Source organism: Lissotriton helveticus, chromosome 5_1 (genome assembly GCF_964261635.1).
Source record: "Lissotriton helveticus chromosome 5_1, aLisHel1.1, whole genome shotgun sequence".
NCBI classification, from domain to species: domain Eukaryota; kingdom Metazoa; phylum Chordata; class Amphibia; order Caudata; family Salamandridae; genus Lissotriton; species Lissotriton helveticus.
In genome coordinates this window covers 1,677,575,562-1,677,719,740 of record NC_136065.1, presented here as the reverse complement: position 1 = coordinate 1,677,719,740, position 144,179 = coordinate 1,677,575,562, and the positions used below count along the sequence as shown (strand labels likewise).

General features: G+C 44.9%; 1 protein-coding gene across 1 annotated transcript; it reads left to right on the top strand.

Annotated features, from left to right (window-relative positions):
- The first annotated feature begins 67,669 nt into the window (after positions 1–67,669).
- On the top strand, positions 67,670–143,736 carry LOC144755715 (dehydrogenase/reductase SDR family member 4-like). Its single transcript, XM_078644902.1, has 8 exons — positions 67,670–67,842; positions 73,620–73,797; positions 108,371–108,472; positions 109,174–109,244; positions 109,722–109,773; positions 126,960–127,094; positions 129,980–130,035; positions 143,611–143,736. The coding sequence occupies exons 1-8, from the start codon at positions 67,697–67,699 to the stop codon at positions 143,723–143,725; spliced, it is 855 nt and encodes a 284-aa protein (XP_078501028.1). The 5' UTR covers positions 67,670–67,696; the 3' UTR covers positions 143,726–143,736.
- Positions 143,737–144,179: the final 443 nt, after the last annotated feature.

Genomic DNA, 144,179 nt, shown 5'->3' with positions numbered 1-144,179 from the left:
GATTAAAAAAAGTTGCTGGACAAGGATCAAGAGGTGAGCCTGACTTGGTTTTTACTAGGTCTAGCAAGGACAAAGTCGGACAAAAAGGCCGAAATTCAGACCAGTGACAGTGAAAACCAGGAGCCAGAGAGGTGGTTGAACAATTCTCTGACACAGAGAAAGAAGAATATATAGATTGAACCTTCTCCTGGGAAAAAATCGACAGAACTCTACATAGGTCAGCCAATGGCGTAATCGTGCTCATGGTAGCTTGAGGTTTCATGAAATCTTGCACGATCTTAAATATTTCCTTGGATGAATTATCCGATTCTTTAATTTATTTTGCTAGGAAATTCCTAATAGCCAGACGTTTGAGGGCATGACATTTTTTTAGTGCAGTTTTGTACATACTCTTCGCATCCAGATTAAGCGTTTTTCGGCAGATGCACTCCAACTTTTTACAGGCGCTTTTCTCTCAGCGGAGCTCTGAAGAGAACCAGGGAGAAGAAGGCTTTTTCCTAGCTAGTTTTGCCATTTCCATGGGAGCAAAGAAATCAAGGGAGGATGTAACCCACTCATTAAAGGTGGTTGCATCCATGCTCGGATCACCTGTCAACAGAGGTGGGGTATTATGCAGGACGGGACCTAAGGACTCGGGGGAAACCCTCTTCCAGTTTCTCTTCTTCACAAACTCTGGTCTCAAGCTATGTTTCGCACTACTTCTTAACAGGCTGAACAGAACCAGACAATGGTCTGACCACGTTAATGGCAAGGGAGCCTCAACCTTGATTGTGGGATTGTTAAAAAAAATAAGGTCCAACATATGACCTGCACGATGTGTGGGGCCGTGACCAGCTGAGTCAAATTTAGTCCCCCTAACATATCAGCCACTTGGAGTGCCAAAGCACAATCCGCTTTGTCCATATGGACATTAAAGTTGCCCAGAACCGTACGGTTAGCATGTCTTAACGAGAGATTGGCTATAATGTTGCCCAATTTTGAGAGGTGGACAGCTGCTGAGTCCGGGGGTCGATAGACCAATGTGCCCGCAAGAGTGTGCCCTGGTAAAATTTGAATGGAAAAAGACAAGGCCTCAATTGACCCCACGTTCTCAATTTTTTTTTAATGAAATTTCCCACCTGTCTTTCAAGATAATCGCTAGGCCCCCTCCCCTATTGTCCGCACAGTTAACCATGGAGATCTTAAAACCTGTAGGTATCTCAAGTGAGATAACCGGGTCCGATGTCTCTGTTAACCAGTTTCTGTTAGAAACATGAGGTCTCAGTGATTGGACTCAAGGGAAAGCCAAATGTCCTCCAAATGTTTGGGCCATGATCTGCAATTTAACAAGAAGGCTCTGATAAGAGGCTTCTCATCACCAATACCAAGGACAGATGGCTTGGCACCAGCTATCTCTGCCCCCTGTAACACCTCCAAACCTTCAAGCACATAGGAACAGGACTTGCAATGGTAAACCTGATCCCAGTTTACCAAGCGGAAGTCAGGGCAAGTGGGATTGGTACAGCACATCACATTCAGATCCATTAGCTGCTTACTAGTCCAAGTATTTATTACACCGGGGCTGTTTAGAGCAGCATGGCTGGCGGTGGCCGCATTCCGGACGCCAACGGGTGCAGACGGACTTTCCTTTGGCGCGCCTTCGGTGTAACAGTGGCATGTCCGGGAAGCATTGGCTATAAGTTGGGGAAAGACCCAGGACAGTTGTGCAACTAGAGCGCCCACCAAAATGGTGCCAGAGAAAGGCACTGCCCCAAGAGGAAAGATGGCCGCCTAGGTAGGACGAAAGTGAAGAAGAGAAGGAGGTTACAGCATCCTGCTCAGCAGCGATACCGCAACAAAGCCACACAAGACAAATGCAAATTGTATTTTTGGCAGCAAAATGGCAGGTTAAAACATGATTATCCTCAAATTAAAACAAAATTAAAAGCAGTTAAGAAATCACATCCGCGCTGTTTGAGGCAAGGACAGGATTGAAAGGCTGTTAGCTCTAAATGTCTTGTTAGCAAAAGAGGGCGGACACTGTAAAACGTTGAGGGTCCAATAGTGCTGCACTTATATACCGGACAACAGTAAAGATCTGAGGAGGTATAGAAGTAAAATCACTGAGATTAACCATGAGTTGCATGATTTGGCCACAGAGGGTGTTTGGAACAAGGTTGGGAAAGAGTTTGGAAAGATTGGAAGTTTATTTGCCAACCTTGGAAAAGAAATCCTTGGTTACATCTTTAAGCCCATCATCATAGTGGTGGTTTGTGTGATTATCTTGTTGGGTCTAGAAAAGGCTTACAAGTGGCACAAGGCAGGACAGGCTAAGAGATTTCTTAGGGAACGCGAGAGAAGCATGGCGAGACTGCAAGACAATCTTTATGAGAATCTCAAAAGCCTAGAAAAGTTTTGACAGGGAAGACTGGCAATGACTTCTGCTTATGTTGGTTCTTTCTACAGAGAGTTGTGATTGATTGTGATGACACTTGTCATCAGAGGGGGGACGGACGGAGCGCGATGGTGCTCTTTCATTTGTAGGGTTGCATCATAATTACAAGTAGTCTGCACCTACATTTATTCTTTTGTTGTATTAACATTTGGTCATTAGGATGTACTTGGTAATAACATGTGAACATGAAATGTTAGGATTATTATGTGCCATGTAAAGAAATACCGTGGCAGTTGCGTTTTGGATAATATAACCTTTAGCATTTGTCTGCAATTGGTTAATGAAGTTGCTTATTTATAATGTAATGCATAGTTTAAATGTGCACCAGATTAAAGTTGCACAAGGATGTGGCAACTCTAGCTTAAATGTGTAGAAAGGCTGCTCACAATGAATTGTGCATTTGAAGTGTTTATGTAACATGAAATTCTTAAGTAAAATGTTAATTTGTGTAAATTTCTGTAGGGCCTATGAGCTTCATTCTTATGTTAGCCGATTTCTGTAGGCCTGAAATGTATTCTCCCGACCCTAACAGCTCTCGTAGTGGGGTAAAAAGATGAATTTCATTTGCATGTTGGATTTGTACTGTCCTCACATTTCTGTAGCAGGTGGAGAAAGTCATCTTTGTTAGTTAGAATAACTCCTTTTGTTTTAGGAGTTAGGCTCGGGGAGGAGAAGATAATTTTATGCAAGGAATGCTGATAATTGGGAGACAGTGTTCTTTCTCACTGAAGGAGGTCTGGGAATCAAGGTAGTCGAGCCAGGAGCAGGGTGTAACAAAACTAAATGGAAAACCACCTATGAAAAGTGCCTAGCAGGATGAGGTGATCGATATGCAAGCAGTGGGCGTGTTTTGAGTTTGAATTTGGGACTATGCCCTGGAGGTTGAGTCAGGAGAGGAGGTGAGGAGTTTGATGGAGAGGGCAGGAGCATCTAAGAACGAGCTCTGTAGCTTTGGCTACTTGACCCATGCAACGTGAGTTCACTTCTTAGGAAATCTTTACAAGCTGACACCTTTTCCTGACTTTGCCTGGGGAATGCTAAGTAGGGATGTTACGGTAGTAGTCGCGTAGGGATAGAATAAAGTTTTTCACTTATTCACCCCAAATGAAGACAGATGTCTACGTGGGGACAATCATTGCCTGTGTTTTGATTCTGGAATTTGTCATTCTTTTTATGATCCAGCGTTTCAATCTTGCTCGTAGATTCGGATTTGTATTAGTTCCAATGTACTTCTACAACCTCATCTTGAGGTGTCTGTATGTCCAGTTATTTTTGGCTTCATAATAAAACTCACTAACTTGGAATTCGGCATCTGTGATTCTTCAGACTCATGGTTTTTAAAGATGTTGAGCTTACCATAATGAGTTATTTCTCCCCTCTGCACTTCTCAGCAGGCAAGAACGATTCATTGACCAAGGGTTCCAGAGTTCATTTGTAGAGAGGACCCTGGCCCCATCAGTAGTTTTGTATCTAGAATGTTCCTCCTATTCCAGGTAGTGATGGTCTGTGTTTCAGTCAAACTCAATAAACTCAATCATGTTGTTTACATGTGGTTCAGGTATCTCTCTATTTCAATTGCTACATTAGATTGAATCATGGGGAGAAGAAAACTTAAAAGTAAAAATAAAGAAAAACTACCACGATACGACTTTAGCACCCATTGACAGCAGTGCTAACTGCAATGCCTTTGTCCCAAAGTCAGGATATGAACCATTTAACAGCCTTCTACTCTCACCTGGTCATAGACTAACCCATGTTTTTGCACCCAACCCCATGACGAACTGCACTGAACACATGCGCCCAACCTATTCAAAGAGACTGTCGATTCATCAGCAGGATAATTCTATTTGACCACGTGCGCTTTTTTTAGAAACTAGGCCTCTTCACTTGCCTGAAGAATTCATCAAAGGATTCAAGCTCAATTGCGTAGCTACTTGATACATCTCAGATAGAAAATGACACTGCGAAAGAGCAGATAAAGAAATATCACGCACGCTTCGTATACCACTTATTGTTAGAGAAAAACAAAAATTGGGGGGCATATTCTCAAGGACTTATCGCCGAGCTTTCAGCACTTTATAACAGCCAAAGTGGTGATAAATATATTGCCCCATTGACAAGCTGGTGATAACAGCCAATATCACCAGTTTACTTGCGATAACAGCCGCAAAAAACATCGCCACGGAAGACACCGGCAACTAACGCTAATGAGATGCAGAGTAGGCGTTCCCATACAAAAAGCCGCAACAACACCACTTCGCAACATTCTCAACGACCAGCCATATTGGCGATAAGATCATAAAACATGCAATTGGGCGCGTTAGCAGCCGGGAATTAACACCTGCTCTTTTCTGGTATTAAGTCGGACGATAACCTGTACCAGAAATGTGAGCCCAGCCCACAGCCACACCAGAAGAACAACAGATGCCATGGAGCTACTGATGATGCAGCTCGGAGCCCCAAGTGGGCCACAACACCCTCCGCCACCACACCCTGGCCCGCCACCCACCTAGGCCCCCCCAGGCCTCCTCCAAGACTACAACAGAGGCAGCGCAGACAAAGACAGCGGACCTTCCGAAACCGCACCGGCCTCACAGACTTAACGCCAAAGGAAGTCATTGCCCACTACAGACTCAAAAGGACAACCATCCTCTGCATCCTGTCCATCATTGCCCACAGGCTGACAGTACCAACACAGCGGGCAACCAACATCCTTCCGCAGACAAAGCTGCGGTCTGTACTGCACCTGTTGTCCTCGGGTACCTTCCAATCAACAACCGCCAGAATCGGAGGAGTCTCACAGCCAGCCCTATCAAAGTTCCTCACACCTGTCTTGGATGCCATCATCAGCTTGGTACCCCAGCACCTTCACTTCCCCACACTGTGCAGGAACAGCTGGAGACGAAGCAAGGCTTCTACACCATAACTGGCTTCTCCCACGTGGTGGGGCAATTGACTGCACACATGTCCTACTTGTGCCCCTGACGACACTGCACACAATTACTGCAACAGAAAGCAGACGCATTCCATCAATGTGCAGGCAATAGTGGACCACTTAGAAATGTTTTGGTGTGTTTTTTTGGTTGCTTTTATAGTGCATTTTCCCGCTTGACGAGTGGGATCTGCATGCTTGTCTCTGCTTTTCGCTGCTTTTTGTATCGCGATTGGCCTCATCGCAACTTTTTTGCGTTTGTGTTTTGCATTTTTGCGACGTTAAATTGGTTTTATCGGGGTCATTTGATGCTTTGTCGTGGGCCTATCGCATGGTACCGACGTGTTGTGAATACTTAGTTAATACGGCGTTATTTTCCCACGATAGTCTGCGATGTTGAAAGTTGCGTTAAGCTAATTTTGCAGTAGTTGAGAATATCCCCCCCGGGTCTGTTACGAGCTATTTACAACTACAAATAAATGAATAACTATCAGTGTAAATAAAAAATGTGCATATATGTGCTGAGTGTGAGCAGCCTGCTGGCACTGTCAGTGAATTCTACTGTGCTCTACACAAAGTGTGCTGTGTGGATGCTGAATATCTGTGTGTGAGGTGTACACCTATGCATTTTTAAGTGTATCTGTGCCATAAACATGCATTCTCACCTTGATTTTAACACTGCATTATTTTTTACAAAGAGCAGTTATAGTACAAGCAAAATGCATACTATACCACCTGTAACTGTAATCATTTTTGAAATATGTTTTAAAAAGTGTGGAAATTGCTTTAAAAATTAATCTAATGTATCGGAATATTATAAATCTGGACAGCAAAGATTTAAAAAACAAAAATAAAATAAGCTTCATAATGTAAAAAGATCATAACATCTGTGAGGCAAGAACTCATAATCTTGAGAAAAAGAGCCATAACTGCAAAATGTATAGATTTCTAGTGATGCAGTACTACTGAGGGAGTACTTAGGGGAAAAAACAACAAATGAAACATGCTTGGCTGATCCCTCGGGACTGGGAGCATTCCCATGAGATTGAGTGCTGTAATTGCCTGCCTGCAGCATAAAGAGAAATGTTGCATCCGCCGTTTGAGGTCCATGTATCCTGAAATTGAAATAAAACAACATATATGGAGGTGGGGCAAGGGTACCTTATCTTCTAGACTAGGAAAACAGCATTATGGCTCATGACCATATTCAACGTACTTAGCATACACACTGCCAGGAACATCCCCTATGGCTCCAAACTCATGATCGTGCCTTCCCAAACCCTAAAAGCCGATCTTACCATTACCGCTTACAAAATCGTTATGATCCAAGCATCTGACATGGAGCTCAATAAATTCCCTGACTTCTTCCCCATGCTCAAGAAACAAGTACTTCACTTCTCCATGCACCCCCTAGGCCTGTCATTACCCCCTGACTCCCCTCCCAGCACCGGCCCACTCAACTCCAAATCTACGAGTAAGGGCCCCCCATCTAGACCTACTAATACCTCTGCCACTCCCCCCTCCACACCCTCTCTCACCCCCACAGGTCGGATAGGCGCGAATCATCCCAACGTGTTCTCCAATCTGTCCAAACCCAGAGATAATATCTCTCCTATTGCACTCAGAGAACTCCCCTCCACTCCTCCCAACCTCTAGCATCCGCCAATAAGTCTTTGCCTCTGCCCCGCCTCCCATCCTCGCACCTTGGAGTCTCGCCTAGCATCTAACAACCCACTCACCCCCAGCTCACATAACTTTCCCCACAATGGTCGTGGATCATCCTCCTCTCGAAGATTACCTAGCCCTCTTCTCTACCTGACTACCAGTAACCTAGCCAGAGGGGGGTCGAGCTCCCCACCTGGCTGCCAGCTCATGCCACCAGACCCTGTCCTGTCCCCCTGGTCCCTTGCCCACAAGCACATCCTAAACCTTTAGACTTTGAAACCCTGAACACCAGAGCATTCACCATAGTTCAGAGAATCCAGAAATCCCAGCCCTATGTGATTTGAAGAACATCCTTCTCCTCACTGAACATTCTATCACCACCTTCAAGCCCTCCCTTAACTCAGTCCTTCCCTTGCTCACCATACCCACCCTCCTGCCCATGCCCCTGACCAGCAGACACCTTTGCCCTCGCAAACTGCCAAACTACCTCTCGGAGGAGGAAACTCTAACTCCTCTCATCCTACATGATCTCCCCTGACGCCCCTTGTCCTCCTGACAAGGAAGTTGATAGCCTGATTCCCACTATCACAATCAATACCAATAGATCATAATCCCTCCGTAATAGAGGGGTAAACTGCAACAACCTAACACAAGTAACTTTAACCTCCCCTTCTTACAACACTCGCACCAATGATCCACTCTCTGGCCTCCTTCTTAACTGAAGCTCAGCTGCGAGACACGCCTCGGACATCACCGCCCTCATTCTAAGCCATAAAACCGATGTAGCAATCCTAACCGAGTCATGGCTCAATGATTCCTCATTTCCTCACCTTGACTTACTGGTCCCATCTAACTATAACATCATTAGACTTGATAGACAAATAAAAAAAGGTGGAGGAATTGCATGCATCTACCGCTCAGGCCTACTTGTCACAGAACTCCATACAAAACCCACGGACTCCTGTGAATATCTTGTTCTCTCCATTAGTAACAATTCTACTCAGTTATGCAAATTGCACGTCTTCTACCACGCCCCAGGCAAGCATGACACTTTCACGGATATCCTCATAGAAATCATCACTGCTAAGGTCTACCCCCACTCCAATGACATCTTCCTCAGTGACTTCAATCTGCATTGGAAAGACTCCAATGACCCCCAAGTCAATGCAATCAAAGTCTTCCTTGCCGACCAATCACTCACCCAGGCATGCACCCTGCCTGCCCACACAAAAGGCGCCACTTTGGATTGGATAATCGCTAAGACATCAGCGATCAGACTGAACTCAATAGTGCCATGCGACTGGTCAGACTACCACGCCACCACCTTCACAATATCTGACCAGGGGCGGATTGGCACTGAGGGCAATCAGGCATGGGTTGAAAGGCCTGTGTCTCAATGCACTCTGAGGGCCATTATTCCCCCCCTTTCCCAGTCCACAGAGAGCACTGACAGGAAGAGGAAAGCAGCTTTGCTGGGCGGCCGTTCAGCGATTATCATCTGTGGCCTCTTTTGACCCCCTGCCAAGCAATCATGCTGATGGTGGGCTGGGGAGGGGTGACTGTGTGTAAGAATCGGCTTCCCAGGGGGCCAGGTGTTGCTCAGGCCATTGAGACATTTTTACCTCGCTCACCTCGGGCCTGACGCAGCCCTGAAACAGTGTTTGCATTTACACCTCACCCACAGCCCTTCTCATTCAGGGCATAGTGGGTGAGGAAAAAGGGTCTCGCTGTGGGGGCCAGATGATGTTGGGAACTCGCACCATCTTCACCTTAGCACCCCCCTCACTCCAATGGATGACCCAGCAGCTGTGTTATTTGCTTTATCTCCTCTCCTGCCAGGCCATTGCCCTGAGGCAGTGAAGGGCTGGGAGGACTGAGTAATTTACAAATAGCAGGGGCCTCGCTGTTTTTCAGGTGCTCCTGCGTTAAAGGGCTGGGGAATAATTTTGTAATAGAAAGGGCCCTCGCTGTTTTTCAGCTTTTCCTGTGCTGGAGGGCTGGGGAACAACTTTTATATAGAAAGTGGCCTCGCTGTTTTTCAGATGCTCCTGCGCGTAGGGCTGGGGAACAATTTTTTAATAGAAAGTGGCCTCACTGTTTTTCAGGTGCTCCTGCGCTGGAGGGTTGGGGAATAAGTTTTTAAGAGAAAGGGGCCTCACTGTTTTTCAGGTGCTCCTGCGCTGGAGGGCTGGGGAATAATTTTGTAATAGAAAGGGGCATCGCTGTTTTTCAGGTGCTCCTGCGCGTAGGGCTGGGGAATAATTTTGTAAAAGAAAGGGGCCTCGCTGTTTTTCAGGTGCTCCTGCGCTGGAGAGCTGGGGAATAATTTTGAAATAGAAAGGGGCCTCGCTGTTTTTCAGATGCTTTTGCGCTGGAGGGCTGAGGAATAATTTTGTAAAAGAAAGCTAACTCGCTGTTTTTCATGTGCTCCTGCGCTGGAAGGCTGAGGAATAATTTTGTAATAGAAAGGGGCCTGGCTGTTTTTCAGTTGCTTAGCTTGTAGGACATTGTCTCCTTTGCCCTGTGTCCTTCCCAAGAATAATATCCTCCCACTTACATTCCTTGTGTATTTCATGAAATGGCACACCCGCGAATGTGGGCCATGCCCGCGAATGTGGGCCACGCCCACAAAATGTGGGCCATGCCCCATGAATGTGGGCCACCCCCGCGAATGTGGGCCACGCCACGCAAATGTGGGCCACGCCCCGCAAATGTGGGCCACGCCCCGCAAATGTGGGCCACGCCCCGCGAATGTGGGCCACTTTTTTCATCAGTGCCTGGGCCAGATTGTGATCCCAATCCGACCCTGTATCTGACCACCGCCTGAAGTGTCTTGGACAACCGGTGAAACCAAAACGCTGGCTTAGAGACACTAAGAGCCTTGACCTCGAGATGCTGACTGCTCGCTGCGAGAGCGACATACAGTCCCCCCTCAATCTTTCAAAGGTCAATGACCTCACTGAGCACTACAATTCGACTATGACTAACATTCTGGATGATCTGTTCCCATTAAAACTCAAAAGGTCCCAAATCAATGACAAAAAACCCTGGTTCAGAGGACCCCTCAGTAACGAAAGGAGAGCTCTCTGACTCAAAGAAAGAAACTAGAAGCAGGACCCCTCAGCTTCCCATCCTAATCTACTCCGCCAGGTTAGAAATACTTACAACAAGAATATGCTCTTGTCCAAAAAAGAGTTCTTTAAATCAGAACTGGAAAATGCCAGACCAGGCAAACTCTTCGAAATAGTCAAACTTCAATCAAACAAACGCAAAGTCATCAAAAGAAACAACAAGCTCCCTAATAACCTGTGATGAGTTCTCCTCTTTCTTCACAACCAAAATCAACTCGCTAGTCAACAACCTCAATGCAACCTCAAACTTCCCTCTTCCTCCTTCTGGGACTTATCTCTCCCCTCGTCCCCTCCAAGCAACACCCAAAAATAAGGCTCACTGGTCCAACTTCGAACTTTATGATGACCAGTCTATCTCAAAAATTCTAGCCTCCCTAAAACCGAACACCCACGTCAACGACCCTCAACTGCTTGGCAGCGATCTCCCCACTCATCTTTCCTATCTGGACTACAATTATCTACACTTCCCTTCTTCAAGGATCCATACCTGACTCCCTGAAATCCGGGCAAGTCCTCTCGATCCTAAGAAAACTACTCTAAATCCTGAAATTCCAGACAAATTCAAACCCTTTTTCGAATAGTCCCCTTCTTGCGAAAGTGCTAGAGAAATGTGTGCAGCTACAACTAAGACAACACATCGCTAATTTCAATTTACTTGATGATTTTTAATCTGGGTTCAGGCCTGGGCACAGCACTGAAACTACTATTCTTCATATAATAGACAATCCTCTCCTAGCCCTTGACCAAGGCAAAACCTGTCTCTTGATCCTTCTGGATCTCTTCTCAGCATTCGACACAGTCAACCATGAGAAACTTCTTGAACGCCTCAAACACAGAATGGGCCTAGGAGGTACCGTCATCAAATGGTTTGGTTCCCTCCCCCATAACCGCACCCAGAAATTCTTGGTCAACAACAACCTATCTGCTCCTTTCCCGATCTCTATTGGTGTCCCTCAAGGCTCTACTCTGTCCCCTACCCTCTTTAATCTCTACCTTGAACCATTAGCTGAAAATCTGTGCACGGCCCACATCTCTTTCCACCTGCACGCCGACGATACCCAGATATACATCAAAATCCATTCTCTTGAGGAGATTGCCTATCTGAATAATGCCCTGAAATTGACTGTTCAATGGCTCACCAACAACCAGCTCAAACTGAATGCCCAAAAAACAGAGTTCCTTCTCATATCCCCCCAAAAAAAATCCAATGACAGCCCTTAATGGAAGAACTAGATCACACCACTCAACTGCACGCCGACCATAGTGGATTCAGCCAAATCCCTCAGGATAACTTTGGACAGTAATCTGAATATGCGCAAACACATCAACTTGATGGCCAAAACTGCCAGATTCCATCTGAGCTACTTGAAAAACTAAAACCTTTCCTGGAAACCGCTGACCTAAAAACCGCAGTTCATGTGCTAGTTATTTCCAGAATTGAATATGGTGGCTCTACCCTATCAGGCCTACCAAAGACTCCGACAGCCCCCTGAAAGCTTGCCTCAACGCAGCAGCTAGACTCTTATCTGGCTCAAAACAAATTGAATACATTCACCACATCTGAAGGCCTTGAACTGGCTTTCTCTTGAAGGCAGAATCCAGCTCAAACTGGCCTGCATCACTCACAAAGCCTTGTACACAACTCCCTGAAGTATCTCGCCCAGGAAATTGTGATATCCTGGAGAACCAAAAACTCCCGGTCTGCCAAACACTGTGGGCTCCAGCCACCCCGCTTCTGCAATTAAAAACACATAACCGACTGTTCTCTGGGGCCGCACCAAGAATCTGGAACTCACTGCCTCCCTCCATCAGAAGAATTCCTACATTGTCGCGCTTCAAAAAGGAAGCGAAAATATTCTTAATGAGCAAATTCCTCCAATAACTCCCCCTTTGCTGAGCTTACCGCTTTTTTATGGCTTTGTGTCTCTGCATAATCTCCTGTATTCATTTGGCCCTCTCCGTATATTAACTGTTCATCCTGTTTTACTGCTTACCTGTCGCTCACTGTTTTTGTACTGAACTACTTATTGTATATAACTCTTGCTTTTATACTACTGTAGTCATTTCCCTAACTCTCATCCCTATATTTTGTCAATGCCTATCTTGTACGTAACATGTTTTCCCTGTAAAGCGCTCTGACACCCTAACGGGTCATGTCCACGCTATATAAAATCTTGCATAAAATAAAATTAAAATAAAATATCAGCAGGTGTGATTTAAAGAACTATAACTGGCTGTCACTGCATCTCAACTGTTTACCTCCGCAAGATTCGCCTCCATGACCAGTGAAGGTCCTATATCTCAAACCCGAGGAGTTTTTACACTTTCTGCTCCTCTGTTTTCCTATATTCATTATTCCATTCTTTGGATTATTGCAGGTCTTTGAAGTGAATGTGACGGCGATGTTCTTGATGGCGAAGCGATCGGTTCCTCACATGCAGAAGCGCGGGTGAGGAGAGCTGGCATTGTTTATGTTTATTTATTTGACAATTTAATTACAGCTAGACGTGTGAGAGGAAGTAGAGCAGTTACATATATAAGACCAGAAAGAATGGAAAAGATAATTTAATAATACATAATAGATGCACGAGTAAAGTACGACAAATGTACAGATGAGGACAAAATGCATATTGAAAAGAAAGCAGAGTAACTACAGTACGTCAGGGAAACGTAACGTACAGTATTACAGTTATCGTCTTAGAGCTGGGAAGGTGTGTTTTGAGTTTGTGCCTGAATATCACGAGAGAGGTACAAAAGCAGATGCCTAAAGGAAGGTTTTTACAGCGGCAAGGTGCAGGGTGCAACCCTTATGACACCGCTGCTCCTTGCTAGATGTTTTCATGACAGCAAATAGATGACATGTAAAGGAGGAGATAGTTGAAGTCTTTTTTTCTGTAAATTGGCTTGGGTTTTTGTGAGAGCGAACCCGTTAATGCACTTGTAGGTATACTGAAAATATTGAAGTTGATTCTTTCCTGTACTGGGAGCCAGTGGAGGATATTCGGGCTAATACGGGTTGGCACTCTACACAGCGAAATATGAGGCCACCGGTTACATTTTGGGCCTTTTGTAGTGTCTTGATCTGGAAGGCGGAAGACTGTTTACAAGGAAGTGCCATTATCAAGCTGGGCCTTAACCACTGTAGCCATACCAAAAGAAAAGTATTTGGGCTTCATGAATAGAAGTGTTTTTGAGTAGCTCTAGTTGTAAAAATGTGACTTTTAACCACTGCTCCAGTCTGTGAATGGAGGCTGAGATCCACATCCAAGATGGAGTTCAGGTTTCTTGCTTTAGATTTGATGGGGATATTTTCTGCAAAAAAAGAGGAATAGGGGGCAAAGTATGACTGCTTGTATAAGAGATACCGAGGGACTAGTAAGGTTTTTGATCTATCCATATTGCAGCTGCTGTAACCTGTCCAGGTTTCTTTAGCCTGAAAGCTATTTGATATGGGCACAAATTAGTTTAACTCTCTAGTAGATTTGAGTGTTGTTAGCACAGGCATGGAACTTGAGGTGATTGCTGTGGTGGATGTCAGTGAGGGGTGTGAAGTATATACTGAAGGGAGATGAGGAAGCCCTATGGGAGCCGACAATTGATTCAGGGAGTAGGGATTTTCAAATCATGCTTTTGGCTCAGATCGACAGAACGTATTTTAATCCAGTTGAGCACTTTTACGGACACAATTCCAACCATTGCAATCTTTGTAGAAGGACTGTTTGATCTACAGTGGTATATGCGGCTGGAGCACCAGCTGCTAAGTTTATTGTGTTCAGCCTTTTCTATGATGCTGTCTCAAGCTGTACGTAATGCATTTTAGAACACTTGAATGTTGAGCACTCCATTGAAAGCAATGGAGTGCTACGGACTTCTAATGGCCGGTAGAAGCTCGTAGCAGCAACATTTCAATGTTTGTTCACAGCTGTTGCTGAGAACAAAAGCTTCACAGAGCCCAAGGCGATTTAAAACCCCTCGGTCTTCGTGAGGCCTTTGTTTTACAAATTAGAACATTCTGCCCTCTAAGGGCAGGCTTTACCTTCCTTATTAAAGGCCCTCGCCTTCGTCTCAGGCCTTTAACGCTGGAGTGGGCCTTTAAAGGCCGGTAGAGCCCACTACACCAGGCTCTAAGGCTTTATATGATTATTGTTGGTAGGAAACCAGGAGTGAATGGTTCTTTAAGGGGGGTTGAACGTGGGCAGCAGCCACCTTTTCCAATGTTTTGTAGAATTAATAGAATTAACCAATGGAACAGCAGTAGCTAGGGTTGGCTAAGTTAATGGAAACATTTTTGAAAAGGAGAAGTACCAGTGAGTGATGTTTGGAGGGGGGAGGGAGCAGTGGCATAAGAAAACCTTAGGAGGGCCCTGCCAGGAATGGTGAGGGGGCCCATGGCAACACCCATAACTTTGGGGCGTCAACCACCCTGCATAAGTACATCACATCACCACTTGCGTTCACCCAGTATCAGCAAGAGTTTTTTAGTTGATGCATTAAGCATAGAAAGAAAGTGGTTTTACACGTGGAGTAAAATGCTCTTCATCAAGTTGTGCTTACATTTGTATTAATAATTATTTTATATACAACATTGAACTTTAAGAGTTGACTGTACATGCTCTTCACTGACAATTAGAAAAGGGAGTATTTTTATAACATATGTGCAGATGCAAATTAAATCTATTCATAAAAAGGGGAAGATGATAGGGGACATATATAGTGTGACGGAGCAAGTTGCACTACCATAGATTGGTTAAACAATGTAGGTGTTTCCCTTTCTATTTAGAGGTAATTCTGTCTCCTGAAATTGATGAAACCAAGCTGAAATGCACCCAAAGCATCAATAGAGGTCAAGGTTAGTGAGTAAATTAACTCATTAACCTCACCCCGCGGCAGACATTGCACCGCGGTGCTGAAAAAAATTATGCGTGCGCGCTTCGGACGGACCCCGGCCGTCCTCCGCACAAGCTCACTGTGACGTCAGACGGCCGGGGGTCGTCTGGCGCATCGTAGAGGTTAAGAAAGTAATGGAATGCCCACACAAACATTGATGACACTAACAGACAAAACATTGGGAGTCAGGAGGTGAACTTGGCTCGCTACTCCAAGAGGTTTGATCCAGGCCATAAAAATGAGAGAAACAATGAGAGAGCAATAACTGATGAAGGTTCCACACACTGGTTGCTTCTAATTTAGGGCCTGATTTATAGTTTGACGGATGAGATACTCCATCACAAATGTGACAGATATCCCATTGGGCGTATTACCCGTGCAATAGGACATAATGCACCTGTAATACGCCGGACGGGAAATCCATCTTGGTTATGAAGCAGGAATCGTTCGCAGAACTCTAAATCCGTCCTTTGGTCTACTGGTGCACTGACCCCTAATTTTCAGCCCATCAAAATGTATTGCCTGAGTCTACATGCAAACTAGAGTGTCAAAAAATCTCATGCAATGTTTCAGAGGCTAGCTAGCCCTCGTTCTGACTGAGGTTTACCAGCTTGTCACTGGCTGGTGGCTTTCTGCATGTGTACACACATCTGGTAGGGCTTTCCCTTGTAGAGTGCATGATTCACTTTAGAAGTGTAATAGTCCAGGTGCACTGATGAAATTTTACCTGGAAGGTGACAGTTGTAGGCTTCCCAGAGCCCACGTCTAAGCCCCATGTAAGTAAGTAAGTAAGTAAAAGTTTGCAAAGAGCTCGAATGCCAACGTGTCTTGACACTGGAGAGAGCATAAGAGTAACGTGGAGCCTCGAAAGTCAGATCATTGCTAAGTGGGAGGCAGATCATTTCTAGGTGGGAAAGATCCAGGTTTTCAATAGGCCACAACATTTTGACCAAACTGGTTGGGATCTGATGTGAAGAGGCAACTTGTTCCAGAGTTTGGGGGCTAAATAGGAGAGGCATCTAACACCCCATTTAGCCTTCTTAATTATCGGGATGTTTACCAGTGCCTGATTCGCTGATCTTAGTGAGCATCTAGGGGTGTACCATTCGAATAGTTTACAGTATTCTGTTGGACCACCTCCATGCAAGGTTCTATGAACCAGACACAGTGCCTTGAATTCTATCCGCTCCTTAACTGGGAGCCAGTGGGGGTTCCTGATAGCCCCCGTTATGTGATTGAATTTAGGGATGTTCAGTAGGGTTCGAGCTGCAGCGTTCTGCAAAGATTGCAGTTTGGTTAACTGTTGTTTGTCAACCCCTAGGTAGAGGGAATTGCAGTAGTTAATCCAAGATAACACTCGTGCTACTACCACAGATTTCTGTAGTTCCATTGGAAGAAATGGTAGAATCCTCTGCAGTATCTTCAGCGTGAAGTAGCAGGCTGAAGTGACCTGGTTAATGAGTCCTGAGAAGCTGAGCTGTGTGTCACAGACAACGCCCAGGTTTCTCATTTTGACCACTGGTGATGGACAGGCTCCTGCCACTGCCGACCACCACGCAGAGTTCTAAATGTGCGAGTCATTACCGAACTCCCTGACTTCCGTCTTCTGAGTATTTAGTTTCAAATAGTTAATGTGCATCCATTGTATGATGTGATCGAGACAGCTATGGAACCTAGCCAAAGGCGCAACTTCTCTGGAAGATATATAGATTAATATTTGCGTTTACTCGGCAAATGACACAAGCAAGAAGCCATGGTCTTTAACTAGTTTGGCCGGTGGAGTCATGTATATGTTGAATAGTGTGGGTGAAAGCGCCGACCCCTGTGGGACTCCACACAGGAGGAGAAAAGTGTCCAACTTAAGGTTATCCAGCAGACCTTATGTTCTCTGCCTGAAATTAAAGAGGTGAGGAGGTCCAGTGCACTGTCTCGAAGCCCGCTTGCCTTCAGCCGTTGCATAAGGACTGAATGATTGACCGTGTCAAACACAGCAGATAGGTCAAGTAGGATCAAGACGTCCTTGCCACTGCTATCCATTTGCCAACAGACTTTCTCTGTGGATATGACCAACGCAGATTTGGTGGATTGGTCCGAGCGGAAGCCATGTCGTGAGCTGTCGAGCACATTATTAGAGATTCAGTTCATGATTTATAGCTTTCTCCAGCACCTTAACCGCTAGAGGCAGGCAGGAGATAGGTTGATAGCTTGTGACGTCCACTGGGTCCAAGAAGGGCTTCTTTAGAATGGGTCTAACACACGCTTTCTTCCAAACTGATGGGAAAATCCCAAGATTTATGGTAGTGTTTAGGAGGGGGGTGAGTGTAGTGCTGATTAAGTTCAAGACCCCGTGAAAGATGTTCAGTGGGCATGCGCCATCTGGTGAGCCAGACTTGATAGTTAATAGGAGATCATTCACAGAGTCCGGTGTCAGTAGCGAGAAGCTGGTCAGGAGACTAGTGGCTACTGACCCCTCCTCCATGTCCTGCAGGAGTGGATTTTGGGGAGCAGAGTCCGAACATTCCAGTTCCCTGTAAATAGTTTGGGCTTTTGATTGGAAGAACTGTGGAAATGTACCCAAAAGTGAGCACACTGGTGCAGGGTCACCCTCTCGTCCACGGGTCCAAAGACCAACAAAATAGAGATCAGCACTGGAGCTGAAGTAAAATAAATCAAGCTTATTAATCACTCATGAGTGGGACCACGTCCACACAACACTCTCAAGTGCTGCAGGAAGTAGTACCCTGAACTCACAGACCATCGTCTTTATATACTCTTTTTCAGCAATCTAAGCATATGGACAGAAATGGAAGGAACAAGTTTAGAAATAGCTAACAGCAAACAAGGGCAGATGGATAACCACTTGGTCAGCAAATAGGGCTGGGGAGCAGGAATGCTTGCGGCAGCAGTAAACAGTCAACAGATGACATCTAAGACGAGGTGACCTGACAGCTACGAACCCCCAGCACGTACGCTGCTTAGCCATGTCAGGAGGTCAACTAAAATAGATGACACAAGCAGAGTGAAAAGGCAGAGAACAAAATAATTACGAAGGAAACTAAATGGACACCACAGCGAAAATTAGCTTATGCTAATAAAAATATTACACGTTTCCACAGACGACCCTTTTAGCATAAGCTGAGACATTTTCTCAAAGGGGTACGATACACATCATGAATGTCAATTAACATCATTTCACAGATTTCTCGTTCTATTGCTAAACTGGCATTTGCATTTTGGACATTTGTTTTCGATGGAACACAAGTAGTACAATGAAAATACAGAGGGAACAGAGCATTGGCCCACATTGAATACATAAACAACAAGAGTAGAGAATTGCAATAATTATGAACAAGGCTGACAATATTTTCAGACCCCATGCAGAAAATACGCTCCAGAATATCCAGTCCAAGTCTATGTGCCTGGGTCTTGATGTATCTCAGTGGCTATTTTATCCATTTTGGAAATGACATCATAAACGGAAGGGTCGTGGTCAGGGATAAACAGGCAGCAACTACACCAGATAATGCAAAATGCTCCGCCATGATCAGCTAAGATCACATCTAGTACCATTCTATTTTGCAATGTCACAATTCTCATAATTTGGAGTTCTTCTGTAATATTTCCAACAGCCAATGCTATTTGATTAGTCACAGCCTCTACCACTCGGGTCAAGCGTCTTATTTTCCTGCTATTTAAAGCCACACCAACAAAGAAAAAGAGTCCCAAATGAAAGTCAACATATTGCTGTAATGCAGTGTCAGTTTGATCCACTTCATCATTATTTATAGCTCTTTTGAATCGGTTCAGGGAAACGTCATTAAACAATTTTTGATCTTTATAATAGGATGCAGGTGCTAAGAACACAGGAGGAAGCAAGAAAGACACATAGCATATATCCCAGACCATCCAATTGGTAGATGATAGTAACCTTTACTTCCACAAATGAAGAGTTATGTGAGGATAGAAAACTGCTATTGTTCTTTCCAGTAATATCCAATACTGCAGTACAGTCACTTTTTCCCACTGGGATACTGCCTAAACTACTCACACAAATATTTGCTCAGGCTCTAATAACAGCGATTACAGGAGGCCTTTTACCCTTGTCCGTTCGAGTGTTGGGAAAAACATAGCTTGCGGAGGAATTTCCTTTGCGATACTCCTCCATTTCCCATATAGCTCCTTTGGCTTGTGGGAGGCCTTCATCATCTGGGTAACAAACCTTGTTAACTGTGTATTATGCCTTCCTACATCCGGTGGAGCAATATTACTAACAGCAGAGGCCCACAACAGTGCAAACCAGGCTCTACAAGAGGTATTATGTGAAAATGGCAGGGGAATGAAAGGCGTTCCTCCCTTCTTCTGATGTGCTGGCATCATTCCACATACCCAGCAGTTAGTAGTGTTTGTAGCATTATGCTAAAGATATGTCAATTCTGTTGTTGGGTGACTTTAACTGTGGTTTATGTAGCCATATGGACATGCGATTGTGCAGCCTGTTTAATGAAGCAGAAACTAGTAGCCTCTTTAATCATTCGAAGATGGGAGAACTATTCAATGAGCTCATTTTGAAACTGGACCTTGGATTAGCCAATAAATTAATAACTAATCCATCTTGTGTGCCCCCCACCTTCGATGGAAGAGGACAAGCTACCACCATTGATTTTACTTAGATCTCACGCTCTCACTCGCATTTGGTTTCATTATTTGAGGTGAGTGAAATAGCCCTAAGTGACCATTTCCCACTCCTCTTAAAACTTAAACTACCTTCCTTTAGTGTTAATTAAACATAGAAATCTCTTCAAATGACGGGGGATGTTGTACTGAGCAAAACTAATGGCTATTCACTAAAGTGGGATAAAATGGAACTAGATTTGTTAATAGAAACAGTTATAGGTAAATGTAGGCCCATGCTGGACATCTGCCTGAGTGAGGCCGCCTCATTTGAAGTCATTGTGCACTCCTTTATAGATATCACGAGGGAGATAAAAAAATTGCTGACGGTTCAATTTAGTAATAAGGTTAAATCCTCTGGTTGGTTTACCACTAAATGCACTAGGGCCTACACCAACCCGAAAAAGGTTTAGCATACACAACCCAGATCGCCGGCCAAAATAAGACAAACAAGAATAGATTATAATGGGGCAATAAAAGATAGGAAATGAACCCTGCGAATCAAAGCATGGGATTCACTACACAGTGTTGCACAGCAGAAAGATAATATGGCGTTCTGGAAGTTACTGAGGACCCCTTTTCTTTCTCCTTGTAATGGCCCCTCTGTGGAAACAGCAATCACAGAGGAAACTTGAATTACCCATTTCGCAAAGTTGTACAATGAGCAGGGTAATCCTGTTAGGTACCCCATAGCTGAAAACACCAACATTGCTGAACAAATTGATTTAGAAATTAGCCTGGAGGAAGTGACAAGGGCTTTAGCACAAAGTCTGGGCGGTAAAGCCCCTCTCCGACGGGGTCCCCTTCGATATGTTTAAACATAATGTTCTTTTGTGGGGGCCTATATTAACCCAGGGTATTAATGCTAGTATAAAATCTACCCTTCCCCAGACCTGGGCACAATCTATAATAATTCCAATCTACAAAAAGGGAGACCCTGAAGATCCAGGGTGCTATAGACCCATCTCCCTTCTGGATTCCACAGTTAAAGTGGTAGGGAGGGTCATGCTGGACCGCCTTTCTGAATGGGCGGAGGACAGCCAGACACTATCCGACCTCCAATATGGTTTTTGCGATGGTCTTGGAACAATTGAGCAGTCCCTTAACCTTTCATTATTGATAGGCAAGTACACAAGAGAAAAAAAGGTAGCTTGTACTTGGCCTTTGTTGACCTCACCGCAGCGTTTGACTCAGTCAGACACCATAGGCTGTGTGAGGTCCTTGAAAGGATAGGGGTTGACCACAAAATATGTCATTTTTTTGTTTTGTTTTTCAAAATGTTTTTATTAAAGTTATTCAACAGAGTGGCAGTAATGACAGTGTGCAGAAAACCACATAGTATAGTTAGGGTACTTAGGTCCATGTACATTGCTGTTATAAAACCAATAATAATTTGCACAATTTGTAATAGTCCCTTCGGCAGTGTAGTCCCACCCAGGCCCCCCACCTCATCCCTAGTCCTCATCTGAACTATACACATCTGACTCCGGCAGTGGGTCACAGATGCCCCCCGATAAGTATTCCAGGCTGCCCAAATGTTTGTCCATTTTCGGGGGCTTCCCCGATTAGCATACACTGTCCGTTCTGTGACCATAGCCAGATCCATATCTCTGCACCATGCTGTCAGAGAGGGCAGCTCCACTGCACCCCATTTCTGCGCAATATTTAGTTTCGCAACCATCAGTCCCAACGTGAACCACGTTTGTCCGTGACGCGTGAGATCATTGGGTTCCCATATGTTAAGTAAGCATCTGCGCGGTTCTGGTAGAAGTGACACCTCTACGACGGGTGATATTGTTCACAATACCTGTCACCAATATTCTGCTATTGCTGCACATTCCCATATGGTATGTAGAAATGAACCCTCTTCCCCGCATCCTCTAAGACAATATGGATGTTGTGCCCTTTGTAATCTATGCATGGTGATTCTGGTATAATATATTCTATGCAGGATCTTAAGCTGTATAAGTCGGAGCCGCGCGGGGATTCCCACCTCCTTGGGCGATGCCAGGGCTTCATGCCACTCTGAGTCATCTATGTCACCTATGTCCGCCACCCATTTATCCCGCAGAGAGACTGTCGGATCTGGTAGATTATTGATCAATTTCTTGTATGTGAGGGATGTGGCGCGTTTCTGCATGTGATCAGTAAGTAGCCGGTCTTCTAGCGGGGCGGCCTCGGGGACAGCAGTATCTGGTGGGATCACTGCTAACAACGCATGTCGTATCTGCGCGTACCTGTAGGTCTCAGTCGGGCCCAAATCATATTGCTGCTGAAGTTGGGCAAATGGTATTACAGCCCCTCTGTCCCACAAATCCCCCACCGTGGAGATGCCTATGTTGTCCCACTGTGTGAATCCCTTGCTGTTTCGTAGCTGTCCCAGTTTCTTTGTGTCCCAGAGCGGGGTGAGTTTAGTTATAACCCCCCTCCATCCCAACTGCGTCTGTGCTGTGTGCCACAACGTGGCTGTATGTCGTGTGGGGCCCTTTAGTTTCTGTGTTAGCCCTTTGTTATAAAGGATCGCAAGCATGTTATTGGGCTCTATCTGCCCTATATGCTGGGTCATCTTGAGGTGCGTGGATCCATTGGTTAATGACCTTAAGGTGTGCCACCCAATAGTATAACTAAATGTCAGGGAGTGCTATCCTGCCGTCATACCAACTGAGCTCTGCGAGCGGGTCGGTGGCCCCAGAGAAGTACTGACACTTGTGCAGCTATCTGCATAAAATACCGGGACGAGACCGGAAAGGGCGTGTTGTCAAGGGCGTAAAGAAACCGGGGTAGGGCCATCATTTTATACAACGCCGCCTTACCGAGGAGCGTGAGGGGCAAAGATGCCCAATGTATCACATCTCTTCGTAAGCGCTCCAGAGGGGGGGCCAGATTTCTAGAGTAGAATTCTGCTTCATCCTGTGTAATATGTATTCCTAAGTACTTAAAGCAATCCCTAGCAACCACAAACGGGCAATCTGCAGAGAGTTGTGGTGCGGACCCTTTCAGTATATAGAGTACCGACTTGGACCAACTTATTGCGTACCCTGACACTTTGCCGAAGTTATCACAGATGGTAAGGAGCTCTGGTATGGAGTGGTCTGGATCTGTGAGGTACACCAGTATGTCGTCCGCGTATAAAGAGAGCCGGTCTTCCCATCCCTCCCTCCACCGAATTCCTTTTAGCAAAGGGGCCTCTCTGATCAGTGTCGCCAGAGGTTCCAGCACAAGCGCGAATAAGAGTGGCGACAGAGGGCACCCTTGGCGTGTCCCTCTTGCCAACGGTATCTCGCCCATTAGCCGTTACTCGAGCCAGAGGTCTCATGTATAGAAGCCGCACCCACGCACAAAATTTAGGACCAAATCCCAGATGTGGAAGAACCGCAAAAAGATATTGCCATTCCACCATGTCAAAGGCCATTTTTACGTCTAGGGACAACACCACCGCCGGTTCTGACTACGATGGAGCCTTTGCTAGCGAGCCATGTAGGCGTCTGAGGTTGAGGGCCGTGTTCCTATTCGGCACAAAGCCCGATTGGTCTGGGTGTATTAAGTGTGGTAAATGGGTCATTAACCTGTTAGCTAACAGTTTGGCTGAAATCTTAGCTTCCGCATTTAGCAGCGAAATACGGCGGTAGGAGGTGCATGCAGACGGGGGCTTACCAGGTTTCGGAATCGCCACTATTGTTGCTATTCGTTGGTCCAGCGGTAGTTCGCCCTTCTCTAAGCTTTCATTGTGCATTGCAAAGAGAGGCGGGCACACAGTCTCTGTCATTTGTTTATACCATTCGATCGGGATCCCGTTGGGTCCCAATGCTTTGCCGGATTGTATTGATCTAATTGCTAACTGCAACTCTTCGTTCGTTAGGTCTGCCTCTAACTCCAGGGAAGCTTCCTGTGTCAGCGTTGGCATCTCTATAGTTCATAGGGACTCCGTCGCCTCTGCCTCCGTCACACCTGAGGTCGGTGTGTAGACTACTCGGAAATAATCTGCCAGTGTACGTACAATTACGAATCCTGATATAGCCCATGCTCTACCCGTCGGCTATCTAATCCAGAGGCAGTATAGGCCACTCCACCGGGGTGGTGGTCTGGCAATTATACATAGGGAGACGCTCAAATGCACAACGACAGAGCTGACTGACCTTATAGGAGCGGAAGGCTAAGTTTTTGCATTAAAATAGGAGACTCCTTTTCCTTTGCTGGTGTATTACTTTATAGGCCCCCAGGATATGCCAAGCAATTTTTAGAAACTATAGGAGGCGCACTCAGTGGCCAAACTATCAGGTTTGCGAACCTTACTGTATTAGGAGATTTAAATTTTCACATGGACGATCCCAATGATAAACACGCCGCGGATTTCAAAGAAATGATGCAGGTTCTGGGACTGACAATGCACATCTCGGAACCTACCCACTCGGCAGGACACATACTTGACTGTATTAGTACCAATATCGAGATGATGAATGTGAACTCCCCATTACAATAAACATGGACGGACCACAAATTCATCGAATTTAACTTCAGCACTAAGGAAACTAAGAGAAAGCAGAAGGATACAAACATTAAGGATAAACCGATACCCTGTTGGGGCAAAATCATTGAACATCCGATTTACAAAACTGGACTAAAGATAACAAACCCTCTTTCACAGGAAATATACACACTGATAAACAGAAATTTGAGGACTGGATGAATGTAATAGGTAACAAGATTACTACCACAAGAGTAGGCTCAAAATCTAACAAAGGAAAGCACTCGGCACCATGGTTTACTGGCCCTCTCAAAGACATGTTGATCAATGTGAAAATCCTAGAACGTAAGTGGCGACGCCACTATGAACAAGAGGAAAAAAGAACATACAAGATAGGGCGAAAACAATATCATGCTGCTATCAAAAATGCTAAAGCAGAGTATTATACGGCACCGATTGAAGCGACAGGCAATAAACAGAAAGAAATATTCAATATTGTGAATAGGTTCAGAAATGCCAAGGCATTAACACAAGATATCCCACCCTCACAGAATCTATGCGATAAGATAGCTGACTACTTTTCTCAGAAAATAGAGACTATCACGAAAGACTTTCCAACATTTCAGCAAGAGAAATTGGAGGCCAAGGCTAATTCAAGCATTCAAAAACCCGAGTGGAAAACCTTTGATCACATTAGTCTGGAAGATACGCATAAGGCGATATCAACTATGAAATCTGGATCCCCATTTGATCCGTGCCCTCCTATGTTGCTGCAAGCAGTAGTAGAAGAAGTAAATCCGGGAATAAATTCCATTAATAATGCTTCTCTCGCCTTAGGCGAGATCCCCTCAAACTGGAAAGTAGCAGCAGTCAGACCGCTACAAAAGAAAGCTATCAAAGATCCAGCTACTCTTACCAATTTACGCCCTATCTCCCAATTTTATGCAAACTGACCGAATCCTGTGTCAATAAACAACTGATGACTTTTTTAGAGGAGAATGAAACCCTCCATCCATGTCAAGCGGGTTTCAGGGCACACCACTCCACCGAATCAGCCCTCCTTTTTACCACCGAAACCATTCGAGCTGCATTGGATCAGGGCAAGAAGGCGGTCCTGATCCTTTTAGATCTCTCCTGAGCATTCGACACGGTATCCCATGCTATCCTTTTACATCGCCTAGCAAATGCAGGCATAGCAGGAACCGTTTTCGAGTGGTTCAGAAGTTTCCTAGCACACAGACGTCAGGTCACTATGCTGGGTCAATTCAGATCCGAGGAGAAAATGCTGACAACAGGGGTTCCGCAGGGCTCAAGTTTGAGCCCCACATTATTCAACCTTTATATGGTTCCCCTGATCAAACTAATCTCCTCGTTTGGTATTGACTCAATTGCATACGCCGACGATACTCAGTTGGTTCTAACATTGGATAAAGATGCTTCAAATGCCGAAATCACTCTGAAAGAATGCCTCTCGGCAGTATTCACATGGATGACTAGCAATCATCTAAAATGTAATTCTGCCAAAAGAGAAATAATACCTTTCGGCCCCAACAACTGTTTTTCTCCTCAGTCCTGGTGGCCCAAGGAGACAGAGGCGCCACCTAACACTGTCAATACAGTGAGAAATCTGGGGGTTAAATTCGACAATACTCTGTCTTTTAACCAACAAACCAGAGAAGTAGCTGGAAACTGTTTCAACATCATCAGAGGTTTGAGAAAATTCTTTAAGCTACTCCCTCTGAGTGCTAGACGGACTGTTGCAGTGGCATTGATTACATCCAGATTGGACTACTGCAACAGTCTGTATGCAGGGCTAAATAGATCTGCCCTGCATAGACTTCAGATGGTGCAGCATGCCGCGGCTAGACTAGTTTTAGGCTGGACAAGAACATCTTCAGCCTCGGCCGCGCTAGACGCACTGCACTGGCTCCCAATACCAAAGCGTATTTTGTTTAAAGTCCTGATAATCTCCTTTAAAGCCTGTCACCACCGAGGACCAGTCTATCTACAAAAACATTTTAAACAATACCATCTAGTACGCGACCTAAGATCATCTTCAGCAAATCTGCTTACCGTCCCCAAGTTCAGGCTGATGACAAAGGGAGGAAAATCCCTATCTGTGATTGGCACCAAAGCATGGAATAAATTACCTCAATCCCTCCGTGCAGCAAAAACAGAACTAAGTTTCAGGAAGCAACTTAAAACATGGATCTTTTCACTGCCGGACACAGTATGCAAAACCCTAATATGATCCTCTTCCTGCCTCTCGAACAATCTAGATACGGTTATCTGCTAGATACAGGAAGTCTCAGCACCAAGATACTCCTCGGAGTGGTAGTGCGCGTTACAAGAACCCTATCACATCACATCACATCACATCACTTCTGGGTCTTGTAGGAAGGTGGCTACCTGACTATGGTTACCCCAGATTTTTTGCCTGTGGTTAGCTGTTTTTTTTGACTTAGTTGACCTGGTTCCCTGCTAATCAGGGCCCCAGGCCACCTGCTCTCTCTGTAAAATGGATTCCATGTACCCTAGGTACATACCAATTGGAAATGGACTCCTTGTCAGCCCCTGTATAATGCACTATAGGTGCACAGGGCATAGGAGCCACTAAGGCCTACCAGGGGCTGCAGCATATCTTTTGCCACCCCTGGCTGGTTCTTAAATTGACACAACTGGCTGATCACTCAGCTGGGGTAAGGTGGTGTACACACCCCTTGCTTAGATATAGTATACCTATGTCTAAACCTATATCTGGACACATGTAAACCTGTGAGCCACTCCTATAGAAAGGCCTCATCAATCCTGGAGGCTGAGTGCGTGGTTTTATGTGAGATGGAGCTCTAGCATGAGCTGAGCCTGTCTGCAGCCGTCGGGAACAAATCCCTAAGCTGTTTCAGGATAATGCCATACCATATACTATTAAGTGCCTTATAATCCTCGCGGTTATTTAGCAACTTTGGTTTGGCTTTATCAAAACATGTCGTGTAAGGTGTCATACGCTTTGGAATACCATCCCCTCGCCAGTTCTGGCGACGGGGATGGCATTCCACCCCTCTAGAGGGGTAAGACATGTTACTTTACTTTAATGCGGTTGATTTCTCCAAAGACCTTAAGATCCACAAAATGGATGCCTCTGCCACAGACAAATGTCTGGACCCCTGGAGCTGACCGAAACTCAGTCAAGGGGGTCCTGGACAAAGGGTTTCCTGTCACAGGAGGGTGTCACCGCCCTCCAGACAGGAGATAGTGTATTGTAGCAGGGAGGTTTGAAAGAAACCAGACACTGCTTGGGGCGCACAAGGCTGCCCCTTGCATAATCCGGCCAAACCGGTTCTGGGGCACTCCAGCCCTCGTGCCAGGGCGGCCTGGATCAAAGGAAGGGGGTGTATCCACCCACTTCCTGGGTCCCACCCATAGGAGGGGACCTAGCAGGTAATCACGCCCACCAGATTCGAATAAGAGTGGGAGCAGTGCCAATGCACATCAGATTTCCTGGAAGAAACATTAGAAACGAAACTCTGGACCCTTGGACTCCCATTTCAACTTGGAAGCCCGAAGAATCTCCCTTGTGGTCAAGGAGTGACCACCCTGCAGCAGCAGGCACCATCCAGCCCTCGACGTCTACTTAGTTGCAGTTCCCGCCGGAACTCGAGCGACTGAGATCGACGAGATCAAGCCTGCCCAGCTTCTAACAGCCCGATCCACAGTCCCTGCAAAGCTGAGACCCGCGGAGGCGACCGGAAGCGTGGGGCACGCCATCTTGAATTGACCACGAGACGCTGACCGTGCAGCCCACGAGTGACCCTCGAAGCTGTGCACCGGGGTTTGAGAAGCCCCCACCCTGAGCTACTCCTGAGCCGAAGTTCAGCCCTCCACACTCGACGAGTGCTGCGTGGGGCCCTTTGGCACGATTTGGCTCAACGCGTTGGCCCGGTCACTTGCCAGCTGGCTTGTGGTCCCTGTGCCGACGAACTACCTAAGAAGACTTGTGATTCTGGTTGCTCCAGATCCACACCAGCTCCCCTGAAAAGGAGCCCCGACTCTGACCTTCCTGGTCCGAGTGAGAAGCAATCTTCCGATCCCGCGTGGATTGCTCTTACCAAGGCTTGCTTGCTCCAAACCGGAAGCCGACTGCACCGACGGTGAGAGCCTGCGTGGGACAGATCGTGACCTGCTCCTGGACGTCGCAGATGCCCCAGAGCCCACGTGACAGCGGAGAGAAGCTCCTCGACGACCACCTGATTGCGCCCGACATTGCCTGGTTCCATCCTGGTTCCACCCTGGTCACTGCTGAGTGACCCAGACTCTGTCCCCTCTGCTTTCAGGTACTCTACAACTTGAGTCCACCCTTGGACTCCACCGGACACTTCATCTTTAACCCGCCTGCAGCCCTTTCAGCTTCAAGCACCAAGAGCCTGCGAGTCAAAACCCGACGTCACTTCGACCCTGTGCACCCACTTCCTGTGGGTGAGGTAACTTTGCTCCGCCGGTGTTCCCACACTGGTGCACACCTCTAGGGTCTGTGTGTTAAGTTTTGTTCCTCTAGGTTCAGCGGAAGTGTCCTTTAACTTTAACTTTACAACTTTTACGCACCATTGGTTAACATTGGTGCGTGCGTGCGCTTTCCGCACATCTCCCGAATCCCGAGGGCCATTCCCGACTTCAGCATTGCTTGTCCTGACTGCTCCCAGCGATTCCCTAGGCCCTAGGCCTAACCACTGTTCGAGTGGCCTCTCTTATACCACTTGTTTAGTATATGGTTCGAGTGGCCCCCTGCCCTCATCCATAATTGTGCAACTTTGTATGTTTAAACAGTGCTTTTGATTTAACGCTTGTGCCCCTTTATTCATAAAGAATACTGGGGATTGTTTTTAGTAATAAACACATATATTTTTATAATATATACTTGTGTGGTGTCCTTTCATTTGGTATTACAGGATTGTATGTGGTAAAACAGCTCGCTTAACACGACCTCTTAAGTTAAGCCTTTAGGCTGCTTAGTCCATGCTACCCCTAGGATAGCTTGTCTAATAAGGTTGACTTACAACCAGACACCATAAGGGATTGTTTGGTCAGGTAGTAGGTGGTTCCAGAATTGGAAACATCCCCTACCAGGCCAACTTCTCACGTTGGTGAGCAGCGGTGCGGATTTGAGCTTGCTGTTGTTTTACCATTGCAATCTTTATATCAAATTGAAAGATCACATCAAGTACCTCTAGGTACATATAAAATCAAAAGCTTAGCATATTAAGTTCTACTGAACTTAGTAGTTGTAGGTTGAAGGGAGTAGCACACCCCTGACTACAACTCACTAGCAAGGTCCAGTAGGAAAACACTTAGTGTAGGTAAGTGCACCACTTACACCTCACTAGTAACCATGTCTGACACAGGAAAGGCCTCAGGGTCTAGTCCTGTGACAGTTGACCCTACCCAGGCAACTTTTGGATATGACAAGTTAACCCGCAGAGACTTGATTGCCTTGTGCAAAGCAAGAGGGTTAAAAAGGGGCAGAAGCCCCACCTGCCTAATCCTGGTAGAAATCCTAGAACAGGATGACTTAGAGAAGGCAAAAGCAGCTTCCCTAGACACAGGAACTGGAGGGAACCCCCCTGCAGTTGATCCCCCTGAAGAGGAGGATGATGATGAAGATGAGGACTCAGAGGTTGAGGACTTGGAAGTACAGGATCAGGGTAGCCAGGTTCCAGTTGGCAGGCTTAGCCAGGCCAACTTGGACCTACTGGGGAATGGAGAGGGCCAGCACCTCCCCAGAACCCCACATGGGATTCTCCCAGGCAACAGAAGAGTGAGATCTCCCTCAGGGGACTCTCATATTTCTAGTGCCTCCAGAGAATCAGAGAGAGGCATGAGTGCTTCTCAGAAAGCTGAGCATAGGGCTAGAATGAGGGCTGTCAGACTCCAGATAGAGAGAGAGGAGGTAGCCCTGAGTCAAGCTAAGCTTACCTTAGCTCAAGCTAAACTTGCCTTGGCAAGAGAGCAGAAATTGTGTGGCTTAGATGCCACTTGGGGCAGTAATATTCCAAAAGAGAAACCCAGGTCCTATGATAGTAGAAACCTGACAAAGATTGTGCCCCCCTTCAAAGAAGGGGATGACATCCACAAATGGATGACTGCTCTTGAGAGAGCCTGCATGGTACAGCAGGTTCCTGAGGAACAGTGGGCAGCAATCTTATGGTACTCCTTTTCAGAGAAAGGGAGAGATAAGCTCCTCACTGTTAGACATGAGGATGCAAACAATTACAAAGTCCTGAAGAGTGTTCTGATAGATGGGTTTGGCTTAACCACTGAACAGTACAGGTTGAAGTTCAGAGATACCCAGAAGACACAGACTCAGGACTGGACTGATTTTGTAGATTGTGCTACTAAGGCTCTGGAGGGTTGGCTACATGGCAGCAAAGTACATGACTTTACAGGATTGTATAATTTGATTATGAGGGAGCAGATCCTAAGTAATTGTCAGAACCAGCTCTTACACCAGCACCTGGTAGACTCTGATCTGACCTCTCCCCAAGAATTGGGAAAGAAGGCAGACAAATGGGTCAGAACCAGGATTAGGCCTAAGAATCAGGACAGTAACCAGAAGAAGGAGTCTACCAAGCCTCAAGATAAGGGTGGGGATAAAAATAAAGAAAAGACTTCCCCAGGGCCCCAAAACTCCAAGAATGGGGGGGGGTCCCAAGACACTTCTTCAACTGAGAAAAAGCCTTATTGTTATCCCTGTAAACAGGTGGGGCATTACAAAACAGACAGCTGTTGTCCCAAGAATAACAATAAAGAAAATATACCTCCAAAGCCAGCTTCCACACCTCCTGTTACTGTCAGCAGTAATCCCCCAGGAAGTGGAAGCACACCCAGGAATCTGGGTGGGTTTACTGTTGGAGCTCAGGTGGACCCTGGCCTATCCAGGTCCCCATCACCCAATGATCTTGTTTATGAGACTGGCATGGGGTTTGCCAACTTCTCTGCTTGCCCAAATACTTTGAGCAAGTATAGACAAGAACCCATCATCAATGGTTTGAAAGTTGAAGCTTTTAGAGACACAGGGGCTAGCATCACCATGGTGGCTGATGGCATAGTCCCCTCTAAGCAACTTTTACCTGGTGCCACATACCAGGTTACAAACATTGATGGAATCCAAACAAATCATCCCATGGCAGTAGTAAGTCTCAGCTGGGGAGGTGTCATTGGCCCAAAGAGAGTGGCAGTGTCACCAAACTTGCCTGTAGACTGCCTACTTGGTAATGATTTGGAGATCTCAGCCTGGGCTGAGGTTGAACAGGAAACCCATTCTAGAATGGTGAATTCCAATGGAAAGGTTAGTGGGGCTGTAATGGCTACAGCCCCAATTCAAGATGTCCTTCCTGAAAAGGTTGGTAGGGCTGAGAAACTCTCTGCCCCATCTTTAGCAAAAGCTCTTCCTGAACAGAATAGCAAAGCTGTTATGATAACAGCAGAAACCCAAACTGAGTCTCCTCCTGAAAAGGTTGGTGGGGCTGTGATGGCCACAGCCCAAACTCAAACTGACACGTGTGTTGTGAAACCTGAAATGATGGATAACTCCACACAAACTGAGAGCATGGAGGAGGAAGAGAAATCTCCCCCTCACCAGACTTTAGGACAGGATCAGCCTCCTCAGGGAACTGATCTTACCCCTGATGAAGGAACTGCCCCAGAGGTGGTTGGGCCTAGCCTGACAGAACCTCTGATGTCAGTGGACCCTTCTCAGGTGGGACCCAGTCTGGAGCAGGTAACCTGCCCCTCTCTACCTTGCCTTAGCCAGCCCAGGGCTGCAGAGGACAAGAAGGACAGTGAGACCCAGAGGGCCCCCTGTCAAATAAAGCACCCCCATCAAAAGATTAGGTGCACCAAAACTAGTAGCCCTAGTAAGGTGAAAACTTTAAAAACTCCTGAGGGAGCCCCCTTAAAAACAGTTAGGGACCTCCCACAGATGGATTCTGTTGGGCACAGCCAAACCTGGGACCCAAGGGGCCCAAACCTGAACTGTCCCTCCAGCAAGCCAAACAGAGGGACCCAGCCTCCAGCTTTAGGTAGCCAGAGGTTGACCCTGAGAGCACAGTGCAACTCAGTTAAAGAGAGAAAGGCACACATGGTGGAAGATAATTGGAGGAAGCTAAGCCCTAAATTAGTAGAGCCTCGCTTCAATACTCCATATCCAAACCAGCCTGTAACTTTGCATAAACACACCCAAGGTAGTGATTCCCTATGGTGGAGACCCTCTAATACCCAAAGGGTGAGGGACTGCTTAGTGGACCATGAGACAGGGGGTACCCATGCTAGTGCAGGTACTTCCTTATATGGCCACTCAGGCAATATAGGCTTACCTGGCCAAGGATAGCCTTATCTCCTTTCGTTTGGGGGGGGGTTATGTAGGAAGGTGGCTACCTGACTATGGTTACCCCAGATTTTTTGCCTGTGGTTAGCTGTTTTTTTTGACTTAGTTGACCTGGTTCCCTGCTAATCAGGGCCCCAGGCCATCTGCTCTCTCTGTAAAATGGATTCCATGTACCCTAGGTACATACCAATTGGAAATGGACTCCTTGTCAGCCCCTGTATAATGCACTATAGGTGCACAGGGCATAGGAGCCACTAAGGCCTACCAGGGGCTGCAGCATATCTTTTGCCACCCCTGGCTGGTTCTTAAATTGACACAACTGGCTGATCACTCAGCTGGGGTAAGGTGGTGTACACACCCCTTGCTTAGATATAGTATACCTATGTCTAAACCTATATCTGGACACATGTAAACCTGTGAGCCACTCCTATAGAAAGGCCTCATCAATCCTGGAGGCTGAGTGCGTGGTTTTATGTGAGATGGAGCTCTAGCATGAGCTGAGCCTGTCTGCAGCCGTCGGGAACAAATCCCTAAGCTGTTTCAGGATAATGCCATACCATATACTATTAAGTGCCTTATAATCCTCGCGGTTATTTAGCAACTTTGGTTTGGCTTTATCAAAACATGTCGTGTAAGGTGTCATACGCTTTGGAATACCATCCCCTCGCCAGTTCTGGCGACGGGGATGGCATTCCACCCCTCTAGAGGGGTAAGACATGTTACTTTACTTTAATGCGGTTGATTTCTCCAAAGACCTTAAGATCCACAAAATGGATGCCTCTGCCACAGACAAATGTCTGGACCCCTGGAGCTGACCGAAACTCAGTCAAGGGGGTCCTGGACAAAGGGTTTCCTGTCACAGGAGGGTGTCACCGCCCTCCAGACAGGAGATAGTGTATTGTAGCAGGGAGGTTTGAAAGAAACCAGACACTGCTTGGGGCGCACAAGGCTGCCCCTTGCATAATCCGGCCAAACCGGTTCTGGGGCACTCCAGCCCTCGTGCCAGGGCGGCCTGGATCAAAGGAAGGGGGTGTATCCACCCACTTCCTGGGTCCCACCCATAGGAGGGGACCTAGCAGGTAATCACGCCCACCAGATTCGAATAAGAGTGGGAGCAGTGCCAATGCACATCAGATTTCCTGGAAGAAACATTAGAAACGAAACTCTGGACCCTTGGACTCCCATTTCAACTTGGAAGCCCGAAGAATCTCCCTTGTGGTCAAGGAGTGACCACCCTGCAGCAGCAGGCACCATCCAGCCCTCGACGTCTACTTAGTTGCAGTTCCCGCCGGAACTCGAGCGACTGAGATCGACGAGATCAAGCCTGCCCAGCTTCTAACAGCCCGATCCACAGTCCCTGCAAAGCTGAGACCCGTGGAGGCGACCGGAAGCGTGGGGCACGCCATCTTGAATTGACCACGAGACGCTGACCGTGCAGCCCACGAGTGACCCTCGAAGCTGTGCACCGGGGTTTGAGAAGCCCCTACCCTGAGCTACTCCTGAGCCGAAGTTCAGCCCTCCACACTCGACGAGTGCTGCGTGGGGCCCTTTGGCACGATTTGGCTCAACGCGTTGGCCCGGTCACTTGCCAGCTGGCTTGTGGTCCCTGTGCCGACGAACTACCTAAGAAGACTTGTGATTCTGGTTGCTCCAGATCCACACCAGCTCCCCTGAAAAGGAGCCCCGACTCTGACCTTCCTGGTCCGAGTGAGAAGCAATCTTCCGATCCCGCGTGGATTGCTCTTACCAAGGCTTGCTTGCTCCAAACCGGAAGCCGACTGCACCGACGGTGAGAGCCTGCGTGGGACAGATCGTGACCTGCTCCTGGACGTCGCAGATGCCCCAGAGCCCACGTGACAGCGGAGAGAAGCTCCTCGACGACCACCTGATTGCGCCCGACATTGCCTGGTTCCATCCTGGTTCCACCCTGGTCACTGCTGAGTGACCCAGACTCTGTCCCCTCTGCTTTCAGGTACTCTACAACTTGAGTCCACCCTTGGACTCCACCGGACACTTCATCTTTAACCCGCCTGCAGCCCTTTCAGCTTCAAGCACCAAGAGCCTGCGAGTCAAAACCCGACGTCACTTCGACCCTGTGCACCCACTTCCTGTGGGTGAGGTAACTTTGCTCCGCCGGTGTTCCCACACTGGTGCACACCTCTAGGGTCTGTGTGTTAAGTTTTGTTCCTCTAGGTTCAGCGGAAGTGTCCTTTAACTTTAACTTTACAACAATCGAGCCAGGCTAAAAAAATTTAAAAATTTCGGCTTTGTCACCTACATCATATATTTTATGTCTTGACGCTGTCAGGTTGGCTACCGTCTTCTCTTGCAGGTAGTCCTTATGCTGTTTTTGTCGAAGGTGCAAAGTGTGTGCTGTATCTGGTGTGGGGTCTGCTGAGTGGTCTGCGTCGGCTGCCTGCAATGCTAATTCTAAATCTAACATTTCCCTCTGTTTTGTCCGTTTGTATCCTGTGATAGATGCTATTGCTTGTCCTCTAAGGACGGTTTTGTACGCTTCCCACACTATGGATGGCGAAGTAACCGATACAGTGTTCTCCTCAAAGAAATGCTTTGTGACTCTACGGAGTTCTTTTTTAATTTCGGGAACACGGGGGTAAATAGGGTATAACCTACCTCTGGCGGTAGGAGAAAGTTAGTATCACCGGGGAGGGATCCGAGATGCCTCGGGGTTTGATTTCTACCTCCTCAACATTTTCTAGGCTGGCGCCTACCGTCAAAAAATAGTCTAACCTGGACAGACTGTTATGTACAGTGGAGTTGTACGTATACTGGCAAGCCGTAGGATGTGTGTGTCTCCAAACATCTACGAGTCCCATCGCCTCTACGAAACTCTGGAAGCGAGAGGTTACCGGTGTCGGAGACCTAGCCAGGTATTTGTCGACGGTGGTGTCTATTACCGCGTTGAAGTCCCCTCCCAATGACAAGGTCCCCCTCTGGCAGTGCTAGGAGGAAGTCGCTGAATGCTGGGAACGCCACTGTGTGAAGTGCCGGTGGGATGTATACTGATACCACATTAATGAGTCTGCCTTCCCACTGACCCTGTAGTGCTGCGAACCGTCCCTGGTCGTCAGTCTTGGTCTGAAGAACTATGAAGGGGGAGTTTTTCCTTACCAGAATGCCTGTCCCTCTGGATCCCGAGGAGAACTCGGAGTGTACCGCCATTTTATACCCCCATCTGTCCAGTGCTTTACAAGCCGTCCCTGTGAGATGCGTCTCTTGCAGTAGCGCTAATGCGGGGCCGTGGCGTTTCAGGGCCTGCAGTACCAGACCCCTTTTTATCTTATCTCCCAGCCCTCGGACGTTTCACGTTACAAACTTTAGAGGGGTCACCGGAGCATCTTGGGTTGTGGTCAGGGTACAGTCAGGTTGTGAGCCTAATGCCATGGGTGCGGTGTATAAATACCGGGAACTGCTTCCTAACCAACTCAATCAAGGCTCTGCCGAGCAAACATTTCTCTGCCCTACCATCAATGCCACTACAAACTAGAACCATACTAAAAATATCCAAACTTCCCACCCCTTTATCCCCCCTCCCACCCTGCCTCCCTGCTTAATGGACTTAAAACCGCCCGACAACACAACTCAGCAGAGTGCTTCTCCCCAACCCCAACCATAGTACTTGCTTGATGGGGTTAAAGAGTCCAGAGGAGGTCCTAGTCCTTCCTCCCCTCCATGGCCTGCCTCAGCCCAGTGTCCAAAGTCGGCACGACCTTGGCTTTGTCTTGATGGGAGCTCTCTCCCGGGTAGTGATAGACTTGAATCAGTGCTATATCTGTTGTTCCTGTACCCAGCCGGGTCAGGGAATTTTTATTCAATATGATCAAAAATAATTAAGTAACCACGCAGAGGGTCAAATTCAAGTATTTGATAGGGTACAAGCCTGTACCTATCCAAGAGTAAACTAACATACAGTTTAGAGAAAGGTAGAAGTAGAAAAAACACACAATATCAGGCAAGAAAACGTAGGAGCCACATGTCCCTTGCAAGTAGTTAACCAATAAGGCAAGTTTAGACAAACAGTCACTGCAATCAGGGTAAACTCGATGGATATATTGCAGAACTGTTTAAAATGTCGACGACGTTTCGATCCCCTAGCTCCTAATGAACCGGGATCATTAACAGGACTTTGTGATTAGTTGCCTGTTTTAAATTGATGCGCCTGTGGAAATAAGGACAGAAGAAAAGACATAACAAAATGAATCAGAATTCTCAAATTACAGAGATTATTAAAAACGTCCTCCATATGTCAAGCCAGATTCCAAAGTTTACCACATGCTTGTCTCTTATTCTGTATATAGCAACAGTAATCACTTCTTCACCCGGCCATGCGTACATTGGTTGACCGTAATGGCAGGAAACCCGTCATTGTGCTGGCTGTTGAAAACTAGGCTACGGGGTGCACGGGCAATTTCGAAGTACGTTGTGCTAGGTGCCACACTGTGAGATATTGGTGCTAGAACACGTCGCAGTGACTTAATCCATGCGTCATTTGTGACCATGTGCACGATTGCATCTATGTAACTCGAAGGGTCTCGCAGTCAATACTATTATTGGTCTGGGATTCACTAGTGCAGGTCGAGTGAGCCAAAACATAGTAAAATATAGTGCGTGCACATAACACTAACGGGTTATGAAATCGGCGCAGTGCTGAGAATTCAACATGTGGGGAACCGATCTGCTGACCTGTGGGGTTCCAGAGTGGAACGTGGGTCGGTTCTTTGGGCTTATGAGTGCTCCGTTTGGCGCAAACTTAATGCAAGTCTTTGGAAACCTAGGAAATTAGATATTTGTTAGTTGCTATGTTGGCCCTCGTAGTAAAAAAGATGCAGCGGCATGGGAGTAATAATTAACTACCTCTTGCTACGGTATCTAGACCGAGATGGGTACCGAGGACCTCTTGTGGGTGCCCTCCTGGTAGGGGGGGGGGGTTTGTGATGGTATAGGAGTGCGATGCTCCCGTTGTTGACCGGGGCCGCTATTGGGTGGCGATTCCTCTAAACCAGCTGAAAGAATAATATACATAATTCAGAGGAGTCTAAGGGAGAGTCATAGGCAAAGTGTTGACATGGCTCTGCAGTGGCCGGAGGGCGTGGTGTGCTTACCTTCCGTAGTTTAGGTAAAACTCCACAATCGGGCGAAACAACTTATCCATATTTACAAAAGGATTTTTACACAAACAGGGCATATACCAATCCGCAACAGTATAGACCGTGGGGTAGGTTTAATCGGCGCCAGAATCTGGTGGGCTTCTCAGATACCTCAGCGGCATTATCTGACAATTCAGACGCAGGTGAAGGTAGTAGCACTTCTAGACGTGGTGGCGCACATCAGAACTCTAATTCTTTTTTACAGAGAGGCCAACAAGAGACACCACAAAGGGGAAGGGTAAAGAAAACCCAAAGATGGTTCAACCCACGGGAGAGCGGCGGACCAGGAACAACTATTACCAGTGGTAGGGCCGAGTTCCATACAGGTAGAAACCATCCCTATCTTTAACCTTTCCAACTACTCACTGGCGGAGGACGAGTTATCTCTACTTAAAAAGGGACTCACATTCGTCCCCACAATTCCACCAAACTTCATGGAGATTCAAACAGAACTCATGAAGTTCTTTAGGCACATTCGCCTTAAGGCATTTTTTCAACTCCATCCCTCAAATGAGACCAAGGCCCTCACTCCTTTTCGCCCCCCATCTACCTTCCTGCCATCTTCTGGCATGATTCCGCCAGAGATACTTACATTTGAGAAGATGGTTTTGAAGGATCTCTCGGTCCTTCAACACAAAAAGAGATTCACTCCTTATAACATTACACTTAAGGAGAAGCAGGCTATAAATTCCCTGAAAACTAATGACTCCTTGGTCATTAAGAGTGCAGACAAAGGAGGAGGAATCATTATACAAGAACTTGACTCCTACACTGCGGAAATCCAAAGGCCAGGTGGATAATAAGGACCACTACTGAAGGCTAGCATCCAATCCCACCAAAGATATTCAGGAGCTCATACGCAAGGTTACCTCTGATGCTATAACAGAGGGTTTCTTTACAAAAAATGAATTACCTAAATGTAAAAAGCCCAAGGACGCCGGTGATATACACGCTCCTGAAAGTCCATAAAAATCTTACTTCACCACCTGGGCGGCCCATTGTTTCGGCTTGCGGCTCGGTCCTGGAACCACTAGGGGCATTTGTAGACTTTTTTATCAAGGAATTCATGCCATCCATCCCATGTTACGTTCGAGACTCCATGTCCATGATCAGTTTGATCGAACACCATCCTTTCGACCCCACAACTGACACCTTATGTACCATGGACGTGGAGTCCCTCTATACAAATATTCCCCAGATTGCAGCCTTACGAGTTATTGACACACGCCCACGTCCCCATGCCATACCCACCTCATTTATCCTGCAGCTCCTTGAACTCTGTTTGACAAGAAATGTTTTCACATTCAATGGTCTCTTTTATCAGCAAATAAAGGGGACCTCTATGGGTGCAATTTTTGCCCCAAACCTGGCCATACTCTTTATGGATGAGATTGAGAGGCAAGTGATCCTGTTACCATCACACCCTTTCTTCTCTGGGATCAACATGTGGCATAGATACATTGATGATATCTTCATTTTATGGAGGTATGATATCAATGATCTACGCCACTTCTTACACTGGATGAACAACAATTGTTCTGGCCTTAATTTCACACTCATATCTGACAAATCTTCCATAGATTTCCTGGACCTTACTATCTTCCATCAAGAAGGGGTCCTCTTGACTCGGTTGTTTAGGAAGCCCACTGTGCGAAATACACTCCTAGAATACTCGAGCAATCACCCCAGGGCCTTACGTGATTCCCTCCCGTTCTCCCAGTTCCACAGAATTCGGAGAAACTGCTCAAGTAGGGAGGACTATTTCAGAGAAAGTGCTATTCTGGCCACCAAACTCAGAAACAGGGGATATCCCAGAAGAATTGTTAAGAATGCTCTTAAGCGAGCATGGTACAGACCACGTGAGACCCTGCTAACCCCTACCCCCAAGAAAAACCAAGAGAGATAGCCTGCGTGACCACATTTTCCCCATTGTCAAACAAACTTCGGAAAATGATACTTCACCATTGGCCAATCATTAATATGGGCACTGTGGAAATTGAGCGACCACTGTTCGCCTTCAAAAAAAGTAAAAACTTGAAGGATCACCTGGTCCGCGCAGCCCTTCCTAGCCCTACTCACCCTTCCACTCTTGAAACTGTATGGGGTCTGTCCCCCATTGTTGGACATGAGAAATGTGGTGATTGCAGCGTGTGTGATCTGACTATTGAAGGCAAATCTATGGTATTCAACAACGTCACTTTCAAAAGTAACACCCTCTCCAATTGTAATACAAGTAATGTTGTATATTTGATCCAGTGCCCTTGCAGTAAAGTCTATGTTGGGCAAACATCACAGAAAGTTAATTAATTAATTATTAATTAATTGCGGGTTTATAAGACGCGTATTTGCCAGCACAGAAGCCATATTAGATGTCAAACCCCTAATGCCCCGCTTGTGGAACACTTCGCCAATGCCAACCACAGCGAAGACGATATCCGATGGACCATACTGAAAGTCTTGAAATTACCACCAAGAGGTGGCAGCATGTTGCATCTTTTGAATAAGGAAGAACTTAGATGCATAATTTTGTTGGACTCCATTCAGAATGGACTAAATCGCACAGAGGATTGGGCCGCCCTACTCTGATCGTTCTAAAAAGGACATTACATGATTGTACGACTGTACTACTGAGCCTTGAGCATTAACGAACTATGATATTTCTAATACCACCAATTGTTGCTCTTAATGTTGTACTGAACCATGAGCAGTAACGAACTATGATGTTTCTAATACCACCAATTGTTGCTCTTAATGTTGTATTGTGTGTCTTTAGAATAAGTAAACCCTTGCTTGTAATGTGTATATAATACTGGGCCGCCCACGAAGCATGAACACTTCTGTCACGTTGCACTGCCAATTTATGGAACTTCTAAACAGCATGGCACTTATCACTAGCGTTATCGTCATATATATCACCACAAGGGTAGGTATCCAACACGACCCCACTCCAAGATGGCCACCGCGCAAATTTTAAGTCCCCCCTCGCTGTCTATACGCAGCTACCTGGTATATCCCACACAGACGTCCGGCTTCACAGATAGCCTCACACGGATTTCCATACTGTCGGGTGAATTGACCATCGAGTCCGCCGACGTTCGGCATATCGCCCGATTGTGGAGTTTTACCGTGGCTACGCTACTAAACTACGGAAGGTAAGCACACCACGCCCTCCGTCCACTGCAGAGCCATGTCGGCACTTTGCCTACGACTCTCCCTTAGACTCCTCTGAATTATGTATATTATTCTTTCAGCTGGTTTGGAGGAATCGCCGCCCAATAGCGGCCCCGGTCAACAACGGGAGCATCGCACTCCTATACCATCACAAATCCACTCTGGAACCCCACAGGTCAGCAGATCGGTTCCCCACATGTCGAATTCTCAGCACTGCGCCGATTTCATAACCCGTTAGTGTTCTGTGCACGCACTATATTTTACTATGTTTTGGCTCACTCGACCTGCACTAGTGAATCCCAGACCAATAATAGTATTGACTGCGAGACCCTTCGGGTTACATAGATGCAATCGCGCACATGGTCACAAATGACGCATGGATTTAAGTCACTGCGACGTGTTCTAGCACCAATATCTCACAGTGTGGCACCTAGCACAACGTACTTCGAAATTGCCCGTGCACCTCGTAGCCTAGTTTTCAACAGCCAGCACAATGACGGGTTTCCTGCCATTACGGTCAACCAATGTACGCATGGCCGGGTGAAGAAGTGATTACTGTTGCTATATACAGAATAAGAGACAAGCATGTGGTAAACTTTGGAATCTGGCTTGACATATGGAGGACGTTTTTAATAATCTCTGTAATTTGAGAATTCTGATTCATTTTGTTATGTCTTTTCTTCTGTCCTATTTCCACAGGCACATCAATTTAAAACAGGCAACTAATCACAAAGTCCTGATGATGATCCCGGTTCATTAGGAGCTAGGGGATCGAAACCTCGTCGACATTTTAAACAGTTCTGCAATATATCCATTGAGTTTACCCTGATTGCAGTGGCTGTTTGTCTAAACTTGCCTTATTGGTTAACTACTTGCAAGGGACATGTGGCTCCTACGTTTTCTTGCCTGATATTGTGTGTTTTTTCTACTTCTACCTTTCTCTAAACTGTATCTTAGTTTACTCTTGGATAGGTACAGGCTTGTACCCTATCAAATGCTTGAATTTGACCCTCTCCGTGGTTACTTAATTATTTTTGATCATATTGAATAAAAATTCCCTGACCCGGCTGGGTACAGGAACAACAGATATAGCACTGATTCAAGTCTATAACTTCATTGTGTGCGCAATCAAATTAGCCTTAGGACCTTTGTTTTCTAGAATAAATTGTCCACCCATGGTCCGAAGGTATCCATTGGGTTCCCTTGTTATAATTAAAAACTCTCCCGGGTAGTATCAGGCTTGCAGGATTATCCTTGACCGGTCTCTTCTGTTTCCAACCGTGGTGAGTGGTCCGGGTCTGGGCGTCTTGTTGCTTGGCTGTCTGTGTCTTCCTCCTCTTCTCGGCGTTGACTCGTCTCCAACCTTCAAGCCAGTCGTAGGCCTCTTCCAGAGTCTCAAAGAACCATGTCTTGCCCTCTGCTACCACTCTGAGCCGTGCGGGAAACAGCATGGAATAGGGCAATTCTTGCGCTCGCAGTGCTTTTTTTACTTCCAGGAAACTGCGACTATGTCGGGAAACCGCTGCTGTATAGTCTGGGAAGAAGGCGACTGTTGAATTGTTGATCCGAATTGGTGGGGAGACTCTCGCTGTTTGTAGGATGGTGTCCCTATCCCGTAAATTAAATAGTCTAGCGAGCACCGATCTGGGGGGTGCTCCCGGTTTAGGCCTCCCGCCCGGAACCCTATGTGCTCTTTCCACCGAGAAAAAACTGGAGAGGCCTTTGGGCTGCAGGCGCGTTTTCACCAGCTCTTCGACATAGAGGTCCACAGCTTGAGCACCTTCGCTTTCCGGTATACCAATGATTCGTACGTTGTTCCGGTGCGAGCGCCCTTCTTGGTCATCGAGCTTCTCCGCTAACAGTTTGTTTTCCACCTCCAGTCGGGATAGGGCTTTCTGCATCTCTGTTGTATCCGTCACCAAGGACTTGGTGACTATCTCTACTTCTTTAACTTGTTCCGCCATTTTCTGAAAATCCGCTCGGAGTAGTGTGACATCTGTTGAGATCGTCCCCATTGTTGTTTGGACGCTCGAAAGGGCCGCCATAATGTCCTCCAGTGTTACCTTTTTTGCCCCCTTGCCATCCGCCACCTTGCCCGAGGAGGCACGCCCCTCCGGAAGCGGCAGAAAACCTTTGTCGTAGGCATATTTGTCCAGTTTAGCTTGCTTATTCTGAGTTTGTGGGCCCCTGCCCGACATGGCGTAGTTGACTGTGGGCTTTGCGATGTATTGCGCAGCGTTAGTTACCTCCCTGGCGTATGGGCCCTGCTGGTCGATAGGCGCGGAGTCGTATACTGGCGCCGGTATGTGGAGCAACGATGGATTATGGGGGTGTGCCACTGCTTTCTGGTATCTGAAGCCTTAGGGCCTGTGTCTGTGTCTTGCTTTGAGTGTGTTCTCTAGTCCTGGCCTCCCAGCCCCCTGGCTGCGCTCTTTTCCCCTGTACCACGATGGCCGGTCACGGGGTCTCCCAGGGTCGATGGTCTACCTCAGGCTTGCCGCGTTGCTGACGCTCCACTACCTGATGGAGGGGGGGTGGAGTGGGGGGAAGCCAAACTCTCCCGGTGCAATGCACACCCCCGCAGTTGCTGCCACGTTCTGTGCTTCCACTCCTTGTAGGCCGAGAGTGATCACGGCCTATCGCGATCCGGGCCCCCAGATAGTGTTCGGTCTCCAGGCCCCACCGCCTAGTTGATGCTCCCCCCACAGTGCCTCTCCCGCGGTTGGCCAGTTCAGGGCCCCAGGGGGTGTCCCGAACGCAGCAAGTCGCGTTGGTGCCGGATTCGTCCTCCGCCTACGGGGCAGCACTCGCCTTGGTCCGCCGCTTCCCAGCCTCCATCTCGGTTCGTAAATCAAGCTAGGCCCCGGTCTCCGCTCAGATGTTAGGCCGCCACGGGCCTCTCACGGTTTCAGGCGCTTCCCGATGTTGGATTTATTTTGGGATTCCGCCGATCAGTGCCGCTTGGTCCTGGACCTCAGCTCAGGCCCTTGGAGCATCGTAGTGCAGCAGATTAACGTCCGGATTAATGCGAAGGGCTACACCGTCCCCGGAGCTCTTCAACTAATCAGCCATCTTGCTCGGCTATTAGCCACGCCCCCAAAATATTATGTTTTTAAGGCGGCTGTACAGCGAGGCTTCCGCAAGTGTCCGGTTTGGTCAGAAGGGTGAATGCACTCAAGCCTTCCCAGTTAGCAGAGGGGTCAGACAAGCTTGTGTTCTGGCCCTTTTTCTTTTTAATCTCCACATCAACGGCCTTGAAGATGCACTCCTTCTTCAGGGTAAATATTACCCCCGGGTAGAGGTCCGCATTATTATATGCGGATGATGCTGTTTTGATAACACCTACTGTTTTGAATGTGGCTTCTCACCAATAAGCCACACCCAATCACTGCACTCCCACCTGGGAGGCAAATACTTTTGAGTATGCCTTACCACCCCTGGCACAGCAAGACTTCAACACAAAACAAACAGCACCTTTTGAAAATGAGTTTTATTTAACAACATGCAAAGACTATCACTTTTAGAATAAGGCTTGGGGTTTATTACATAATACTCTCTAAACAAAGGCTGTCTCAGATACCAAATGCATAAGATTCAAATATATGTAGCAAACCTATAATCTAAAGGCAAGAATCAATAACTGAGCAAACTATAATACTGATTAATAAACAAGCACTAACTGATATAAGATAAGATACACTGGACGTCCTGCAAGAGATCAGAAGGATATATATACAGGGTAGAGGATCACTCTGGATGTGCACCTCCCACATCACAAAGAAAACACCTCAAACGATCACAGCCACTGGCTCACATCACAATGGCAGTAACCACAAAATTCAAAACATCACCTGATACATACACTGCCCACTTCTGGCCGGGGGAAGTCTTCACACAGCCGGGGATCAGAGCTCAGCAATCATGGTTCATTCCGAGATAGACGCGTCTGCCCTCACTCGGAATCCAAACTTCCAAAACTTCCACCAGACCAGTGGAGGCTCCCCCTTTTAATACAAATCCAAACATAACAAAGCTTCTAGCAAACCTCGCCCGCTCGTTCTCGTGCGAGCCTGTACCAGTCTGCTCCAAGGCCACAGCATCGGTTGATCAGGCCTTTGCTATGGCTTAGAGATGGACCATGTACATTCCTCTGATAAGAACCGGTTTTCTCCAGTTAGAAAAGTGTGAAAAACAGGAGGAAAGCAAAACATGCCCTCTTCAGCTCTGCAGCTTAGTGCAGGACAGAAAGGCCCAAAGTAAGATGGAATTGAAAAGCAAGATGGCATGAGAGCATGACAAAGGCAATAGTCAGCACTGCCATAAAGCAAGGTAAAGTCAGAAAACAGAATGGTCAAAGCCAATAGTAAGAACTCATAAATCTCACCAATGCACAATACAATACACATTCCTGCACAACTGCACACCTTCAAATACACATCCCACACGCTCGGCTCTTGGCAAGACTGTTCCACTCCGTAACAGCTCCCACTGAAAGACAGCAAGATTACAGAAGAGAAGCAGGCAAATGCAGGACCATCCTACATTAAGGAACACACTAAAGTCAATTAAAATGGTGGTGGTGAGGGTCATCCAAGGGTGCCAAAATCACAAGAGTGGCTCATTTATTACATTCCACCCCATGACCCTCGAGCATCACCATTCATATATATCAAAAAACTGAATCAAATAACTAAAGACATAACTATCAATGAAAACTGCATTTCTCAACTAAAAAACACAACTATGATTAAAAAAACTCAATAAAACCACAAAAGCATATGTCAAAGCAAGTCTCAACTGAAAGACACAATTATGTAATTTCTCAATTGAAAGCAAACCATTTAAAACGACATGTCATAAGTAAAAGACGACTGCATTTCCCAAATACATGTAAAAGCAATAACTCCGGTGCTAAACTGAAAAGCACTAAAATACATATCTGGATACCTGTTGAATGGATACACAAAATAAATGAATCAAGCTTTTGAACTTCTACTGCTTAGGAAGCCAAACTAATATGAATTGCCCGCTGAAAAATAAAACCATCATCAACAGGTGTCTCTCTGTTCAGTTTCTAGTTCAGAAAATATTTGCTCAAATTGCAGCACAACATCTCAGTTGTTCACCTTCTTTTGTGTTCAAACTAACAGTTCATCTGTGTGAAAGGCACACTGCTCTTGAATTTTGTTTCCCTCACAGGTCATTAAACAACTCCAATTGCAGCACATACTGCTGCTCACTATTCACTTAAAAACCAACAGTCTGTCTGTGTCTCCCTAGTCGCGTCATATCCATCTCCAACATATCAGTTCAGTTCGCTTGGCATAGAAGGACCACATCCAGTCCGTTCAGCAAAGGCGGACCCCATCCGGTCTGGTCAGCCACTGGACTTCAGCTGCCCTCAGCTACAAGACATCACCTTCCACCCTCTGGCTTGGCAGCTCCACCAGGCTTGGGGGAGAGGGGAGGGTTGGGGAGGGGACAGGGCCCACTCATACGGGAATGGGGCGCCACGCACACCAAGGCACCGCAATATGACAATCTGAAACGAGAAACAAGTATCACTTTTCTTGCAAAACAAAGACAATTCAAAAGCACACTTTTTCTGTCTTGCCTGAAAGTAAAATATTTCCATCTACGTATGTCTGCATAGCTTTCCTCTAACTTTGGGATTTTAGACAAAACACAAGAACAATGGCAAGGCTCTTCTGCGCACAATAAAGTTACAATCATCCCTACTCTTTCTCATAAGTCAGTATGGTGTGCTCCAGAGAACAGGGACAGCCACTTTTGTCCCTACAATAAGGACCAGAGCTCTGATCCTTATATACAAACAAGAAAACAATCGGTTGATGCACAACGCCGACTTTTTTGATGAGCGGAGAACACGAGCTCTTGCGGGCAACAGACCACTTCTTCTGTTGAATACACAGTTCCAGACGTGGAACTTGAAGAACTATAAGGACCAAAAATACATAATCATTATAAGGATTGATGAAGTCGCTTCACTACATTGTTGAAGGATCTTGATATCGAGCCCTGAGGAAGTCAGAGATGCTGAAGCATCGTTAACCTGACGAAACACGTGTTGGCTATGAAGTGCTATGAAGTGTTAAGAAGTCACACATGTTGAAATTGAAGATTGAAGAATAAAATCTACGAAAACAGAAGAAAGACTGGACTTCTTTCTATATCAAAAAAGTGTGCTCAGGACATTGTTTTCAATTTTGGGATTTGCCTGAGAATTCTACCCACCCTTTAACCTCTGAATGCTTTATATGAGAGTGAAACTCTCTTCTTCTCTGCACAGCAAGGAGGGCTGAAGCAGTTTCCTTCCTGATTATTTCTCCACTCACTGCTGGATACGTGCTCCCTTTATCTATTGGCAGAAACCCAAGACACTTCATCTGCTCCGGTAATTTTCCTTTCCTCAACCGGCGTTTCACTTTCTGTGGGACTTGTCTGACTTGTGCATTCTGACACATAAGAATCACAATTCTGATTAAATCTAGGGGAAATCCCTTCATTTTCTGCCCACCTGCTAATATGATCTTTATCTCCTAGGTGCTCGTATTTAGGTATGCACACGAAATCTGAATCGTGTCTCCAAGACTTTAGCCTCGTCATCTGTAAGAAAATCAAAAGTTCAGTTATGCTCCGTCAGAACACTTTGGGGAATCTTATATTTTCAATCTATACCACTGGGCTTTTCATGAGGAACTGAGAAATCACTTTGTATTTCATTGTAATACTCTCTGTCCAGTATCTGTCAATGCGCAATAACACAAAAGTATCTGTAACTTTTAAAAACATATTTTCCCTTTCCCTATTCCTCACAAAAACCATAAAGAACACATTTCTCTTGAACTGTCACACAAAATAGACTGCCACATTTCTAAATTGACAACATTTTAAAACCATTCTACACAAACTGATTGTGCAGAGTTAAAAACATTGCTGCATTCATTTCCTAAGATAACATTCCTACCTGTAAAACAAAGGTCATTATTCACCAACATGTCTTATTTAGACCTACGAACAGCGATTGTTAACTCAAATAAAAAAAAATGGTCTGTTCATTTTCCTCACGTTCTCTAAACTCACATTTTTTCACATCTGACTCATCCTAGCTGGTCAAAACAAATGGCTTGAGTACATGTGTAATTCTCTCTTAAAAAAAAAACCTACTTGTTTTCAAATTGCTTCAAAAATACATCTTGTCAACTAATGTTCAAATCTGTTTCAAGGATGGCAAAAAGACACCTTTTAACCCCTATTCTCTGTACCTTTTTCCTACTTTATTCTTTCAAACTATCAGAAGCTGCTCTCTGTGTGCTGTCTCTCAATCCCCCTTAAGCGCTGCACCTCCTTCTTAAGATTTCTGCGGAACCTGCTGGGCCTATTGCCAAAAATAACAAGCAGAGCCTTCGTTCTGGCCCCCACCTTCCTTATTTCCTTCAAGGCCGAAGTGCCATGCATGCCTGCCAACTTTCATCTGCTCCTATCTGCTCTGCGACTCTCCTCATGTGGGGAAAGGAAACCTGCGCCTTTGCAAGCCTCCCAAACATCTATGTCAAAGAAGCTGTCTCTTTCTGCTGGGGCGAGGAGCTGGGATGACCACTTCCATTGGAATTCCTCCTCAGTATTTACAGAAAGCCTGACCTCTTCTCAGCTTCTGGATGATCTCACTGCAAGCCTCCCAAACTTTTAACTCAAAGATGCAAGCACTTCACCATCACTGACTGTCTATTTCATTTCTCCTTCTGCACCAGATTTGTATGTGCCATCCACTCCCAGGACACATTTGATGTCTGAGATGGAAAACAGCCTCACATTTTTTCTCAACCCTTTCACCTAGTGTCAGAACGAAACAGAATTCACAAGCTAAACATTTTATTGAACACTAATACACCACTGTCTACCTTTCTTCTGTTCTTATCTCAAAGCTATAAACTGCCCCCTGTCAGACCATGAGTCTGTATTTCACTTGTCCTAGTGTACATTTAAAATGCGTGTCTGTGCAGCACAAAATCACACCTCATTTTGAATCACTTCCTATGTTAAAATAATGTACATTCTAGTACTTCTAATCAGACCATATTTTTACATTTGTTACATTTTACAAATTAAGAACAACCAGGACAACAAGAAACTCTTTCCAGGCATTTTCAGAAAAGGACCCAATACAATAATTTACCTGGGAAAGCAATTGCAAATGCTCCTTTTATTTTATCAGGTTTTCAAAGAAACCAAACAATTTCAAGCGCTTTTTCCAAAGACTTCAAACAAAGAACATCCCACATTTCAAGGTTCCAGTCAATTCCAACCTTTAAACGCACTATTGTCCTATTAACCCTTCCCCTGCTTTACCTTGACTTATTTTGCATGAATCAAACTGTCGTGTTTTGGCAGCTCCTGAGTTAGCGTTTAGCACAGCTACACGGTCTTTTTGTTAATTTGACCAAAACGAACGGGGGCCATTTTGAATCCTTCTGGCTTCCATTCTCTATGAACACACTGCCTCGTGGTCAGTGTGCCCTTTCGTCCTTCCTCGATACCCATGGTCACCTATTCTGCTCGGCAACAGGCTATTTTTAGTACTGGTCAAGCGCACATGCGCACTATGCATCAACTGGTCACTCTTTAGGAATGTTAGCACTAACTGACCAGTGCTATTGAACTCCTCCCACATGCTGGCTGTGTTCCAAAAATGACCTTATATGTACCGAAAATGTGTAACTTGTAACCGCCTATCTTTTTATTGCTATTAAACTGTATAAAAGAGGTCGCGCACCGATGTTCGGTGTGCTACTTCTTACATTGCCGAAGGGTGCTGTAGGAATGTATCACCACCCCATGGGGTCTTAATAAACTTGTCTTTTGCCTTTTCCAGTGTCCGTGCCAACTTCTATACTAAGGTGTTCGAGAGTTTAGCAGAGTATGTAGGCCTGATTTGAACCCAACACCACAATTGGCGACCACGAAGGGACTCATCGGCGACTCGGATGCCCGAAGGAGAGGTCGTGACGAAGGTCAGGAAACTCGCCATGGACGCGTACGCTGCCACTGAGTGACCCGAGTCTTGGCACCCATGGTGTGTTTTTCCTTCCTTCCGATCTGACCTTCCAGGTGGCGCCGGTCTTCGACTGAGATTCTGATCTTGGATTGTCGTGATGTGCCGTTTTGGCTGATTTGACCACAGAACTTGGCAGTTGGACCTTGGACGTTTGAAAATATTTGGTAAGCTTTTGATTGGTGAGGTAGTCTACTGACACTTACTGTGGCTTTTTGAATTTTGAATTTGAATTTGAATTTGTTTGAAGTTAGCTAACGTTTGAATCTTTGAATTTGAATTTGAATATGTGAAGTGCACCTCACATAGGCAGGCATGTAGGGATATTTCTCAGATTTATTTGATTTGAACGATACACCGTGTTAGGTGCCATTTTGTGTAGTATCGCGTTTTCGTGGTACTTTTTGAACATGCCTGTTTTTAGCACACTCCGAAGGATGTGCTGTTTTGAAAATGGTACCAATTATCGATTAAATGAAACACAGCCGGCTCCCCCAGAGGGGACTCCAAATCGTGAGATGTATGTCAAATTTGGTATTCCACCAATAATGTACAGCACGTTATGGCATAAGTATACTAAGACTGATCGTGAATTACCGTGGCCACTATATGGGTCGTTTGACCTTCGAAAGGTTCAATATGTAGAGCAGTGTTTGTTTCAGCGAAGGTCTAGGCAAGATATGTTTGATTGTGTGCGTACGTGGGAGAAAGAGGTGCGTGAACGAGTGAAGCGTGAGGAAGCCTTGGCGGAGAAGGTGCAGCGGAAGGATGCACATGATAAAGCTTTACAGCTACAGGAGAAGGAATTGCAGGAAAAGAAAGAGAGAGAGACGCGAGAGCACAATTTACAGGTTAATGGTCAATTCCCTATCAGGCGTCCTCTTTATCCGGTCCTTACTAATGAAACAGATGATTTTTCATTACTAGATCGTTGTCCGCCTCCGTACGTCGCACCTACGGCTCCGAACGAGGAATCAGATGAGGATAGTGATCGTACACAGTGTACAAGGTTACATGCGGAACGAACTGCGGAATTACGTTCGTTTGCACGAAAGCTAAATATTAATACTGTTACTGTTTCTGAAATTACTGCACAAATGGAACAGTGGTCTGATCAGGAGCGACTGTATTTCTTAGATCATTTTGGAGATGAGGTTGTTGACCGGTTCAGAAAATATTCTCTAGAGTTAGAACCCAAGGATATATCCAAGGGTCGTGAGAATTTTCGTAAAGGTCTTTTTGTTCTTTCAGATGCGGATGAATTCTTCAAACGTTTGATTCATCTACGGAATGAGGCGACACGACTACGGGAGCTGGAAAAGTCGAAGAATCCGCCTGCGTCCGGAGCGACGGGGATATCCAAAGAATGCCCTATCTTTGGAACAGATAAGATCGCTGCAATTAATGTTAGACCTATGCGAGAAGCTGCGCCTTTATATGTCCCTCATAAAGGGGATGGCACAGATGATGATAAAAGATCCAAAGATGCGAAAGGGTATTTTGTATATAACTGGGTTTATACGCCTTGGAATAGAGCAGATGTTATGGCGCTTAAGAATGCTTTACCTGATCCCCGTAAAAATCCTGCGGCTTTTTATGAAAGTGTTGAAAGCGCAATTTCTTCGTGTATTATGACGTTAGTTGATATTGATCTGTTTTTCGGGTTGATATTGCCCCCTGATATGTGGAGAGCGATTCGTAAGTTTGATGACCACACGACTCTCGGGGCCACTTGGAAAGATCTTGTTCAGGCTGATTTGGATAACCAGCATGTAAGCCGTGTCAATTAATATTAGACCTTCCACAGGCCATACTAACAAAATTAAAGACTCTTGCTCCCGCTAAAAAGATTGATTGGACTATATTAGCTTCTTGTAAGCAGAAGACGGATGAATCGGTTTCCGATTTTTTCTCTCGCTTTGAGGAAGCGTTCCATGATTACAGTGGTCAATCATTGACAGAAGATACAGGCAGGCATTTATTCGTTGATAAGTATGTGGCTAATCTCCTACCGGAGATTGCGAAACGATTAAAAGCGAGTGAAAGTTCATGGACCACAGCAACCCCTGCTTCTTTATTGACTATGGCTCAATATTATGAACGACAGGAATTGGAGGCAAAAGAAAGCGAAGAATTTGAAGACGAAGGTAATGTTAGCTCAGGTTCAGGCTACGAGAGGAAACAACAGAGGAGGGCGAGGATCGGACAATAATGCTCCTCCCCCTCGTTCTGACATTTCTGTGAATCAATGTGCATACTGCAAACAGTTTGGGCATTGGATTGCAGACTGTCCGGTGTTTCGAGAGCAGTGCAATTTGAGGGGGCGAGGAAGTGGAAGGTCTAGGAATAATTATGGAGGGCCAAGAGGATGAGGAACGAATGATCGAGGAGGTTATGGAACTCATGATCGAGGAGGTTATGGCACGAATGATCGCGGAGGATATGGAGCAAGGGGTCGTGGTCAGACAGATTATAATACGTTTGATAATCGCAATCAATATCAGATAAATGAGGGTGGTTCTTCTGAGCCACGGGATGAGCACTATGCATAGGATTGCGTAGGATGGGGTGTGGAATCGGTTGAGGTACCAGTTGATCAAAGGGGTCCATATATAGAAGCACATGTTTTGGGTTCTACTGATCAATTTCTGGTCGATACAGGAGCTACTCGTAGCGCTTTGTCCAAATACTTGGTTCCAAGGGCTCCCCTGTCTGGCGAGGTAATTACAGCTATAGGGTTCGATGGAACACCTACTTCTAGCCCACTGTCTCAACCAGTTGCATTTCATGTTGATAAATTTGCTGCCCTTTGTCCCTTTTTGTTGTCTCCAAATACACCAGATAATATTATGGGACTCGATAAGTTAAAACACTTTCGAGCTACTATTCGCTGTGCCCCAGAAGGAGTGCGAGTTGTGTTGAATGAGAATTACCCAGAATTTGAGCGAGTGTGTTTTCTCCATGAATCTGAAGTATTGGCCTCCTTACCAAAAACGTTGTGGGCCACTTCAGACACGGATGTAGGGCAGATGATAATTCCTCCAGTACGTATTACTGTGAAGGAGGGAGTATCTCTACCACGTGTCCCACAATATAAGATTTCCAGAGAAGGTGAACTTGCTTTGATACACATTGTGAACGATTTGATTTTGGCAGGAGTAGTTGAGGAAGTCCCCTACAATGTTTGCAATAGCCCAATTTTACCGATCCTTAAAAGAGATACAGATGCTAAGGTCTATCGTTTCGTTATTGATTTGAGGGAAATAAACAAGATAGTAGTGCCTCAGTACCCGGTGGTGTCTGACATCACCACGTTGCTTACGTTGGTTCCATCGACGGCAACTACTTTTACAGTTATCGATTTGAAGAATGCCTTCTTTTCGATCCCTGTACATCCTGACAGTCAATATCTATTCGGCTTTACATTAAATAATAAATCGTACAGATTTTGTCGAGTTCCTCAAGGCTATACCGAAAGTCCTAGCATTTATAGTCAGGCATTAAAAAGACAGCTTGATTCCTTTGAATCACAAGATGGAGTGGCTCTTATTCAATATGTAGATGATATCTTACTTGCTGCAGACACACCAGAACAATGTGAGAAGAGTACCTTTTCCTTGCTTTCCTTCCTAGCCAAACATAATCATAAGGTTTCGAAGAAAAAGCTGCAATATTGTAGACCCAAGGTGACCTACCTCGGTCATCTTTTGTCTAAGGAGGGCCGTGCATTGACACCAGATCGAATTCAAGCAGTTTTAGACACACCAGTTCCTCGCACTCAGAAGGATGTTCGTGCCTTTATAGGGTTGACGTCTTTTTGTAGGCAATGGATATTGGGTTTTTCACACATTGTTAAACCATTGTTGGCATTGTTGTCTAAAGATACACCGATCCCCATTGAATGGACGGATGAATGTCAGAATCCTTTTGAACAATTGAGACAAGCTCTTTGTTCTGCACCAGTGTTAGGTACACCTGATTACACGAAGATTTTCACATTGTATGTACACGAGAAGGATGGGTGCGCATTGTCAGTGTTAGTGCAGACACACGGAGACAAACAGAGGCCTTGTGCATACTTCTCGGCGGTACTCGACCCTGTGGCTCGAGGATTACCTGGATGTTTTCGAGCAGTTGCAGCAACAGCAGTAGCGATACGACAAAGTGAGGGAATAGTTTTGTCACACAAATTGTTGGTGTTAGTTCCCCATGCGGTAGATGCGTTATTGAATCAAACGAAAACACAGCATCTAACCAGTGCCCGTCTGACAGGATATGAGCTAACGTTGTTGGCACCGCACATCACACTAAAACGATATGCGACACTGAATCCTGCTACTTTACTGCCGGATCCTGTTGTTGAGACTCAGAAGGAAGAACAACATGATTGTGTTTTTCTGACTGAGGAACAGACAAAGGGTCGTATCGATTTACAGGATACACCATTTCCAGATGTAGATGGGGAACTGTGGGTTGATGGATCATGCGTGAGGTTACCAGATGGTACGACTTCCGCAGCCTACGCGATCACGACACTTAAGACAGTGGTAGAAGCAGCACGAATACCCCAGAAATCGGCTCAAGCAGCTGAATTGACAGTCCTTAACGAAAGCATGTGAGTTAAGTACTGGACTATGTGTGAACATTTACACGGATAGTCGTTACGCTTTTGGAGTAGTGCATGATTTTGGCCTACTCTGGAAGGAACGAGGATTCTTGACTTCACACGGAGTACACATTATGCATGGAGAGTTGGTACGCGATCTCCTGAATGCACTATTATGTCCAAAGAAAGTAGCAATAGTGAAATGCAGTGCACACAAAAAGGTGACGGACAAAATAGGACAAGGCAATGCTTTCGCAGATCGCATTGCGAGAGAGACCGCTATGCTACAAAATAATTTCCCCATGTACGTGGTGAAGTCACAAGCCGAGCGGTGGCATGATGCTAGAGAAGAAATACTAGATATACAGAAGTCAGCATCTGAGGCAGAACTTACGAAATGGGCCACTGAAGGAGTATTGGATGATGAGGGTTGCTGGCGTAGTAAAGATATGGAGAGATGGAAATTACCTATGGCCTATTTACAAACAATGGTGCAAATGACACACGGGCTGGCACACATTGGAGCTTTCGCAATTACTAAATTGCTTACACGAGTTTGGGAAAATGCTGACATTGCTAGCACGGCTAAGAGAGTAGTGCAGACCTGTCTGATATGTTTACAGCACAATCCTGGACAAGGGACTCATACTCCTAAAGGAGGGTTTGTTCCACCTACTGCACCATTCGAAGTACTACAAATGGATTACATCCAGCTGGAGCGCTGTAATAATCTCAAGTATGTCCTAGTAGTGGTGTGTGCCTTCAGCAAATGGATTGAGGCTTACCCTACGAAAGACAATACAGCATTGACAACAGCTAAGGTGTTACTCAAAGAGTACTTCCCGCGCTATGGTGTTTGTAAATTTATGTGGAGTGATAATGGTCCTCATTTCATTGGGAAAGTAGTGGAGTACGTCCTGAAAGGATTGGGAATCAAGCAACGATTCCACGCTGTTTTTCATCCGCAATCAGCAGGTTTGGTAGAAAGATACAATGCAACTCTGAAGCTGAAGCTAGCAAAGATAGTGGCATCCACATCTCTGAAATGGCCGGATGCTTTGCCTCTGGCATTGCTGTCCATTCGATCAGTGCCACATTCTCGATCTGGCCTCACACCCTATGAAGTGGTATTTGGAAGGCCGATGAATATTTGGGGAGTTCCAAAACCTCGTTTAATACATGATGTGCCTTGTATAATGATGAACGATTATTTGGCACGATTAACAAATGATTTGCTTTCTATTCATCAACAGGTTCGAGAGGCGCTCCCTGATAACTCCACTGGTGAGGCTCACGATCTTCGTCCTGGTGACCATGTTATGATCCGGGTGTTCGAGCGCTCCAGCAGCTTGGAACCGAGATGGCATGGCCCTGAGCAAGTGCTGCTGGCGACGCGGACTGCTGTGAGAGTCACCAATAAGAAGCGGTGGATACATTCAACGCACTGCCGACGTGTTTCTCCGGATCTGGTGAGCCCTGTGGTGCTATCCGACTACAGAAAGATTTTGGATACAGAAAAGAGCCCAGCTGTCACGCCTGATGAATTGGAGGGAGCCTTCCCGGACCACGTTGTTTCTGATAAAGTGAAGTACAATCTACGTCCCAGGAAATAAGATTCCTTTTTGTATTTTTGAACTGGTTGGTAACCGCTCTGAGGTTTGTGAAACGGAAGCCGGGAATATCAAGGGGGGGATCAGTTCTGCCCAGTGTAGCGACACCCGTCTTGAATCCCGGAGAACAAATCAACGGCAGCCTCGGTCCAGAACCATCGTTTTATTTTTTCGCTTAGTGTTGCTTTTGAAGAGTATTGTTTTGTGAACTATGGCATCTCCTTCGACACAAAAAGGGAGAATTCTTGGTGCTGTTTTGTTTGTCTTGACCGTAGTGGTGATCGCAGTATTGGCTTGGACTATAGAACTATTGTTTCCTGTACGAGAACATTTGCTGCCCACCACTCCAAGTCCATCTGAACATTTTCATTTTACTTTGCCTTTTCACGAAGAAAGACATAGGCAGACTTATTTGAATAACAGCTTTATTCAGATTTTGCATCATACTCATAACATGACCAACATGTCCAATTGTTGGGTATGTGGAATGTTGCCCAGACATCAGAAGAGGGGAGGAACTCCACTCATTCCTCTCCCGTTTTCTCATAATGGTTCTTGTCATGCTTGGTACACTCTTCTTTTCACCTTGCGATGGCCAACGAAAGGTGGACTACTTTTTCGATTGAATAAAATATGCTATAACGACAAAGATGGTTATCCACACGCTGAAGGAACTAAATTTGAATGGGAAGAGTATTGTCCGGACAATGTCTCTACACCTCGTGTATATACGAATCAAAGACTTATAAATGTGATGAGCTTGCATATGATAACAGTCATTGATACAAAAGCAGATTTGTGTATTAGAAATAAAGGTACAATCCCTGTAGGCCGCAGTGAATGTAATATTACACTTACCTTTGATATACCAACTGGAATTGCATTTGTAGCTTCACGTAACACATATTTCATTTGTGGAAATAAGGGATACCTTCGTCTACCATTTGGATGGTTAGGAACATGTTACATAGCTTTTGTATTACCACCTGTATTTATTGCTCCTCCCATGTACCACAATGATTACGTTCTGTACCATGATTTCGTACTGAACAGAGTTAAACGAACATTAGATCTTGATGAAATCGACCAGACTGATACCACTTTACAACAATATGTAGATTTCAACTTGGGGTTATTTTCATTCGTAGGAGCTGCACTGAATAGCAGGAAGATAAGGCGGCTTACACGTGTGGTGGAAGCTGTCGCTAATGAAACTGCCTCTGCTTTAGGGAATATTACTGAGGAATTGCAAATTACCAGAATTGTAGCACTCCAGAATCGAATGGTTCTAGATGTGATACTAGCTGATAGGGGCGGAGCATGCCGCGTCATCGGAAGTAGTTGTTGCATGTACGTACCAGATAACTCACCTTCCGTGTATGATTCGATTACGAAATTACATAAGATAGCTGCTGAGATCCACCCAGAAAATGGACCATGGACCTTTTCTGGTTGGTTCTGGACCCTGCTTAGTACTTGGGGTTGGAAATTATTAACGATTCTCTGTGTTTTTATTGGAGTACTATTTTCCCTTTGTCTATGTATTCAATGTGGCCCTACATTATGTTCTGTATGTATTACAGCCTGTATTCCGTCTAAACGAGCTATTGTTAAGCAAGAGAAACTGATCAATGATGAAGTATTGAAAATAATGGCCATTAACATTGATGATGAACATTCTGATTACGTTCACTATGAGGTAGCTTTTGCTAAACGCTAAAAGGGCTGTCTGTCGTGTTTTGGCAGCTCCTGAGTTAGCGTTTAGCACAGCTACACGCTCTTTTTGTTAACTTGACCAAAACGAACGGGGGCCATTTTGAATCCTTCTGGCTTCCATTCTCTATAAACACACTGCCTCGTGGTCAGTGTGCCCTTTCGTCCTTCCTCGATACCCATGGTCACCTATTCTGCTCGGCAACAGGCTATTTTTAGTACTGGTCAAGCGCACATGCGCACTATGCATCAACTGGTCACTCTTTAGGAATGTTAGCACTAACTGACCAGTGCTATTGAACTCCTCCCACATGCTGGCTGTGTTCCAAAAATGACCTTATATGTACCGAAAATGTGTAACTTGTAACCGCCTATCTTTTTATTGCTATTAAACTGTATACAAGAGGTCGTGCACCGATGTTCGGTGTGCTACTTCTTACATTGCCGAAGGGTGCTGTAGGAATGTATCACCACCCCATGGGGTCTTAATAAACTTGTCTTTTGCCTTTTCCAGTGTCCGTGCCAACTTCTATACTAAGGTGTTCGAGAGTTTAGCAGAGTATGTAGGCCTGATTTGAACCCAACACCACAAAACCATATCCTTTCTCTGCCACAGTCTGGCAAGTTTCCCACTAATCTTTGCAATAATTTATTCTAACAGGTTAACATTGCAGAGGTATTTTTGCTCCACAAACCGTCTCTCTCATGTCTCAAATTCCCACTGCAGCTGAACATGTTTTGTATACATTTCTTAATAAACATTTGAAAGGGATCCAGCCCTTTCTGCCTAACGTAGCAAATTATTTATAAGCACTTTTTATAAAACACACTTAAACACACACTCCAATTCTCACTCAATCCAGCAGAATTAGCCCACTCAAGGGCTAGCACACCATATGGGCTACCTCCCATCCAAATATATACATATATCATATGCTATCTATATTTTAAAAATTGTATTTTGGTTTGCTCCCTCCCACTTCTGATAGCAATTCATCTCAATGCTATTTTAACTCGGAATCGATACAGGAAACACCCCCATTTACAATTGGTGAGGTTCTATTAGCTTTAGCAAAATTACAGCCGAATAAGGCGCCTGGGTTGGATAGGATCCCAGGGGACTTGTTTAAAAATGAACAGACAGTATGGGCACCATATCTTCTACTGTTGTTCAATGAGATACTTCATGGTCTTCCTCTACCGACGACATGGGTGGGGGCAGAGATTGTCCCCATTTTCAAAAAAGGGTCGCCGATTGAGCCTGGGAATTACAGGCCAATCAGTCTCATTGATGTCACGCAGAAAATCTATGGAAGGATATTACTGGGCAGATTACAGGAATAGATTGAAGACCGAGACATACTAATTCCATTACAAGAAGGATTTAGATCGAAAATTTCGACTACAGACCAACTGTTCAGGCCCCAGTTAATTTACTGGAAGCATGTAGACTTGGAAGGTGGGAGTTTGTATCTTACATTTGTAGACCTGAAGTCGGCATTTGATATGGTGGACCGTGACCAGATGTGGATTATCCTGCTGGACATCGGGGTTCCGCCATATCTTTGCCTTCAACTTAAACATCTTCATGAAAACATCTACGCTAGGGTAAGATACGGGAAGAACGGCTCATTAACAGAGCCCTTCCCAGTTGGGAAGGGGGTCAGACAAGGCTGTGTATTGGCCCGACCCTCTTTTCTTTATTTTTAAATGGTCTAATAGATGACCTGCTTGTCGTAAAGGATCTGGACGCTCCGAGAATCTCGTCATCTAAATTTCCCGCTCTAATGCTTGCGGATGACACCCTGCTCCTTTCTAAGTCACCAATGGGAATGCAGAGGGTGTTGAACAAGTTTGCCCAGTTCTGCAAGAAGCGAAAATTGGTAGTCAATATTAATATTATATCTGTGGTGGCAGATCTTTTTCTTATCTTGCCCCCCGATTCTGGAATAATTTGCCCTCTACGTTACGCTCAGGACAGAACTTGGTTCAATTCAGAAAAATGCTAAAGACTCACCTTTTCCCAAAAAAAATCCTGAATTTTTGATGTCTATGTCCGAAGCGCCGAGATACCCTCATGGGTGATTCAGCGCGATACAAATAAATAAATATCAATATCAATATCAAATATCAAATAAAACAAAATATATGATCTTTAATGCCACTAATACTAACTGCCCACATCCTCTGATGGATGATAGACCATTAGAGCAAGTTAAATCATTTGATTATCTGGGTCTGTCATTAAATGACAAGATGGGATGGGGCACCCAAATTGGAAAGGCTAATTTGAAACTAACACAGGCTGTAGGAGGTTTAATGAAAGTTCACAAGTCTTGTGCGACAAAGATCATAAGCCCGCTACTTGAGATTTATAAAGTCCAAGCTAGGGCAGCTGCCACATATGGGGCAGAGCTGTGGGGTCATTGTTCCCCTAAATGCCTCCAACTTACGTAAAAGAAACTTATTAGAAATATTTTAGCCTTACCAACAAGTACCCCCCTGGTCCCATTAAGAATGGATCTGGGTATTCTCCCAATAGAAGAACTTACTTTGGCAAGGCCGCTGTTATATTGGTGGCGGTCTGGAGCACACCGGAGCTGAGACATTACAGGGACGAATTGAAAGTGGTAATGTCATTAATCAATAACTGAACAAACTATAATACTGATTAATAAACAAGCAATAACTAATATAAGATAAGATACACTGGACGTCCTGCAAGAGATCAGAAAGATATGTATACAGAGTAGAGGATCACTCTGGATGTGCACCTCACACACCACAAAGAAAACACAAAACACCTCAAACGATCACAGCCACTGGCTCACATCACAATGGCAGGAACCACAAAATTCCATACATCACCTGATGCATTCACTGCCTACTTCGGACTGGGGGAAGTCTTCACACAGCCGGGGATCAGATCTCAGCAATCATGGTTCATTCCGAGATAGACGCGTCTGCCCTCACTCGGAATCCAAACTTCCAAAACTTCCACCAGACCAGTGGAGGCTCCCCCTTTTAATACAAATCCAAACATAACAAAGCTTCTAGCAAACCTCGCCCGATCGTTCTCGTTCGAGCCTGTACCAGTCTGCTCCAAGGCCACAGCATCGGTTGATCAGGCCTTTGCTATGGCTTAGAGATGGACCATGTACATTCCTCTGATAAGAACCGGTTTTCTCCAGTTAGAAAAGTGTGAAAAACAGGAGGAAAGCAAAACATGCCCTCTTCAGCTCTGCAGCTTCGTGCAGGACAGAAAGGCCCAAAGCAAGATGGAATTGAAAAGCAAGATGGCATGAGAGCATGTCAAAGGCAATAGTCAGCACTGCCATAAAGCAAGGTAAAGTCAGAAAACAGAATGGTCAAAGCCAATAGTAAGAACTCATAATTCTCACCAATGCACAATACAATACACATTCCTGCACAACTGCACACCTTCAAATACACATCCCACACGCTCTGCTCTTGGCAAGACTGTTCCACTCCGTAACAGCTCCCACTGAAAGACAGCAAGATTACAGAACAGAAGAGAAGCAGGCAAATGCAGGACCATCTTACATTAAGGAACACACTAAAGTCAATTAAAATGGTGGTGGTGAGGGTCATCATATGGTGCCAAAATCACAAAAGTGGCTTATTTATTACACCTACTCAAAACGGCCTTCAATGCACCCTGGATGGTTTTAGTATGTTCACGAGGGATCTAGGTCTCAAAACTAACATAGCCAAGTCCTATGTCATGAGATGTAGGCAAGGGACCCAGAGGACCCGTGAAATGTATATTGATGGCGAGAGGCTATCATCTATAAAAATAAAAAATCCTATTTAGGCATACTTTTTAATCAGCACGACTCATGGGCGGCAGCTGTATCTGCCAAAACATTGGCATTCTCTGGATCCAAAACGGCTTTGTTATCGTTTGCTATAAAATTAGGTAGGGAACCTCCCCCGGAATTGCTACATATATATAAAGCAAAATGCGTGACCATGGCAACGTATGGGGCAGGGGTGTGGGGCTTTGCAGATTCTACCGCCATACAAACAGTTGAAAATATTTTTTTAAGGCACATTCTCTCTGGTACTTCTTCTTTTATTTGTCATGATGAGCTAGCGCAACATTACATTGCGGATCTTGTAAAAATTGAGCCTATATTATTGTGGCATAGAGTCTGGTGCAAGGACCAGACAAACCTAAATAGGGCAATTTTAAAAGATATTCTGAAATTGGAGAGGGCACTTACAATACCCTGGTTCAAATTTGTTCACGATTTTGTGAAAGATCTGGGCCACCCAGAATACTTCCTAAAGCCCATATCCATGATGGAGATCTCAAAAAAGGCCTTAACCCCTTCGACGCTCATGACGAGCCCAGCTCGTCATGGAGTTTCCATTGGTTTCAATGGAAATTGCATTGAAGCTCAGAAATGAGCTTAGCATCCAAGTGGTTAAAGAAAGCTGGTCTCCAGCACCTGGAAACAAATAGATTGGTGGGGGAAATCGCAGGAAAAATCACAGTGAGACATCACCTGCTAATACGAACCACTATGGGGATGGAGCCCTACTTAACATTTGTACCAGGCACTTTTGATAGATTCCTTTTAACTAGGTTCAGACTGGGAATCATACATAGACTCCTGTCCTTTCCAAAACCAAATGATTGGTCACGGGATTTACTATTGTGCCCTTGCGATAAAATGTCTGACCAGTCTACTATGCATGTAGACAATGCCGCCAAGCTATATTTGTACTTCAGCTATTAGATAATGAACATATAACATGGAGACTAGCGCAATTTTTACAAGCTGTGTTTTATATCAGGAAAATAAATATTCTGGAATGCTAATGGCTGCAATTGGTTTCTTCTACTTTTAACAGTAAATGAAGTGTGCTTTTTTAAAACTTTTGTATAGAATTTGTAATGAAATTTGTATATAATTGTTCTGTGCTTTTATGCCTGTTTTAAATAGCAGCCGAATAAAGCTTTTCTTGAACCTTGAACTGGAGACGATGCACTGTGCACCTGGCGATGCTTTGTATGCAGTCCAAGCAGCAGCGGCGATGTGTTGTTGTCTCAGGAGATGCTCCAGTTCCTTTCCGCACAACGTCATCGATGAGTGGATCTTGGCAATTGTAGCACTTTATATCCACTTCCAAGTGACCTGGAATGGACTGGCACTACTTGGCAGGGCAAGACTTTCTGCAAGCAAAGTCCAGTTGCTGTTGCAGGTTGATGAGAAGTCTTTGATGTCCCTGAGACTTAGAACAGAGGGCAAGCCAGCATGCCCCTGGGGTGACTGTGGGTTCAAGTGTGATTGGTCCAGTCCTTTTTCAGCAGGGAAAAGGTTATCAAGCAGCAGGGCATTGCAGCAGGAAAGCGGTTCTTCCAGAACAGCAGTCCAGCAGTCAAGACTGATTTGCATATGGCTGTGTCTGAACTGGGGTGGCGAAGTGAGCTAAAGAACAATGTTGAATTCAACCCAGATGTGTGACTGGGGGGTGAGTGTCTGAAAAGTTTCAGTGCTCCGTCCATCATCTCCTTGTGGTTGCTTTGTTTGCTCTCAGTTGGCAGGGTATGCCCAGACGTGGGTCCCTTGCTCACTTTGCCATTGGATTAAAGCTAGCCTGGCTGATGAGGGCTGTTAGCCCAAAACCAGTCCCAGGATGCTTGTTTCCGGTCCAGGGAAGACATGGCTTGGCAGTTCAGGCTGAACTGTTCCCATGAGGCACAGGGTCAAGACTGATTTGCAAATGGCTGAGTCTGAACTGGGGTGGCGAAGTGAGCTAAAGAATGATGATTGATTCAACCCAGATGTGTGACTGGGGGTGAGTGTCTGAAAAGTTTCAGCGCTCTGTTCATCATCTCCTTGTGTTTGCATCTTTCTAAAAGTGGCATTTTTAAAAGGAGAATTATAAATTCAACTTTACCAGTATAGAGGATTTATCATTACCATTCCAGGGATATCAAACATGATAGATCTACTTGTTCTCAATCAGGAATTACAACGTATAAAGTGTAATAAGGAATTCCCAATCTTAACATATGAGAGGGGTAGGCCTCACAGTAGCGAAAAACGAATGTGGGTGTTTTTCACAACCAGAACATGCAAAACTTAAAAGTATATGTCCTACCTTTTTGATTACACAACACCCTGTCCTATGGGCTACCTAGGGTCTACCTCAGGGGTGACATACGTAATAAAAGGGGAGTTTAAGGTTTGGCAATGGGTTTTAAATGCCAAGCCGACATGGCAGTGTAAACTGCACACATATGCTCTGCAGTGACAGGTCTGAGACATGTTTACAGTGTGACATGTGGGTGGCACCATCTGTGTTGCAAGGCCACTAGTAGCATTTAATTTACAGACCATGGATCCATATAGTGCCCTCTACTAGAGTCGTATAGGTAAATTAAATATGCCAATTGTGGATAATTCAATCAAACTATATTTAGGGGATGGAGCACATGCACTTTAGCAATGGGTGGAAGTGGTAAAGTGCTCAGATTCTTAATGCCAGCAAAAGGAATCCAGCAAAATTGGAGGCTAAAAGCAAAATGTTTGGTGGAAAACCACCCTAAGGCTGACAGGTGTAACACCAATTATGAAGCTGGTGAGCAGAGAAAGTGGGAGTTGCAGGCATAGACAGTGTTGAAGTAATTCAAGATGCTATATGTTAATTTAAAGTAGGAGTTTTATCAATTGTTTACAGTAGAGTATCCAATCATGTTCACCTGAAACCCAACTCCTTGTGTGTTGGATGCATGTGTTTTTGGTACTAATGGTTTAGGTGGATTGATGGTGGCTGCTTGATATATAGTTGTAGTTCCTGATTACAGGTTGCCACAGTATCATTGTTCCCCAGGTCCAGACTGAGGGTGGGAGGCAGGTTCCTGCGTGCTCTGGTTGCAGTCAGCTGGGACAAGAAGATTTATTAGGCCCATCAAGAGACTAGTGTATGTAGCCCAAAGTCTGCACTAATTACAGTTGGCTGTGGTAGTGCCCACTTGTGGTAGTTCCTGTGACCTAACGTCTGTTAGCTTCATTCCTGTGTCTGTGCAATTTTGGGCTGGTGCAGTGTTCTAACTTTTCCTCGTTAGTCGGACCTGCAGGGGTGGTTTTGGGACAGTACAGGACATCTTTGGTTGGTGTTCCTATTACATTCCTACTCAAGGATGAGGGTTGAGCTTATCTCTCGTTGTCAAGAAAGAAAATAAGACAGTGTAGTGTCCATCTGGGTAGGCCTTCTCACCGTGGTATGTAATGCAAATATAACGAGGAAGAATTGAGTAATGGAATTACCGGTCTGCCATGTGCGCAATTCAAGCCAAAGGACAGTGTTTGGGAGATGCCCTGCTCGCAGAGAGGCCAGGGTTCATGGCGGTGAAAGCGGCCCTGCAAGTTCGAGCGGTCCAGCAGGTATTTCCATTCAGCAGCCACATTGACTCCTCCGTGTGACGGCCCTCATAAGGCTCATCCGTCGCGTGACACCTGACAGAAGACAGGAGGGAACGGTGTGTCAAACCCCAACTGTGGCAAAGGCAACCTCCGTGGCTACCGGCACAGGAGCGAAGGTGTGCACTTCCCTTGCATCTCTGCGCACGCACTGACGCCACTCAAGTTTGACAGTACAGAGGAATTTGGTAAAGTATTGAGATTTCCACGTTTTCACTTCGTAAAACGTCTTATGCTTTGAACTGAAATGTTAAAGTGGCATTAATGTTGCACCTCGTGGGTTTTAATGTATTTACTGTGGCCAGGGGCACATTGGTATCACAAAATATTTAGCAATTGTTAGTTTGCGTTCCAAAGACAGTTATACATTGTCAAAACACACTGTTGAAATGTTGTCACCTGCTTCCCCATTGCCCCAAGACAGAGAACTTTTTTTTAACTCACTTTAAAATCCGTGATAAGATATGCATCTTTTTAAAATATTTACGTCCATCTGCAAGAATGACTGTATCCCTATACTAATATTGTAGGCAGTTTTCTTCCCAATGTTTCTTTGCTATGGTTTGATAAGTTTTAAAGAGTTTCACGGAAACAAAGAAAAGCTAAAGCAGTCAATTACTTCTGCTTTTCTAGGTTTAAGTAGAAGGTTTCTTTGGGCTGCTTTTTCTTCGTGTAAAAATGTATATTTAAAAAATGGTGTCTGTGTACAGGGGAGGATTGTTTGTGTAGGAAGGTGTCCTTTCCTGCACATAAACAATCCTAAAATGCAATTCTGTCACTTTCATGTGTGCTGCTTCATGCAGCACACATGAAAGTCACAAAATGGCATTTTTATTAAAGGATTGTTTATGTACAGGAAGGGACACCTTCCTGTACATAACCAATCCATAGCATTTTGCATTTTTCATGTCTGCTGCACAAGGCAGCACACATAGCAAAAGCAAAAACGAGTAGAAATAATGCATTTCTCCTCGTTTTGCCAAATTAAGACCAGTTTTTACCTGGTCTTAATTTTGGCGCCACCTCCTATGTACGCCAGCCTTGTACATAGGAGCAGCATAAAAAACAATGGGTATTGAGGTGGAACGCCCACTGCAACACCCACTTTCACGCTTACCATAGCGTGAAAGGTGGCCTTATTTGCAAGGCAGGGTTAAGCCACATGAAGTGACTTAATGCTGCCTTGTAAATAAGGCGCAGCCCCTATAACCACCACAACATTGATAAAAGTGACGTTGTGGTGCCGATATGATGCCCCATAGTTTAAACAAAACACTGGGGCAGATTTACAAGCCCCTTGCATGATTTTTGCACCACCGTTGTGTCACATTTTGTGATGCAGCAGTTAAAATTCAGCCCATTTACAACGTGACACATGTAAGGAGATGCGTCACGTTGTAAAACCCTGCATCACATTATACCTGCGTCAGGTATAATGTATTCAGGGTGGGTGTTCCCACACAGGAATGCCTCGTAACAGTGAGGCAGTGAAATCTACAAGATTTCACTGCGCCACTTCGTCAAAACCTTATACCTGCTTGAAGCAGGCATTAGGAGTGACACAGCACAATGAGGTTAGACCTCAACATGCATTGCTGGAGTTGCGTCGTGCTTGCGACACGACTCCAGCAATGTGTGACTTTTGCCCCAACAGATGAGTCCGAATTTCGGACACATCTGTCAATCCTTGTGCCATGGTGCGCTGTATTGTAAACACGGCGCATCCATTGTGGCGCAAGGGTTTCTCAGGGTAGCGCAGGGAAAGTGACACTTCTCTACAGATGCGTCACCTTCTTGTAAATCTGCCCCTTTGTTTTTATTCGGTTTGGCTTCACACTGGTTGTGGTAGTGGGTATATACTTCTTGTGAAGAGTCACTGGTCAAAAAGCAGACAGTGCGTGAGTTATTGAATTTGATGTATTTATTTTATATATTTAGGATGGTACTTTTGGTTATAAGAAATGAGAGTATGAGGCGAGCTCTTTGGCTAGTTACTAAGTCTGATCCTGCGCACATCCGCAGTCTTAACTAAAAATCGTAAAAGGAAAGTCAAGAAAGAAGTCTGTATGGGGAGTGAGCACTCTTTTCGATCAGTTGACGTGTTTGACAGCCAGGCTGGGTGCGTCAGAGGTGTGCGGGGTCTGACTGAAGATGCGCCCTCCCTTGCACCCACTGCTGCCATCTGAAAACGTGTCTCTCGATGTCCATCTGCCCCAGTCCGTGGTGTGTCTGGCACACCCGCTGCTCTCGCCTAGAGTGTCGAGCTGCAGCCCCACTGATCTGACATTTTTCTTATCTTCCAGTTTTGTCATCTCAAAGTAAGGAAGCAGAGGAAGATGTTTTCATGGGCAAGAGCCAGTCGCTTGGTCCGAGTTCAGGTGATCCGCGCCCCAATTTGTTGCACCCCACAAATCAGCACCACAGCAGAGATCCGAGGACCCCACACACAGAAGGTGGCGATCCTCACAGGCTCCACTCATGGGTGAGATGACTGAAGTTCAATGTGAACAAATTCCTTCTGCGAGGAAATAAATGCCATAAACGCTCAATAGGATATTCTGCCTGCACTTAGTTTTGATTTCGTGTGGCATGCCGCGTTAGAAGGGGTGGGATGTGGGTGTTGGAATCTGTAATATGTGTGCCTGGCAAGGCTGGAAGGCTGCCAACGGAGGTTCAAAAAGACTATGGGGCATATTAGCAAGGGCAATATCGCCGCTTTAGCTGGACTTTTTCCCGCTAAAGCAGCGATATTTTTATCGCCCTATTAGCAAGCTGTTGCTTACAGCAGTTAGCGACAGCTTATAGGCGATAGCTACAGGTTTGGGGCCCGCTTTGCATGTCAGCGATATTTATCGCTAATGACATGCAAAGTGGGAGTACCCAAACTGTTAGCGACTGAAAGCAGTCGCTAACAAAGCTATCGCCTATTAGCAAGGCAGGCGAAGCAATAAAAAAATTCGCACTAAGCGCGAATATCACCAGAACCTAACGCTTGCTCAGACCAGGACTTAACCTGTATATCCAATGAGAGGTGGATATTCAGGTTAAGTCCCCATTAGCGTTAATAAGAGAATATCGCTGAATTCCCAGCGATATTCTCGCATTGAGCCGCTATCGCCGGATATTTTATCGCTTTAGTGATAAACGTTGCTAATAGCACGTTTTCTCTGCAATATTATCCGGCGATAGACGGCGATAAACAAAAATGCGCTAAGCACATTTAGGCGATAATTATCGCTATTTGTTGCTAATATGCCCCTACATTTGTTATTTGAGGTTTTTCTTTTCTATGGTTACCTCATAAACCTGTCTAGTGTCGTTACCCCCTTTTCTATTATTTACGGTGAAGCCTTACAATGAATAGGAGACTTGGTATAGGATGCTTTTGGCACGTGCAGCCACAGAGGAACGTATCTCTTCTCACAAATTGTTGGAGTGGGGTGGGTCTTGTTTGATTACGTCATTAGGAAAAATTCTGATCGGAAATGGGCGCATGATTACTCTTGTAATGGAGCATTTTAAATTCCATTTCAGGAAACAGGTTTATTGGTGATTCAAACGAAGACAATACAGCAGCCTTAAAAACTTTAGCAGCGAAATACGACATTGACAATCTCAAATATGAGCAGCTACTATAATCAGATTCTCATGTAAACTAATAGCAGATCTCAGTTTAAATGCTTCGATTAATATTGTGAAAGCGAAAGAGAAGACAATTCAGAGAAGCTGTGGAAGAGATTAGGTGGTCCAGAAAATCCCATAATTAATGCAATCAGCAGGAAAGACTTTCAGAAAACAGAAGGAAGTTGGAGTCAATAACAACCCAGTGCGGAAGTCTTCACTGTCACGTTAAATCCAAACACTCTCCTGCAGTTGATAAATGCAGGAGGAAAGGTCTCTTTAAGAGGATATTTAGAGGGGGAAAAAGTCTTAAAACTAAAATAAAAAATGCGGTTCTGTTTCCTGCTCATGGGCCATACTGTACATACTGTAGCATATATTGGATTGAGACCATCTGGCTGTAAAGTCAGCTTTGGATGAAGTGCCCAGTCTAAATTTATTACACAGATTTATCGCATCCGCCATTGCAGTCCAATCTGCATAATCCTCTTTACCTAGAGAAGTTTTATAACAGAGATACAATGGGCCTTGACCTACATATTAAGTTGGCATATCATAAAAACAACTGGCTTAGAATTTAATTTGAATGGTCATGATCGTTTCCAGCTTAAACCTAGTTGGATCAGCCCAGAGTTCATATTGTCCTAGATGCAAAAGCAACATACACCCACCAGCCACCCCGTTAAGTTGTTGGTGCCCCTCTGCCCTCTGCATCTCAATTACATCTCCCAACGACTGATGGTAAAGGAGGATCTGTTTGACTATAATTTTGCCCAGAATAGAAGGGGGTAATAGCACCTCTTTGCCTAATATTAGCAGCACCAAGTACTATGCGCAATAAAAACATACATGTAGGTTGTAGGAGGCAAACCAGCCTCAGAAAAATATTTAGAGAATAAAAACGGAGATTTCAGATTAACTCCACATGACAGAGAGACCCTTTATGTTTTTTTCTCTAAAAACGTCCATCACTGGAAATAGACACCCAGTACCAGGTTAGACCCACCTGCCACCACCACATTTGATGTATTCGCTATATAACATTGGCACTTTCCTGAATCTAAGCATTCCATGTTGCTTCAGGCTCAAACTAAAACTGAGATAGTAATATTCATAAACCAACGGAATAGGCTAGCCTAAAAGCTTAGGAAACCTCTTCAATTCATATTTACTCCCTATAAGTAAGATTTTACCTGTTGAAACATTCAGCTGAGCCAAGGCTCATATGATTGAGAATAAGCAATTACGTGTCTCTCTTCACCAGAGTTTACCCACTCTGTTGATCCAAGGGTTCCCTGAGGCTGTACAAAGCGAAACAAAAGGGGATGATGGACGGAGCATTTGAGCAAATCAAACACTCACCCCCAGTCAGCTGATCTGGGTTTAATCCATCACCATTCTTTAGCTCACTCAGCCACCCCAGTTCAGACATGGCCATATGCAAATCAGTCTGACCCTGTGCCTCATGGGAACAGTCCAGCCCGAACTGCCAAGCCATGTCTTCCCTGGACCGGAAACAAGCATCCTGGGACCGGTTTCGGATTCATAATCCTCATCAGCCAGGCTATCTTGAATCCAGTGGCCAAGTGAGCAAGGGACTCACGTCTGAGCATACCCTGCCAACTAGGACTGTTCCCATGGGGCAACAGGGTCAGAGCTGATTTGCGTATCGCCATTGTCTAACCCAGGGTGGTGTGGAGTGCAAAAAAACGATGGATTTGGGCCCAGATCTTTTGACTGGGGGAGTGTGTGACATTGATCCACATTCAGTCCATCACTTGTTGTTTTTGCAATTGCCGCCCTAAGTGCGCTGGGGATGCCCAGACGTGGGTCCCAGGCACTCCACACCACTTGGAGTCAAGCTAGCCGGGCTGAAGAGAGGTGTTACCTCGAAACCGGTCCGGTCCTCGGATGCTTGATTCCGTTCTGGGAAGGACATGGCTTTTGTAGTTCGGACTGGACTGTTCCCATGGGGCAACAGGGTCAGAGCTGATTTGCATATCGCCATTGTCTAACCCAGGGTGGTGTGGAGTGCAAAAAAACGATGGATTTGGGCCCAGATCTTTTGACTGGGGGAGTGTGTGACATTGATCCACATTCAGTCCATCACTTGTTGTTTTTGCAATTGCCGCCCTAAGTGCGCTGGGGATGCCCAGACGTGGGTCCCAGGCACTCCACACCACTTGGAGTCAAGCTAGCCGGGCTGAAGAGAGGTGTTACCTCGAAACCGGTCCGGTCCTCGGATGCTTGATTCCGTTCTGGGAAGGACATGGCTTTTGTAGTTCGGACTGGACTGTTCCCATGGGGCAACAGGGTCAGAGCTGATTTGCATATCGCCATTGTCTAACCCAGGGTGGTGTGGAGTGCAAAAAAACGATGGATTTGGGCCCAGATCTTTTGACTGGGGGAGTGTGTGACATTGATCCACATTCAGTCCATCACTTGTTGTTTTTGCAATTGCCGCCCTAAGTGCGCTGGGGATGCCCAGACGTGGGTCCCAGGCACTCCACACCACTTGGAGTCAAGCTAGCCGGGCTGAAGAGAGGTGTTACCTCGAAACCGGTCCGGTCCTCGGATGCTTGATTCCGTTCTGGGAAGGACATGGCTTTTGTAGTTCGGACTGGACTGTTCCCATGGGGCAACAGGGTCAGAGCTGATTTGCATATCGCCATTGTCTAACCCAGGGTGGTGTGGAGTGCAAAAAAACGATGGATTTGGGCCCAGATCTTTTGGCTGGGGGAGTGTGTGACATTGATCCACATTCAGTCCATCACTTGTTGTTTTTGCAATCCCCTGAGGCTGTACCCTCTCTTTCTCCTCTTGATGATTGTCAGCAAGGTGTTGTAATGATCAAGGGGCTGAAGGGCCTTGAAGAGGAGTCTGGGATGACAACCGGGCATTTTATGGGGACCTAGGAGGAGGGGATAGATTCAGTGTTTGCACCTAGAATGGTAGAAGGTCTAATGAGGGTGAGGAGTGGCTTGGGCCCGGCGTTCTTCCTTAACCAAATAGGAGACTCACAAGCTCTCACAGACCCGGGGCTGGCTTGGTCCTTTCCAGGAATGCCCTGGAAGCATTGCTTAGAATGGCCACTGTCTACAGTCATGAAATCCTGCAAGGTCCATTGAGGCTCTGGGGATGGCAGTTATGACTGTGCAAAAAGGCCTGAGCTGAAGCATCCACTCAACCAGCTCTCAGTGCTGTTTGGAGTTCTATATTTCATTGGTTTTCTCTGACCTGGGAATCTATTCCGGCTAACTGCTTCTTTGGCCGGGTGTCTCTTAACCGCATGCGTGTGGCGTCTTTTTTCGCGATGTGCGGCTTTTTTTAAAAAGCCGCGTTACATGACGAGCTGAGCTCGTCATGAGCATGGAAGGGGTTAAAGGCTGAGAAGAAGCAGAACCAGGGGGTTTCTATCGGGTGAGAGTTCACAGCTGAAAGGCTGTGTTCAACTGCAGCTGAACTAGGGAGGCTGGGGAAGTATAAGGCTTTTAAAACTACCAACAATTCTCTTTGCCACCCCAGGAATGTGAACTAAGGTCACAAGACCATATCACACTTACAGAAGATGAGCAGTGCCAATGGAGGAACATGAAGCCAGGAAGTAAACAGCGAGGGAGGTCTCCAAGTGGAGCCTGCTCTAAAATGCGTTCCAAGGCGGAAGGAAGGAAAAAAAGGGTGGGGGAAAACTGATGAACCTCCCAGAAATACTACTTGTAACCTGGTCACAACTCCTTTCCAGTCCAAAGTTAGGTAACATTGGAGCTGTTCGACTGAGAAGAGGCCTTTTGTGTGTGTGCATTCCACTATAATGACACAAAGATATAGGGCCCGATTCAGAAAGGTAAAATGAGGTGAAAGTCTGACTTTACAGCTTTCAGTATTCACAAAGGGCAAGGGAATGTACTACTCGTAAATGCCCTTTGTAAATACCGAAAGTCATAAAGTTCAACTTTTGGTATTCACAAAGGGCATTTATGAGTATCAAATGCCCTTTGTGAATAACCAAAAGTCTTAAAGTTAGACTTTCGTCTCAATTTGCCTTTTTTGAATCGGGCCCACAGATGTTATTATAGCTGACTGATGTATCGATGGTGAGTTTCAACTAGTCCAGGCTTTGCAGCCAGAGGCACTATGCATTCCTTGACGCGTTGACCTATACTCCGAATGTAAAAAGTGACAGCACTCTTGATGAATGGGAAGCAATAAAGTATGGATGTATGACATTACAACGCATGCTTTTACATCGCATGCTTTTACATCGCAGTTTTTACAACGCATACCATTACAACGCATAGCGCTTTGGGGTGCTGGATAGTGAATAGTTTAATTTACTATTCCAACTCCAGTCCCCGTGGACACTAGGGAAGGTGTTGGATAGTAAATTAAATCTATTCCCTATCCTAGAGCGCCCCCCAGCGCAATGCGTTGTAATGGTTTGCGTTGTAAAAGTTGCGATGTAAAAGCACTGCGTGGTAAAAGTTGCGTTGTAAAGGATGTTTCCCATAAAGTATAAATGTGATTGGAGACATAAAAGAGAACATATGAGGCAACTTACCCCATATGCGAAAGGCGTGCAACCCTTAATTCTCTCATGATCACGCAAGTGGCTCATGGCTCCTGTTTGCTCTCTTCCAGGATCGGGTTGGAGATCGCCCGGCGGCTGGCACAGGAGGGTGCCCATGTGGTGGTGAGCAGCCGTAAGAAGGATAACGTGCACCAAGCAGTGACGGAGCTGAAGGCTGAAGACCTGAGCGTGACAGGGGTTGTGTGCCATGTGGCGAAGGAGGAAGACAGGCAGAGGCTGGTAGCAACAGTGAGTGATCTGCTAACTGCCTTGGCATATCTGAACCATTTCCCATATATTTGGGGCCTGATTAAAAGCTCTATTTGAGGGAGCTCAGCTTTTTTTCCCTTACCTGTGAGCAAAGGGTCCAAAGAGATTTATTTCCTTTTAAGTTCATTCTAGTACTGACCTGAGGAACCTCAACCGGTACCCGGCCCTGCGACTGTACTGTGTGAAGATCCAGGCACTACCCCTGGAGGCAAGGAAAACAGACCACAAAACGTTTTGTAAGACCCAGTTCATAAGTAACCCTGGGCGAAGCACTACGCTACGCTCGCGTAGTTTGCGAAGTTTGCGCAACTTCGCACTACGTGAGCTGCACGTAGCGTAGTGCAGAGTTCATTTTTTGCTTGTTCGCGGTCCTCAACATCATGTCCGCGACCGCGAGCAAGCAAAATGACATCCCGGCGAGAGTCTCAACACGGGGAGGTCAGGTTTCTCATTGCGAGTGGTCGTGCATGCTCGCGACCGCTCGCGATGAGAAACTACCAGTTTGCGTTGAGAAAGCTGCCGCTTGAGTAAAAATCTACTCGAGCGGCAAAAAACTACAGCTCGCACTGTGCAAGATGCCGTTTTCAATGATTGCACAGTGCCGGTTGCTTGTTCGCACTGTGCAATCATTGAAAATGCATCTTGCACAGTGCGAACATGCTACTACGCAGCTCGCGTAGTGCTACGTGAAGTTCGCGTAGTGCTATGTGAAGTTCGCGTAGTGCGAAGTGCACTTCGCGTAGCTTCGCGTAGTGCTACTTCCCGAACTACGCCCACCCTTATTCATAAGTGTAGCTCCATTGAGCCTCAATACCAAGGCTTGCTGGAGGAAGTGCTGGGAGCTATGCATCTTATGCTCAATCAAATGACCCCATGTTCGAGGACCCCTGAACCCCGCACAAGCCAGCAATGGTGTCTGGTTGTATTAGATTGCAGAATTAATGTATTCTTGTATCTATGTGTGTTTAATACATAGGAGCAGAAATAGTATAAGAGTTTCAGTATTAGTCTATAAGTGACCTTGGCTAACCTCCATTACATTGCAAAAATCCACTTTTAGGCCCTGTGCAGTAATCTGGCACAACTATTATGAGGTGCCTAAAAGCGGCTGTCTTACCTCGCCATATGGAAGTTTTAGCCCTGCATGTAAGCATGTAGTAACTGTACAAAATCTGTTCCTAATTTCCCTATTATAGTCTTGTAACATCACAGTTCAATGGTTACACAACATCATATCAATACTCTGCTGTAATAAGCTATTGAAGATGAATTGTGATGTACCAATAACAGCAATAATCAGTTCAAGCAGACAGCGTGAATAACAGGTCACTAAATGAAATTAACCCTTCACTGCTAGGCCTTGCCCCCCCTTCCCCCCCCCCGTGCTTTGCCTTTTTTTGGCTGTTTGGGGTAGTTCGCGCTTAGCCCCTGTAACTTTTTGACCACAGGAGATATCCACGCCAAATTTGCATCCTTTTTTTCCCAACATCATGGGAATTCTATAGGTACCCAGGGTTTGTGGATTTCCCTGGATTTGACCCAGAAATTAGCCAAAATACAGCTAAATTGTGGTTTTTTTTTGAGAAATTGAAAAAAGGGCTACAGATTAAAGCGCCTGTTTTTCCCTGCAAACGGTATAAAAAAGGGGTTGTGGTGCTGCAATCACCATCTTCCCAGCTTTCAGGGACAAACAGACTTTTGTCAGAAATCCAACATTTTCTATTCAGTTTTGGCATTTTTCTGGGACATAGCCTATTTTTGCTATTTTTTGTGCTTTCAACCTCCTTCAAGTTAGTGGTAGAAATGGGTATGAAAGCAATAATGGATACTTCAAAACTAAACATTTTGGAAAAGTAGACAAAATTCCGAATTCAACAAAGGGTCATTTCTGTGGATCCTTCAAGGTTTCTACAGAGAAACTGACAGCTAAATATAGGAAAAATTGAAAATTAGTTGAAATGAACAGCCTTTAGTGTCAACGTTTTCACCTGCAACTTCTTTTAGTTATGACAGCTGTTTAAAAGTAATATACCATTACATTTGCTGGACCTTTCTGGTTGTGGAGATATATAGGACTTGTGGGTTCACCAAGAACACGACGCACCCAGAGCCAATAACTGAGCAGCGTCTTGCAATGGTTTTTTATTATGTGCCGGGTATATAGCAAATATTTTGGGAAAATGTATACATGGAAAAATAGGTATGAAAGACATCTATGTATTTCTGAAATGAGAACAAAATATAGAGTTTAGAAACAGTAGATATTTGCACATTTCCGAAATTAGGAGTACCCATTCTAGCATGAGAATTGTAGGTCAGTTTTTACACATTGTCTTTCATTTGGAAGGAAGAAATGCATCGAAAGTCAATAGGTAATAACAGTTGCTCTACAATACTGTATTACCCTAAGTCTCCCGATAAAAATGGTACCTCACTTGTGTGAGTAGGCCTTGTGCCCACGACAGGAAAAGGCTCAAAATGCAACGTGGACAAACTACATTGTCACAATGAAAAATGACAATTTTTTTGCAAAGTGCCTAGATGTAGTTTTTGAACCCTAGCTCTGCCTGCACCTAGGAAAACCTAGCAAACCTATACATTTTTAAAAACTAGACACCCAGGGAAATCCAGGAAAGGGTGACTTGACTGGATCTCACCAGGTTCTGTTACCCAGAATCCCTTGCAAACCTAAAATGTTGTAAAAAAAAAACACATTTTTCACACATTTCTGTGGTGGAAAGTTCTGGATCTGTGGTGATCCACAAAATTCCACCGACCCCACGTTTCCTAAAGTCTTCTGAGAAAAATGGTACCTCACTTGTGTGGGTAGGCCTAGTGCCTGTGACAGGAAACGGCCCAAAATGCAAGGTGGAAACACTAAATTTTCACAGTGAAAAATGACCCTTGTTTTGCAAAGTGCCTAGCTGTAGTCTTTGAACTCTAGCTTTGCTGGCACCTAGGGAAATCTAGCTAACCTATACATTTTTTTAAACTAGACACCCAGGGGAATACATGATGGGGTGACTTGACTGGCTTTCACCAGGTTCTGTTACCCAGAATCCCTTGCAAACCTAAAAAAGTGTAAACAAAAACACATTTTCCTCACATTTCTATGGAGGAAAGTTCTGGAATCTGCGTAGATCCATAGAATTCCACCCATTCTGCATTTCCCAAAGTCTTCCAAGAAAAATGGTACCTCACTTGTGTGGGTAGGCCTAGTGCCCGCAAGAGGAAGCGGCCCAAAACACAAGGTGGACACACTACATTTTCACAGTGAAAAATTTCCCTTTTTTTGCAAGGTGCCTAATTGTAGTTTTTTAACCCTAGCCCTGCCGGCACCTAGGGAAACCTAGCAAACCTATAAATTTTTGAAAACTAGAAGCCCAGGGAAATTAAGGATGGGGTGACTTGACTTGCTCTCACCAGGTTCTGTTACCCAGAATCCATTGCAAACCTGACAAATTGTAAAAAAAAAACACATTTTCCTCACATTTCTATGGTGGAAATAGAAAAACCAGCATAATCGTGGGCGCCTAGTAGACTTTCTGCCCCCCGTGGGCAGATCTGGGGCTACTGCCCCCATCTGTATCCCGGGGTGTGGCAGAAAGGCTGTGGCATCTGATTTGAGGGAGTGGGGGCATTGGCATGCCCAATCTGGGCAACCCCCACCCCGAACTTTGGAGAAAAAAATCCCTGGTGGCTAGTGGGCTTTCTGACCCACCCCGGGGGGCAGATAAGGGGCTATTGCCCCACCAGCCTCTCAGAGGGGGCAGAAAGAGTTTCATTTTTTAGGGGGTTGGGGGCCTTGACATGCCCATTCTGGGCAACGCCCACCCCTACCTATATAAAAAAAAACTGGTGCTTAGTGGACTTTCTGCCCCCCGGGGGCAGATCAGGTACTATTGCCCCCATCTTCCTCCTGGAGGGGCAGCAAGTCTTTAGTTTTATTTGGGGGGTGTAGGGTGGGGGCATTCGCTTGCCCATTCTGGGCAGCCCCACCACGGGCCTATAAAAAAATAATCCCTGGTGTCTAGGGTGCTTTCTGCCTACACTGGGGCAGATTGGGGGCTACTTCCCCCATCTTCCCCCATGGGGCAGAAAGACTGGAATTTTGTGGGGGGAATTGGAATGCCCATCTTTGGCAGCCCCCACCCCTAAATTAATTGTTAAAAAAAAACTGGTGTCTAGTGGGCTTTCTGCCCCGCATTTGCACCCAGAGTGGGCAGAAAGACTGTTAATGTGCAGGGGGGTGTTGGGGGCTTTGGCATGCCTATAATGGGCATCCCCCACCCCTAATTTACATAAAAAATGAACCCCTGGTTTATAGTGGGCTTTCTGCCCCTCCAGGGGCAGATTGAGGGCTACTACCCCCATCTGCCACTCAGGGGGGGCAGAAAGACTGGAATTTTGTGGGGGGAGGGGTGGGAGCATTAGCATACCCATATTGGGCAGCCCCCACCCTAATACCATAAGGAAACAATACAATTCCTTGCATCAAGTGGGCTTTCTGGGGCAATCCCAAAGCAGGGATCCACTGGGGAGGGGTACCATTTGAAAGGGGAGATTCTCTCCTTTCCAATGATACCTCTCCCGTCTTTCTACATGTTCAGGGGGCTCAGATAGCCTCCTGAGCAAGTAGTAAGTGAAACTGAAATGAGCCTAAAGACTCATTTCAGTTTCGGTTTCTGTGAAATGACATCAGCTCGACGTGCGCACTGATCATCAGTTCACTGAAACGGCTGGGGGGCCTCGGGAGCTGAGGACGCTTTTCCCCAGCTCCCAAGGCTTTGGGGAAGAAAAAGAAATGCCTCTGCTGTCTGCAGCAGAGGGATTTCGTGCCCCTGTCCTCATTACGGAACGGTTCCATCATGAGCACAGGAGCACTGATGCTCATGATGGAACCTTTCCGTCATGAGCATCAAAGGGGTTAAGCAGTGAAAGGAATATCTAGCTTTTCAGCAGTGTGTATTCCGAGCTATTTTACCCAAAAATGTCACTGCATTACCTAGCAATTATAGCAATATATACAGGGCAAAGTACCCTATTCAGGTGCATTATAAATAAATTGCAACTCATCGAGGATGTCTGTGACCATATGGAGGAATGAGGCCAAAGGCTCAGTTTCGCTAAAAGGTCAATGAACTTCGAGGTGACTTGAAATATCCTTTTAACATATGGTAGAGTGTATTTTATTCCCTATAATACATGGTTACACCATCGCTGTCCAAAAAAGCTTACATCCTAGGTGTCTTGAACCTCCATGTGAAAGAGATAGTACGATTGTAGGCATGACAAATAAAAGCAGAACCTGAGGAGGAACAGAGGGCAAAAAATTATGTATTGGGTTGCGTCCTAGAGTAAATATTAGTGACTGAGATTAATTTGTCCTTTCTAACCATCGCTTTCTCTGTATTCTTAATTGTAGCACCCTAAGATTTAAAAGAAGGCTGTAGCTGATAAAGAGTGGTAACACGCAGATACCTTCTTTTCTGTAATAAACAATATCATGCAAAAAATTGTTGCCATATATATCTGCTTTTATTGATCTCTGTTCATGCTAGAAAAACAGATTGTAACAATGAAAAGACATTTCTCATTCTCATCTAAATTGTACCTAAACCAATCAATGAAAAACAGAAGCACTTAACATCACATTTGTTTTCAATATTCATTTTCTTTTGGTAGCCCGCTCAACCATCATTTTTAACAAATCGTACTTCCCCCCAGGTTCCACCAGTCAACTCAAAAACAAACCAAGAATGAAAATCTCTGGTAAACAATTTTTTTACAGAGGTGTATTAAGGGGCCAGGACAATTAAGACTTGCCCCATAGGCAAATACATGCATGTATGCGCTGATAGCCTCTGGCATGGAAACATTGTTCCCACATTCCTGTCAGAGGGTGGACCAGCACTTCCTTTGGGGATATCGTGTCATTTGTGTTCCCATTCCAAATAGATGTATTGTTATAATTGACTTATGCTACTCCTTTCCCTAGCTGTGTCTTCCCTGCTGCTCAGCCAGGATGGGTGTTAGAATGTCTGACCTCACGGAATGCTTGAGTGCTGGCTTGTGTGTGGAGTGTCAGTTGGTGGATGCAGGCTGAGCGGCAGGGAGGCTACTTCTGGTAGGGCTACATTTCCATCTACCTATCTTCTTCTAATGATCTTACCTTGTAACTAAGCTTCAATAAATCCAGCATGTGTTATATACTTGACTCATAGACTTACCATTATACTCAGTGCTTCATTTGTAAAAACAAAAGTGTACATGCTGAAAATTTTGCTAAGGAGGCCACCGCTCACGTTGAGCCCCACTTTCAACACTCTCACTGCCTCAGTCTCTATCTTCTAACCTTGATCTGTTGTCTGTCCCCTAAGTCTTTGCTCTAAGAGTCTATCCTCTCACCGCTCTAATTGTTTTCTATCACTTTTGTCACACCCTGTATTTCTGATTTGCCCTCTATTCATTTTAGCCCTGCCCTTTTTTCTCTTCACTTTTATCAATGCTCTGCTCTCTCCCCTCGATCCTGACTCTTTACTATCACTCCCTAGCAGTGATTAGCTGTATCTCCATTTTATCATTTGTCAGCTTTTTTTCCTCTGTCCTATCCTCCACATTCTTTTCATTCTATCTTCTCTCTTCTTCACATCATGGCTGCTTTCTCTTTGTATCTGATTTGCTCTCCTCCTTTTCTTCTACTTTGCTCCATTTTATCTCTCTCCTCTCTTGTTGTTTCTTCTCCTCTCTACTCTTGCTGTCTCTCATCTCTAACACTGCTGCTGCCTGTGACCCCTGTCGTCAGCCTGTACATGTCCCTGCTATTTTGAACTCTGCGTTTTCTTGCGGTCATTCCTAAAGAAGCGGAAGATGACGTGTTTTACTTTCTTACCTATACTGAGTGCAAAAACAAAATGTACACCAAATGAAAATGCTTTTTTGCATATATTAATCAGTGTGGTATGACTGGGTTTATTGCGGAACAGGTGGCTGCTTGGGCACAGCAGGTCATGTCACTGCTAGTGCTGCCTATAATTAGTAGCTCCAGGGATGACTACGGCAGCGCCATCCACTGCTCATCTTGCAGTGATCCTGCCTGCTACAGGCATTGTGCCCAGCAGTAATGCTGCAAATGCCGGTAAGTAAGGCTGTGGTGCCTACTGGACTCACTCACGGTCAGCAATTACCATGCTGGGGTGCAGCGCAGAGATTCTACTGGTGACGCCATGGCGCACAAAAGTTGTGTTGGGCCACAGCCGCATCGAGCACATTGAGGATAGCAGCAGGGCTGCCGGATATGATACTTTGGCTACGCAACAAGTGGAAAGTCCACACTTACTTTAATTTATTCACCCTCAAGAGCCCTTACTCCCAAATTCCAAATGCGCACTTGCAGCTTCCTTGCCTCAAGTCCGTCATGAGCCAGCCCCCAGCTACAATTATCCAATGGGAGGTTAAGGCTCAGGCAGTGGCAGGGTGCAGCAGACTAGGGGAATAGAATGCAAGCCATAGTTTGTTGATGAATTCTTGGATTTGCGATCAGCGTGATGACATCATCACTAACGTGGTGATACCCAATCATGCCTGCCTGGACAGGCATATGCCGGCCTGCCTATGAACATTTACCAGCCAGTCACCATGCAATGTATGTTATTCTTTTTATTTTGAATTGAACAATTAATATTGATACCACCACCTGCAGGTTCAGAAATTGTAGCCCCGGCCTGTGAAAGAAGTGCAGGTGCTGAGCACCTGAAAGCACCTGCTCAAATTAAGCACTGAAACACATTTTGGCGATGATTTAAAGAACCTATGCGTTGAAGAAGGAAATCTGTCTGTTAAAGGAGCTAAGGAATCAAGGAGCCTGCTTTAGTAATTGAAACACGTTAACTGAAACTTAAAGGAAACGACAGGGAATGCTTGAGTGCTGGCTTGTGTGTGGAGTGTCAGTTGGTGGATGCAGGCTGAGCGGCAGGGAGGCTACTCCTGGTGGGGCTACATTTCCATCTACCTATCTTATTCTAATGGCCTTACCTTGTAACTAAGCTTCAATAAATCCAGCATGTGTTATATACTTGGCTCATGAACTTTCCATTATACCACATGTGTATATTAGTTTTTTCCTCTAACCCCTTTTAGGTCCTGGCTAAGAGAGCTTTAGCTGTCTGTAGGTAAGACATATTGCTTCCAATACATGACTCATACACTGGGCTCTGGGTCAGCCTCTGGCCCCTGATTAGATGACTTCAGAATCTATCTCACCTCCCACCTCCTGATTCTATACCGCCCTGCCCTGGAGCATTACAGGCTCGCAGTATTCTGGCATCCTCCCGATGCTGATGTCAAACTTGCTTTGAAGGGCTTGGGAAGCACTAATTCCCTTTCTCTCTGCTTTGGCTGCCCCCTCACTTCCACCCACACTCCCCTTCTTCCCTCCAGCATCCATCATCCATTATCCACCATTCCACTAACAATGACGCGAGTCATCGCCTGCGAAGAGATATCCAGAATTATGTACCACTTTTACGAAGATTACAGACACAGATACTGGATATCAAGGATCTGATGTACAAAGGTGTGGCGGCCTGTGCTGTAGTTTTCCATAATTGCTGAAACGTCTGTGTGACAAAATGGACAACACCAGCGCACCCCTGCGAAGAATTCACTTTACAGCTTCTTGCAGAGCGTGCAGAATTCTGTCGTGTTGTGTCACCAGTGTGATGTTATTGAACTTATAGAGACCTCTAGTGGACTATTACTTAACTGCATCGCGGTAAAGTTGTGTTAAGGTGAAGACAGTATGCACACTCGTTTTCAAGCAAACATTCATTAAAAGCCTACCTCTGTCTCTAACCTTGCCAACAATAAGGTATTTTTAGAAAGTACTTTCAACTCGTTAACCTTTGATCTACTAGACTTCTGAGTCGAAGAAAAGAGAAGGGCACTCACCCGGATCTAATAAGTTATGTCTTTGTAATTAGTCTTTGTACTTCTGTTGATTGATTGATTGATAAAAAATTTATATTGCGCAAGACAATAACCCGAAGGTATCAAGGCGCCTAACAATAACATCAGAAGTCTGAGTCAATCATCATTACACATAGGCCTGTAAGAAAAGGCGGGTTTTTAGAGCACCGCGAAAGGTCTGCAGGGAAGGCAGGGACCTAAGATCCAGAGGAAGATCGTTCCACCATTTGGGGGCTAACGTGGAGAAAGCCCTGCCACCCCATCTAGCCTTTCGCACACGAGGGGCTGAGAGAAGCAATTTCCCGGAGGAACGCAAATTCCTTCCGGGGATGTAGTGGGAGATGATAGAGCCCACTCCAGAGTCACTGTTCTCTGCGATGGCTCTATATGTCATGCACAGGACTTTAAACCGTACTCGGTACTCCACAGGAAGCCAGTGCAACATTTTTCTGGCTAAAGTGGCCGAGGAACGTCTGGGAACATCCAGAACAAATCTGGCCACAGCATTCTGGACAACCTGCAAGCGCTGCAGGAGGGTCTTATTTAGCCCCGCATACAGCGCATTGCAGTAGTCCAGGCGTGAACCGATGAGCGCAACCGCAATTTGCTTTCTGGACTGCACAGAAAGATATTTCCTGATCCTTCGCAGGGTATGGATAAGGCCCCAGCAGGTGGAGATGGTCCTACTCACCTGTCTGCCCATATCCAGGGCAGGGTCTATCATCACCCCAAGATTTTTCGCAGATGTAGTGGGGGAGGGACATACACCTAGCGAGTCAGGCCACCAACTGGAGGACCAGATATTTTCGTTCCCACCAAACACCATCACCTCAGTCTTCTCCCCATTCAGTTTGAGGGAGTTCTGAATCATCCAGTGTCCGACCGCCTCCATACAAGATCTAAATTTGGAGACGGTCTGCACATCTGAATGGGAGAGAGAGACGAGTATTTGGGTGTCGTCAGCATAGGATACTACCTCCATCCCGAAAGTTCTTATTAGTCTGGCCAGTGGGGTCACATAGATGTTAAATAGGGTCGGGCTAAGAGCCGACCCTTGTGGGACCCCACAAAGCACAGGCCGGGATGGAGATAGAAACTCACCCATCTTGACTCTTTGTTCCCTCCCAGTCAGGAAGGAAGTCAGGAGATCTAAAGCTGCGCCTTTCACCCCCACATCCCCCAGACGAGATGAAAGAACTGAGGGTGAGAGGGTATCAAAGGCCGCAGTTAGGTCTAACAGGACCAGGAGGGTAGTCTGGCCACTGTCCACTGTCGTGCGGATGTTATCGAGCACGACAGTGAGGGCCGACTCGGTGCTATGATCCCTCCTGAATCCATGCTGAGAAGAGTCAAGACAACCCGAGCTTTCTACAAAAGCGGCGAGATGCTTGTTCAGATGTGCCTCAAGCCTCTTCGCAGGGGCGGGAAGCAGCGAGATTGGGCGGAAGTTTTTCAGGACTTCCGGGTCAAGGGAGGCCTTCTTTAGCAGAGGTTTTACTACTGCTTTCTTCCATTCCAAGGGGAAGACACCATCTCTTATTGCTAGATTCATGATTTCCAGCAGTGGTGATAAGAAGGACTCCTTGCACTGCTTGATGATTTTCAGAGGGCAAGTATCCAGAGGGGAACCGGATTTGATCTTATTAAGCAGAGCTTCAAGATCCTGCGGTTCTAGTGGTGGAAAGGAGTCCAGGGTGCTTAGTGGAGGAGCATCGAGGATGGTCAGATTCTGCTGGGCCAGGGCATTAGAGACACTGATGCCCGCTCTTTGTTTCTCAAGAGCTTGGTGGATATCCAATATTTTTGTATGGAAGAATAGGGCAATCCTGTCGCATAAGTCCTGCGAAGGAATAACAGGGTCAGGAGTTTGTAGGTCGACTAACGCGTCGACAATTTTGAAAAGCTCCTTCGGGGAGGAGAGCGAGGTGGTCAGGGTTACAAAGTGATCTTGTTTAGCCTGCACAATCTCAGCCTTATATTTCCTGACAAGGAGTTTGTGGGCTTCTTTATTCTTGAAATCCCAGCTAGAGTGCCAGAGTCTCTCCTTCCTCCTCACTTCTTGCCTGAGGAGCCTGAGGGAGTCGGAGAACCATGGAGCAGAGGGTCTCTTCCTTGCTCGGCGTCTGGTCTGTATGGGAGCTAGTTCATCCATAGCTTCGGTGACAGCCTGTTCAAAATGACCAACTGCGGTATGTACATTATCCATACCCGTGATAGAAAAGCTAGCAGCCCAAGGCGCAAAGGAGTGGCTACTGATATCCCTAAGGTTTCTAGACGTAACCATTACATGATTCCCTTTATTACTTCCTTCCCTCATCAGGTATTCCAGATGGAATGGAACTGCGAGGTGGTCGGACCAAGATAAATGCACCGGATCCTTGATGGTAATACGATGGTCATTCGAAAAAAAGCCATCTAACGTATGACCTGCCCGATGAGTCGCCCCACTAACTCGCTGCATAAGCCCACAGGAAGCCAGAGCTTCAATGAGTCCTGAGGTGTCAGAGACCTCCTGTCGTTCTAAATGATAGTTAAAATCACCTAGGATGGAAAAATTTTCACGACCAAAGTATGGTTCCAAGGCCTGAAGAAATTTAAAAGTAAAATCAGTTCGTGGACCTGGTGGTCGATACAGTAGGATTCCATGGAAAAAGAGACACTGTGCTTCCTTTATGGTGAAATAAAGGGCTTGAAAACAGTCCGGGAAATCAGGAATGGGTACAGTATGACATTGAAGGTGGTCTTTATAGAGAATCGCTATACCACCTCCCACTCGACCCTGTCTGTCCAATCTAGTCAGGCAGTACCCATCAGGGACCGCTTCGACTAGGTCAGGGCCAGATGAATCCTTGGCCCAAGTTTCAGTGATAAACACTAGGGTAGGTTTTCTATCTAAAACCATTTCCCTAAACATAATCTTGTTTTTAATAAGGGAACGAGCGTTAACCAGGATACCTTCTACTACCGTAGTTGTAGGCCCAGTAGCACCAGAGTACCCAGGAGGAGAAAGACGAAGGGGATTGACAGGCCTAGAATTAGTAGAACAGCCACAGCGCAAAGGACGGAATAGATCGTCTGGTTCAATAGAATGCGTACATCCTAGTCTGCGAGGTTTTAAACGCAACATTTCCTGACGAGAATAGCTAAGCCGAGAAGATGTAACAGCGGCAGAGTCCAGAGTCCAGCCGTCCAGCGCGTCCTCAGCGCGGACGGGCGCAGACGGGCTGGACTCTGGCGTGACTCCGGCGTCACTGCGGCGCCCACGATGCGCGTACACGCTGCGCGTCGTGTCCATTTAATTATAAAGGGCTCTAGCGAGTCCACGTGATTGGCTTCAGCCAATAGCTGAGGAGTCCTACTTGGACCCACCCAAGATGGCGCCCCAAGTAAACAAAGCGCGGGGACCGGCCCGCCCAAATGGCAGTGATAGCGGCGTAATACCGCTGTGCAAGGAAGCGATCCGTGAGATTAGAACACAGGTAGGGGAACTATAAAATTATTAGCAGTACTAAGCTATTTTTAAAAACAGGGGAAATGCGGCTAAATTAGATTACATAAACGACAAAAAGAGGGTTGGTTAAAAATATCCAGTAGCAGCCTGCTTCTTACGAGAAGCACGATGTGCACAACGAAATCAAACAGAGAATGAGCCTCTCAACCTACCCGCTTTAAGTAGGACACCGGAGTACAGCCTCTAGCCAGTCCACGTGATTGGCTTCATCCAATAGCTGAGGAGTCCTACTTGGACCCACCCAAGATGGCGCCCCAAGTAAACAAAGCGCGGGGACCGGCCCGCCCAAATGGCAGTGATAGCGGCGTAATACCGCTGTGCAAGGAAGCGATCCGTGAGATTAGAACACAGGTAGGGGAACTATAAAATTATTAGCAGTACTAAGCTATTTTTAAAAACAGGGGAAATGCGGCTAAATTAGATTACATAAACGACAAAAAGAGGGTTGGTTAAAAATATCCAGTAGCAGCCTGCTTCTTACGAGAAGCACGATGTGCACAACGAAATCAAACAGAGAATGAGCCTCTCAACCTACCCGCTTTAAGTAGGACACCGGAGTACAGCCGTTTTGATAAATAGATCTTGGTTCAAATACAAGTAGAGCTGGTCCAAAAATAAATGTAGCACATTGGTAGTCAAGAGTTTATATTTTTCACATATTGCATGCTATCGCAGCGTCCTGGAAAGTATTTAAACCACATTCAAAAGATATAAAGAGGGCAGGGGGGGAAGAGTGAGCTAACATCATTCACAATGAGCCACAGTTATACCCGAATGCCAAAAACGTGCACAGTATGCATACTTATTAACTAAATACCTAAATGAAACAGAAAAGTACCACACATGTAGAAATCAATAAGTACAAAACATCAATGCAGAAGTTTGGTTCCCCAGCGGTATACAGCGCCAGGATGCCACGTAACGAGGTAACAGTGCGCTTTACAAGTATACATACATTACATTACATTACATATCATGCCAGACACATGTTTATGAATAGTGCATATGTCATATATCCTGGGTATAGTCAACATATAATTCAAGAACATTTGCATTTTTCATCTCGAAAGAAGAAGAAACGTGTTCTCTTGGGATGAACAACGCAGGCATCCTGGTATCGCTTTATTTCCGAAACAAACCAATCACACTAAGCAGCTCTGAGTCCATTCAATGAACTAGTGACTTGTTTAAATCCATTCTTTGAATTGCACAGCTTTCCACAGGACTCATATTAACAATTGTATTTGAAAATATTACTTGTCACATTACCCCTCATCTCTCTCCCAGTCACGTCCCCTACAGTATGAAGGATGTCAGTATCTTCAGGCAGGCACAATAATGACAAATCTTCCTTTATAAAGCTTTTCGTTTTTCCTTTCAATACTTGTATGCTGCCCTCCCAGCAGGGCCGGACTGGCTTCCTGGCGTTTTGGCCTGCTGCCGAGCTATGGGCTGATTTCGTTGATGGGGACCTACGTGTGCTGAACAAAATTCGTTTTGCTTTCTTTATTTCGAAGCACACGCAGGTCTCCATCAACGAAATTAGCCCCCACCGCAGTGACATCAGCCCCCAGCTCGGCAGCATGCCAAAACGACCGGTAGGCAGTACGGCCCTGCCTCCCAGTCACCTCCCATCATGTAAGCTATATATAGGATAGGAGTATGCTAATATAGCTTTTACTGTTTGTCTTTCTGGATCCAGATTCTGTTGTTCCTGGCGGGAAAAAATAACTAAATGATGGACAGATGCCTGTGACTGGGAATATGGTGCTGGAGCAGATGTCTTCAGGACTCGTGCACCATGGTGCACTCTCTTCTGCATGAAATAGTGCATGCACTATTGACATTCTGTTTTCAGTGTTATTCTGAACAACTTACAAGCTCAACTTCGTCCACAACAAATTCAAAAACATCTTCAGCAACTTTGCACCCCAGAGAATGTATCGCTTATCTACCCACAACAAACCAAGACGGCCACCTGACTGAATGGACAATCCTAACCAGAAATGACACAGCGGCATTCATACAGACCATCCACTCATCGGCCCCAATAGATCCATGTCCCAACCACATCTACAACCTGGGAACATCGCCAATCAGCACCACCGTGACCCACATCATCACCACCACCATGTCCACCACTTTCCCAGATGAATGGAAACTTGCAGAAATGTACGCCCTCCTCAAGAAGCCACCAGCTGACCTAAATCAACGTAGCAACTTCCAAACCATCTCCCTGCTTTCTTATTCAGCCAAAGTGATTGAGAAGGCCATTAACAAGTAGCGCACAACCGACTCTGAACTTCTCCATCTTCTAGACAAGAATCAGTCAGGATTCAGAAACAACAGCACCAAAACAGAATTAATTGCAGCCACAATGGCGTTCAAAACATCCTGGACTGAGAAAAAACAGTGGCTCTCATCTTGCCCAACCTCTCCACGGCCTTCAACACTGTGTCCCACAACACCCTGACCAAAAGACTCCATGAGATTGGCATAAAAGAATCAGCTCTCAAATGGATCTGTTCCTTCCTCACTGGAAAAACCAAAGGGTTAAACTGGCACCCTTCAGATCAGAGACCATGAAATTCATATTTGGTGTCTCACAGGGATCGTCCCTCAGCTCCAGTCTTTTCAGCATATCCAGGACACTGCTCATCCAAACAAAAGACATCGTGATAATCTCCTATGCCAATGACATTCAACTCATCCTCTTCCTGATTGACAAATACAAACACTACCAGCATCAACTTCACAAACTGCATGAGCGTGGTAGCAGATTGGATGGGAGCCCACTGCTTGAAGCTTAACTCCAACAAGACAGAAGTACTGGTCTTCGGTAACAAAACCTCCCCATGGTGTTCCAACTGGTGGCCGTCGGAGCTAGGAACAACACCCACACCTACAGACCACACAAGAAAACTAGGGATCATCGTAGATGACAAGCTCAACATGATAGCTCAAGTGAACGTGATGTGACATTCTGGTTCCACATTCTATGCATGTTGTGAAAGATCATCAAATGATTGCATCAGAACACCAGAGGGACTGTCATGCAAGCATTCATCACCAGCAGGCTGGACTACGGCAAGACTCTCTATGCCGAAATCACCAAAGCACTCCTACACAGACTCCAGACCATCCAGAAAGTAGCCCCAATGCTCATACTCTACCTCCCACGCTACTCCCACATCACACCACACCTCAGGAAGCTTCACTGGCTCCCCATTCCCAAGCGCAGCCAATTCATATTTTTGATGCACACATACAAAACCCTACACAACACAGGATCGATTTACCTGAACAGCCGCATACACTTTTAATAACCCACCAAACACCTACACTCTGCCTTACTCTCACTTACACACACTCCATGCATCCGCCAAAGCAAAACTGGAGGTAGCTCATTCAACACATCAGAACCTCCTCCTCACTTCTTGAGTTGCACAAGAAGTTGAAGACCTGTCGCTTCATATACGCACCTTGGGAACACACACTTACATACCTTGCCAAAGCGCCTAGATAACCTCTTGAGTGACTAATGCACTATACAAATAAACATTTGTTTTTGAGCATTTCTTGGGAGAGCTATTGTTTCACTGCACTCTCTCCCTTTTTCCCAGTTTACCAATAATATATGCAAATGCGTCTCGGCCCATAGCATGCCGGTGCAAACAAGCATTGACAAAGCCATAGCTCAGCCTTTTTAAAGCTGAGACCTATTGCCTTTTCCAATGCATTTTGGGTATAGTGCCCCAATCCAAAGAGGGCCTGTGCTGCACCCCCAATGAGTAATCATATATATATATATATATACACACACACACATATATATATATATATATATATAGATATATAGATATATTACCTACTGGCGGTCGCCAGTAGGTATATATAGTTAGGATTTTTTCTCTATGGGATTTTTGAAAATTCTATGTCTAATAACTTTGGCGTTTGTGGACGGAATTGGCTGAAATTTTCAGGAAAATGGCACATTTTGTTTCTGAGCAGCCCCTGAAAATTTTGGGGGGGTTCGTCAAGGGGGGGCCGAGAAAAAAGGGGGGTCCCAAAACGCGTTTTTCCCATGTTAATTTCCATAGGGCGGTTGGCCTCACTTTTAGCCCGAACGGCTGAATGGATTTGCACGAAACTTGGCAAAATTGTAGGGACTGGTAGCCCGATGTGCCTTTTGTAGGTCTCAATATATGTGCTCCAGTGGATTTTGAGAAATTAACGTTTAAAAAAAGATATATATCTGTAACAGCGGACCGGGCAGCGGCCCAGGACGCGTACTTTTCGCGCAACGGAGCTTTGTGAAGCGAAGCTGATTGGTTCTCTGGCGTCTGTCAACATTCCAAACAGTCCATAGCGGCCGCCATCTTGTCTCTCGGTAGGATCGAGAGACAAGAGGAGGCCAAAGCGAAGGGGCAAATGACCATAAGGGGGAATAGTAGATCCTCGCTGACCCCCTAGGTTTGATGTGGAGGTTTTAAAAGGGCCCCGCGGGGCAAAAAAAAAAATAATAATAATAATCGAACGGCTGAATGGATTTGCACGAAACTTGGCAAAATTGTAGGGACTGGTAGCCCGATGTGCCTTTGCTAGGTCTCAATATATGTGCTTCAGTGGATTTTGAGAAATTAACGTTCAAAAAAAGATATATATCTGTAACAGCGCACCGCTTCGCGTACTTTTCGCGTTACGGAGCTTTGCGAAGCGAAGCTGATTGGCTCTCCGGTGTCTGTAAACATTCCAAACAGTACGTAGCGGCCGCCATCTTGTCTCTCGGTAGGATCGAGAGACAAGAGGAGGCCAAAGCGAAGGGGCAAATGACCATAAGGGGGCATAGTAGATCCTCGCTGACCCCCTAGGTTTGATGTGGAGGTTTTAAAAGGGCCCCGCGGGGCAAAAAAAAAAAAATAATAATAATAATCGAACGGCTGAATGGATTTGCACGAAACTTGGTAAAATATTAGGGACTGGTAGCCCGATGTGCCTTTGCTATGTCTCAATATATGTGCTTCAGTGCATTTTGAGAAATTAACGTTCAAAAACAAGATATATATCTGTAACAGCGCTCCGCTTCGCGGAGATAAAATTATATCTGTATTACCTAGCTGTTGCTAACAGAAGTTAGCGACGGCTAGTAGGAGATAGCGACCATCTTGGGTCCCACTTTGCATGTGAGTGATATTTATCACTAATGACATGCAAAGTGGGCATGCCAAGATGTTAGCGACTGGAAACAGTCGCTAACATCGCTATCTCCTAGGGACTGGTAGCCCGATGTGCCTTTGCTATGTCTCAATATATGTGCTTCAGTGCATTTTGAGAAATTAACGTTCAAAAACAAGATATATATCTGTAACAGCGCTCCGCTTCGCGGAGATAAAATTATATCTGTATTACCTAGCTGTTGCTAACACCAGTTAGCGACGGCTAGTAGGAGATAGCGACCATCTTGGGTCCCACTTTGCATGTGAGTGATATTTATCACTAATGACATGCAAAGTGGGCATGCCAAGATGTTAGCGACTGGAAACAGTCGCTAACATCGCTATCTCCTATTATCAACTTTTGGAAATATTCGAGATAAGCGCGAATATCTCCAAAAAGTAACAGCTGCCCTGAGCAGTTCTTAGCCATGTTATCCAATGGGAGGTGGATAACATGGCTAAGAGCATTAGCTCGGTAATGCATGAATATCGCTGAGTTTTCAGCGATATTAATGCATTGCGGTCGTTTTTTATCGTATTTGCGATAAACCTTGATAATAGCAAGGTTTATCTGCGATAATTTCTGACGGTAAAAAAATCTTTGCAATGCATCGTTAGGGATAAATATCGCTTAACTTTGGTAATATGCCCCAACGTCTGTTAACGTTCGATTCGAAGGAAATCAGGAATTGTTGAAAAACATTGTGTGCGCCATCTTGTCCTTTTTCAAATGCCACACTTTTGTCGTGCACGGCAGCCATTTTAGATGCCTTGACCAGACCCACTCTGTGCACGCTGTCGATCCTTAGCATGGCTCCCCACCCTCGCAAGCATCTCACCCAGGCAGTGGTCACCCCCGCTCTCTGTCTTATGCATGGGTAATAAACCTCCCCCCATCTGCGCTGCTCTTCCCTGAGAATCACACCCTGTGCCCGCCCGACACCTCCCTTTCGCCCTATTCACTACCGCACCCTCTGACACTCCTTTTCCTCTGTGTCCGATTGTCCAGGCCGGTCCTAGGCTATCAGCTAGCCCTGCAGATGTAGTTTATGGCCACAGCTGTAAAGAATCACCCCTCTTCAAAGGAGTTATAGTAGATCAAGGCCCACACTCGATGAGATCCGTCACAGCAGAAGCGTTGCTATTATCTGAAAACCATCCTGTATTGTGATTGGGGAGGGGACCGAGCGTGAAGCGGAAGATTCCAGGGATGACTCTTTGTACATCAAAGTTTTTACAATTATGTGTCACATTAAAAATATATAGCACTCCGACAAAGTAGTAAGATTATAAAACTTTAATAATTTATAAATATATACAAGAAAACAAAAATAGTAATAATATATAAACATTTTTAGGGAAAAACAACGAAGTAGCGGTCGGCTGTGCGAATAGTCCCAACGCAGCACAACGTCCAGATTTCCGGCGTGGGGCGTCGCGGGGGGTGGGTCATCAGTAGCAAACTGTTGTGCGAATAGTTCCAAGGCAGCAGAACGCGCCGAAATCTAGATGACACGAAAGTGATGTCTAGTAAGTTGCCACCCAGCAAATAACGGCGTGGGGCTTCGCGGGGGGTGGGTCATCAGTAGCAAACTGTTGTGCGAATAGTTCCAAGGCAGCAGAACGATGGCACCAAGGTGATGTCCAGTAAGTTGCCGCACTGGTTTTGGTATCCTACAATGCTGCTCCGAATAACGGCGTGGGGCGCCCCGGGGGAGGCGGCGTGAACGGGCCTCTCCAGGTGGAGTCTCATCTGTTTTAGTGGGGCGCCCCTTTACCGTTTCAGTTGCCATTCCGTCCGCTTTTGGTCCACTGTGTCAAAATCCGCCATTCAGCTGAGTTGCGCCCACTCTTGCGGTGCAGCGATAGGCGGCTGCCACAGGACTCTCAAAATGGCGGCAGGCTCTTTCCTTTTTGGGTGTGGTCCACTGAAATGGCCCTGGGACACCTTGGAAATCGGACGCTTGTCTGCTAGGTCTTGGACCCCATTCTCGAAAGCGTCCCCTCCGCCTTGAGAATTCATCAAAAGTTTTGGGGGCCCCGACTCCTGCAGGCTTCTGGTGGGGAGCGGCTGCCATGATTGCTCGCGGAATGACCACGACGGAGCTACGAGATGGTGGTGCTCTCATGCTGACGCCAGTTTAGTCTGAAACATCCAGAAACAAGGTGGGGCTTTCATCGTTTGGGGGAAAAAAAAAGTTTTCATCCAATGAAAAGTGTTGTTTTTAGGTCATATGATCAAGCCTGCCATCATTAGGAAACCAAAAGTAAAATGAACCAATGAAAAGTTTTATAAACAAGTCACATGACCTGTTATGCGGCATAGGGTATAAAATGCGGAGAAAATACGTTGGCACGTGAGGCGGCGTCAGTAGCGGACCGATGTGCGAATAGGCCGAAGGCAATACAACGCGCCAAGATCCGGATGGCACCGAGGTGGTGTCCAGCAAGTTGCAGCACTGGTGTGGCCATCCTACAATGCTGAAAGTCGGCGTGGGGCGCCCCGTTGGCCTGTGAGTTTGCGTCAGTAGCGGACCGATGTGCGAATAGGCCGAAGGCAGCACAACGCGCCAAGATCCGGATGGCACCGAGGTGGTGTCCAGCAAGTTGCAGCACTGGTGTGGCCATCCTACAATGTTGAAAGTCGGCGTGGGGCGCCCCGTTGGCCTGTGAGATGGCGTCAGTAGCGGACCGATGTGCGAATGGGGCCAAAGGCAGCGCAACAATATTTTCTGACTGACACCACAAGGCGCTGAGATACCAAGATCCGGATGGCACCGAGGTGATGTCTAAGTTGCGGACTGATGTGCGAATGGGGCCAAAGGCAGCGTAACAATATTTTTTGTATGGAAGATACCACTAGGCGTTGAGATGCCAAGATTCGGATGGCACTGAGGTGATGTCTAGCAAGTTGCTGTACTGGTGTGGTCATCCTACAATGCTGAAACTCGGCGTGGGTCGCCCCATTAGCCTGTGAGATGGCGTCAGTAGCGGACCGATGTGCGAATAGGCCGAAGGCAGCACAACGCGCCAAGATCCGGATGTCACCGTGGTGGTTTCATAGTTGAGAGGCACTTCATCTGCAGTGGGGCGCCGAGATCCGGATGGCACCGAGGTGATGTCTAGCAAGTTGCTGTACTGGTGTGGTCATCCTACAATGCTGAAACTCGGCGTGGGTCGCCCCATTAGCCTGTGAGATGGCGTCAGTAGCGGACCGATGTGCGAATAGGCCGAAGGCAGCACAACGCGCCAAGATCCGGATGTCACCGTGGTGGTTTCATAGTTGAGAGGCACTTCATCTGCAGTGGGGCGCCGAGATCCGGATGGCACCGAGGTGATGTCTAGCAAGTTGCTGTACTGGTGTGGTTATTCTACAATGCTGAAACTCGGCGTGGGGCGCCCCATTAGCCTGTGAGATGGCGTCAGTAGCGGACCGATGTGCGAATGGGGCCAAAGGCAGCGCAACAATATTTTCTGAAGAGAAGACACCAAAAGGTGCTGACATTCCAAGATCCGGATGGCACCGAGGTGGTGTCTAGCAAGCTATGCAGTTGAGTTGTGTGCGCACTTGCGGCGAATAGGTCGAAGGCAGCATAACAATGTTTTCTGAATAGGAGACACCACAAGGCGTTGAGATTCGGTTACCACCGAGGTGATGTCTAGCAAGTTGCCGCACTGGTGTGGCCATCCTACAATACTGCTCCGAATAACGGCGTGGGGTGCCCGAAGGGGGGGGGAGCCGGCGTGAATGGGCCTTCCTAGGTGGAGGCTCGTCTGCTGTAGTGGGGCGCCCCTTTACCGTTTCAGTTGCCATTCAGCTGAGTTTCGGCTGCTCTTGATGCTACAGCGACAGGCGGCTGCAAGAGGACTCTCAAAATGGCGGCCTGTTCTTTGGATTTGGGCCTGGTCCACTAAAATGGCCCTGGGACACCTTAGAACTCGGACGCTCGATTTTTTTTTCCTTTCCTGTACATGCAAAAAAAGGTAAATGCCCGGTACGTTACACGCTTCATCTGCCACGATGAACTCTCCAGAGGAACCGAAAAAAAATATAGTTGTGGTAACTATACCATGCATCGTCATATGGAGAGGTGGCACCAATTAATTATAGTGCTGCATAAAAGAGAGATTTGGAGGAGAACCCCTGACCTGCTAGTACATTCATCAAAGAAGTGGCACTGAGAGCTTCAGAGGCAAGGGAAACGGTCCCAAATATTTAGAAGAACTTTGGAAAGATTAAAATGACATGTTTAGATTGTGGCAAATTAATTTCATGTGGACAGATGAGTGTTACTCTAATAAATACAGCATATGAACATCATCATAGTCGATGGTTGGTAGAGACATTTTGACTATATCCTGGACCTGCCCGTCCTCGCCCAAAATGGCGCCGGAATAAATGGGACTCGTAACTCCTTGTTGTGTACTGGTTGCAGAACCTTGAAATCACGAGATACGTATGCAGTTTTGAAGCACATGGCGGGCGGGGACGAGAATTGATTGAATATTTCGACATCCCTATTGATATTAAGTTCTGATGTGTTATTGATTACTGTACTGTTGAAAGTTCGAATTAACGTCACCCATGGTACTTGCCCGCAAATGTATATCTAGATAATTTTATTGTAACTGGCCCTGTCGTATTTTAATTATAAAATGTACGTCCACCGATTCCGTAACTGTTAGACACCTTAGTTCTTGCAACCTAATGGCCCGCCCGTTACGTTCCTCTACAGTGTAAATGTCTATTCATCATATACGATTACAGTTTGCTCTGTGGCAGGCCCACGTGGTTATAGGCTCGTATTTGTATAATGAAATTTTCACAATAAAGGTTTTTAAAAGAAAACATGGTAGTAGTATATACATTGGTAAAGTTTTTAATAATAGTGACTGTTTTAGAATCATTAAAAGGCAAGTGAAATAAAGCAGACCAATTACATGAAGGGTAAAAGGTATAATACGAAGGAACGCAGTAAAGATAAATGGTCAAGGGCTGTTGTGTTTTCTATTCCTGCAACATAAAGTGATCGATAAGAATCTCATATTCAGGCGTATCGGCGACTAAGACAGCAGGTCGACCCTCTTTTGCTCAACGGCTCCGTCATGGGACGAAGAAACGCTCTTTTTCTCGAAAAAAGAATATATTTTACTTGCAGGACAGTTGTAAAATTTCCGGGAAAGTACATTAGCCTGGAACATTATAACATATATTTAAGAAAAAATAATGTTCGGAAGTAATGAAAAGCGTAATTTTTAGGTCATATGACCAAGCCTTTCATCATTACAATAAGAAAAGTAAAATGAACCAATGAAAAGTTTTATTAACAAGTCACATGACTTGTTATGCTTACGTTACCCGCTGCGCGCCCCGGATGACTTCCGGATGCGCTAACGCGGCGCGTCATATGACGCATTACGCGACAACGCAGGTACAGAATATAGTCAAAATGTCTCCACCAACCAGCGGTCGGAACACAACCCCTTTCAGCAGGCTAAATAGTTCTGTTAAATGACAACAGAAGGGACAGGCAACAAGAACCATCAGTCAAAGAGGGGAGGGCTAGTTCTTCTCTACCGGGTTACATTGGGGCGCTACCGGAACTGATCGAATTGGTAGTCTACAGTGTTTCTGGATGTTTCAGACTGAAGCTGGGGTTAGCATGAGAGCAGCACCATTTCGTAGCTCCGTCGTGGTCATTCCGCAACCAATCATGGCAGCCGTTCTTTATCGTTATTTTGGGCGGGGTGGGTGGCGGAGCCGAGCTGTTTTGCAGCCATCATTGTGTGGAGTTCAGTTCATCTCACTAGTTTTGTATTTGTCATGAGGGGTTGTTCCTAATGTTTCTATTTTAGCGAGGTCAAAAAGAGATCCCATTAGTGGCCTACTGATTTTGCTCGATTCCTTTTCTTTTTTTTTACACGATTTTTCGTTATCTGCAAAGTCTAAACAGAGTATTGCGACTCTGTGTTTGTTTGTAAATAGAGAATGAACCAAAGAGAACTAATTCTAAAACAGTAAATACTTGGATAACAATCAATCAAATGGAGAGAGAAGCAGGCACGACGGATTACAATGGGGGCAAAGGCCTGCGTTAACTACCTTTCACTATCTGCAAAGAGAGAGTACTCCTAATAGAAATGAGGGGGGGGGGCACCATTCAAAGCAGATCAGTGTGCATAAACACGAAAATGTTTTCACTTACCACGTACTTGACATTCGACAGCTTATGATATTTGCTATTAAAAAACCATTGAAATTCACTGAAAAAACCATAGGTTATAGACCATATATAGTTAGGAATTAGCATTTACAAAACCTTGAAAATTCACTGAAAAAACCATAGGTTATAGACCATATATAGTTAGGAATTAGCATTTAAAAAACCTTATTTTACTCACACAAAACCATTGAAATTCCATATATAGTTAGTTGCACTAACTATATATCGCGCACCCGCAATCCACTGCTGATCATGTCACATATTACATCATTCATGACATGGTCAGTGACATCACTGATGACATCACTGATGACATCTCAAATGACATCACTGATGACATCACTGATGACATCTCTTTTGACATCATTCTTGTGCTAATACGATAAACCTCTTCAGACTCTAATATAACCTTAGATACACTCAGTGTATACAGACACTCACACACTGCCACTCATCCATGGAGTTACTCACACACCCAGTCAGTCATGCAAAGAAACAATCTCACCTCCATTTCTTCAACTATACAGTTAAACACACCTTACTTATTGAAACATATACTAACACATATTTACTCTCTTATACAATCCCTGATACAAGTTCACAATGATCGATACAACTACTCACTCATTCAGTGGCTCTCATGCACAGTTATTTATATATGCCAACTCTCACATGTACTGTGTTTTACATATGTACTTACTATGACATGTAGCATTGAGATATCCATTCACTCATCAATACACTCATGCACACAGTCAACTGCCCATGTAGCTGTTTCCACATGCACTCTTGAACTCATACACCTAGTGAATAAACTGCTCACACATCTATGCATAGAGTCACACACCTTCCAGCCACCCCTACACAAACTCAATCTCCCATAGAAATACTTGGGCAACCAATTAATAACACATATAGCCTCTCGTATAGCTAATGATCAACACATGCAGCAGTTTACAGAACAACAGACATAATGATGCACAAATTAAGACAGTTTAGTCACTAACCCATGCATTCAGTGAGACACATTTAATCACTCACTCATACAGTCAGTCACGCACCTACTAAATCCTTCATCCAGACACTTATACATCCACTCATTCTTCAATATGTAAAACATATTTAAACTTTACAAAAACACACAGACACTAGATGATGTCATCAGTGATGTCATTTGAGATGTCATCAGTGATGTCATTTGAGATGTCATCAGTGATGTCATCAGTGATGTCACTGACCATGTCATGAATGATGTAATATGTGACATGATCAGCAGTGGATTGCGGGTGCGCGATATATAGTTAGTGCAACTAACTATATATGGAATTTCAATGGTTTTGTGTGAGTAAAATAAGGTTTTTTAAATGCTAATTCCTAACTATATATGGTCTATAACCTATGGTTTTTTCAGTGAATATATATATACACACATATATATATACTCACACACACACATATATATAGATCAAGGGAGCTTGACTCCCGAAAGGCGTTGATGAATGTAACTCTTAAATAAATAAATAAGCCTAAACCAACGATACCCTTGTTCGAGTGCCGGATGATTTCCTTGTGTTATGGAATGGATATCCTATTTTGAATATATATATATATAGAGAATGTTGTTACACAACTAAAGGATTTACAAAGAAATGTATCTACTACTAAAAGGAAACATGATGCACTATCACAGCAATATACAGCCCTTACAACCCGATTAACTAAAGAAAAAGACATTATAATTCGAGGAAGTGATAAGGGTGGAAATATTGTCCTGATGACTAGAGCAGATTATGATAAAGAGGCGTACTCGCAGCTGAACGACAGAAACTGCTACGAGCGCATCAACGTCCAGGCCCTGAGTTCAATCAAGAAGGAATATCATCAACAACTGGTAAGAGGGAAATCCACCAAGTTGATCAGCGAGTCGGAGTATAAGTACCTTAGAAATGATAACCCAGTCACACCCATAATGTACTTTATCCCTAAAGTGCACAAGAACTTAACGCATCCCCCAGGCAGACCTATCATCTCTGCGAGGAATAGCCTGTTGGAACATACGTCTGTATATATAGACTATTTTCATCAAGGGTGTGTGCAAAAACTTGAGTCCTATGTACAGGACACTGGGGATTTTTTACAAAAATACAGACATATTGAATGGGTGGAAGGGGACTGGCTGATTGCACTGGACGTTACAGCCCTTTACACCAGCATTGCACATAGTGATGGGTTATCAGCGATAAAGCATTATTTATCGAGACGTTTACCCCTATTCAATGAGCACAATGCAATGTTAATGTACATGTTGGAATTTTGTCTAACAACATTTTCATGTATAACAAGTTATTGTACCGCCAATTACAAGGGGTGGCGATGGGGGCCAGCTTCTCCCCAAGCTTCGCATGTTTACACATGGGAGCTTGGGAGGAGCTGGTCCTCAAAACCACACATGAGCAGGCATTTCTGAACAATGTAGTAGGATGGTATTGTTTTATCGATGATTTGCTTGTAGTGTGGAGGGGCAGTAAAGAGGATGCTACAAGATTCATCCAAGACATTAATCAAAATGAACTTAATTTGAAATTTACTGCCTCACTTAGTCAGAGTTCAGTAACATTTTTGGACACTGAACTATATGTAGCAAATGGACGATTGGAAACCAGAATACACCGTAAAACCACCGCGGGTAATAGCATTTTACATGCGGCCAGTGCACACCCCGCACACCTTGTTTCCAGTATCCCCTATGGGGAGATGCTGCACATGAGATGTGTGTGCAGCAATCCCATTGATCTAGAGAGGGCTCAACTGGAAAGTAAAGCTCGTTTTCTAGAAAGGGGTTACACAGAACAGTCAATTGAGAGGGCCAGAATTAAATCTTTGACAAGGACTAGAGAGGATCTCCTAACAAAAATTGGCAACAGGGTTCAGCTTGATGTTGAGCCAGTTGAGAGTATTAGACAAACTGAAAAAGCGAAAACCTTTAGAATAATCACTGGCTATAGTAAACAACACAGAGAGATCTACAAAATTGTAAATAAAAATTGGCCTATTGTAACAAGTGATCCAATCATTGGGACCAATTTACCTAAGAGGGTGTCATTAACATACAGTAGGGCACCCTCCCTTAGAGACCAATTAGTTGACACTAATCCTGAGCCAATTGAGAGAACTACATGGTGGCAGAACAATAAGGGGTCTTTCAGGTGTAAAACCTGCAAGGCGTGCAACCATGGCGTAAATGTCAAAACATACACAGATGGGTTTAGTGGCTTACAACATCCTATAACTCAGGTTTTAACATGCAAAACTGAGTTTGCAATATATGTATTGCAATGCCCCTGCCCACTAAAATATGTGGGAAGTACCAAGCTACCGGTACATAAACGTATTCTCCAGCATTTGAGGGCCATCACCAATGGAGATAACACGTATCCGGTAGCAAGGCACTTCCGTGACTGTCATCAAAGTGTAAACACCTCATTAAAATATTTTGTTATCGATGCGGTCAAGGCCACTAGACGTGGCGGAGATAGAGAGGCCAAATTGCGAAGATTGGAAACCCGTTATATCCTCCTACTCGACACCAAGGACCCAGGAGGGTTAAATGTCACTGAAGATATGTATACATGCCTCCCATAATTAGTCCTACTCCATGCTAAGCCACCAAACTGTTCTGCTTTGGCCCCTATAAAGTTATTAATATTATGAGCCCCGCTCCTACTGATTTTACCCAGCTGGGAAATTAGTAGTATAAGATCTAATTTGGGGATATAGCATTATGATGATCAACTATATGCTTTTTATATTTTGGGATGTTATGAAGTAGGTCTACTAAGTGCTCTAGCTGCTGCTGTTTATATGAATTATGTCTCCTAAAAGAAGGGCTTATATCATCTTCCACTTGAAGGACAATCTAAGAGGTTATCTGTAATGACGTATTGTTGGATTTTATGAATATGGGCTTTTTTTAACTAAGAATTGTGACAAAACAATGAGATGAACAAATATTTTATGATGTTTTATCAATATTTAGACAAAACAATGTAGCTGTTTTTGATGTATTTTTTATCCACTAGAAAACTTGGTAGTACATTACCAGTAATAAGTGAAATTTGCACATTTTGCACAGATTTATTATTATATGCACTTTAATTGTTCATATGATTAGAACAAGCTATTTGCACAGCTGCGTATTTTGCACAAAAATCCAAGGAGATTATTATCTGAGGATATGAAACTTGCACTATTGCGTAATTTGCACTCAGCCTAAAATGTAGCATTGTAATTTCACTGTACTACCAACTAGATGGATATAACTGTATTGAAATTATACGTTAGACAGCGTTTCACGAATCAAATTGATTGATATAGACACTATTGGGTATTTGACCGTGATTTCTATTTTGAAAATTGCCCATATAATTGTTTTTAAATCCACAATATTTGGTTTTATCAATGCAGAGATTGAGATCACAGTATTTGACTGCAAATATTTTTACATTGCGTTATATTTTGTAAAAACCGATACTAACTTGTGTAATACCTCTGCTGAGTCATTTCAACTCTAGTATTTTGTCCCTGTCTACTATCAGCCCGATCAGGTGACGTTGTTACAACCAATTACTGGCACTTTAAATGAGCGTTCTCCACATTTGAATGTTGTCATGTGAGCAAGGCTCTTCGGAGCCGAAACGTCATGCGACTGAATTTGCACAAATAAATCTTCAGCACTTACTTGGTCCGTGTCCGTGCTATCTCTGTCTCGGTGTAGGTGTTTGTTGCTGGGTGGAGACGCGGTTTACTGGATATATATATATATATATATATATATATACACACATATTCCTTTCAAAAGTGGCCCACTTTCAGGCTCCCGGGCGCTCTATGGCGGTGCATCAAAGGTGCGGCAGAGCCCAGCCGCAAATCAATTGTCATTCCTTTCCCCGCAGGGCATTTCCTCATGCACTCCCAGAGTAGATCAGCAATGTCCATCTATTTAATGTAGTTCAAATGCTTTTTAATAACAGCCAAGCCAGCTACACACCCTACGCGTTTCGGTCTCTACGGAGACCTTGCTCACGGGACTGTTAAGGAAACCACAATGTTTTTTACAAGTGAGTTAAAAAAGTAAATGCAGAGAGTGACATCACTTCCTGTTCCTGACAAAGAGCATTGTGGGACATGTAGTGTAGCCTTTCGACAATCAATATGAACAAACATTATTCCTTTCATAATGTCTTGATAGAGCTCATTTACTATGCAATTCTAGTTTTGGAGATTTTATGGATTTCTAAATATCCCGAATCTATAACCCACATTAGAATGTTGCATCACCTCAAGCACGCCCTCTGGTGGGCATAATTAGTACTGTTTGATTCTCATTGTGACTTCATATATCTACCCTGCCTCTATTTGACCCTCCAGTGGGTCAAAAATCTGATCAATTCAATTTTCACCTCCAATAGTTATATCTCATTTATCAGGCAATACATATCTCATTTATCAGGCAATACAACAGAGTATCCTTATCTTAGATAAGGATACTCTGTTGTATTGCCTGATAAATGAGAAGCAACAGACACCAGCGAACTATTTGAACTTTGGGAAACCGAAGGTGCTGGATACTCAGTACCACATGGAAACAACAACATGATGACAGTGGGAGAACAGAACACAGTTCAATTTCCAGACATTACACCATTCAAGCCATTGTCAACATTTAATCCCATTATGCCTCGAGATACAGTAGATGTATTCCATGACAATGTAACGCATCAACTAAAACAGCTTCAAAGAAAGGTACAAAATCAAAATCAGAAATATGATAAACAAACTCAACAATACGAAACCCTCATCACAAAATTTAGTCAAAAGAAAGATCTGATAATAAGGCCAAGTGATAAGGGAGGAAACATCGTACTGCTCACTCGATCCAACTATGACAAGGAGGCATACTCACAATTGAATGATAGACAGTGCTATGAGAGGACCTCGGCAACAGTTATGAAGTTGGCACATAAAGAGTACCATTCTAAATTGTCCAAATGGCGAGCCAAAAAAATTCTCACGGAAAATGAATTCAAATATCTGAAAAATGAGAATCCGATCACTCCCACAATTTACTTTATCCCCAAAGTTCATAAAAACAAGGACTTGCCACCTGGCAGACCCATAATATCAGCCAGATGTGGAATACTAGAAAAGACATCAATTTACATTGACTATTTTTTGCAACCATATGTCAAAGTACTTGAATCCTATGTACAGGACACAGGTGATTTTCTTTGGAAGGTACAACAAGTAACTTGGGAAGACAGCCTTTGGAAGCTAACGTTCGATGTCTCTGCACTTTATACAAATATTAAGCACGAGGACGGCTTAAAGGCAGTCAGATATTACCTCTCACAGAGATCTGAACAACACAAGGAACATTGCGAGACAATTGTTCATATGGTGGAACATTGTTTAACCAATAATTTTTTCATGTACAACAACTTACTATATCGCCAACTACAGGGTGTGGCAATGGGGGCCAGTTTTTCACCAAGCTATGCCTGTCTCCACATGGGCAGCTGGGAAAAACTGGTCCTCAAAGTCAAGTACAAGAAAATATGGGATGAAAACATTGTGAAATGGCTGCGCTACATCGATGACGTGTTTGTTGTGTGGGGGGGACAAGAGAACAAGCTGAGGAATTTGTACAGGATATCAACAACAATGAGATCAACCTGCAATTCACTGTTAATATGAGCCAGCAATCAGTCCCATTCCTAGACACTGAGGTCTTTATCAACAATGGTACAATAGAAACCAGATTGCATAGCAAGAGTGCTGCGGTGAATACGATTCTCCACGACACAAGTGCACACCTAGCCCATTTAATATCTAGCATCCCCTACGGGGAGATGCTGAGGTTGAGGAGGGTGTGCAGTAATATTAATGACCTTAAGAAAGCACAATGTGACAGTAAATCTAGATTATCAACCGTAACTGGTCAATAGTTTTGAATGACCCAGTCATTGGTCCTACTATACCTCGCACAGCATCGCTAACGTATAGCAGAGCACCCTCAATGAAAGACCGCCTAGGTAACACCAGCCCCGAGGTTATCAAAAAAAACTCTTGGTTGCAGACAAACAGGGGCTTTTATAGATGCAAGATATGCAAATCATGTATTCATGGCATCAGTACCAAAGTGTATAAAGATGCATTCAGCCACAAGGAACATCAGATTAACAAAGTATTGACATGCAAGACTAAATTTGCTGTATACATTCTTATCTGACTATTGCAAAGCTCCCCCCGCTGGGGGGAGACTCCCGGTGCACAGCGTGCAAAAGACAATCCTGTCTAATACAAAATGTTTAGGTTCAACCAAAGTTCAATCCAAAAGGCTGATAAAGGTTCCTCGATAATTTATTCCATGTATCAAGTTTTCAAGAAATCATCAGTATTCCCAAAATCAACATAGTCCATAAACGATATTATCCAATTGTCATAACTCCCAATGCATTTCGGGCTAAATTAAAGCCCTTCTTCAGGGGATAGCTATGGATCAAAGTAAGCTCTGCGTATTCACAGCTAACAGCTGGATAATATCGTTTATGGACTATGTTGATTTTGGGAATACTGATGATTTCTTGAAAACTTGATACATGGAATAAATTATCGAGGAACCTTTATCAGCCTTTTGGATTGAACTTTGGTTGAACCTAAACATTTTGTATTAGACAGGATTGTCTTTTGCACGCTGTGCACCGGGAGTCTCCCCCCAGCGGGGGGAGCTTTGCAATAGTCCTTGAACTTTACGCTGCAAGGCCAGACGGCGTTGTTCCTGGTAGCACGCTACTAACTTTTAATTTGTTTATCGTGGATTTACCGAGCAGTGCAAGTCTGCTTCCATTTTTGTACATTCTTATCTGCCCATGTGGATTGAAATATGTGGGCAGTACCAAACTAGCTGTGCACAAACGCATATTACAACATCTCAGGGCCATAGCCAACCATGATAACACCTACCCGGTAGCTAGGCACTTCAAAGAGAAACATAACAGCGATAATTCAGGCTTGAAATACTTTGTTATAGATGCAGTCAATGCCAGCAGAAGGGGAGGGGACAGGGGCCTAGATGTATCAACATTACGTTTTGCGATTTCTTAATAGCAATTTTTACCGAATCGCTATTAAGAATTCGCAAAATGTGATGTATGTTGAAAATCGCTATTTTTTTGCGCTTCCTTATTATTCCTTATTTGCGAAATCGCATTTTGCGAATTCGCAAATAAGGAATACTTTCCCATTCATTCCTATGGAGGCCCATAGTAATGATTGCGAATTAAGTCTCAAATTGCGATTCGCAATTTGCTAATCGCAATTTGAAAATTATTTCAAGGGTGCAGGGGTGTCTCATGGACACCCTGCTGCACCCCTGAAACTTACATGTGTGTGCATATGGCGCACATACATGCCCTATGGGCATGTATGTGTGTCACATGCCACCATAAAAATTGCCAAATTGTGGTTTTTGAAAGGATTTTGCAAATAACACAAACCTCAAATTGGTGTTAATTTGCGATTCCTTAACCTGAATTTGCAATTTAAAAAAGCTTCATACATGGCATTTAAGGAATCGCAAAATTGCGATTCCTTAAATGCTTAAGCAAAATAAGGAATCGCAATTTTTTGCGATTCCTTATTTTGCTAATTTCACATACATTCGAAAAGATGCAAAATGTCCGTTTGCGATTCGTTAAGGCCGAAATTCTGCGAATTTCGGCCTTAATGAATCGCAAAAGGCTTGATACATCTAGGCCAGGGAGTCTAAGTTGCGAAAACTAGAAACTCGATACATTCTTCAACTTAACTCTAAAAGCCCGGGATGCCTCAACATCACTGAGGATTTGCATACATGTCTAGCCAAACCCCAGTATATTACATCAAGTCATAGCTTATAGTCATTTTAAAGGCAAGGCAACCCATAATCTGGTGTTTGTTGATGCAATGATGTAGCAGCTTGCTTTTTTTAGTTACGTGAACGGAGCAATGCGGATGCATTACTCTTCACTACTTTCTCCTGAATAATGAGATATTCCATAGCGATTTGAAAATCATTATATATATTTTTACACTGTATATATGCATGTTACATACTGGGGTACCCGACATTCACAGCTTATATTTACAGTAGGGTATAGTCACAACATTACAGAGTGGTCCAGGAACATGTGACCTATTTATGGAATTAGTTACAATTTTTATCTAACAGATGTTGGATTAGTCCTAGTTTTTAAATCAGTTTTTTTTACACTTAGCACTTTATGAGCACTTTTTTGCACAGTATAGACGACAGACTGTAGTAGACCATAGTTGCTTACAACAATACACACTTCAGCCTACTCGAACAGGTGTCAGTCCTTCGTAGGTGACTAGATCTCTCGCAGAACTATGACGATCCACAAAATCAAGTCAGGGATTTATCCCGTAATTGATCCATACATACATTATATTCGGCAAATATACAAGTCATAGGCTTTAGAACTTGACACCAACATGGGGATTGATAGCCCCCAGTGTAAATTAGAGGCCATAGGCACGGGAAAGTAGACGAATCCGGCTGGACACGCTACTTGTGAAGTATGGTATTTCACCAACAATTACAGGGGGTAGACTCCATTAAAATTATCTTGGTCTCCTTTACCTTCATTTAGGATTCAGAGCCTGAACGTTGAACACATAGCCCTATAAAATGCAATAGTAGGTACTACATCCACTAAAGTTCCACAGAGAGGACAGGGGGAGGCTCACCTTGGCCGACAAGCACATACAATTACCCGCCTTTCAGTGGACATGCTCAATTTGCACAATTGCATTTTTTGCACCAATGATCATTCAGTTTTTAAAATGTGTTCTATTTACATGTTTTTTTAATAACTGCTTTTATGATCAAGTATTTTACTGCCATTATTATATTTATATATTCAAATATTTATTTATCTATGATCATGCATTAGGCTATTACAATGGTATTCAATGTACATTCGGGCTATCCAACAAATAATGACATAACAATTCATGGAGGCCATAGATGTAAACGGAGTATGCTCAACAAAAGTATTTTGTTTATGTCTACGATCAGTACTGTCACATGATGCACTTTCAATTCTTTCACGGTCACTTTAAAAACTGTAGCTTACCTGAAGCACATAGTCATGTGAACAAGCCTCTGAGGAGGTGAAACGTTATGGAGGCAGTTTGCAACTAATAAAATAATCTGCACGAATTACTGGTCCGTGTCTACGTTGCTGCGGTGGGGACAGGATTGCCTTCACCGACGCTGTGGATTTTGCGATATATATATATATATATATATATATATATACACACACACACACACACACATATATTTATATATATATATATATATATATATATATATATATATATATATATATATATATATATATATCTATATATATATATATATATATATATATATGTGTGTGTGTGTGTGTGTGTGTGTGTGTATTTTGTTTTACATCGGTTGCCACCAGATACAGCAGACAAAACACAAAGCCACAATGTCAGGGCTCCTGGTTACATGTCTCATAACCTGATACTTTCTTTGCGGTTAGGCTCTGGAGCAGTATGGCGGGATAGACTACCTTATTTCCAATGTTGCAGTCAATCCATTTGTTGGAAATATCTTGGATTCAACAGCTGAAATGTGGGACAAGGTACGTCCGACATCCTGGAGCGAATATGAGAATGGGGGATGGCGCGGGCACATGGGGTACCACTCATTCTATCCCAGTAGATATAGTAAGATCAGTACCTGGCTTTACCACCCAAAAGAGGTGCCACCTTTCAAAGAGAAAAGTCCAAACGTGTTCTTTTTTAAAGATTTTGTAATGGACAAGATACCTAAATAGGAATTTACTTTACTTGTTATGCTAGAACCATTATAGCAACAATACAACACGTTTTATAGTGATTTCTTCCTCTATGTCCTGTTTTAAGTACAGATTGATAAGGGGAAAAATATCATTGATTTTCCTTTTTTTTTGTTTTAATCAACGTTGACTTACAAATATTGGTGATACTGATAAAATGCCATCTAAGTGGCAACCTGAACTTCCATGGCCAGAGTCTGATCAGCAGCACCCCCAGTCCTAGCTAGTGGGTGTCACTGGGAAAGAAGTATTCAGCTCTTTAAGGCGGTGCTTCCAGCAGCGCTCCCAGCCCTGATCAGAGGTCCTTATAACATAAATACCTCTCTTGTCTGTGCACACGGGATTATAGCTCAGGAGCATCCTTGGCCTCAGCCAGTTGGGTCACTGCACAGGTGCTGCTCATCTCCCCAAACCCAAGAGCTGCTAGTACAACTTTTCTGGTTCTGTATTTTCGTTTAATGCTCGCACTCCATGTGTTACTGCAGGTCTTTGAAGTGAATGTGACGTCGATGTTCTTGATGGCGAAGATAGCAGTCCCTCACATGCAGATGAGAGGGTAAGGACAGAGCCAAGTGCCCGATGTTGACAAATTGACCTAATGCATTGGCCAGTGCAGTCTGTCTCAATGACTCCAAAATGTTCTTTACAAGTCCCTTCTACTAACATTTTCCAGGTGGTGGGAGGGAGAGAATGAATGAAGGACAAGGTATATGATTTGTTGCATTCCTCAGAACATGACTGTGTCCACCAAGCTCCAGCAGTGGGGACGTTGTTGGAGCAGAAGGAGCCCAAGGCTTCAGGATTGACTGTGATGGAGGCCGCCAGCGCCACAGAGGTGGGGTGGGGGGGGATGCACACACATGCCAAGGGCAGAGAGCGCTGCTAAAGAGGCAGGCAGCTCTCTGCTTCAGTGTGAGAGGGAGGAGTCAACGAATGGGGAGAGACAACCCCAAATATGACATGTTTGCTGGTATAGTTTGTGTTACTGATCTACAATACTCATTTGGGTTTCTTTGGACTTCTCTTGTTGTAGGGGAGGATCCATTGTGCTTAACTCATCTATTGTTGGCTACAACCCGGTGCCGGTGAGTACATCGCCAATATTTAGGTTTATGTTGAGGTCGTAGTTAGTTCTCGGAGTTATGTCTTACCTGTGGAAGCCACAAACACTCAGCACGTTCACACTTTATGTCCAACACCTCAAAACCCCATATGGTAGACCAGCATCCATGCGCCCCTAAAACGTTTGAGTGAGGTAACTAAGGATGATCTCTGTAAAGTATGTTGGAATGTCTGCTGTTTTAGCAGCTGGTTGTCCCTGCAACACTTCCTTAGCATGAGACAGAAGGTAACATGTAATTTACTACAATAAAGACCGGTTCCCTAAAGAAGACTGTGTGAGGCCCGGTATTTTGTCTGTATGCGGGTGCAGAGGTGCAGCATTCAGGCATGCTCTCCAAGGGTGCCACAGTTAGCATATCCAGAATGAAGACGGGATGTCATTCTCTCTCTGAGTGACAGAGACAGATGTGACTGACTTTGGCTGTAGGAGATGATTAGCTGATGGTCTATAAAACGGTGAATTGGGGGATGGAGGCGCACTCCCTATTCTACCTAATCTAAAACTTTCAACCGTTTTTTTAACCACTGCTTAATAAAGGTGCCGCAGCGTAGCACTGGCTGCCTGTCAAGTGCTAAAGGACAAAAGGTAAATATACTGCCAAGGTTGGCAGAGCACGCTGCGCACTGTGCTGAAGTAGTCCGTGTGGACTCTATGTTTAATTATTCAACATTCATCCAATAAACAATATTCATGCATAAACCAATCCAATGATATTACACACAGTAATGAATGCACATATAGGAACTCTTTTATGTATATCCTATACAATTAGTATATGTCCATTATCAAATATGCTATTAGTGAAATGTTGTATTTTGCTTTCACAGATTGCCCCTGAGGAAGGGACACATTGGTCCCGAAATGCATCGGGCACATCAAAATGCTTTGTGATGTTTTGTGAACACGTGAAAATTGTATAATCAGTTAATTACAATGTCATATGTATCATTTTGAATGTACATTTTTTTTGACATAACCAGAGACATATGGTTACCGATAGTTGATTTGGTTTAATTCATGAAGATATACATAAAAGAGTTCCTATATGTGCATTCATTATTGTGTGTAATATCATTGGATTGATTTATGCATAAATATTGTTTATTGGATGAATTTTGAATAATTAAACATAGAGTCCACATGGACTACTTCAGCACAGTGTGCAGCGTGCTCTGCCAACCTTGGCAGTATATTTACCTATAAAACGGTGGCCATAATGTGTTTGGTGTCATAATATTCTGGAGAAATCCAGCCATTAAAAGTCAAAGTGTGCCAGGAAGAGTCATGAAGATGTGCATCCTAGACCTTGAGGTGCGTGTTTTGGGCACATGCTGTAGTTAAGTTCCACTACCAATCACTGTAGAGCAGATATTGCATCCTGGGGGACCACAGTTTGGGGTGGGCTGTTGTGGAAAATAGATCCGATCCCTGTGGAACTGCTTGCTATATAGCCCAGAATCCAGATACAAGGTGGCAACTTTGGACACAGGAATATGAGCCATGTGGTATTCAACAGCACTAAGTAGGCAATAGAAGGTGACGGGAGCTTTTGTTCCTGGTGCCACTGCACCTGCTGCACTATTGCAATCTTGACCCTACTGCACTTATGACTGCCTTTTTAGTTGTAAAATATAGCAACGTGAGTTTAACAAGCCGAATCAGGGGAAACTCACAGAGGAATTTTCTGTACCATAAACAGGTTGGATTGCTGGAACCATACTTAGATACAATCCAGTACTCCACGGTACCTCGAACTTGCTGGCCTTTAGAAAAGGTCTGAAGACGTGGCTCAATGGACAATGATCTGCTTGTTTCTTCTTTTTCTTCTTTCTGCCTTCTGTTAGTCTGCTGTGGGTTAGAAAGCGCCGGGACACTCCTCGGAGTAGCCGAGCGCTATACAAGACACCCATAACATTAACATTAAAATGGTGTATATTCAATTCAGGTTTGGTAACCTTCCCTTCCGGTGAGGTTACAGCTAATTGGTACCTTAACCCTCCAGGTCTAAGCAATTGCCCTGGTGGCAATTCCCTGGTGGAGTCTGTAGCCCATGTGCTGTTTGTATGCCCTGTTTATGTGCAGCACAGAGACAAACGGTCCAAACCAGTTTGCTGCCAATTGGGCACATGGATCCATCGGGATGCACTGCTAATACTGAAGTCGGACACCAGGCCCCCTCTTTGCCTGTGCGATGGCTACGTTTTTAAGCCACATATGGGTCATTAGAAGGAAGGCACTCATGAGAAATTGATCATAATTATCAAATAGATTAAGGGGAAAAAAATCAATCTGATAATGCCTTCAAAGTGCAAAGAAAGGTACTGAGGCATGAGCAGGAAATGCCACAAACGTTCAAAGGCTAAAAGTCCTATGGCCGAGTGAGCTGGTAGCCGCGTTGCTCCCTTACCAGGAGCTGTTGCCTGCGAGTATGTACTAATCGTTAGGCTCAGTATCAGACCTTACCGTGATTGCTCGTTTCTGAAGGATGCTATGGCCAGTATATACTTTGCTTGCTTGAGTTTCTTGGACCTTGCCTTTCTACAGCGGGATGCCGCCCAAGAACCAGCCTAAGTCCCTTCCACGGGGGACGACCGCGAAAACGCCCGTAGCAGCAGCGGCAGCCACAACAGTTCACTGCAGCCGGAACCAGCACCCGCGCCCTCCATAGCTCTATCTCGCACAGCTCCCCAACCGGACACCACAAAGAAAGCTTCAGCGGGGGGTAGTAGAATCGAGAAAACAGGCACTCCAGTGGCAACTCCAGCAATGTTCAAAACTCGGGGGAGTGTGGCAGGTAAAGCCGCTTGCAACGCAGCAGTTTCTCCCACAGCTCCTGCAGCACCTACAGCGGAGATTCTGACCAGTAAGATCGATACTGGTACTTCATTCTCCTCCCCTGTAGCAGCTTGTGGAAAAGACATTGGAGACAGCGCGGGAACATTAGTCTCACGTAATGACAGTGTGCAGGCAGTGGATAATTCATCAGGAGTGTTCTCAAGCACTGTCTCTGTTTCGGGTTTGGAAGCACCACAACGCGGGGTTCTGGGAGATGTAGTCCCTCAGACTTTATTGCTAAACCCACAGATTACAGCCCCCCAAAACCCTTTATTAATGACTTTGGTACCCTCCGCAAGGGCGGATGGGGATACAGATGGTGATTTCTATTCATTATCGGATCATACAGGGTCATCAGCTGACGGAATGGATAAAGACTGGACAGATGAGGAGGAGGGCAGCGATTTTGCTGATTGGCGCACTAATGCTGTATTGAATGGTTTATCTACAGTACGCAAGGTACCCCAGGATTCTGCTTCGGCAGCGTGTTCTCTGGCCTGGGACTACTCATTCACCAATCAGCCAGTGCTACAAGGCAAATCTCATGAACAAATAACTCATGGTATGGACTCTAACAGTGGCTCAACATCTGCTGAAATAGCTCTAGCCGTTATATATAAAACTATAATGGCTCACCGTGAGGAGACGCGCCAAGAGAGTGCTCATGCGCAAGGGGCTTGCCGGAGAGTTCAAAACTCTTTGCGCAGGGTTATGAAGACGTGCACGGATATAGCCTCCAGAGTTACGGAGGCAGAGACAAGGATTTCCACATTAGAAGATGACTTGGTGGTTCAAAAAAGCGTGGTGGACGAAATTCAGCTGCAGAGGGAGGACATTCAGGCAAAACTCATCGACATCCAGAATCGGGCACGGAGGAACAACCTACGAATTCTGTGGGTTCCTGAGGGAGTGGAGGGGTCAGACGCTCGTTAATTTGTTGTTGATTTATTTACAGAGGCTTTTCCCGAAGTAAAAGACTGGGACTGGCGATTGGAGATTCAACGAGCTCATCGTTTCCCCTTCAAATTGAAGCAGCGCGTAGGTCAAGCAGAGAATAGACCCCCCGCGATTATGATTTGTATGCAAAATTTCCTAGCGAGAGAAAGAATCTATGACTTAGCCAGGCCCGATAGGCAAAGGTCGGGAAAACGTTGTCAGTTTTTTGTAAGGCCAGACTTCTGCCCAGCCACGGTAGAACAGAGGTGGCAGCTCCGCCAGTTGATTACTCCATTTCAATCCAAGGGGGCACAGGTCTTTTTGCTTTTCCCAGCAAAGCTCAAAATCATACACCAAGGTCAGACAAAATACTTTGAATCTGAGATCCAGGCCAAAGCATTTCTTGATGGACTGAAGTAATCGAGTTTGTGTGGTTTTTGAATATGAATTAACCCTGGTTTAGTGTGTAGATAGATAGCAGCATTTCCGGGGGGGGGGGGGGAGGGGGGGCCTTCGCTTACACCAGTCTCGCCATCACTGGAACTGCGGTTCCTGCCTAGTGTTGGGGGTGGCAGGGGTTGGGGTAAGGGCGGGTGGGGGGGGGGGTGTAGCCAGATGGTGAGGGGGCGGGGGGTGGGGTGGAGAGCAGGGTCTGGGGTAAGGGCGCACTTAAAAATAAAAAGATTGAAAAACGTTGTTCTCCATTACGACAATCATGGCAATGAAAGATTAAATCATGTAAGAATTACAGTATTTGTGTTCTCTCTAAAGTTACATAATGGGGTCATTTAAGGTAAATATAGCCTCCTGGAATGTGTGCAGACTTAACAATGGTAAAAAGCGGGCTGTTTGAACGTATTATTCAAGCACTGCACTTAGAAGTACTCTGCCTACAGGAGACCCATATCCCCTGGAACAAGAGGGACTGCCTCAGAATTCCTGGGTTTGATCTGGTAGTATGCTCACAGCAGTCCTCTATGATACGCGGGGTGGCTATAGTGATGAAACACGGGCTGGGCTCTTGTGTAAGATCTAGTCAAGACCCTGGGGGGAGATGGGCAAAAGCGGAGTTGCGTATTCGCCACTCTTCTTTGACGCTCTGTACGGTGTATGGTGCCAATTTAGATGATCCTGCGGTACTAGAGTATCTAAACGTTGAGCTGGCTGCATGGCCTCAGCCCCTATGCTTGTGTGGGGATTTCAACATCAATTTATCCGCAAATTTCGATGTGGCAGGGGGTCAGAGTTATGTTGGACAGAAACCAAGAGTATACAGAGCCTTACAAGGCATAGTTTCAGAACATCGTATGAGTGACGTCTGGTTCCATCACTGCAAGAACTTAGATGGTGCCGCATATTTCTCTGCCGCACATAAAAAAAATGGTTCGGTCAGGTTACTTTTTTATCTCAAATCATCTAGCTGAAACTACATCAATCTCTATGTCCCCTAGAGTTATTTCGGACCATAATTTATTGACCATCAATTGCTGTTTGTCCGGATACGCGAGAACTCCTACACTATGGACATTTGAGAGGAAGCTGTTGCTAGAAGAGCCATATTTAGAACATATGAGGCCCTGGGTCATCGGATTTTTGAATATTAATAGAGGTTCAGCCCCTAGTTGCACAGTATGGGATTCACTGAAGGCAGCTGTCCGCGGCGAAACTAAAAGCTATTCGTTTTTTCGTCAGAAGCAAATTAAAGAAACAATAAAGCGCCGCATGGACGAATTACGTCATGCAGAGGTTCAGCTTACAGCAGCTATTTCGGGGGGGCTCGATATATCGCAGGTGCAGACACAGGTGGCATGTATTAAAGCCTCTTTACTCGAGTTCTTGGGCCAGGATCTCGCCGCCAAATATCTACAGTATAGATCAATGATGTTTGAGCATGGCGAAGGATCAGGTAGGGTATTGGCCAAGCGGCTTCATCAGCGGGGTATGTCTAATCGCATTGATAAGATTAAGGATGCGCAGGGAGTAATCCAAGAAACCCCAGAAGGGGTTTTGTCAGTCTTTTTGGGGTTCTATCAATCCCTTTATACAGAAGAAGTCAATGCGCAAGTGATAGATTCAGAGTTTGCCTCCTTTACAGAAGGACTTGGTACTAGTAGACTCTCGGACCATCAAAATGCGATACTAGCAGCACCCATTGAGTGGGAAGAAGTAGATGCAGCTCTAAATTCATTAGCTAGCGGTAAGGCAGCAGGTCCAGACTCTATTCCGTTGGAGTTTTATAGCATATTCCGGACGGAGCTTAGGGAGGACCTTTTAACAACTTTGAGGGATGCACAGCAGGGCAGGGTGCCAGACTCCTGGTGGTTTACAACGATTATCTTATTGGAAAAAAAAGGACAAGCCAGAGCTTGAACCTGCATCATTCCGTCCAATCTCGCTCATCAATGCTGATAGCAAGCTTTTTTCAAAGATACTAGTGGCTAGATTGGCAAAAGTGATATCTCCCATAGTCTCTATCCGCCAGTTGTGGTGGGAGGCAAGCGGCACAACTTCCTGGTTGCTCCATCGGAGGCGGCCATCTTTGGTGGGTTGACACGCTAGTCTCACACTCCGACCTGATCACAAAAGGGCCGGTAGGAAGCGCGCTCGAGAATTGATTGAGAACTTAGTAGCGCTGGCGCTTGGTAGCAAGCAGGACTGCTACAAGCGTTCTCCCCTTGTATTCCTGCTAGCCATTATTTTTGAAAAAGCAAATTTTACTGTGTACCGATTTTAAAATTGTACCTGTGTAATTTACCTATCTGTTGTGCTCGCTCACTCCCCGGTCCACCGCAGCTACCAGTGCTGTTTGTTGTGGAGGGAGGCAAGCGGCACAACTTCCTGGTTGCTCCATCGGAGGCGGCCATCTTTGGTGGGTTGACGCGCTAGTCTCACACTCCGCCCTGATCACAAAAGGGCCGGTAGGAAGCGCGCTCGAGAATTGATTGAGAACTTAGTAGCGCTGGCGCTTGGTAGCAAGCAGGACTGCTACAAGCGTTCTCCCCTTGTATTCCTGCTAGCCATTATTTTAGCTTGATTGAAAAAGCAAATTTTACTGTGTACCGATTTTAAAATTGTACCTGTGTAATTTACCTATCTGTTGTGCTCGCTCACTCCCCGGTCCACCGCAGCTACCAGTGCTGTTTGTTGTGGAGGGAGGCAAGCGGCACAACTTCCTGGTTGCTCCATCGGAGGCGGCCATCTTTGGTGGGTTGACGCGCTAGTCTCACACTCCGCCTAACATACTTAGCCCCCAATTACTCGCGCAGCGGTGACGCGCAGCGGTAGCGCCGTGGACGCGCCGGAGAGGCGCCAGAGAGAAGCCAGTCTGCGCCAGTCCGCGTCCAGACGCTCCGGCGGACCGGTGGGTAGTATGGTTTGCTATGGCTCTCCCCACACTCTCTTATGATGTCTCATCACTGCTCGCCCTACGCCCTCCTTTACGTCCTCATTGTGCCCATCTGTTTCACCCGTCTGATATTAATTATCCCTGTACGAACTGCAGCTGGAAGCCCTCTACTCCTAATATAGGTACTATACGCCCTCCCTCTGCCCTGGAATGGAGATTGTATCTCCTAAACTGCAGGTCCGTCTGTAAACATCACACGGAGCTACATCTAATGATTGAAGAACTCAACCCCCACGCACTTTTCCTAACGGAAACATGGCTTCATTCAGATAACGATCCAGCGATTGGGTGGGCTATTCCCCAAGGCTTTACTCTTAAAAGGCTCGATCGTCAGACCGGGAGGGGTGGGGGACTGGCTATTGTCTACCGAGACAATTACAAATGCCGCATTACCCCAACCACCTCACCTGCCTGCGAAAGTGTCCTCTTCTCATTAGAACTCTCACCCACTATCACTTTTTCAGGTTTATTAGCCTATCGCCCTCCTGGCGCCTTAAAAAACTCCATTGCCCAAATAACAGATCTTACTGCTAGCGTTGTGCTGTCCTCACCCAACTTTACTCTATTGGGGGACTTTAATTTGCATTTGGATGACCCTCACAACACAGCAGCCAATACGCTCCGATCTAGCCTTTCTGCTCTCGATCTCCATCAAAAAGGGTTTCATATAACCCACAACAGAGGCCATCTCTTGGACCATATCTATAGTAATAGCGACGATCTTACAGTGCTAACCCCCATCCCGTTACCCTGGACCGACCACTTTTTAGTTCCCTTTATCTGGCACACATATTCTTCCATTCCCACCTGTCACCCTGCCAAACAGCGAGGTAGGAAGTGGTCTTCGCTCCCCCTCCCTGAATGGGAAACTGCCCTGGCTAGAGATCCCCCGAGGAAGGCACCGAATGCTAACACTGCAGCCAGCGATTTCGATGGCTGGATCTCCTCTACACTGGACATGGTCCTCCCCGTGCGAGCCACCACTGTCACAAAAAGACCCAAACCTGCTCCTTGGTTTACATCTAACCTCAAATCTAAGAAACTGCTCTGTCGCAAGTACGAAAGAGCCTGGAGACAAGATTACTCCCAAGACAGGAAGGCCAGTTATAGAGCGGCCATTAGGCTCTATAAACAGGAGCAAAAAACTGCACAAGCCTCCTACTACGGCAGTAAAATCGAGGCCGCCGCTAATGCCCCAAGGGAGATTTTTAAAATCGTCAAAACCCTTATCTCACCCCCAACGGAATGCCCCTCCTTGGAGGACGCTCAGGACCGCTGCAACAATCTGGCTGACTTCTTCTCCCAAAAGATCCAGACTATATACTGTTCTTTTGGAGAAGTTGACAGCACTCTGGACCCCTCTCCTTCTCCTTCCCTGCCTACTGTCACGCCTTGTCAACTAAATGCCATTCCTCTCCTGGACACGCCAGCGCTGGATAAACTTATCCCTCAAATCACCTCTGGCTCACCCAATGACTCGGCATCCCCCCAGACCCTTCTTAAGGTAATGGACATAATTCGCCCGGTTGTACTGGACGTCCTCAACACCTCTATCACCACAAAATCCGTACCTCCGTCATGGAAGTGCGCAATGGTGAGGGTCCTGTTGAAGAAGCCCAATTTGGACCAGAACAACCTGGCGAACTATCGCCCTATATCCTTGCTCCCTTGGCTGAGCAAACTACTTGAGAGGCACGTAAATAACACCTTGACGAGCCATTTGGAATCAAATGGTCTACTGCGTGCCTCCCAAACAGGGTTTCGCCCTCGACATGGAACTGAAACCGCTCTTTTAGCGGTAACGGAGGAAGCTAGAACCGTGTTGGACCAGGGTGGAAAGGTCGCCATTATCCTACTCGACCTAAGCGCTGCGTTCGACACAGTCAACCATGTCACGCTTTTACAACGTCTGGCGGACTTGGGTGTGTCGGACGCAGCCCTGGAATGGCTAACATCCTTCCTGGCTGACCGTTTCTTCCAGGTCTTCGAGGGTGAGGTGGCATCTCCTAAACACCCTCTCAGATGTGGGGTTCCTCAGGGCTCCTCCCTGAGCCCCACTCTGTTTAATGTCTACATGGAGCCCCTAGACAGGATAGTCCATCCCTTCGGTGTGCGTATTGTCACCTACGCAGATGATACCCAACTGGTGGTCTCTTTAGACCACCAGGAGGGATCGTCTAGCACCCTAGGCTCCTGTCTGGAGGCAGTCTCCAGATGGATGCAATCCTCATGTTTAAAACTTAACGGGGAGAAGACAGATGTCATCCTGTTGGGCAATCCCTCCCCCTCGGGCTTTGCATCCTCCTGGCCTCCATGCTTAGGCCCTCCCCCCACGCCCAAACCCCAAATAAAAAGCCTGGGGATTTGGTTTGACACCGACCTGAACTTCTCGGTTCAAGCTACGAAGACTTCGGCTACCTGTTTTGGGCTGATGAGGATGCTTCGGAGGGTGCTCCCTCTGCTCCCATTCCAGGCAAGGAGGATCCTGGTCCAGGCCCTTATACTATCCCGCCTGGACTATGGGAATGTCCTCTACATGGGAGCTCCCGCCTATACCATCCAGAGGCTCCAAGTCACCCAGAACAGTGCAGCCGTCTACTTTATAACCTTCCCCGTCGGCAGTCAGCGAGGAATGCTTTAAGGGAACTTCACTGGCTCCCTATAGCCGGAAGAATACAATTTAAGGCCATGTGTATTTTACACAAGGCCTTCCATCGTACTGGCCCTGCAATTCTTCAGTCACTGGTCACCCCCTATGCCCCACCTCGTTCCCTCCGTTCCAGCTCCGCCCAGCTGGCTACTCCCATCAGAGTCAAGAAGGCTCGTTGGGGTGGCCGCTCCTTCTCACACACTGCGGCAAAACTCTGGAACACTCTTCCTCTGCTTCTGCGAGAAACTGTAAACCATCTCTCTTTTAGGAAAACTCTAAAAACTCACTTGTATGCTACACTCTGTTGACCTGCCTTGAGCCCTCGCTAGTCTAGTTCCTGTCATAAGCGCTACGAGGCCTCCGGGTAGTTAGCGCTATACAAGTGCTGTTTCAATTAAATTCAATTCAATTCAGTATGGGTTTATCCCCGGAAGAGATACGGCGGATCAGGTCCGCCGAGTCATAGCTCTTTTGGACTGGGCTCAAGCCACACGATCTTCCTTTGGCGCAATCCTGTTGGACGCCGAGAAGGCGTTGGACAGGGTTGCGTGGGGATTTCTTTGGAGAGTTATGCGCTGGAAAGGTTTCTCTCATAGCTTTATTTTTGCGCTGCAGTCGCTGTATATCTCCCCACAAGCCACCCTCTCTATTTCAGGTTTCCAATCAAGGCCGTTTGACATCAATAGGGGCACAGGTCAGGGTTGTCCCGGTTCGCCCCTTTTATTTGCCCTTTATATTGACCTGTTTATTAACAAATAGGAGCTCTCTCCCAAAATTATTCCGGTAAGGGTGAACCTGGTCGAATTGAAAGTTCTGGCATATGCAGATGATTTAATTGTCTTAACCAGTAATGTTTCATCGGCATTTCCAGAATTCAAGAGACAGGCTGAATCTTTTGGTCGCATATCAGGGTATAAACTCAACGTCCAGAAAACACAGGTTATTCAGTCTCCTACCATGGGTCCTTCTGAGGCACCAATTGTCCAAGTTGCAACTTACATGGGGGTTAAAATAACGGCTGCAGTAGAGCAGATACCGGAGATGAACATTTTACCGATAATAGGGACTGTTAATTCCACTCTCCGCAGGCTCGATAACTTGCATATATCTTTATTTGGCAGGAGGAATGTGCTGAAGATGTTGATCCTACCGAAGTTCTTGTATATATTTAGGACCATTCCGTTGGAATTTGCTCAGTCCAGCCACAATAGCGCAGAAAGATGCTGCAATAGGTTCTTATGGGGTTACCGCCTACCTCGAAGGGCCGCTAAATGGATGTGTTTGCCACTGGAAAGGGGCGAGTGGGCAGTACCTAATCTCTTGTTATACAACTGGGCGGCATTCTTGCAACATCTTGCTCAGCCTCTATTCGGCCTGCGCTCCCCACTCCCACCCGCACTTAGTCCCTCCATATTTGAAATCGGGTTGGGAGAAGAGGCTAAAGGGATTCTTTCCTCACTTTTAGAGCCTAGTTACTATAAAAAGACCAAGTTTAAGGTAGCAAAGGCAATTTATTCAGTTTGGAAGAAGGTGCAACGAAAATGGTCGATCCCTAAAATAAATACTTTTACACCTCTTGCTGCTGCCAGGCTGTTACCCTCTATTTTCCAGGATTCAGTTGTAATAAGGTGGAGATCTCATGGTATCATTACGCTGGGGGATTTAGTATATGATGGCAATATGGCTTCTTTTTCTTTTTTGCAAGAATAATTTGGCTTAGGTACGCATGATTTCTTTAAATTCTTACAATTGCGTAGCTATATAGGTACTCTCTTGCAGAATTCTCCAACCGCACTGGGTAATCAGCCACTCATGAACATGATCCTGAGGAAGGTTAGAATTGAGATCCTGTATCAAAGTTTGCTGTCGGTCTCCCTGATGACCTTCACATCCAGAATTCGAAGTTGGATTTGAAATTCTGGACAGTTGGCACGGATGTAGGTCAGGCTCTGGAGCTCTCACACTCAGCTTTAGTTTCAGGAAGCCTCCGCTCCCAAAGCTATATGGCTTTATTTGACTTATAGTATACCCCAAATAAAATATCAAAATGGGGGGGCAGTGGAGTTCAGTGCTGTCCAAGGTGTGCATTGCCTGCTGTGAACGATGTACATATGTTTTTCTCATGTGTTAAGTTAATCAAATTCATACAGGAAGTTCAGCTGTTTATCAATAATTCTTTAAAAATCCCGGTTGTGTTCACGGCAGAGCTGGTGATAATGGGTTCTGAAACGCACAGTGCTAGATCAAACTGCGAATCTGCCTTTCTGTCCATTGCAATGGCACTATTCCGGCTGTGCATAACCTCTGAATGGATAAATCCAGTTTCCCCTACCTTTCCGAATTGGAGAGCAAGGTTACTGGCCATTCATAATCTGGAGTCAGCCGTGCTTTTAAGAAGCGGCAGGAGGAGAAGGGAGAGGGGTCTAAAAATATGGGCACCATTGAGGCAATGGTTGAACAATTAGACTCTATGCAAAATGTTCTTTCTTGATCTATGTTTTATCATATTTGTTATTATGCTCTGTAAAATAAGATAGGATTTATGACAATTGTATTAGATTGCCAGCTGTTAATCCCAGTTTTATGTTCTCCTTGCATAGCCTTTGTAAATTGGATTTAATTTGTGAATCTTTTCAAGTTTTTTAATAAAAAACTGGTGTTTAATGAAAAACAAAAAGCAAGAGAAAGATGTATGACGCAGCAATGTACGTAGATGTGTGCCTGAAAGAGAAAATTGTGGGATGATGAAATGATGCTTTGTGAGTGTTTTTTGTCACCTCTTCTAGAGAATATATTCCACTATTGTCTGTTGGTGCTGACTGAAGGAAGCTGCGGATGAAGCACGATTTTATTTGACTAAACTTCACTTGTATGCAGTTAGGGCCTTCTAATTTGCACCAGAGCCTGGGGGACTTGAACACTGATTCGCTCGTCATTCCACTGATGTACAGTATCACCGACCATCTCTCCTTGCTCAGAAAAATACTTCTACTCTCAAAACACCAGAGAGGAGTTGATAAAAGCCTTTGTCTTGACACATCAGGATTTGTCTACTCCATTCCCTAGCTACAACGGCTCCAAAATGAGACAGACAGATGAGCCTAGACATCCGCAAGAAAGACCACATCAAATCAGCCCTGAAATCACTACACTGGACTGCAGTTGGCATTCCGGTCAATTTCAAGGTCCTCTGAACGGTCCATAAAACATACTGAAAAACAGGTCCAGATTACTTATAAAACATAGATCCCCATTACATGCATACTAGGAAGCTCGGCTCAGCATCCGACCGCCTTATCAACTAACGATCCTTCACGAGGGCGAAACGTGATCAGAACCCAAGCACACGAAGTTCAGAAACATTCTGACAAGTTTTTAAGTCTGGCTTTCAAATTAATTTAACACCAAACAGGCGTCAGACATTAAACCACACAATGGAATTCTAGCTTCACCTCATGTCATGAGTTATGAGTAACCGCAAACTCATAACTCATGCCTGAACATTTACATCTTTAATGCAGCAGTGATATTTGTGTTGTACTCTACCTAGACACGCCCTAAACCACTTCCATTGAGTTAGACATTATTTTCTCATCTACCTTAACCCAAAGAGTTAAAGAATCTTTGCGAGTTTAACTTTCCACTACAGATCAGGGTCTGGGATTGCTTCTTAGGGACCTCAAGTAATGGTAAAGGATGTATGCAGGCCCCTGGAACTTTTGAGGTCACGGTATTCACTACAAGGGAGTCAAGAGCTCAAGTATATACAGCTGGTAAATACAATTAAATCAAAAAGGCCCTGCATAAATGTGTCCAAAGGATGTGCATTACTGGATTACATGAAGGGGGGTGGCTGTAGAATCGGGGAAATATACAGGCTATTCTTGGAAGTGCTCCCCGACGATATGGTTAAGACAGAGTCAGCTTGGGCCTCAAAACTGGGGGATCCAGATATTGACTTGGATAGAGCCATTTTAATGGATAAACGGTTCCTGCGATCTTCAAACCTAAGAGCGCAGCACTTTAAGACCCTATTTAATTTATATTACACACCGGCGAAATTATTCGATTGGGGTAAGAGGGCTGATAACAACTGCCCTTGGTGTGGGAATGGGCCAGCCGATGTTAGGCACATGTTTTGTAGTTGTGAAAAACTAGGGCCCATTAAAAAGGAGATTGAAGCGTTTTTAGAGGGGCTGCTAGATGCCAGAATAGATCTATCCCCGACAATTTTAATAATAGGTTGTGATGCCAAACTGGGTCTAAGTACGGAGATGGAGGCGCTCGTTTTTATATCAGTTGCTGTTTTTAGAATATTAATTGCTGCTGCCTGGAAGGATGTCGAGGCCCCAACCTTCCAAATGTGGATCTGTAGGATGCTAGGGATCCACAATATCGAGTCAGAACTGTATGCATTAAAGGGTGTTAAATCTAGAGAAATGGGGCTACGGATTTGGGCACCAGTGGCTACATGGAGGTTGTCGAGGGGTGGGGTCTCATAATGTTTCCAGGAGCCAGATTCCGATATGATTGCCATTCTCTTAATCTTTGTACCGTTTTTTTAATAATATTTTTTGCTAAATTAATTGTTCTTGACTATATATCATGCGTATTTTTCCTATCTTTATATATATTATCTTGTCTAGTGTACATTGTATTGCTATGAACTTTCAATAAAAAAAAAAAGGGACCTCAAGCAGACTCGCTTTTGGAGTGACTGGTGGTCCCCACAGTTGCCCTGGGTCTATCCTCACAAGATCGCTAAGACAAGATACGTTGTATATGCATGTTTCATAGTACAGGCCAGTTCTACAAAGCATTTTACTGGTTGCAATTTGCCATGCAGAAAAGGCAAAATGGGATTCAGTAACTTTGCTTTTGCGATTCAATATTAGGTAGGGGTGTGTTTAGGGCATCCCTTCCTAATACCGAATAGCAGAGGTATGTAGGAATGTTTTACAACCAGTAATGCGGTCACAAAACATTCACAGTTAATACCAACTTCAAGTTGGTGGTAACGCATTCACAAAGGGGAAGGAGTTCCCAAAGGACCCCTTACTCTTTGTGAATGTGGGTTAAAGCATTTTTTAAGATCAGGCAATGGTCCCACGGACCACTGCCTACTCTTAAAAAATGAAAAGAACATTTTTCATTTTTATTTTTGAAATGCAGCCGGTTTTCTTTTATGGAATACGGGCTGCGTTACAAAAAATAAATAATGAATGCTTTATTTAAAAAGCAATCACAGACATGGTGGGATGCTGACCAGTAGCGACTGGTGTCCTAGTGGTGGGTCGGAAGGGGGGCAGGGGAGGTAGAGGGGGACTAACTCACCTGCCAGTCCTGCCGCATCGCCGCTCTTCTCTTTCTCGCCAGCACAGACTCCCAGAATCCCCTGCAGCCAATCCTGACGTTGCTCTCAATTATGGGGACAGCATCAGGATTGGACTGAGCACCCCTGATTTGCACTCCCAGGGTGACCGGGAGTTTGTGACTGCTGTCTCCAACACAGCAATGCAGCTGGGGTTTGAGAGAGCTTCACTTCGCGTGACGCTTTCACCAGCCTGAGACGACCGGCCAAACCATCATGCGCACTGAACCACAGTGCTCACCATTCTCCCTCCATGCCTGCCTCCCTGTGATGTCCAGCCCCCAAGACTCGCTGGTAGAGAAAAATTAAATGCTAATAAACCTGCTTATTATCATTTTATTTTTCAATTTTTGCAGCTGCTGGTGGGAGGAGGGGAAGGAGCGGGGGCGACACTCGTCCACTGCTGCTGACCCTGAATAACCAGAAATAGATGAGTGCAGGAATAACTTCAAGACCATACATTCTTACGCCAAATACAATAAATGTGTATGACAAGCCATTTAAATTAATTATGGCACCAATTATTTGAAAGACTCACAAAACCATATATTTCAAAACCAATTCGTTGGCGTTTTTTTATTTCTTTTTTCTTATTGTTTATTTTTCTTTTTATAAGACAAAGATCAATCTACAAAACAACATTTACACAAGCATAAAATTATATACACAATTATGGTCACTCTTGACCTTTACTGGACATATTCATACATCTCTTTTTGCATGTGTTGTTGGTTCTATTCGTCATCATGTACATTTGAAATCCAACCACAAACATACGTTATAAGGGCTCCAATCTTTTCATAGAATTTTTAATTCAGCCCCTTAATGAAAAGTCATTAATTCCTCTTTTTTATCAGTGGATTGTTCTTTCTCTCAAAGGTAAAAATGGTTGGGCGTTTCGCCCTTCAGACTATTTTCTGCCTCATCAGGACCCGAGAAAACAAGGGGGATGACCACATTTTTCTTTCATATTACGTTGAACACGACAATATTATTGATTAGGCTCGCATTGTGCTAAAGCGTATTTGCATGCATCTCACTGTGCCCGCATCTTCACTGCTTGTTCTTTTATTAAGCCCTGCCAGTCCCGCCGCAATGCTTAGCTGTTTCGGCTGTAGGGCTCTTAGACGCAAACTTCTGGGTTAGCGACTACCTCCAGTGCCTCAACACGCTGTTCAGACTTGAAGTCGCCCAGCAGGCCATCATCCCTGTGATTCTAGCTATTCACGATGGGTCGCAAATTATGACCTGCCTCATGAATATTGATGTGGGAAGTCTATTTGCGACCCACTGCGAATTGCTAACAGTGTCAAATAAACTGTGTACATCGCAGTTTGTGATTTCCTAATAGCAGATCGCAAAGGAAATTGCTATTTGGAAATCGCAAACATGAAATTAAGTACATGTGGCCCAAAGTATTGTATGTTGTCATAACTTAGATTTCAACATGGCTGTCACCCTTTTCCTTGGAGTAACAATCTTGGTTTTCTCCATTCAGTCAGTGAAACACCCTAAGCTGGCCCCCTTTCTGTGTCAGAGAGTATGCTCTATAATAAAAATTAGAGTATGACATACAGTCTACAGCACGGGGTGGTCTTTATCATATAATTAGTGGCAACTCAGAAAAACCCTCACAGACTACACAGACTCAGGCATATTAGCTTGCACCTGCTATGAGGAAAAGAGGAGAAACAAGCCAAACATGGGTAAATGCCTAGATTATGGGAGACAGAGATGCACTATCTTTCCAGAGGCATTCTGAGATGACTTCATGTACATTATGTAGTGAGTATTAAGGTACCATCTTGGTATCTTTTAGCTTTGCTTCACTTAGTGTCACTTAGCACAGATGATGGGGACTCCGCTGCAAAGGCACTTATGTTTTTTTCACACATGTGTTTCTTTTTCCCTCCTGAACATGACCTTTTTCCTCTCACTCTCTTTTCTCAGAACATTGGAATCTACAGTATCAGTAAGACCGCCCTCTTCGGCCTAACCAAAGTTCTTGCAACATCCTTAGCACCCATGAATATTAGAGTGAACTGTGTGGCACCAGGGCTCGTGCGGACCAGGTTCGGCAGTGTGGTGAGTATCTGGGCACAACAGTAGAAGATGAGAAGAAACGCATCAGTGAGGGCGAGGTGTTTGTGGGTTTGATTGATGGCTGATTGGAAAGCAATTATCAAACAGATACAGATATTAGGGTAAGCTGATAAACATCACAGCAAGAGGGGTTTGGATTGATTTTCCTTTATTAAAATATCTGTTGGTGCATTGTGATTGTTGGAGCCCTGCACATGAGAGGAGTACCTGAAGCCACAAATTATTTTTAGTTGGCTGGAGAATCCCTCGCCCTCCAAGGAGAGACCAAGAAAACCCCAACACCAAAGTTGTATGTAAAATAAAGTTCCTCCTGTGCAAAGAGTTGGCACCCGGGCCTGGGATTGGGTGAAAAGCCCCTTTCAGCACAGAGAATGACTGGTGTGCCCTAGGCAAAATTCTGGAAGGAGTGAGTGAAGTGCCCCTGGGTACCACTACCAAGAAGTGACGCAAAGGCCATGCATGTCAGAAAGAGAAGGAACCATTCTGGATGTCATGCATAAACGCAGCTACCTGCTGCCTCCCATCATGATGGTGTGAGTGCACCACTGGTATTTTTACTTGTTATTTTTGAAACCACAATGTTATTGTTTTGCATAACATAACAGAGTCAGGCTGCACATTGTGCAACATAATGCAAAATCGGTGTCTTTGTCTCTTCCAACAAACACACATTAATCCTCTTGGGTAGGAGCACATTTCCATAATTTCGATATTGGAAAGTGTGTCCCTGTGCATAATCATCACTAGAAGATCTGTCCTGCAATAACTCATCAACATCTTAAACAAAAGAGAACATGGAAAGAACAAAAATATAAATTATAACAACTCGTTAACGTATTCATTATTAAACAATGTGCTGCGGTACATGTGACCCAAGCACCGCGGTATAATCCCTATATATACTGTTCCCTGTCAGGGTTAGGGAGGAGTGATGGACACGGACATGAAAGACTGCCTAGAGATCCAGCAGGTAATAGCTGGGGACCGACGCTAACCATGTACCTTTCTTGCTGGCTGCCGGAGGTTTTAGTTCACCCCTTGCTCGGTGTATGATTCCGATCCCATCTTTCCCAAATTTGGTGAGTACTACATCCCATGCCGCAAAGTCTGGGTTGCTCAACCCTTTCCTTGTCTTCGTGTACTCTGACTACTCACCGCCTCAGGCTGCGGAATGGATGGAGCCGCCCTACTCTTCCAGCTCATTGCCACTTGCCTTTTCGCTATGACAACTTGCTAAATTTGCTGGTAATATTCCTGTCTTTGGGGTGGGAGAAGGCCTCTAAAATGCAAGCTTCTACTGAGCAGTCTATGTTCCTATGCGTTCCCGGGTTAACTAAGAGTTGATTTGTTGCCAATATTCATTACGTTAAGGGCAATCCTACGGCATGTGATAAAAGTCTCCATCTACGGTCTGGCACCTAGGGCGGGTCACTTTCCCATTGAAGTAAAATGAATGGAGTCCTCTGGCCTGATATACGTGGTATGCAGGTAATTCAATTTTATCAGTTTACACACAGCATTTTATGAAATTTGGGGGGCATGGGTTTGAATACATTCACACACTGTGGGCCCGCACTGGTGGCTGGGGGTTCACATTCGTGGCGGGACCTCCACATTGCAGTTTCTCACTGTGGATGGGGTTATTTGAAACCTTGATCCATCGAAAAGCTGTAAGTGCTCCCAGAGAGAGGTGACCACACACAAACGCAGGTCTCAGAACATCTGGTAAGTTAAGAGCATATAGTCTTGCAGACCTGGAACCGGCATCTATGATATAGATTATGAAACGTTTCAAATGCAGGAAAAACATACACATTGAATTGAAATTAACAAGAGCACCACTGCTGGTTGAACACTGTCTCACTACACAACATCCCTGGGGCACTTAAAAAGACAAACTGGAAAAAATATGAAAAATAGAGCTCTAAAGAACGCAAAAGAGAATGGCTGAGTGAGACAAAAGGAGAACAGGGGTGTGTGCAGAGAACAGGCAACTAACTTGAAGAGTGTAGATTTGCGACTATAAAGAAACTGTGTACAGGCCTAAGGTACGATCACACAATGTGAATGATGAGCCAAAAAATATTGCTGGATGGAGACTAAGAGAAAACCCCTGGAGAGAATCAACTGGGAATTTAAGAAACAAGGCATAGTTTGCATTAGTGAAGGCAAGAGAGAACAAAAGGGAAAGCAAAGCAATGAAAAATATTCTGTGTTGTGACTCCTACCAGGGAAAAGCAGCAAATCCACACCTGGTAAACTTAAGGGAAGAACAAATAATTTTAGCAAACGCCACAGTCAACCAGATACCGAATGCTTAGTATCACAAGCGATGCATTACAGATTGAAATACCACATCCTATAACCCAGCCTCTGACCGGCCAGAAAATATATGACATTCACTTTTCGTAATGTGGTTTGTTATACTTTATAATGTTTAAGGATAAATAGGCTTCAGCATTCTTACAGTGGTTCCTCCTGGTCCAGCCGTAGGTACTACACTCAATGTTGGTTGAATTGATGTCCTCATGAGTATGGCCCACGATCCGCTTCAAGGACTGAGGAAGAGAGACAGGAGTTAGTGAAAGGATAGCTAAGAGGCCTGTGGCTGCAAGTAGACATGGATGTAAGTGCATAGACTTCGGTAAGTCATAGGCCTGGAAAAGAAGAAGATTGCAGCTGCAGTTCCTGGGTAAGCGGGCTTCTTCAAGGGAGCATCTGTTCGAAGCAGGACAGAGCTGATGGGGAACGGCTGCTTGGTAACACCATTGTTCCTTCCCTTTCTCTCTAAGAAGGCTGTCAGACCATTGATGATAACTGTACTCGTGAGACTGCATGTTAACACGTACACCCGCCTCTGTCTTCAGATATGGAAAGATGAAGCATGGACTGAAGAGTTGTCTAAGACCAACAGTACTTTCAGGTAAATATACTGGGATACTCCGTTGTATTATAAGAAGGGTGTACCATAAATGCTATTTACACAATGCAACTAGAGCAGACTTTGTACATCCCCGCTAATCAGCAGTAGCAAAAGTAGGGTGTGGCCGTATAAGGGCCCTTTTGTGCCTCTATCAAGTTTTAAAAATGAAAAGTCAGCTGTAGGTTCTTGCTGTGACGGTAGCTGAGTTTGGGTGAATGGAGTGTGAGTGCAAGGACGTAGGAAGCTTATAGACTAATGTATGGTAGTACTGCTTGGTAGTAACCTTTGGGTAACTTCTCAGTTGGTCTCAGCTTTACTCAAAGCTTCTGGAAACAAGCTATTAAGAATAGGATGTTGTCAGTAAGTGGTATCTTAAGCCTCTCCAGGCATCAGTTCTCAAGGCAGTACCTAAAGCCCTTGGATTTTGTAGTAAATGGACGAGGGAGCCAAAATCCAATCCAAAATGGGGCCTTGAACATTGTTCTACCAGTTATGTGGTTTCCTATGGCAAACAGCCTTTACAACAAGTTTTTTTTACCTTATTGTACCTTTACCACGCATGTTTTTAGAACGCATATGCTTTTACAGCGTATCCCTTTACCACACATTTAAAGTAAGGTCAGGGGTGTGAGGGGTCTCCTCCCACAAATACATTGTTTATATATATAAATATATATAAACAATGTGTGGTGAAGACATACGTTGTAAAAGCATAAGCGATCTAAAAAAATGTGGGGTAAAAATTGTGTGGTAAAGGCATGCAGAGTATTTCCCTGCGTTGTTCCATCATACAACTGTTCCCTATCCCCTCCACACAATAAGTATAGTATAGCATAGAAGTGTGACTTGTGTGCTTGAATTGAAATCTCAACATATGAGCCTATGGAAGAATAATGCAGTCAATGTTGATGGAAGGACATGTTAATACCCACCTAAGACATTGGTCAACACAGCACAGTTCAAAGTCCAGTCCCTCAACTGACCCACAGTAGAACATACGTAACATACTCCATGACATAAATAATTTGATTCAGCAAATGGTTTGTTACCCAGCATAGAGAACAGACCCAACACAAGTTACAACACCACACACACAATAAACAACACAGCAATGTGCACAACATCCCGAACAGCACTCACACAAACTAACAATATAAAAAACTGGGTAAACATCTATTTAACTTCTTGACAGCACCACACAAATCATGCTGTGTCCTCCAACACAACTGCCACTAGCTGAACTGGGATCACATCCCGTTACTACAACATCCATTTGCCACCATCCTCTGTCACCAGTATTTTGTCTCGCGTGTATTTTTTATCATAACCCTGTGCAAATGTCCCTTCCACATATTTCCCCTAAGACTCGCCAGTAGAATCAGTTGCCCATTCATCCATAGTGTTTGACCCTTGCCAGTTCTTCGCCATCATTCATTCCAGATGACCATTCTTTCTTACCACCCATCACTTACCTCATCATCCATCAGTATAGACGCATCCAACTCTCCTTATCTGTATCTTTTCTATAAATATAAGTTGCCTCCACGTTATTCTATCCAATCATAAGCTCTACTTTAGTCACCCACTTAACAATCTGTGGTTTTTCTCCTACAGTCCGCTGTATTAGCTATATTTTTTTATGGTCTGTGGTCACTTCTGATTATATATCTAATTTCCTACCAGAATGTGCTAAAACAGCTTCTCTCCCACTTACTGGCTAGGTCTGTTCAGCCTTGTTCAGGAACCGGGGTGCATTTGCATTAGTGACCTAAGACTCAGTTTGGATTTTGCATTGACAGTTGAAACAATTCGCATTTGACAATAACCATCTGTAATTTGGAAGCAGTACGAAAATAATTTTTACATCCATCGAACAACTCTTGACATTTAGCATCCCATCCATCTTCAAAAAGGGTGTGCCCACTAAATGTTTCCTAAATAAAATGAGCTATAAAATCAGTTTTATACTCCATAAGCAACAACAATTGCTTAATTCTTTATTATTGGTTGATGCACTTGGTTTTAGGTTAGAAACAAGTTGAGCATGGCATTGACTGGCATATTATGCCTGCTCATTACCCTCCCTGCATACTTTATACCCAAGATATGTTGCAGAATGTATTATTAAGTTTGACTTTTTAACAGTCAAATCACTGACTCCCACTAATACATAATGCAACAGATAATCATGTTCTTTCCAGTGTTGTCACTACATATGCCACCCAGGAAGTAAGTAATATCTGTACCATCACCAAAGGCGTGTCTGTGCCTGCTAGAGAACATCTGATACACCTGCGTAATCCGAACACACATCCATGTAAAAGAAAATGTCCCCAGTGATGAAATATGCCTTGATTCCAGTTCAGTTTGGTAGTGTGCTGATGACAGAACAGATGTGATGAACCATTCTGCTTTACAAATGTCTTCATCGTATCGCCAATCTATACTACTATTATAAAGAGAGAACTGTGTCCTTTGAGCCAGGTAAACTCGAAAAGTACACCACCAATCACAACACCCAATACAGCGTTGGAAAGGGGAGGTCCAGGAGATGGACATAGGCTATAGAAAACCACACCATATACATTAGGGGGCGGGGGGGACGTTAGGGGAAAAGTAGTCCGTATGGGCGTATGGATACAGTGATTGCACGCGGCGTTCGGCGTCGTCACAACGCTTGCGAGAGGCGCAATGGCGTGTGGGAGTGACGTCACGTCAACGCGACGTTCGCTTTCCGGACCGGAGCGCAGGAAGGAGCAAGGGAACAAAACACGACGTGCGGGTAGGAGCGGTGGCGCGGGACCGACACACAACATTGGAGTGCCCAGCGCGGGGAGGAGCGGCGATGCCGGTGGGAGCGCAGGAAGGAGCAAGGGACACACACCCGACATGCGGGGAGGAGCGGCGCCGCGGGAGCTGGTAAGTACGCTCTGCTGCTCCCGCTGATGGCCGCTCTGCTGCACGTCTCCTGCAGCGGTGCTGCCCCCAGCCCCCTTCTGCCCCGGACAACGTTGGGGCGGGCTGCTAGTATAAGCTAAAGGGTGCCTGTCAACCAACACTTGTTTACATGTATGTATGTATGGATGCGTATGTATTTGTAGAACACAAATCTACCTAGAGAGCATCAGAGTACTGGACAAGGGCAGCAGCAATGAGATAAGATGCAGGATTATTTACAATAAAGTGGGGTAAGGAATACTATTGTGTGTACGTATTTCCAAATTTGCTTCTTTCAAGTCTTTAAGTATCCTCAATGAACTTACTAACTTGTAGACTCATCTGAGACACTCCAATGCTCCAAAAACACGGATGACACTATTTTCCATTAAATTATCTAACTTATGTCTCAATTGTTTACCCAGTGCCAAAGGTATTCATTGTATCTTATGCACAGATGGGTTTACACCGCTCTTAAAAAGAATCCTGTGTGTAAACCCTTTACATGTTTCCAACATATCTGCTAACAACTCTGGATACAACACACTCACACTGCACTCTTCAGTAGACCCCCCTCCTTCCCTTCTGGATGCCTCCTGGTGACCATTGGAACTCAGACCCACCCCCACTCCGAAAGACCACACCTGCAACCTTGGCATCACACTGAACAGCGTACTCTCCATGAAACACCAGGTCAGCACTGTCTCTTCCGCCTCCTTCCAAACTCTCTGCATGCTCCGCAGAGTCTTCAAGTAGCTCCTATCAGCACCAGGAAAACAGTGATGCAGGCCCTCATCCATATCCACCTAGAATACTGCAATGCACTCTACGCAGGAACCACCACCGAACTCAAGCAAAGACTCTAGACGATCCAAAACCCAGCAGCCAGACTGATCCTCAACCTGCCCAAGCAGACCGGCATCACCCAGCACCTCAAAGACCTCCACTGGCTCCACATCCAGAAAAGTAATTCAAGCTACTGAACCTCTAGCCTACAGTGCCCTCCTTGACCTAGTACCAGCCTTCACAAACCACCGCCTGAACTTCCCGAATCCGCTCACCTCGTCCTTGCACAAATAACTCAAATCCGACTTCACTGCACAGGAGGACGCTCCTTCGCCTACCTGACCACCAAATCCTGTAACACCCTTTCCCTCAACCTGCGTACTTCACCATCACTGACTAACTTCAGAAAGTAACTCAAGACCTGGCTCTTCGACTGATACCCGCAGCACAGCGCCTGGATACCTTCTTGGGTGATAAGCCATGCTTTATAAATAGCGATTTCTTGATTAACTCAGCATACCATGTGCATGCTGCTTTGTTCTCCTTCTGTTGCTTTCTACGTTGTTTCTCCTCCCCTCATCCACTAATGTCATTGTAATGGCTGAAGTGCTCTTACATCCCCACTACGATTCTCCTTATTAGAAATCTGCTTTGAAACTGCACAGTTGCACACCTGCATTACTGCCTTCTCGCTGCTGCCTGGGAAGACAGGCCCTAGTGGCTGTGTCCCAAAACAATATCAGGGTGTTGTTTTCACCTGATGGCACACTTCTATGCAGAGGCTTCCACCAGGGTAGGGTATCAGAATACCGTAACCACAATATCATCTGACAGAAATATTGAGTTCTAAACAACCTTTGCAAAATATCACCCCATCTACACCCAATGGAACGATGTTTTAGTGTATCAGCAATAGTGTAAGTTATTCTATCATGCAATGTGAATATCATCCTCTTTATTATCCATTCTCCCCGGTATGTATTGTGGTTTCCGCAAAGACTTAATACACATATCTTGGCTGAAGTTAGTTAGGTTGCCATCCATCTGGACGTATGTCCTGTCAATCCTTTTATCTTAGAGAATGCATGGAGTTTTGTAACATGGGCCCTTGTAGAAATGCCTGATGCGTTCAATGTGGTGAGCCCAGCCTGCTCTTCATAGTGGTCTGACACAGGAAGGTCATTAGAGGAAAGGGATTACCCCATCCTCCTTATTTAGACTGGACGGAGTGATTACCTTTTTTTCTTTGTCACCACTGGGTAAAACCCTTGGAACAATTCGATAAACTTCTACTAAATCTCATGTGGGGTGGCTGCATCTCCAGCAATTAGAGAGGTTTAAAAGAAAAGTCCTACTTTGCAGAGTCTTAGTGTTGTCCAAAATCAATAAGGCAGTATTTTAAAATAGGGAAATGTTAATCTAGGTACTCTAGCCATCTCGTAGTACAGTAAGGAAGTCCAGTCCTCCACAGTGTAACCTTTCTGCAACAGTGCTTGCCAGTGGGTTCTTGTATATTGTTCCATTCCTTCATTGAAGAATCTCCCTGCGGGCACACCATATTAACCTGATACTAAGCCTTTCATATTGACTTATGACAAATAGGTATTATTGAATAGGTGGTTTGAGTAACAGTATTAGGTCAGGGCCTAGATTGTGCACGATGCAGTGGGATAATTACTTTCATTGCAAGGTGTGATTATTTCGGAAATTGTGTACATATCTATACCCCTATATTTCCATTCTCCCCAATACACCATAGAGCCCTGTATCGGGATTCCAACATTGTGACATATAGGTGCTGATTGGCAGAGCCAGTATTTGGCCCAAAGGGGATATCTGGAGTTTAGCAGACATGATACACTATCCCAAATAATGTGGAAGTTAGAGCCTACCCCCATCATCTGCAAGAAGGCCATCGTGTAATCCCAGTCAGGCATGTCGAACACTTTTTAGGTCGAGCCTAGAGCCAGCACGCAAGCGCTGCTCTAGGGAAGATCTGTGGTAGTTCACTACGTGAAGGAAGCCCCGCCCACTGCCCCGCCCATGTTTCATCGGCTTGTGCCTTTGTCCTTCGTAAATGCTGCCTTCGGATTCATTTATAGGCTTGTTAGTCTCTCCTTATTATGGCCATGTCATCATTTGTATCCTCCCATGGCTACTGGCCCCTTTACTTTGAGTGTTAAATGGTACATGCTATTTAGACTTGTGAGCACTATTTTCTTTAATGAGGTTCTCCTAATGCCTTCCTTCTCTACACCCTCTCCCTCCTGTTGTCCGGGGCTTCTCCCCCCGCACTCAAATTTGTCCATGCCTAGTCGGCTCCTTCTCCCCCCTCCCTCCGCCTGCACTCCCATTGTCTGTGACTTCGCCCCCCCCCCCAACCCCCCACCCACACTCCCATTGTCCGTGCCTTCCCCTTCCTCACTCCCGTCATCTTGGACAGTAATGCCCATATATCATGACGTAAACAAGGCATGAATTACCAAAATGTAAGTTTGTGTGAACACCACTTGACCCATCACAAATTGCACAATGGGTAGTTTATCTGTACATTAAAACAATTATACAGAATACGATTTTGATATGTGTGTGAAAGTGTGATTCACTCTTGCTGTGGAGCCTCTTTTGCCAAACATAGGAAAAGGTTTCAGTTTAAAATGGCGATGCTCGTTTCTATCCACTGGCTAAGGCTACAAACATCAGCTTGTGGCATACATTGAGTCCTATTTCTGTGTCCATTGCCCGTGTTACTAAACAAAGATGGCGTGTAATAGGATTTCCGCATAGATGTCACTGTGCAACTTCCTGTTTGAAGATTCACTTCACACTTTTGTGTTTTCGGGTGTTAGAGATGTCGCTATAGACGGTTCTAAAGGATCTTTGGCACCTACGTACCTGCCAGCTCTGCTTGTTGGTAAAGGTAAGGCCTGGACCCAACAACTACCACCACTTCCACTCCTCCAGATCCAGCAAACCACCTGTGCCTGCATTTGAATCCCCTCATCGCGAATCCGTACATACCAACATTTGGGAAAACCAAAGCGTGAGATTTAGGAAAAAAAACGGGGGTTCATTTCCTGATAGCATCACCATCTATTGAATTGGATGGGGAAATTCAAATAAGAGAAAGGTAATATAACAACGTTTCGCTTTAAATTGCAAGTCCCAGACCTAAATCGAGACTGCTGACTTCTATGCTTGTTGCATCGCGCGCTACTCCACAGGCACAGCATATTGGGACCGCAAGGGAAATTTGTGGTTAGTTTCTTTATTAACCTCACATATGTGACTCCTTTACTATTTATCACCTAGGCAACGTCATGGGATAAACCACTAAAAACAAGAGGCACAAGGTGTTCCTTGCTACACCCCCAGCAAAACACCATAAAGCAAGGACTCTACAGTGTTTTACCTCAGAATCATTCTGCCCGCAGAACGCTTCTTTTTCATGAACAATCGCACCTCAGCACTATTTAATCCAAATATTCTGTTGGCTTTTTCCATTGGCAGAACTATATTCCGTTATTTGGATGTGTATAGCATACATTCTGCCATTGGTGTTGCCTACTAGCTATTATAGTAGTCTGGTGATTTTTTGTGCATATTTCATAGGTTACCATTACACACAGGTGTCTGATTCAGCTTGTGATGCTTGTACACGTATTGTTAAGGTTTCGATTATGTGTGGGAATTGCTTATTAATTGACCTGTTGGTGTATGAGTTTGGTGTATTAGTGTTAAAAATGGAAGACTGCCAATCATTCATGTCTCTTCTAAGTTGGTCGACCGACATGCCAAGAGAATGCAGTGGTGTGTATGTGGGGTTTTTCTTTTTTTGGTTACATGATAGCAAAATAAATGGCACTTCTGGATCGTATGTTAGAAGTTCTGTCCAAATAGTTCTTTTGGCTGTTGCTGTGTTTTGTTAGAATTGTGGTGAGAAATGCTGTTGTGAGTATGTTGTTGGCATGCTTTTTTCCCCGGAGTTTTATATAGGGCAAACTTGACCCTCCGGTGGCAGAGGGCTTTATAATGAGCACCAGTTGCGTTACACAAGGACATTCATTAGGTCGAGCCTAGGCAGCACATGTGCTGCTCTGCGAGGCATGCTGTATTCAGGTACGGAATTGAAGCTCCACCCATATTTTTCATTGGCTTGTGTGATTTTTCACTGTAAACTGTGGCTGTTTATTGGTCAAAAGGCTTAGTAGTCCCTCCTTGTCTAATTTGGTAACCTCCCATGGCGACACCCCCTGTTTCGTGTGTTGTTACTTGGTAGGATTTAATTACAGCCTCCAAGCACTATCTTTTCAAATAGTAACAACAGGCAGGATATTCTTTCTCCTAAGGGTTTGATAATATTTTATATCACTCATTTGCAAAGCAATAAGTCTTGCATTTGCGAGAGTTTAAGCTATTGGCATTGTAAATGACAGTGCCTTATATTTATCTGCTTTAAAAAGAACAAATAAATAAAAGGCATTGTTATTTTCAATGCCAATAGCTCAATCTCTCGTAAAGGCGAGACCTATTGCATTGCAAATGCTTGTTTTAATATCTAGCGCTACAAAAACTTAATTCCATCTTAAAATCTGCTGAGGCATGAATCGTGATTAAGCTGCCTTAAATTCATGAGGGTGCTGCAACCAGTAATAACGCTACTTTGCTCTTCATGTACCAGGGAACCACCCACACTAACAACTCTATTTACAAGATTCTTGGACAACATTTTTGCGTCTACATTGATCTTTGACTCAGTTCTATAACATCCCAGAGCCTCAAAATCTTTATCTATAAATCTATCTATTTTATAAAATTCTGGTGGAAAACTGTCTGCGCCCAACGACTTGCCTTTCAGCATTTCACAAAAAGCCACTATCAGTACCTCTTTGTTAAGGTCCTGTTCTAACTTGTCAGCTTGGTCGTCTGTTACCTTGGGGAGGCAAGACCCTTTCTAGAAACGACTGCACCGACACATCATGCATGAGGTACGGGAGGGCACCTGTTTACTACTGCCAGACACTGTGGAAGGGTAGACTTTATACTGACTTGTGTCACCTCCTTAGTTCCATCTGTTCTGATAAGGGACAGTATTGGGGGAAATAGCCTCTCCATCTTTTGGAGCCAGGCAAGCAGTCACTCTGAAGTGTCCCCTTCCTTGTGCAGTCCAAGTCTCTATGGGTGAACGTATCCAGAGCATCCCAGATCTTCCCCACCTTATATTTGGCTTCGAAGAAATCTGCCCTCCTGGTAGGGATGACCAGCATCTATCTCTGTACCGTTTTAGTCTATATTCTTAGAGTGACAGATTATGGTTTAATTGTTGTCGGGTACTGTATATAATAATCATGCAGTCTCCCACTTGGACCACTTTTAGAGCCTCCCACTCTTTTACCCTGGTTTCAATCGATCCTCAATGTTGTTCTAGATACATCATTAGATAGACATTAGTCTGTACTTATCTCCAATTGAAATACTGGATCTTTAAGAGCTGTGTTGGTGTCCTCCTTTGAATCAGCCCTGTGCTGTACTCTATCAGGAGAGGCGAGTGGTCAGAAAGGAACCTTTCCAGATATTGTGCCACCTACATTTTTGTTGTTAAGTTGCGCTAGACCAATAAAGTGTTATCTCTGATGGAGTAATACGATACACCCAGAGAGTTGTATCTGTAATTCCTGGTTTACTACGAAGCCTGGAAGTGTGTCTATACAAATTTACATTATGACTTTAACTACAACTATTTTGTAGTTAAAGTCACTAGCCCATATCCTAGAGGCAACAATGTAAGGTAGTATCAAACCATATAGAGTCCTAAACTAAGTCTTGTTATCTTTATCTGGTGCATGTATATTTACTAGGCATATCTCAGCTGAGTTCAGGAGACTATATATCAGTATACAACTCCCCTACACATTTGGAGAAGCAGTACTGGAAAGGAAGCCAGATGCAATCCAGACCAACACATCTCTTGCGTAGGTTGAGCAAGCAGAGAACGGTTGACCTCGTCCATTTTTTCCAAACCTTGCATTCCTCTACATCTTTTAGATGTGTTCCTGGGGGAAAGCTGTCTGGGTAGGGTGGTGCGTACCCTGTGCCATTAAGTCTACGAATATTACATCTGAGCAACTTTACATTCCTGCTCATTCTAGTGCCTGTAAAGCTTTGATCCCATTGGCCCGTGGTGACCCTTTGTCAATGAACACCCCCATGCATGGGACAATGTAATGTTTCCCTCTTCTGATGTGCTATTGCAAGCATTTCGCTGGTCGGAATGGTGTCACTGTGAGGTTGAGCAAAAATATTCTGTGCTACGTAACAACAACCTTCATCCCCTGGGTAAGTATTTAGACAACTGAACAGCTGGTGTCTCAAAACTTCCTCCGATGGTAAGCTCAACCTATTTAATCACACACTGGTATGGAACTAAAACTAAACATACCCTACAACTTAAACAAGCTATGTGCAGAGGGTTGCAAACCCAGGTGGGCCACCAGGTCCCCGAGAAGGTCTGTGTGGTCCGCAGCCCAAGGACCCATCCCCTTAGCTGCCTAAACTGGCTTATGATTCTCTGCCTACAGGAGCGCCCCAGTGACCATCGCGAACACTGAATTCTGCCTCTACTCCAACATGCGATCACTGCTCCTGACCACCGCCATGTGATAATGTATTTGTTCCGTAAACGATACCTTCTAATAACATAATTCTTTGCTGAAAGTGTGGACGACCGAATAGTGTCAAATTATTACCACCTGCTGTGCTCAGGGTAAAGTCTTGCCTTTTTGGCTCCAGTGGGCCGCGAAGCTGCCCCTCAAGTCTATGCAGAGTGCACAGACACCATCTTGAAGCCTTCAATGTAGGACCATCCAGCATCCTGGGCTCTCAATTGGCATTACGCAGGTATCAGCACAGGATCACGGTATTTGTGTTCTCTGCACTTGCAAAGGCCAACGCAGAGCTGATTTTTGTTCACTGGACACAGTATTATAGTGGAGTGTGATGAGGGTGCAGGGAGATAGGGATCAACATGTGTGCTCTGCCATTTTGCAAGACCGTGCCCACACAAGTCACTTTAACCAGGATTGCAGCAGACATATGCAGAAAACCGGACATCAGGGCTGGCATTTGGCATGAGCGAGCTGGGCCCAGGCCCATGGCACCTACAGTAGGTGGGGAGCACAAATAGCTGACCTCCTAAGCTGTTGTGAATAAATCGTTTATTACAGTCAGCCAGATCAAATTGTTGCCTTCAAGTTTTGTTTAAAATCATGTTTTATTTCATTTTCTAAGCCTCCCTCATTACTTCTCCCCCTTCCTTCTCACTCTAACCTCTCCCAGGAACTCTCACCTCTAGTTTAGCAAATGAATAGGTGATTGAGGAGAGGAGGTGAAAATGTGTGTTCTCTTTCCTGTCACTGTCTGAGGTATTCAGCCAGTATTTGACCTGTAAGCACAAAAGGGACCCTCATGAGGAGCACCAATGGGAAAGGGTGGTTGGCGAAGGTGTGGTGGAGGACGATTAGTACGGCACAAAATTTAGTTGCGCCCAGGGCACCATCTGGGAAAAGGCCAGTTCTGCCGAACACGGAACACAAGACGTCCCTATTACATTCCTTCATAACGTGTGGCCCTTTAAATTCCAATCCCTATGCAAACACAGACCTGCCGACTCACACGGTGTCACCCTGTGTCACTAGCTGAGCCTGCGGCAGGTAAGAGTGGTGGGGCCAGGTAGGGGGATTTCGAGTGATGACCATGAGGGAAAATTAAATTAAATAAATAATTAATTTGCCCCCTGGATGTCTCTCTAAATCCCCCTACCACCCAGTAGTACCGTCTAACTTGCAGCGGCCGCGGCTGTGTGTCACATGATTTACTTTCCCTTCACAAGATCACCCAGTGAAAAGTTGAAATCACGAGGTGGCAGGCGAGGCAAGCTGGAAACCACTACACAAAGTGACTTTTCAGCTCGTCTTGCAGGTAGTAAGCGGCCGATGTACATTAAGAGGTGTGAAAAGACCCCAGGACATCGGCGGCAGCCTCAGCCACCCTTTGGTGGTTCTTTTTGCAAGAGGGTGTGGTGGGAGTTGTGGAGGACCGAGTACCCTTCAGGAAGCTCTCGACAAAAGGCATCATCCTCTAAGGCAACGCCCCTCTTTACACCGCAATGATTTCGTTGTAGGTTGGCAAGTCTGCAAATACCTGTTTGCCAGGATTCGGAACTAGGAGCAAGGTGGGCTTTGAACAAGTGTGGCCCACAAAATAAAAAAATTTAGCAGCTCAAACCTGCCTGTATTTAACTCTGAAAAAAGCACAGGTAATTACTCAAAATTGTGATTCTTTTTTAATAAAGAACCAAAATCTGAATGGTATCCCCCAAAAATCTGGTAATAGGTGATAATTATTGGACCCAATAAACTCTGACCTTAGCGGAATTGTATTCGATCAGTGCAGTCATTATCCACTCCGATTCTCCAAAGTGCCTAAAGTGATGGTAGCAAGTATTTAGCAGAACTGGAGGATATGTTTTTGGGTGATAATACAGTCGATCTTCCAGTGAAAAGTTCCTCCAAGGAGTCCCTTACTTCCTGAGCTTTAAATGTTATCTGGTGTACCAAATGCGTCCTCAAGGCATATTTCTCCATCTCACATAGAAAAGTGTGGGAAATAAGAAAAGTTGACAGTACTGATCCACAACGGAACAATTTATTCTCTTTGATGAAGCAGAATTAAATTGATCAAAATCGAGCAATACAACAAAAGGATTATGTGAAGGCATGGTCTAGCCTTGAGAGAACAATGAATAAATTAGAATATTAAACAGAAGGTAAGGTGATGACTCTTGCTTCAGCTGTCAAGTTTGAAAAAAGAAATCTGTACTGTTCTTTTATTGACTATAGTGCAGCTTTTGACAAGGTAGATAAATCATTAGTCAGGTGAAAGCTAATCAAATTAGGTGCTGACCCACAGTTGCTGGAGCAGGCTAGAGCCTTACACCCTGAGATTTGGGTCAACGTTCAGATCAATATGAGAGATGCTCTCAGTAATAGCAATCTCTAACAGTCATTGTCAGGGTGTATACTTTTGCCCGGCCTATTCAATCTGTGCGTGGCAAATCTTGCTGAAACACTTGGAAAATTCACATATTTCTCTCGTCGCTTAAGGCTGCCTAGAATTGGCATGCTGGCCTACGTACAGGATTACTACTTTTGGACCAAATTCCCATTGGCCTTTATAGATTGTTGAATTTGCTAATAATCTATAATCTCAACAACAAACTGACAATGAATAACTCCAAACCTATTGTCATTTAGAAGAAGTAGCAGTAATTACACAAGGTCCGATTATGGATCGAAATGGTACATGGTCACAAATATTTAGGAATCACCTTAGGCTAACATCTAACCTGGGAATATTACTTTAGGTAATTTGTAGTAAGAACCACAAGACTCTGTAGCTGTTTAATATGTTTCAACAATCAGTACTTCAGGAGCACTAGTTCACAATTGCTGAAGGTCATCCAGGAAACAGCGATCTAGATGATGCTATATTCTAGATATGTATTTATTCCGCAGGGTGAAACCTCCACACATAGGTATAGGGATAGCATTTTTCAGTAGGTTAGCTGTACTATAGTGGTACTACTAATCATACTACACAATGCAGTTTGTGAACAGGCCCCAGGGTGGTTATCGCCTAGACTATTCAGAAATATAGGGAAATCAAAAATGGCCTTTGGTGGTTCAAATTCCCACCTTGCCTTGTAAATGCCCTTGCATGAAACTTCTCGAGTTCTTTGTTCAGTAACTCTTATTAAACCATTTACACTTGTGTTTTTTTCCGATTGCCTACTAGGATAGGGGAGCCTACCGAATTTGGCGGCATTGTGTCTTTCCTCTGCTCGTCTGATGCCTCCTTCATTACCGGAGAGACCATAGTGGCAGCCGGTGGTGGCAACTCTCGACTCTGAAAGCCGACGTGGATATCAGGATTTTTGATGTGGTCACGGTTTAGAAAATCTGCCCTGGGGTACATCATCTTTTGTAGTGACAAACATTTTCACAATTTGAGACTGTCTCAAGTCCTATTTGCCTTTCGAGGCATTTGCAATGAAAGCCTCTCTAGCAAGTACCTCAGAGAGCAGTATTCTACAGTTCGTCCATATGAGAGATTAGCTATGAGAGTTTGAGAAAAATATTGAATTGCAAGTGGTCTGCAAATAGTATGGCAGTACGTTAACCAAGCTGGGCTGCCTTTACTGCCATTTTAATACTAAGGAGATAGTCTGATTGTCGATATAATGTATTAAAAGTATGCATTATGTGTTAGAAGGGTATGCCTTTTATTTAAAAAAATGAAGCATGTCTTCTAACAAAAATATTATATTGCATCTATTTTGTCGTGCCTCTTTAAATGATTTAATT

Coding starts and splice junctions, on each gene's coding strand:
- LOC144755715 (XM_078644902.1), top strand. CDS start 67,697: ATGTTTTCATGGGCAAGAGCCAGTCGCTTGGTCCGAGTTCAGGTGATC. Junction 67,843..73,619: donor CTCACAGGCTCCACTCATGG/GTGAGATGACTG, acceptor GCTCTCTTCCAG/GATCGGGTTGGAGATCGCCC. Junction 130,036..143,610: donor AAGACCAACAGTACTTTCAG/GTAAATATACTG, acceptor ATTGCCTACTAG/GATAGGGGAGCCTACCGAAT.